Source organism: Bufo bufo, chromosome 1, assembly GCF_905171765.1.
Source record: "Bufo bufo chromosome 1, aBufBuf1.1, whole genome shotgun sequence".
Taxonomy (NCBI): domain Eukaryota; kingdom Metazoa; phylum Chordata; class Amphibia; order Anura; family Bufonidae; genus Bufo; species Bufo bufo.
The window spans coordinates 387393517-387537695 of record NC_053389.1 but is presented as its reverse complement, the minus strand read 5'-3'; the positions used below and the strand labels follow the sequence as shown (position 1 = coordinate 387537695).

At 44.6% G+C, this 144179-nt stretch overlaps 2 protein-coding genes across 2 annotated transcripts; both read right to left on the bottom strand.

Annotated features, from left to right (window-relative positions):
* Window positions 1-10114: 10114 nt before the first annotated feature.
* On the bottom strand, window positions 10115-31658 carry LOC120977564 (ADP-ribosylation factor-like protein 3). The gene is made up of 6 exons (XM_040405563.1): window positions 31641-31658; window positions 24889-25041; window positions 23120-23236; window positions 13053-13103; window positions 10581-10766; window positions 10115-10162 (listed from the first exon to the last, which is right to left on the bottom strand). The coding sequence occupies exons 1-6, from the start codon at window positions 31656-31658 to the stop codon at window positions 10115-10117; spliced, it is 573 nt and encodes a 190-aa protein (XP_040261497.1).
* A 22724-nt stretch (window positions 31659-54382) lies between these two features.
* LOC120987022 lies at window positions 54383-118938 on the bottom strand. The gene is made up of 18 exons (XM_040415677.1): window positions 118840-118938; window positions 111879-112031; window positions 109171-109349; window positions 104908-105113; window positions 99505-99642; window positions 95221-95404; window positions 86502-86592; window positions 84832-84927; window positions 83619-83709; window positions 80838-81038; window positions 72345-72483; window positions 69777-69843; window positions 68898-68992; window positions 66386-66540; window positions 66109-66292; window positions 65452-65564; window positions 54833-54926; window positions 54383-54738 (listed from the first exon to the last, which is right to left on the bottom strand). Exons 2-18 carry the CDS (start codon window positions 111979-111981, stop codon window positions 54655-54657), a joined length of 2220 nt encoding a protein of 739 aa, XP_040271611.1. The 5' UTR covers window positions 111982-112031; window positions 118840-118938; the 3' UTR covers window positions 54383-54654.
* Between the last annotated feature and the right edge of the window lie 25241 nt (window positions 118939-144179).

Below are 144179 nucleotides of genomic sequence, written 5' to 3'. Positions count from 1 at the left end.
GGATGACTTGTCTGGGGGTGAACCCATGCAGCTGAGGTTTGCTCGCCTGTCCGAGGGGGAGAGGGCACTCCGGAGACGCGAGGGCCGATGCATGTACTGTGGTCTCGGTGGGCATTTTCGGTTGGCATGTCCGAACCGTCCGGGAAAACGCTCGTACCTGAGATCCTGTCGGGGGCAGATTTTGGGTGGAGTCTCCTCGTCCCCGGTTTCCCGTGTTGACAAACCTCTGATCACTGTTGTCCTCTCCTGGGTCGGGGGCTCGGTGACGACCCAGGCGTTGGTGGACTCTGGTGCTGGTGGTTTGTTCATTGATAGTATGTTCGCTGCCGCCAATTCCATTCCTCTGCAAGCTCGAGGTTCCCCACTGGCTCTTGAGGCGATAGACGGCAGACCCCTTCTGCCGCCACACGTGACTCATGAGACCCTTCCAGTGGGGATAGCCATTGGTGCCGTTCACAGAGAGTCGGTCTGCCTCCAGGTTATTTCGTCTCCACACTACTCGGTGGTCTTGGGGTACCCCTGGCTCCAGAAGCATAATCCGACTTTCGATTGGAGATCGGTCGAGATCCTCTCGTGGTCACCGCAGTGTGGGGCTAGTTGCATCCATGGGCCTGCCAAGTTGCTGTGTACTTCCTCGGACTCTCTGTTGCCTCCTGAATACGAGGAGTACCGGGAGGTATTCGATAAGGTGCGTGCGGTTGCCCTACCTCCGCACCGCCCATACGATTGTGCCATAGAGTTACATTCTGGTGCCGTTCCTCCTCGTGGCAAGGTCTATCCACTGTCGGTAGCGGAGAATGAGGCCATGGAGGAGTACGTGAGGGAGGCGCTTTCACGCGGACACATTCGCAAATCCTCGTCCCCGGCAGGGGCTGGATTTTTCTTTGTGAAAAAGAGGGGCGGTGAGTTGAGGCCTTGCATCGATTACAGGGGTCTCAATCGCATCACGATCAAGAACACTTACCCGATACCCTTGATTTCCGAGCTGTTCGATCGCCTTAAAGGGGCCACGGTCTTTACCAAACTCGACCTGAGGGCGGCATATAACCTGGTAAGGATCAAGGTGGGCGATGAGTGGAAGACCGCGTTTAACACCAGGACCGGTCATTATGAATCCTTGGTTATGCCCTTTAGGTTGTGCAATGCGCCCGCAGTCTTTCAGGAATTCATCAACGATGTTTTCCGTGACCTGTTGCAGCAGTGTGTGGTGGTCTATTTGGATGACATCTTGGTATATTCTGAATCCATGGAGGCCCACATTCTGGATGTCAGACGAGTGTTGCAACGGTTACGAGAGAACAAGCTGTTCGGTAAGCTTGAGAAATGCGAATTTCACCGATCCCAGGTAACCTTCTTAGGGTACATCATTTCCGCTGAGGGGTTCTCCATGGATCCTGAGAAGGTTTCGGCTGTCTTACAGTGGCCCCAGCCCAGTGGTCTTCGTTCCCTGCAGCGCTTTTTGGGCTTCGCCAATTATTATCGGAAGTTCATCAGGGACTTTTCCATGCTGGCCAAGCCTCTCACGGATCTGACCAGGAAGGGCAGTAATTCCCAGGTCTGGCCGCTCGAGGCCATCCGAGCTTTTGAGACCCTAAAATCCGCCTTTGTGTCGGCTCCCATTCTGTCGCATCCCAACCCTGGGTTGCCCTTTGTCCTCGAGGTGGACGCGTCTGAGACGGGAGTAGGCGCCCTTCTGTCTCAGCGTAGAACACCAGAGGGTCCTCTGCTTCCTTGTGGGTTTTACTCCCGGAAACTGTCTCCCGCGGAGTGCAACTATCAGATTGGTGACAGGGAGTTATTGGCCATCGTGCAGGCCCTTAAAGAATGGAGGCACTTGCTCGAGGGTTCGGTGGTTCCGGTTCTCATCCTGACGGACCACAAGAATCTGACCTACCTTTCTGAGGCCAAGAGATTGACACCACGTCAGGCCAGATGGGCTCTGTTCTTGTCACGTTTTAATTACGTGGTCTCCTACCTTCCCGGTTCCAAGAACATCAGGGCGGATGCCTTATCACGGCAGTACTCCGAGCTGTCCAGGGAGGAGTCGATTCCGACCTCGGTCATACCTCCGAATCAGATCTTGGCCGCCATTCGCACCAGCCTGACCTCTCCTCTGGGTGAGCAGATTTTGGCGGCTCAATCTGGTGCTCCCTCTGGGAGACCCAACGGCAGATGTTTTGTGCCTGAGGAGTTGCGCACTCGGTTGTTGCGAACCTACCATAACTCCAAGACCGCGGGGCATCCTGGAAAGAATCAGCTGTCCTGGGCTGTTTCACGTCTGTTCTGGTGGCCTTCCCTACGTTCCGACATCGCCGCATATGTAGCGGCATGCTCCGTTTGTGCCCAGAGTAAGTCCCCTCGGCACCTTCCGTTGGGGCTTCTGCAACCCATAGCTACCGGGGAGCGCCCATGGTCACACCTAGGGATGGATTTCATTGTGGACCTCCCTGCATCCCGAGGCCATACGGTCATTCTCATGATTGTGGATCGGTTTTCCAAAATGTGCCACTGTGTTCCTCTCAAGAAGTTACCCTCTGCACAAGAGTTGGCCACGATTTTTGCCAGGGAGGTCTTCCGGTTGCACGGTTTGCCCAAGGAGATTGTGTCGGATCGGGGGAGTCAGTTTGTGTCCAGGTTCTGGCGCGCCTTTTGCTCCCAGTTGGGGATTCATCTCTCCTTCTCCTCGGCCTACCACCCTCAGTCCAATGGGGCCGCAGAACGATCCAATCAGGCCTTGGAGCAATTCCTTCGTTGCTATGTCTCCGATCACCAAGACAATTGGGTTGACCTCCTGCCTTGGGCTGAGTTTGCCAGGAACACGGCGGTGAACTCTTCCTCTGGGACGTCTCCCTTCTTGGCCAATTATGGGTTCCAACCTGCCGTCTTACCGGAGGTATTCTCTCCCCAGGATATTCCTGCTGTGGAGGATCACCTTTCCGTCCTACGTGCTTCTTGGGTACAGATCCAGAAGTCCCTTGAGGTCTCTGCGCAGCGCCAGAAACTCCAGGCTGATCGCAGACGAGCGCCTGCTCCTTCCTACCAGGTCGGAGACCGTGTATGGTTGTCCACCCGCAACCTCAACCTTCGAGTGCCCACTCCCAAGCTGGCTCCTCGCTTTGTTGGTCCCTTCCGAGTGCTTCGCAGGGTAAACCCGGTAGCCTATGCCCTTGCGCTTCCTCCTGGCATGCGGATCTCCAACGTGTTTCATGTCTCCCTGTTGAAGCCACTGGTGTGTAATCGTTTCACTTCCTCGGTTCCTCGGCCTCGTCCGGTCCAAGTGGGCAATCGTGAGGAGTATGAGGTGAGCAATATCCTGGACTCACGCCTGGTCCGCGGTCGGGTGCAGTTTTTGGTCCATTGGCGTGGTTATGGTCCAGAGGAGCGTTCCTGGGTTCCCTCCGCAGATGTCCATGCTCCTGCCTTGCTCCGAGCCTTCCACGCACGCTTCCCTCAGAAACCGTTTTTTGCTCCGCGGAGGAGGGGCCCTTGAGGGGGAGGTACTGTCATGGTCTTACCTTCTTGCTGTTCTCCCTCGTTTGACATGTGCTGGCGGCCATCTTGGTTTCTGGGTTTCTTGTAGCCTTCCACCCCGCGGCTCCTCCTTCCCACTGGGAGGAGCTGGATGCCTAGCTCATATATATAGGAGGTCTGTGGCGTCAGTTCCTTGCTTGGTCCTCCTGTGTTCACATGCCTCTAAGTCTGCTGCTGCTTCTGGTTCCTAATCCTGGCTTCGTCTGACTTCCCTTCTGGTTCCTAATCCTGGCTTCGTCTGACTTTCCTGCTGGTTCCTGATCCTGGCTTCGTCTGACTACCCTGCTGGTTCCTGATCCTGGCTTCGTCTGACTACCCTTCCGGTTTCCTGACCTCTGGCTACGCAAAGACTCTGCTTCGGTTTCACCATCCGTTTGGACTTTTGCTTTATAGCTTGATTTGCAATAAAGCCTTCTTATTTTCACTTATCTCTTGTTGTACGTCTGGTTCATGGTTCCGTGACAATTTCTATGGGGCTGTGCACACGAGCGGTGATTTTCACGCATCACTTGTGCGTTGCGTGAAAATCGCAGCATGCTCTATATTCTGCGTTTTTCACGCAACGCAGGCCCCATACAAGTGAATGGGGCCGCGTGAAAATCGCAAGCATCTGCAAGCAAGTGCGGATGCGGTGCGATTTTCACGCATGGTTGCTAGGTGACGATCTGGCTGGGGACCCGATCTGTATTATTTTCCCTTATAACATGGTTATAAGGGAAAATAATAGCATTCTGAATACAGAATGCAAAGTAAAATAGTGATGAAGGGGTTAAAAAATAATAATAATTAACTCACCGAGTCCACTTGATCGCGTAGTTGCGGATCTCTGTCTTCTTCTGTAATGTTGAGCTGCCGGCTAAGGACCTGTGGTGATGTCACATCACATGATCCAATCACATGGTCCCTCACATGGTGATGAACCATGTGATTGGACCATGTGATGAGCACATTGACGTCATCAAAGGTCCTATTCCTGTGCACAGCAAAGAAGAAGACAGAAGAGATGCTGGCTGCGCGATCAAGTGGATTAAGGTGAGTTAAATTATTATATATTTTTTTTTAACCCCTCCAGCTTTATTGTACTATGCATTCTGTATTAAGAATGCTATTATTTTCCCTTCTAACCATGTTATAAGGGAAAATAATACAATCTACAGAACACCTAACCCAAACCCGAACTTCTGTGAAGAAGTTAAGGTTTGGGTACCAAACATGCCGATTTTTCTCACGCGCATGCAAAACGCATTACAATGTTTTGCACTCGCGCGGAAAAATCGTGCATTTTCCCGCAACGCACCCGCATCTTATCCGGGCAAAAAACATGACGCCTGTGTGAAAGATGCCTTAACATTTTTGTGTGAAACAGTCTTACAAGCTGCCTATTATAATCTATGGTCAGACCAGGGAACTTAAAGTGGCCCTGGAAAAAAAGCCTAAAAGCAGCCCCGTGTGAAGGTGGGTCTAAATTGTTAGAACATGGGACAAAACATGTATGCAATGCCAACACAAGTGGTTAGCAATACTATAGTGCAGCACAAAATACTGCCTCAGCAGAACCAAATGCCACAGTGCAGTGCAATATATTGCCCAAGAAGCTGCAAAGTTCTATCCTCCTCCTCCCAATTGTCTCTAATTAAGATATGGAGCAGGGGGCTTAGGAGGCGAGATTCAGCCCACAGCAACAACCCAACCCTACCTTCAGCATGCTGCCTGGATTTCCCCTACTAATGACCTCTTTAGTGCCTCTATTGTATGCTCCCCAAGTGGTCAAGGAAATTAAAATCCAAGTTGCCATCTCCGATGCAGACCACAGGCCTTCTCCAGCCTGCGGTCTGAGAGGCTTGCGACCCTGCGCAATTTGTACACTGCCTCATATAGCGGCGTGTGGTCTATGAGGGCAGTGGGCCATGGGATTCCATGCCCTGCAGTCGTAGTCAACTGTATCATCGTCCTGAGGATAGCTATATAATGTATAAGTACCTGATGCTTCTGGCATTAGTTAACCCTGAAAGCATCAGATCATTATGTACTCAGCAAGCAGCAGTGAGGAGGGCTTGGGCGGCCTCCAGGCCATCGGCCCACCTGGAATTTTTGTCTTTAAAGCAGGTACCATCAGCTCCTCTCAGCTCTAAAGGAGTTAGCCACATTATAATAAAGTGCCCCAACATGTCATCAACTAGTGTCACAAAAGTGTGAATGAGCTCTGCACAGAAGAGGAGACCACCTTGGACACCCTATGCAGCGGTCACATCGCAAAATCATGAGAACACTACATGGGTATGAATACAGCCGCTGTCCATTGTTTCCATATCTGGTGTATGGGCACCAGTACCAGTGCATGACCACTGTAGCCAGTCACAGGCCTCAGTGGTGATACCAGTAACTACAGTACATGACCCCTGCAGCGTTCATGTGCTCGTAGGACACAACATTGCTTCTAAGTTCTAAACAAGAATTGGACGGGTGCTCTCAGAGCATTGGTGATGAAAAGGGGGATGAGGAAGTGAGTACTGTGTGCAACATTAGATTCTGTTTTTTTTTTTTACTGTTGGTTCATTTTCCAGATCTGGGGCCCTGCTACAAAATTCCTCTCCTCGTTCTGGAAGTTCTAGTATTATATGAGAATGCATGCCACACACTGTTCTAGTCACTGAGTGACAATAGTGGATCTCCACAAAAGGGTAAGCATCTGCTTTTGTCATTGACTTGGTCTTAGGTAGGACAGCTAAAAAATTATGGCAACCCACCATTATTGCCATTATTGCCTAATAATGAGGAGGGATTGAATGTCTCCATTATCACATCTGCCTGAGATTGTATCTAATCCCGTTATAAGAGCCTGATGGTTTATATTATAAAGCAACTTACCGTATTTTTCGCCCTATAAGATGTACCTGCCCATAAGACTCACCTGGGTTTTTGAGAAGGAAAATACGGGGAAAAAAAAATGGTGTGCTTTTGGTGGGTTTTGAATTACCGTAATGGTGGTCTGTGGATGACACTATTATGGGGGATCTGTGAATGGCACTGTTATGGGGGCATCTGTGGATGACACTGTTATGGGGGCATATGTGGATGGCCCTGTAAGTGGGGCATATGTGGATGGCACTGTTATGGGGGATCATTGTGGGGGCATCTGTGGATGGCACTGTTATGGGAGCATCTGTGGATGGCACTGTTATGGGGCATATGTGGATGGCACTGTTATGGGGGATCATTGTGGGGGCATCTGTAGATGGCACTGTTATGGGGGCATCTGTGGATGATATAGCATCTTATGTGTCATCCACAGATCCCCATAACAGTGTCCCTGTGTAGTGAATGGGGGCCGGCATCTGTTTCTGTATTGGCAGCGGGGCCCGGTGCAGTCACTGTATTCTACTACACTGGGCCCCGCTCTCTGTAGTATACGGTAATCATATCTAACTTGTGGGTATTGTTTAAAGTATTCCAATCATCTTAAATCTAGCGCTGTACTACTTACAACTAACTTCTTGGCAGTCAGGGGGCCGGGCGGGCGCTCACTATGCTCACTGCGCCTGCGCCGCCTGCTTCATTCATAAAGTGGGCGGCGCAGGCGCAGTGAGCGTAGTGAGCTACGCTAAGAGCGCCCACCCGCCCGGCCTCCTGACTGCCAAGAAGTTAGTTGTAAGTAGTACAGTGCTAGATTTAAGATGATTGGAATACTTTAAACAATAGCCACAAGTTAGATATGATTACCGTATTCTACAGAGAGCGGGGCCCGGTGTAGTAGAATACAGTGACTGCACCGGGCCCCGCTGCCATTACAGAAACAGATGCCGGGCCCCCAGCCCCTCCTCCCTCTCAGCTTATTCACCGGACGGTCGCAGCATTCTCCCCATAAGACGCACTGCTTTTTGGGAGGAAAATTGTGTCTTATAGGGCGAAAAATATGGTATTCTCATTTCATGACCAAATAGTTTAGCTTAAGGGATTGTCCTGGATTTTTATATTGATAGCCTAACTTAGGGATAGGCATCAATATCTGATCAGAAATGGTCTGACACCCTGCATCCCCATCAATCCATTGTTCCCTGCAGTCTCCAGCACTGAAAGTAGGCGCCAGGACTACACAGCTCCATCCATTGTTTAGTGGACCGAGCTGGTTACTGCAGTGCCGCTCTCACTGTGGTGAATTGAAGCATCACTGCAGTCACCAGCTCTACACAATGGACAGAGCTGTGTAGTTCTGGTGCCTTTTTCCAGCGCCGGAGCTTTGCAGAGCTGCTGATTAGTGGGGGTACGATTCGATATTCCGATCAGATATTGATGGCCTATTCTGAGGATAGGCTATCAAGATAAAAAACGTGGACAGTTCCTTTAACATTAGAGTACCAATTGTTTTGTTGTGTCTTTTTCTATACAGTATGATATTAATTAGCTCAGAATTTTATTTAAAAAAAAAGAGTTTAATAAAATGTTGAACTTTTGGGCTACATTCACACTAACGTATTTTGTTTCCGTGTCCATTCCATTTTTTTTGCGGAAAGGATACAGACCCATTCATTTCAATGGTTCCTCAAAAAATGCTGACAGCACACGGTGTGCTATCCGCATTCATATGTATGTTCCGTAGCCCCGCAAAAAAGATAGAACCTGTCCTATTCTTGCTGACAACGATAGGTATTGTTACAATGGATCCGCAAAAAAACAGATGCCATATGGAAAGTCATCTTTTTTTTTTTTTTTTGCAGACCGCAAGACACATACGGTCGTGTGAATGTAGCCTTAAAATGAATTTTCTGAAGGTCCTGCAGACCCAGCATTGCTGCTCCCTTCCCTGCCTGGAAGGGAACTGGAAGAAGTGTTGACATGATGTTTCCACTCACACGACCACTGCAGTGAATGAAGAATGTACAGGCCCCCCCAGAGCATTTCGCTCGGGGGACACATGGGGGCAATGACACCAATTTTTTTGTATGGTTTAGCTTCTCCCCCCCCCTTTGTTTTTCCCGCTCTTTTATTACAGGTTTACATCAAGTTGAAAAGTTCTTCCAACATCAGCTGGTTTTAACCGGTCTCACCTGAGTGTTGGATGCCAGCCAAGGATCTTCACTGATTGGTGCATGTTGTTGCTGGGGGAGTTTTCCAGACATCTGATTGGTTTTTATGTTAGCGACGGGAAAATGTTAATCCTTTGGCGGCGCTTCTGGGCCAGTGTAAAGACCAGATCGTCTTTAATTATTTATTAATTTATTAAGTTATTGCTATTTTAAGGTTACCCTTAATAAAGCATTGCGGCCATTTTTATTCCAAAGTGAGTTGTCATTTATTAGATATTATGGGTTATGTATTAAGTTTGAAAGAGGTAATTTGCCTCCATGGCACCTGTCTGCTGAGCCTCTGCAGTGACATGCTGTTCCTGTACTCGTGATCACTGGGCTAGTTATTGCTTCCAGTTCTCTTCTGATTCTGGCAGTGATGGAACCACAGTGGGAAGATGAGTGACTCTTTTTATTTTTTAACCGCCCCCTCTTTTTGGTTGGACAACCACTTCAATGACTTCCATTATATGAAATCAAGGTCATTATATTATCGTATCCAAACCACAGCTTCACAGCCTTTTTCTTCTGAGCCTCACCAAGCCAGAACACGATGCCTAGGTCATGCCAACCAGGGCCGGGCCGACACAGAGGCTGGGGATGCTCCAGCCTCAGGGCGCAGGCCAGCTCCCCAGCCTCTGGGCGGCAGGCAGGCCACTGAGTCAGAAGATCCGACATCTGTGGATGGCACTGTTTAGGGGAGGGGGGATCTGTGGATGGCACTATTTAGTGGAGGGGGATCTGTAGATGGCACTGTTTAGGGGATGGGGGATCTGTGGATGGTACTATTTAGGGGAGGGGGGATCTGTGGATGGCACTGTTTAGGGGAGGGGGGATCTGTGGATGGCACTATTTAGGGGAGGGGGGTCTGTGGATGGCACTGTTTAGGGGAGGTGGATCTGTTGATGGCACTGTTTAGGGGAGGGGGATCTGTGGATGGCACTATTTAGGGGAGGGGGGGATCTGTGGATGGCACTGTTTAGGGGAGGGGGATCTGTGGATGGCACTGTTTAGGAGAGGGGGATCTGTGGATGGCACTGTTTAGGGGAGGGGGATCTGTGGATGGCACTGTTTAGGGGAGGGGGATCTTGATGATGATTAATAACAAACATACATATCTAAATGGCGGGGGGGGGGGGGGGGCGCACTTGGGCAGCTCAGCCTCTGTTGGTGGTGGACCTTGTCCCAGCCCTGGTGCCAATATTTTTAAAAGTTACCTCAATCTTTCTTAAAATGAGCCTGGGACATTTCTGTGACCCAGCTGGACCTCACCAACAACTGGGGGTGCTCCAGAGTTTGAGAAGCATTGGTATAGTGCTTCTCTTTAGCACTAGCTGAACAGGTTTATGAGGGGCATGGACAGATGTGGGTTGTAAGGTACAGTGGCACAATAGTCACTTCTTTATTGATTTTGCATGACCAATAATATGCACACCCTCATCCTGTATCCATATAGCTTGTTATTATAATTTTATGATAAGTCGATTTAGCTTCGGATTGTCTTCTATGAAGCAGCTATTTCATTTTTTCTTTGTAGTGATGTTTTTACATATCCAATTCATTCCATCCTGAAAAGATAGGAGACACAGTTTTATTTTAGGATACATAAAGACTGCATTTTAACTAGCCTGCTAAACTAAAGGGGATTCCCACCTTTGTTATTCATGGCAGATATGCTATGATGATCTGATAGGTGGGACCCCACTTACTGGGAGAACAGGGGTCCCCTGACCCCCATTTACCAAGCCGACTAGTAGAAGAGATTAAGTGGTTTAACTTTATATTGAAGTCAATGGCAGACTTGAAAAGTGTTCTCCACTTTGTCTCCTCTAGCCACCTTGGGTTTCTGGACAAGTGTCAGGGGATCCCTGTTCTCCAAATGGAGGAGCAGGGGCTGTACATTTTGTAAGAAAGAAGAGGTAGGCTTTAATCCTAGTTCATACATAATAAACAGCGCCAAACAAGTGATTGCTAGCAGTACATTACCTGAATCCCTTCTCCTGAGAGTGCAGAACAGGCTTGGATCTGCCACATACGGTCTCGGTAGGTGTGCAGGTTCAGTCCAGCAGCAATGTCAGCGGCAGGAGCAGCAGTCAATAAGTCTTGTTTATTAGCAAAAACCAGAAGGGGAACACCAAGTAGACTGTCCTCTTCTATCAGTTCTGCCAGCTCCTAAAGATAAAGAGTAGTTACCACATCAGCATCTGTAAGCTTAAAGGGAATGTGTCACCTATAATTTGGTAATGCCAGATAGTGACACACATTCTTTTTCTAATCTGTTTTTATTTTATGATTACAGATTTTTATAATCCTATTTTCAGACATGATTATGGGGCTGCCATCTCCCCTGGGCTATTGTTAACAGCATTTAGAGAGATGCTTTACAGCAGCCACCATGGGTTACCTATACAGAGATGTTATCTGTCATTGTAATCCTGACTATAATAATGAAAAGTGATAAGTACGGACCAAGAACTGGTGCTTTTTTTTAATTTTTATTAGGGTTAAGCCTGTATTACACCTGCTGTTTTTTCGGCAGATGATCGCTAATGAGCGATCATCTGGCAGTCTAATACTGCCTCCAATTGCTCGATGAATGAGCAAACGCACGTTCATTGGACATTCCAAATCTCTTGATGGGTTAAAAAATTATTGTTTGCAGGCGGCAGATCTTGGTGTCTAATCACGATCTGCTGCTGGCAAACAATGATTCAGTATAGGGAAGAGCAATGGCATATCGATCGCTCCTCCCTATACTGAGTAGGAGATCGCTGCATGTAATAGCAGCAGCCTCCTCCACTAGCGAGCAGACGATTGTCGGGAAGGAACACTTCCTTCCCGAAAATCGCCTGTTAAATCGGGCTGTCTATTACAGCCTTTAGTGTCCAGTATAAAACTGCAGTATTTTAGGATATTTTTTAAAATACTGATGGCGACATTGAGAATTAAAAATAATGTAACTTTTTTTTACATACCAATATGTTTAACATTAAAACTTGACTTGAACAATAAATCATTTTCTGATGACACATTCCCTTTAAAGGTAAACTGTCACATAAAAATGGGGGTCTGATCTGCAGGCAGCATGTTATAGAGCAGGAGGAGCTGAGCAGATTGATATATTTTTGTAAGAAAAGATTCAGATTAATTTGGCAAAGATCCTGAATGCCTTCCACTCTTGGCTGTAACAAAAAAAATTGGTCTTTTTTTTGTCACCTATCCTCCTCAAAAATTGGATGAAAAATGATTAAAGGGTCCCATTTATCCCAAAATGATAAAAATAAAAACTACAGTTCACTCTGCAAAAAATCACAGAAATAAAAAATGTTCTGAGTGTAAAAAGCAACCTTTTGTCTTAAACAAGGGCAGTAGTAAAATAGTAGATAAATTCTAAATCGTACTGCCCCAAATAATAAAGTTAAAATGTAATGTTTCCCACGCAGTGAAACCATAAAAACAAAACACTTAAAAGCAATAGTGGAGTTGCTTTTTTTTTCACACTGCTGCTCCCAAACAATTTTGTGCAGTTTTACAATTTACCACAAAAAGTGCCATTTAAAAAAATACAACTTGCCCCAGATACAGCTATGTCGAATAAAAACTTACAGCTATTAAAATCGATGGTGCCTTAGGGCCCCTTCATACACTGGATTTTGTTGCAGAAATTTCCGGGACTGAAAATCAATTCCATTCATCTGATTCATCTCATTTTTAATGATCTAATACTAAACAGATGTGGCTCACCGGAGTCGTGCTGTGCAAAAGGACCCTAAAAAATGCATTGAATCTGCACTAACTGGACATAAAAATCACCTGCCAATTATATATGACTGTCTTTCTCAGGACGTTGACATTTTTATGTACCCTTAATCTAAGCAGACAGGTGTTTAATGGTCTATTACGTACAGTCATTTTTAATTTTGAGCTTACTTGCACATAGTAGCTTACAGGGAGTCTATCCCCACCAAAATCAGTTTCAAAGTAAGCATGCCATGATGTTGGGTAGGTGCCCTGAAACATAACCTTGTCATTCTTGTAAAAATCCAGTTCTCTAATCCTAGGAAATGCAGTCTTTCATTATTATGCATATACGGTTTTCAGTGCACTGTGGGCAGGGCCTCTCAGTTTGGTGCACCTGGCTTCACTTGCTTCATCTCTACTGGCTCTGGGGACTATAAATCAAACAGGGGAGGTGCTCAGCAGCATTACAGGCAAAACGATGGTGCAGGAAACCAAGAAGCCCCCTTCCTCAGTGCACCAGATAGCTTATTTGCATAAAAACGGAAAGAAGCATTGCTCTGGATAAGAGGACCAGATTTCTACAAGGAAGCCATGGTTATGTTTTGGGGCACCTATCCAACATGGTAATATGCTTACTTTGAAAACAATTTTGGAGGTCACAGACTCCCTTCAAACAATTAATAGGTTTAGTCATTTATGACCCCAGTAGAAACATACCTGCCCTGTTTCTTCAAATCGTTTACGATCTGCACTGTCGACAACATAGATCTACAAGAGATAAATAATATAGTAGTGTATACATGTGCTTCAAGTAACATGTTACCTCACCCGGTTCCATCAGAGTCCCTGTGAGCGACTACAGCTCCAGCTGCCTAGCAACATTGGCCACAGCTCCCTACTTCTGTCCACCGGCCATATTGGGTTGCCATGGTGGCCCTTGATGATCTCAGGCCTGGCAGCCTATGTAGAAGAGAATAATGAAGAGAAAAGATTCATGGCTACAAACAGTGAGCACTCCTGAAAGTAAGCAATTAAATAACAGTTCTATACCATACAAAACAGTCCCTTCAGTTTTGTATATATTTTTACATTGTATACTATTCACACATGTATTGTCTTGTGTTTTATTTGCATTGATTGTGGTATTACTGGCCCTGTGGTTTCCCAGTTGTGTATTCGTGTTACTATGGGGGATAGGCAGTGGCGTGCCTAGGGTGTTTGGCACCTGGGGCGGGTCCTTTCTCTGGCCCCCCCCCCCCCCCCCCCCAATACTTGACCACAAACCTCTTACATCCAGGGACATCTCCTGTCATGTAGACCTTCTCTTTTCTCTTCTCCTCCGTTAGACCGCCATGACAAATTATTTCAGCCGCATCTCATCTCTACAGAGTTTGTAATACAGTAGACATAATTGGCGTCATTTATCAAACTGGTTTAAAGTAGAACTGGATTTCCAAGAGAGCTGTCAAATATAAAAGGTGGAATTTGATTGGCTGCTATGGGCAACTAAGCCAGTTCTACTTTACAACGGTTTGATAAATTACCCCAAATGTTCCTATAGTGTCCACAGCAGCTATAATGTCCCCTAGAGTGCCCCCAGTAATAATAACAGCCTCTATTGTGCTCCAGGTAATAATCCCTGTATAGTGTCCCCAGAAATAATAGAATTGCCCCTACAGTGCCTCCCCAATAGCAACGCCCCCCACACTGCCCCCACACAGTAATTTCCCCCACACTGCCCCCATACAGTAGTGTCCACCACACTGCCCCCATACATGAGTTTTCCCACACTGCCCCCACACAGTAGTTTTCCCCACACTTTCCCCACACAGTAGTTTTCCCCACACTGCCCCCACACAGTAGTTTCCCCCACACTGCCCCCACACAGTAGTGTCCCCTACACTACTCCCCACACAGTAATTTCCCCCACCCTGCCCCCATATAGTAATTTGCCCCACACAGTAGTTTCCCCCACACTGCACCATATAGTAATTTGCCCCCACATAGTAATCCCTCCCATAATTATTGCCCCCACATAGTAATCCCTCCCATAATAATTTTACCCCACATAGTAATCCCTCCCATAATAATATGCCCCCACACAGTATCCCACCATAATATTTTTCCCCCACATGTCCTCCTGTGTCCTCCGCCCCCCGTGTCCCCCAAAGTTGGAACATAAAATAAAAAAAAACAAAATAAAAAAAACCTAAAAGCGAAATACTCACCAGGCTCTTGCTCGCAGAGGAAGGCTTGCACACTTCACTGTGCTGCTGCGTCCCGGCACAGGCGTGCACAATGACGCCTACTAGGCCTGAAGCCTATGGCTGTGATCGGCGGTGGGGCAGGGAACTATGCACTCCTGTGCCCCGCCGCAGTATGTGGGCGTCAGCGCTCCAGCAATGAGCGCTTCCATCTGTATTGATGGAGGCGCTCATTGCTTCTGGCACCCCCCTGAGAGTCGGCACCCGATGCGGAGCGAACCCACCGCCTCTCCCAGGCACGCCACTGGGGATAGGTATAGGGAGTATTTATCATGGTACTCTCTTAGTGTGCTTTACATAATATTTTTGTGTTTTAAAGTGATTTTATGGGACGGTTTTGTATGGTATAGAACTATTATTTAATAAAGATCATTCATTGTTTACTTTCAGGAGTGCTCACTGTTTGTAGCCATGCATCTTTTCTCTTTATTATAGAATTTGCTTAGTATAGTTGTGTAGCACCCTACTTGGCCATGTGTTAGGTGGTGCATACATTTTCTTTTGTATCTATTTAAAAGAGAAGCTGCCATGGATCCTGTATTTGAAGATCGAGGTACATCCTTGCCTGGCTATTGTTCTTGTTACTGCAGTGACTCTGTTTCTGACTTTTTGACTCTTAAGGGCCTTTCACACGGGGCGAGAACCCCAAAGATAATCGCTAACGAGCGGTCATAACGAGTCATTATGGGGAAGAATGACGACTTTAGCTATCGCTCCTCCTCATACTGTGGACGAGATTGTTGCATGTAAATGCAGCGCTGTCCTCTGCTAATGAGCAGGCGATTCTCGGGAAGGAACGCTTGCTTCTTTGCAATCTGCTGCTCTGTCGTCCCACATAAAGGGACCTTGATCTTGATCCCGAATTAGGCTACTTTCACACTAGCGTTCGGAGCGGATCCGTCTGATGTTTCATCAGACGGATCCGCTCCGATAATGCAGGCGTTCGCATCCGTTCAGAACGGATGCGTCTGCATTAAAACTTAGAAAATTTTCTAAGTGTGAAAGTTGTCTGAGCGGATCCGTTCAGACTTTACATTGAAAGTCAATGGGGAACGGATCCGCTTGAAGATTGAGCCATATTGTGTCATCTTCAAGCGGATCCGTCCCCATTGACTTACATTGTAAGTCTGGACGGATCCGCTCGCCTCCGCACGGCCAGGCAGACACCCGAACGCTGCAAGCAGCGTTCAGGTGTCCGCTCACTGAGCGGAGCGGAGGCTGAACGCTGGCAGGCGGATGCATTCTCAGTGGATCCGCCTCCATTGAGAATGCATCAGGGCCAGACGGATGCGTTCGGGGCCGCTCGTGAGCCCCTTCAAACGGTGCGCACGAGCGGACACCCGAACGCTAGTGTGAAAGTAGCCTTATCCTGTCTGGATTTGTTGCCTGCTTTTTGTGGCTCCACTCTTGGTATCTGGTTCTACTCTTGCCTGTCCTCTGACTCCAATTCCATCTCATACCTCGGCTTGCTGTATCCAGACTGCTACTGCATTGATGACCTTTGGTTACGTACCTGCCTTTGCTATAAAGTCTGACCATAAAAGGCCATACCTCTGTGGGCGGATTTACTGAGAAGAATGGGGGTATTTGTTATACTTGTAGGAAGGAACAAGGGGTTGTCATTAATGGGCGGTATGTGTCACCGAGGTTCCTGGCCTCGGTGAGGTAAGAGACGTTTTTTTCCCTTAAATGTCATTATTACAGTCTGACAATTCAGGTGGTTAGTATGGCTGTAAAGCTGATCCGGGACGCCACTTACTGGGAGTAGCCAAAGTGCTGGGTGGGTGGCTACTCCCTACATTCCAGGTCGAGTCTTAGGAGGCTTATAAAAGCAGTCAGCACTGTCAGGTGTGGTAGATTATCCAGCGGGTGCATCAGTGGGAATTTAACCCGTCTGGACCCGCCAGACCGCAGTATTATGATCTGCTACACCAGTTGCAAAAATGGCTGCAGTCTGACATACTGAGTCCCACTGCTATGCTGGACTGTCTGTTGGCTGATGTGTTTTGGAGGGCTTTGCCGTACCCTCTCCAGCACTGGATCAGCCAGGTGTCTCCTGGTAATGCCTTAGAGATGGTCGACCTGGTGGAGCGCTATGAGGAAACCAGAAATCTACAGGGGGGTTCTGTTGGGAGGGGGCCAGTTAAACCCCGGAAATCTCCACCCTCGACCAGGCGGTCGTGCCAGCAAGGCCCACTCGGGATGTACTTCCTGCAGACCCAGCTCCGATGGTCTGTTGGTGGTGTCAAGAGCCTGGTTACATCAGGGCCGACTGTCCCCATCAGGGGGAGCCCATGGACACTAACTATGGGTAACGGCCCTCAATTTATGCCAGGAGGCTGTGTGACAATAGACAATAGTCACCTGTGTCAGGTACAAGTGGGAGATACTCTGGCGGTGGCACTGCTGGACTCAGGGTGCCTGGTGTCCCTGGTAAGAGCTGCCCTGGTGTGGCCCGCTGAGTATGCTGGATGAAAAGTCGTCGTCGTGTGCATCCATGGAGACTTTATCCACGGTGGCTGGCAGGTGGACTCATGAGGTGGCCGTCACCACAAAGTTACATTATGAAATAATTGGGAGAGACTTCCCCGGTTTCCCATTACTGTGGCCTGAGGCGAGAGACACCAATACACCTGAGACAGGGATAACCCTAGCAGAGTGACCCGGCTCAGGGGAGAGACCAGAACTCTGGGAACCTGAAGCCAAAGGGCCAGCAGTAGGGGTGACCGCCACATCTTGGGGGACACCTGGGCCAGCAAAAAAACGCAGGACCGGATTCTACAGCAGTTCTACTGGTCCAGTGTGTTCAGAGAGGTGAAAGAGTATTGCAAGTCTTGCCCAACCTGCCAGATACCCAGCCTCCAGCCACATTTCCGTAGTCCCCTGGTCCCTCTCCCGATTATTGAGGGTCCATTTGAGCGGATCACTATGGATCTCATAGGCCCAGTACCGAAGTCCGCTAGAGGGCACCAACACATCTTGTTAGTCCTGGACTATGCCACTCGGTACCCGGAGGCGGTGCAGCTGCGACATACCTCTGCCAAACTCATAGCCAAAGAGTTAATGGAGATGTTTTCCCGAATGGGCCTACCGAAAGAGATTCTGACCGACCCGGGGACCCCTTTTATCTCAAAAGTCATGAGGGAACTCAGTAAACTACTACAGATCAAACAGTTACAGACGCCCCCGTCTATCACCCGCAAACGGATGGCCTGGTAGAGAGGTTTAATCAAACCTTTAAAAAAATGTTAAAGCGGGTGGTGTCTAAAGATGGGAGGGATTGGGATCTTCTACTGCCCTATCTCATGTTCACAGTGCGAGAGGTGCCCCTCGAACTGCTGTATGGCCGACATCCGCGTGGTCTGTTGGACATAGCCAAAAAGGCGTGTGAACAACAACCCACACCGCATAAAAGTGTGATTGAGTATGTCACTCAAATGCAAGAGCAGATGGAGACAGTGTTGCCGCTGGTTAGGGAATATATGGAGGCAGCCCAGCGAGCCCAGAGTAGGGTCTATAATCGCCAGGCTCGGGTTCGGAATTTTAACTCGGGAGATCAGGTTTTGGTTCTGGTGCCGACGGTGGACAGTAAGTTCCTGGCTATGTGGCAGGGTCCCTACAAAGTGCTTGAAAAAGTTAGGGTAACCTACAGGGTACTCCAGCCCGGGCGGAGAAAGCATGTAAAGATAGGGAGACCAGTACGGACAATAGCCCCGGCTGGGTTTTCTGGGGTAGAGTTTCCAGTCCAGCTGTCTGATACGAGAGAAGCAGTTGCCAATGGGCCAGTCCGATAGTCTTAATACCCAAGCCGGATGGGACATTACGATTCTGTAACGACTTATGCAAACTTAATTAGGTTTCCAAGTTTGACGCATATCCCATGCCCCGAGTGGATGAGCTTATTGAGAAGTTAGGCCAAGCCCAGTATTTTTCTGTGTTGGACCTCACCAAAGGGTACTGGCAGGTATCCTTGACGGAGGCTGCCAAGGAAAAAACGTCTTTCATCACACCAGAGGGGCTGTATCAGTACAAGGTATTACCCTTTGGTCTACATGGCGCTCCTGCCACGTTTCAAAGGCTAATGGACATTGTACTCCGTCCACATCGTCAGTATGCTTCGGCGTACCTTGACGATATCGTTATCCACAGCACCGACTGGGAAAGTCACCTAAGTACAGGCGGTAGTGAACTCCCTTAGGAAGGCTGGCTTAACTGCTAACCCAAAAAAGTGTGCGATAGGATAAGAAAAGACCAAGTACCTACGGTATGTAATTGGGAGCGGAATTATCAAACCTGAGGTGACCAAAATTGAGGCAATTCGGAATTGGCCCCGACATGTCACTACTCGGCAAGTAAAGTCGTTCCTGGGAATGGTGGGGTACTATAGGAGGTTTGTCCCCACTTTGCTACAGTCGCAGTACCATTGACAGGCCTTTTGAAGGGATGCAAGTCAGTGACGGTCCACTGGAAAGAGCAGGCGGAAAAGGCTTTCTCCGCTTTGAAGTCGGCCCTATGTGGAGAGTTTATAGTGCAGACCGATGCCTCCGAGGTAGGTCTCGGTGCTGTACTGTCTCAGAAAGTCAACGGGGAGAAGCATCCCGTTGTCTTACTCAGCCGGAAGCTTACCCCAGCCGAGACCAGGTATAGTATAGTAGAGAGAGAGTGCCTGGCTATCAAGTGGGCACTCGAGTCTCTACGCTATTATTTGTTGGGGAGAAAGTTTCGTCCGGTGACCGACCACTCCCCTCTTAAATGGATGAGCCAGGCTAAGGACAGAAATGCCCGGGGGTTTCGGTCTTTGCTAAATTTCAAGTTTTCGGTGGAACACAGGGCAGGCCGGTTACTAGGAAACGCGGATGCACTGTCCCGGGTACACTGTTTAATGTGTGTCCACCCCCTCAGGGTTGAACAAAGGGGGGAGGTATGTAGGAAGGAACAAGGGGTCGTCATTGATGGGCGGTATGTGTCACCGAGGTTCCTGGCCTCAGTGAGGTAAGAGACGTTTTTTTTTGTGAAATGTCATTATTGCAGTCTGACACTTCAGCTGGTTAGTATGACTGTAAAGCCAATCCAGGACAGCTCTTACTGGGAGCAGCCGAAGTGCTGGGTTGGTGGCTACTCCCCACATTCCAGGCCGGGTCTTAGGAGGCTTATAAAAGCAATCAACACTGTCAGGTGTTGTGGATTATCCTACATCTCACAGTGAAGCTGTGGAGTCTATGTGTTTTGGGATCTGAAGCTGTGTGCCGTTCAAAAGGGCTGAGAGCCGCATGCTGGAAAACAGGCTCCTAAAGCCTGCTGGGGACTGCCGATGAAAAACTGCTAACAAGGTGAATGTTTTGTTCTGTGGACTTTCCATGGTGTGAACTAACACCAAGACTGTGAACTGTCATTTTGTTTTGCCTTCTGTGTAAATAAACACTGAACTGTTTTAGTTGAAGACTTTGTGGTTGCCTCTATACTGCGTCTGCTAACCTGCCTACCAGAGCGAATCCCCACATACTCCACACCCTATTTTAGCCAGCACCAAACTGATTGCAGCTTAAGGGCTGTTTCACAAAAGCCAGTCCATTGCGGTAATCACACTCTGTATGTGAGCATGATCCTCCGTTCTGGACTTGCAGGAGTGCATGGCATTATACTGATTTATAATGTGGTTTGCCTCTGCTTGACCTTACTTCTACAGAATCATACTGACAGCTTTATGTCACTAGGATCCAAACACATTATTTAATCCCTTATTGTGTACCTCCACTTAAAGGGGTTATCCCATCTTATTGCTAGGATATGCCCCCATTGTCTGATAGGTGAGGGTCCCACCTCTGGGACCCGCACCTTCATGGAGAACGGAGCAGAGAAACTTGAGGAGTGCGCACTGCGCATGCGGTGCGCTCCCATTCACTTCAATGGGAGAGGCGGGGAGTTGCGCCTGGTGGTGGATGGACCCCGGGAAATCCGGGGTCCTCCAGCCACAGCTCTCCCCGGCTCCGTTCTACTTGTAGGTGCGGGTCCCAGAGTTGGGACCCGCACCTATCAGACAATGGGGGCATATCCTAGCGATATGCCCCCATTGTCTAAGATGGGATAACCCCTTTAAGCTCTGCAGCTCTTTTGACATTAGGTGTGGAACAGGTCAAGTGGAGGTATATATTAAAGATGCAGTTATTTTTCTGTGTTTGCCTCACAACATCATACATATGCAGTACCCCAGAATAAGTTACTTGTTTTTGTTGCATAATTTTATTTAATATGGTAATGCCTTGTAATACATGGGCATATCTGTATGGATTGGTCTGGGTTAATAATCCTCACTCTGCCCCTGTAGGAAGTTAGGTTTTGGACTTAGATCTGCCCCTATCTCGGTGTAGTGTGCTAGTGGAGGAAGTGATAGGAGCTACATGTCCTCACTCCTGAGAAAACTAGGCCGATCCACTATCTGTGAGAGATCTACAGAGAGAAAACCATCTCTACTTCACAGTACTCCAGAAGGAAAGAAGGTCCAGAATCTGCATAGCCGAGTCAGTCAGTAAGGTATCTGCTGTTTAAGGCTGATAAGAGACTTTACGGCAGTGAGAGGGACATTGTTAAAACAACCTTCACACTTGGACACTGTCTGGCCCACTGTATTTAAATCCTGTACTCAGCTGGGAATTACAGTCACCATTGCAAGAATAATATTGTCAGGCTTAGATTCTACAGAGAGATACTTTGGAGAGATAGAGGTAAGGAATACTACAATCCCCATCCTGCCCTATATCCATACATTGCTCTCAGGAAAGATTTGCCCTGTCAATTGTTTGTAACTGTGTTTTGATACTGTTGCATGTACTACAACTCCCATTCTGGATTTCCTTACAACTGGCCTGGTTACTGACTCCAATACCAAGCACCGACGACAGCACTTACATCTCCTGCCTTGCACCCGCACCAAACCCACAACACCAAGGGCACCCCAACTACCACCAGACAGGAGCCCCAACATCAGGGTATGCTTCGATGGAAGAAAGGGTGTGTCCTCATTGCCCTGGCCCTAGAGAGCATCGGCTCCTCTGGGGCATGTGGCAAATACTGTATAAAGAAGCATTTGGTTAATATGGGCAGCAAGATGGCTCAGCACTGTTGCTTTGCAGTCCTGGGCTCTTAGGTTTGAATCCGACAACATCTGCATGAAGTTTGTATGTTCTCACTGTTTGCGTGGGTTTCCTCTGGCTTCCTCCCACACTTGATGGGGAACTTAGAGTGTGAGCTCCATTGGAGACAGAAAACAATGATAAAGTCTGTAAAGCGCTGCGGAATATGTCAGTGCTATATACGCAAGTAAATAAATTTAGGGGTTTCCGGACTCCTAATATTGATGACCTATCCTCAGGATAGACTGCCAATATCTAATTTTGGGGGTCTGACACCCAACACCCTACTGATCAGTTGTTCCTGGCCTTGCCATTTTGAGGCATCTCCCATTCACTTGAATAGTAGCTGAGCTGCAGTAACCAAGTACGGCCACTACATGTTGAATGAAGCTGTGCTTCTGCTTCTGTTCAAGGTTCTAGTCTCGGCAGCTGCAGGGAACAGCTGGTTGGTGGGGTGTCAGATGTCATACCCCCACCAATCAGATACTGATAACCTCTTCAGAGGATATGTCATTATTAGTAAAGTTGAGCGGACACCTGGATGTCCGGGTTCGCCGGGTTCGGCGAACTTCAGGTCAAAGTTCGGGTTCGGGTTAAAGTCAATGGGGACCCGAACTTCATTTTATTATTTTCTGTTATAACATGGTTATAACGGAAAATAATACTATTAGCTTTTTCAGATCTGAGTTTTCATGATCGTGAAAACTCAGATCCGATGGTATATTCTAAAACAGAGGCGTTCCTATGGTGATGGGGACGCTTGAAGTTAAAATATACCATCGGATTGGAGAAAACTCCGATCCGATGGTATATTCTAACACAGAGGCGTTCCCATGGTGATGGGGACGCTTGAAGTTGATCGGTTACCATAGCAGCCAGGACGCTACTGACGTCCTGTCTGCCATGTTCAGTTATTCAGCAGCATTATACTTACATGCGCTGTGCCCTCCCGGCGCTCCTTCTTGTAACTTCTTGTAACATCACCATGGGAACGCCTCTGTATTAGAATAAAATAACCTGAACACCGAACCCGGACTTCAGTGAAAAAGTCCGGGTTCGGGTCCGTGTACCAAAAATCGTAAAGTTCGGTAGGAACCCGAACTTTACAGTTTGGGTTCGCTCAACTCTAATTATTAGGTCATTATTAGGATTATTATTTTTTTCTATATTTTATTACTTTATTTTTAATTGCATTTATTCTATTTTTACATTTACATGTTAGATTTTCAAATAACCAAGGCAAAGGGGACTTACGATGCCTTTGTGAGCCTGGTTGCGTCAAGGTAGCTGTACACTGTGATCAAAGTGCTTGGAGATTGTACCACGGTGGGAGGGGGTTAAACATCAAGCCCTTGACATTGTTTATGTACATGTTAGATAATTATCTCACCAATAAGTCTGTGTTTCCAAGGTATTTCTTCCAATGGGAACGAATTGTTCTTTGACCTCCAATGTCCCAGACAGACAACCTCAAACCTTGTGATTGTACACTTTTGATATTGAAACCCTACACAACACAGAAAACAATATGGGGTAACAAACTAGTATTAGAACTTATAAATTGTATTTTCATTCCAATATTTAGGCACTTTCTGATGTCTCTGATTTGTCATAGATTTTCACAGTGGATTCTGAAACAAATTAGTTTTCAAAACCCCACCCATATGTAGCTGAAAAATCTGCATTGCTTTCAGGGTAAGCGACTGATTTTCAAATCTGCAGTATGCCCATTATGTTGTGGATTGTCTCAGACTTTCACCCTGAATTGCCCCCTTTGTGGTGCAAAGGGTAAAAATCCGCAGCCAGATCTGAAGCAAAATGTAATACCTGGTCTGAATCGCATTAAAGGGGTGAACAGGAAAATTATCAGGTAACATTTCAGTGGATGTCTTCCAAAATTAAACATTTCTCCCTCTAAAGACGCAGCTCTGCAAGACAGTATTTTATTTGAATTACTTTTTTATTTTTTATTTATGGATCTATGGATGGGATGATGATGGTGGGGGGGATCTGTGGATGGCATTATGATGGTGGGGGGGATCTGTGGATGGCATTATGATGGTGGGGGGGATCTGTGGATGGCATTATGATGGTGGGGGGGATCTGTGGATGGCATTATGATGGTGGGGGGGATCTGTGGATGGCATTATGATGGTGGGGGGATCTGTGGATGGCATTATGATGGTGGGGGGATCTGTGGATGGCATTATGATGGTGGGGGGATCTGTGGATGGCACTGCTATATGTGTCATCCACAGATCCCCCCCATAACAGTCCCATCCACAGATCCCCCCCATCATAATGCCATCCACAGACCCCCCCATCATCATAATGCCATCCACAGCTCCCCCCATAACAGTGCCATCCACAGATCCCCCACATAACAGTGCCATCCACAAATCCCCCACCCCATAACAGTGCATCATCCACAGATCCCCCATAATAGTGTCATGCACAGACCGCCATTAGTTCAAACCCACCAAAAGCACACCTTTTGGTTAAAAATATTTTTTTTCTTATTTTCCTTCTCAAAAACCTAGGTGTGTCTTATGGGCCGGTGCGTCTTATAGGGCAAAAAGTACGGAGTACCTAGTAAAGAACATTCTAGTACTGACAGCTGTCTAATGCACCAATGCACAGTCCCAAGTGCTATGGTGCAATCATATCAATCTGTGTCACCAGCCCCTTGCTATTCATATTATTTACATAGTCATATCTGCACAGGAACCTACTCTGCACTACATTCTACTTAGCAAGCTATGTAGGCTTTGATTTATTCATTACAGAATTTCAAGTACTATTCAATGAATAATGACTACGGAAGACATCATTTTTAAAATCAAAATGTAATCTTATATAGTAATCATAACAGTCGTTATAGTAAATTCAAAGTACTAGACTTCAGAATCTCTGCACTTTTCCTCTTTATTTACAGATGAAGCAGATTATTTTATGGCAACCCAGAGTTTGGTATCAAAACTGGCAACCAGAGACCATCATATATTGACCTACATTTGCCTTTGAAACATCGGTACATTTATATGTTTTAAAACTTCTTCCAAAACCAACAGGACCATTTTAGGAATTTTTAATGGATTTGATTTCTATGTACATTCACCTTTAAAGCGTTTCTGATTTCAAATAATGTCATGAACATACCTGTGTTGGCGTTATATTGCTGATTTCCTCCAAAGCAAGGCGGGTCAAGATTGTTGTCTTGCCAGCATTGTCCAGTCCTAGTAATATTATTCTAATAGAATTTCCATCTAGATCTTCTACTTTTCTTAGTTCTTCTGCCAGTGACAACAAACCCTAGAAATATAGACCAAAGGTCTTACACAAGTTTTCATCTTATTGTATTGCTTTACTTTACTTTATTGTCAGGGGCGTAGCTATAGGCTCATGGGCCCTGGTGCAAGAGTTCAATTTGGGCCCCCCCTACCCTCAATACCATTTCCTAACACCACCAGACCCCTGCAAAGGGAGGGACAGATGAGTTCCTCATCTGCAGCAGCCAGCAGGGACAGTCACAGACTTAGTTTATCACGCTGCCAGTTAATGCATCCCTGAATCTGATGTATTAACTGACCAATAACATGGAGATCCCAGTGCCAGCTGCCTTGCTGGTGGACGATTGGCATATACTTCAGCTGTGGGCCACAGCAGAAGTATATGCCAATCGTCCACCAGCAAGGCAGCTGGCACTGGGATCTCCATCCATGTTATTGGTCAGTTAATACATCAGGGACCCCCTGGCATGGGGCCTGGGCATAGCTAAGTGCAAACTGGGTGATCAATAGGCAGGACCGGGTGGCTGCCCTCATCCACCAGCCCGTCCCTAATGCCAGTCAATACCCCCTTAGGAAATCTCTCATCAGATGTGAGAGCAGCAGCGATCGATCAGCCAGGATTAATGTGCACAGTGTGAGGCCCCCCCTTAGGCAAGTGACAAACTGCCCCCCCCCCTCAATCTTAGGCAAGTGACAAACTGCCCCCCCCCTCATTCTTAGGCAAGTGACAAACTCAGCTCTGCTACATCTACAATGAGCAACAACAACAAATGTAATGCCAAACTGCAGTTCCTCTATTCTATGTGATGCCTTGGATAGCTTCCACTGGACCCACAGCCTGTGGGTCCAGTGGAAGCTATCCAAGGCATCACAAGGAACTGCAGTTTGGCATTACATTTGCTGTAGTTGCTCATTGTAGATGTAGCAGAGCTGAGTTTGTCACTTGCCTAAGATTGAGGGGGGGGGGGGTCAGTTTGTCACTTGCCTAAGATTGAGGGGGGGGGGGCAGTTTGTCACTTGCCTAAGACTGAGGGGGGAGGCAGTTTGTCACTTGCCTAAGGGGGGCCTCGCAGGCTATGCACATTAATCCTGGCAGACCTGGCTGATCGATCGCTGCTGGCTGCTGCAGTCACATCTGATGACGAGAGTGATTGAGATTTCCTAAAGGGGGTATTGACTGGTCTGGGCTTGCTTAAGTTATCACGATTCACCACCGGCGCTCCCACCAGGTGGGTCAGGGGGCCCGGACTCACTCAGGGACAGTCACTCACTGGAGTCTGGACCGGACCAGGACCCCGGTCGGATGGTCGGGCTCGGGCAGTTTATCACGCCGCCGGGCCGGCGCCACGCTTACCTGAGTAAGTCAGTAGTCAGTCAGTCAGTCAGTGTCTGTCTCGCAGTTGCACTCGCAGGATAGGTAGAGAGGTCGGAGTCAGACAGTCAGTGAGTCACTCACTCATCTCGAAAGTTCACAGCACCGCGCGCTGCACACAGCAGCTTCCTCTTCCGACATCAACTGAAGGCTGAAGCCGCTCCCCCTCCTCACTTCGCCTGGCCCTGCCCTGCACAGTGCGCGTCACACAGGGCTCGGCTCTCAGCCTCCGCTCCGCCCCCTGTCTTGTGAATATGATTTCAGACAGTTATCAGCTGCGCCTGCGGGCCGCGTTCTCCTGGCTTGAGGCGGGGGCCCCGTGGGCCCCCCTGACTTAGGGGCCCGGTCGCAATTGCGACCGATGCGACCCCTATAGCTACGCCACTGTTTATTGTCCTTTGCATGTCTTATAGATGTGTGTCAACATAGCCTTGAAGTGAATGTATCACCTCATTTTTTAAATTAAAACCACATACTGTTCCATATTTTTGGTCTAATCAGTTTTTGTTTAATACTGATTGTACATTTTTGTAAATTATTAAATTATTATTATTATTATTATTATTATTATAATATTAATTATTGGGGGAAGCCATCTTGCCTGAACTGCTTCTCTGCCTTTTACAGCAAAAATATGCATTACAGCAGCCACATGGACATATCAGAATAGTAGTTACATTTTACAGTGGAGTGTCCTGCACATGTTTTGTGACCTGTGCAGGGAGGGGAGGAAGTAAGCTTGTGGTGTATCCTGCCTCCAGCCTTTTATAATACAGGTGCCACCTTCTATGGTAATCCTGCCTGTGATAATAGTGAGATGTCTGCTGAGACATGATCTCTACAGAACAGGAAGTGTCTGCCTAGTAGCAGGAGAGAAAAAAAACACATTTATTTTTAAAGGGACACTGACAGGCCCGTTAGAGCATATAAAGTGACATATATTCTTCTATTGGTTTTAATATGCTTAATTAAACTATACCATTATCACCCCTCGCTGCCTTTCCTTTACTTATAAAAAGTGTTTTTATCAATATGCAAATTACCTTACTTTGTGCCCAAGGGGCTGTCCCTCATTCAGTTCAGTGCCCAGCCGCGCCCCAACTGCCGTCTCCTAGTGCCACCCAGCTCATTAGGATTCACTGCACTGGGCGGCTTTTTTTCTCCCGACGCATTGAAATCCTGCGCATGCCCAGTACTATCTTCTACTGGAGCTGGAGGGTGCCGGGGACCTTATCCGGCGCAGGCACGGAGCGACACGATGAGGCTGATGCCAGGAAGATAGTACTGGGCATGCGCGGGATTTCACTGCGTCGGGAGAAAAAAAGCCGCCCAGGCAGTGAATACTAATGAGCTGGGCGGCACTAGGAGACGGCAGTTGGGGCGCGGCTGGGCACTGAACTGAATGAGGGACAGCCCCTTGGGCACAAAATAAGGTAATTTGCATATTGATAAAAACACTTTTTATAAGTAAAGGAAAGGCAGCGAGGGGTGATAATGGTATAGTTTAATTAAGCATATTAAGACCAATAGAAGAATATATGTCATTTTATATGCTCTAACGGCCTGTCAGTGTCCCTTTAAATACTGTAGGTCAGATTTAGTAATATCATAGATGGCATCAGATTTATTACAAGAGCTCAGGCTGGATGATAAATATAATGCAGGAATAGACACTTTAGAGGTCATTTATAAAAGTGGTGTTTATTCCAATTATTGGTTGGCTTACTTGGTGACAGAATTTTACTCCTGAATCGTGGGGCAGTTTTGGCCTAAAACATGGCATCTTAGGCCACATCCTTTCCTGTGAAGCCACACCCCTTCCCAGTAAGCTACGCACCCTTTTTGTGCGAGTTGAAAAAATTGGAGAAATCCTAGTTGTGTCAAAATTACGCCACTTTTTAGACAGACACATTAGTAAATCTCAGCCATATGTATAGCATCCACCACTCGGTTCCAAGCTCCATGGCTTCAATCAGTGATCATTCCAGTCAGTCCCCGGCCTGTAGAATTTCAGGCAGGGTCAGCTGTTCCACTTGGGGACATTACTGCTAAGGCGAGTGTATGGCCGCAGCATTGCATGTGACCCCATCCAAAAGTTTACAGGCCGGGGACTGGAAGGACCTCTTAGCTGAGTGACGGGGAGCAGGTGAGTGCATTTCTTACTTTAGGTAGAACACAGTTCTGGGCTAAACTAAAAAGGGGTGTAAGGCCGAAAAAACACTTTATGGCTGGGTTTCCTCATTGATATTCTATGCAGTTTTTTAAGCCAAAACCAGGAGTGGGTCATACACTATGGGGGATGTAATTCTATCTTTCAATACACTCCTAGCGTTGGATGAAAAAACTGCATAAAATGCATGAACATGGAAATCCAGCCTCAAAGAACACTTAGGCTACTTTCACACTCGCGTTTAGTGCGGATCCGTCATGGATCTGCACAGACTGATCCGTTCAGATAATACAACCGCATGCATCCGTTTAGAACGGATCCGTTTGTATTATCTTTAACATTGCCAAAACTGATCCATCTTGAACACCATTGAAAGTCAATGGAGGACGGATCCGTTTTCTGTTGTGCCATATTGTGTCTGTGAAAACTGAGCCAAACGGATCGGTCCTGACACACAATGTAAGTCAATGGGGACTGATCCGTTTGGCTCAGTTTCGTCAGACAGACACCAAAACACTTCAGAATGCATTAAGGGCAAAACGGACCCGTTTTGGACCACTTGTGAGAGCCCTGAACGGATCTCACAAACGGAAACCAAAATGCCAGTGTGAAAGTAGCCTTAATTGCACGTAGTGAAGATAATTGGTTTTGAGGGTTCTTTTGGCATGTTTCCTTCAGATCTTGACAACATTAGTTTCTGAGTGTTGTCATGAATTGTCTCATCCTCTACAAATAGCCATTTCCTACCATTCTTTCCCAATGATATTCATGATTTGGAAGCGGGAAACCAGATAACCCCTTAGATCAGTGGCTGTTATGTAATGTTTGCGGTATGATTGTCTGGTTTTAGCTTATGCTTTGAATATAAAGTAGTCTGAAGATGTAGAGGACAAATTTGATGAGAGGCAATGTTGAACATTTCAGGCGGCTGTAATATACAGTCAGTAGAAAGTGCAATGAATGTAGTGAATTAATTGATACACTTCCTATTTTCAAATGCATGGTTCACACGTGACACTTGATGAATACAGAATGAGTGAGTATATCTGGAACTTTAATAATCCAGTACTAAGGACAGCAGCAGCGGCAATCCTCTGTGAGCTAAATACACCAGCAGCACAAACTTTTTCTGTTATGATAATTTGCTAAAATGTATCAGCAAGGTTCCTGGCAGTTTAGGGCTCTTTCACACTTGCGTTATTGTCTTCCGGCATAGAGTTCCGTCATCGGGGCTCTATGCCGGAAGAATCCTGATCAGGATTATCCAAATGCATTCTGAATGGAGAGAAATCCGTTCAGGATGCATCAGGATGTCTTCAGTTCCGGAACGGAATGTTTTTTGGCCGGAGAAAATACTGCAGCATGCTGCGCTTTTTGCTCCGGCCAAAAATCCGGAACACTTGCCGCAAGGCCGGATCCGGAATGAATGCCCATTGGAAGGCATTGATCCGGATCCGGCCTTAAGCTAAACGTCGTTTCGGCGCATTGCCGGAGCCGACATTTAGCTTTTTCTGAATGGTTACCATGGCTGCCGGGACGCTAAAGTCCTGGCAGCCATGGTAAAGTGCAGTGGGGAGCGGGGGAGCAGCATACTTACCGTCCGTGCGGCTCCCGGGGCGCTCCAGAGTGACGTCAGGGCGCCCCAAGCGCATGGATCACATGATCGCATGGACCACGTCATCCATGCGCATGGGGCGCTCTGACGTCATTCTGGAGCGCCCCGGGAACCGCACGGACTGTAAGTATACCGCTCCCCCGCTCCCCGCTCCTACTATGGCAACCAGGACTTTAATAGCGTCCTGGCTGCCATAGTAACACTGAAAGCATTTGGAAGACGGTTCCGTCTTCAAATGCTTTCAGTACACTTGCGTTTTTCCGGATCCGGCGGGCACCTCCGGCAACGGAAGTGCATGCCGGATCCCAACAACGCAAGTGTGAAAGAGGCCTTAGCTCATAGACGATTGTATAGCTAGGATTTAACGGCAGCAAAAGTCTACCATGGAGAAGAGCTTGTATTTAATGGCAGCAAAAGCGTACCATGGAGAAGTATACAATTTGTATGGGTTTTTGGTCTCTGGATGGAAACAAAAATGTTTCTATTCAGCGACAGAAAGCAGGTATCCTTACATGCAGATCTAGTTTCCATCTTTGCTTAAGAATGTGATGTACAGTAAGCATCATTACAACAGATTTTCCCCTGGACTAATGCCACTCTAAATGTCACATGCTAGTAACTGCTAAGTAGGTTCCAAGACCTCTCCTTCCCAGCTCTCCTACATGCCTACAACCTCCTTCACTAAACCTCCAATGTGTCAGACCACTCCCCTCCAGCTCACCTATAAACAAGACTGCTCTTGCCTTCTGGTGCATTTTTTGTAACCCACTTCGCAGTGTCCTTTGGGGCTCATTTACTGGCATACTTTTACAGTGTAACCTGTGCTATTTTCTTTATTAGAGCACATCTACTGAGGTATAGGCTCGACAGTTTTGACTGCTGCCAGGTTGTACAAGACATAGGGGGACATTTATGAAGACCGGCAATTTCAATGCTGGTCTTCGTACCTCCTGCGCTGACGGTTCATAACTTAGGCGGACTTTACACATGTCTAGCTGGCGTAGATTTCGACCATTGTCTATGCCTAAAACAGGTTTAGAAAATGATAAATGAGACAGGCCTGCCAGCCCACCCTTTTCCCTGCCCACATGACGCCCCATTTTTTAGACTTGGCGTGGGCAGCGGAAAAGAGGAAAAAGTCACAGATTGCGGTTCAAATAACCTTCCGCCGCAATCTGCAACAGATAAATGCCAAAAAGTTGCGTATATTTGTTCGAAAATGACCACCATATTTCACTGCCACTTTTTTGGAATGGGTGTGACAGTCGGTAAATTTGACTATAAAGGATTAACACACATACTTCATATTGAACTGCCATCCTTGCATTATATGGCTGCTATCAATCATTGTAGAAAACCAATCAATGTGCACATTGCAATTATACAAAGACCAGAATCAAAACCCCATACCATAACTAGCTATTTAATTAGCCTAACAGCTCTTAGAGCTATATATGCACTTACCTTTTGTACCTCACCCATAATGCAACATTCTTTACAGAGTGCTTTGCTGTGAAGAAGGTTCTGGTCGTGCTGTGAGAAGTCTGACCTGTTCAATGTTACATTGTGGCAGATCCTTTTCCTCATATGGGTAGAGCAGTTGACAGCACATGTCTAGTGGGAGGGCTGCATAAGGATTAGGAAGCTGATTTTGTCTCAGCATTAAATAATTACCTGTGTAATCCCACTACCATCTGCTAGCACTTCAGTGTTGGTTAGACAACTATTCTAAGCCTTCGAGGCCATACCCGATCCACAGGCTGAGCTCAGTTGCACTTGCTGACTACTAAAGCCCTAGATTTTTTTCAGAACTCCAAAATGTAGAAAACACGACTGCTTTATAGTATAATAGAGTTAGGAATTTATTTTTTATTTGATGGTATAAGGACTTTCTGTTTTGAGTGGTTGTTCTGTTCTGTAAAAATATCCAAGTTAAAGCATAATAACATACAGTATAAGATTTCAATTTGCCTTATTCCCTTCAGGACCAGGACCATTTTCATTTTTTTCATTTTTACTTACCCACCTTCCAAGAGTCATAACTTTTCTTACTTTTCTATTCACGTAGCCATATGGTGCCATTTTTTTATGTAAAATATTTTGTATTGAAAAAGAACAAACACAATTCAGCCTTTTTATTAGTCACCCCCCCCCCCCTTGATGTTTACTATATGACATGGCAGCCTTATTCTAGTACTTTTATAGCTATACCACATTTATATAGATTTAATTATTTATAAAGTTTTATTAGTTCTAGTACTTTTTAAACTATACTTAGTAAGTTTTCAAAAAAAGTTTGCATAATGGCTGTACTGCTTTGTACAATCATAACTGTAAAAGAACTGGTGTTTTTTTGGGTTTCCCTGAAGTCTTTTTCTGCCATATTACACCCTATTTCAGCTGCACAGCTAGATGCATTTCACACAGAAGCAGGAGGCGTATCCCTTCTGTGAAATCTACCAGCATTGTACTGCTATCACTATCTTTGCCTTACTTCCAACTATGTTTGTTTTCAGCTCTGGAGCTAAGAGAACAAATAAGGAGGGTGAAACCCACAGGGGGGGCCCTATAATCTTCAAAAGCCGTGTAGAAGCAGTTATTTTTTCAGGCTTAGGATCTCAGCTAGCTCTGACATGCCCCCATTTCCTGGGATCTTGCCTGGCAACAGGCAGTGAACTGCAAATTAGGTGGAAGGGAGACCCCTAGTGGCCATCATTTTACATATTTTTTCATATTTTAAATGAAGTAATTTAGAAATTTGCTAGTTAAACTATTCTCTATTAAATGAAATTAAATTGTCTGAAAGTACAGTGACTTTTTAAATTAAAAACCTTTTTTTGCATCAGCATGTTTTAACACACCTATGTTTTTTTAGATATTCAAATACAGAGCTATGTGAGGGCTAATTTTTTGCAAGATGAGCTGAAGTCTTTATTAGTACTCTCTATAGTATTAGTACTTTAGTACTTTATTAGTACTCTCAATACCGGAAAAAAACGCCTCCGTTTTGTCCCCATTCATTGTCAATGGGGACAAAACATAACTGAACAGAACGGAAGCTCCAAAATGCATTCCGTTCCGTTTTCATGCCGGAGAGCAAAGTGTAGCATGCTGCGGTTTGCTTTCCATCCTGGGATGCGGAGCAAAACGGATCCGTCATGACCCACAATGCAAGTCAATGGTGACGGATCTGACACAATAGAAAATTGATCCATCCCCCAGTGACTTTCAATGGAGTTCATGACGGATCCGTCTTGGGTATCATAAAGATAATACAACCGGATCTGTTCATAACGGTAGTAGTGCTCCCGCACCATTCCGCATCTCTGGATTTGCGGACCCATTGAAGTGAATGGGTCTGCATCCATGATGCGGAATGGCCACGGAACGGCGCCTGTGAATTGCGGATCCGCAAATGCGGTCTGTAATACGGCAACGGGAAGCACACGTTCGTGTGCAGGAGGCCTTATTCTGCTGGAAAACAGCTCCCAAGTGCCCGGCTATAAGTGAAAGTAAAAACAGCTTTCACTCCAGACTTGATTTCTAACGGCTGTATCTTCTGATATAGTGGATATAATGCTGTGGTTCTGGTTGAAGGTAGTTTGGAAGGTTGGAATGCCAGCTTTCAAACAAGGTCAGGCCTATATTTCTAGCTGGTAACAATCCTAAGATCCCTACCCTCTTCAATCTGGTTTGCTTTGGGCACTTGCAGCAGCAGAGCTGGGGACACTTAGGAGCTGTTTTCCAGCAGAATAAAAGTGCTTTTTCTGGACATGGAATACAGACACATCTTATGCAATGAGCAGGACACTGGTACAGTGGGTCATCAATGCAGTGGGTCAGGATATATGTGTAGTAGTTCGTGACGCCAATTGCAGCTTGCGCAGGTACTGTAGCAGGGCCCTTTAAGATGTAATAACTTACGTACCAGGTGAGGAATGCCAGAGGGGGGTAATGTCTCTGTGTAGTAGGTATTGTGTCAACGGTGTCTCTTACCTTGGTACGGCTGGACTCCTGGATCCTGGCTCACCTGCAATATAATTAGTGTGGTCAGTAGGAGTAATTGAGGAATGAATGCAATCCAGACAGGAAATATAATCCAACTTGTCTTTACTTAATGCAGCTTGAATCCATACAAGATACAGCAATAGTCTTGGGTCCCAGCAGGTATTGGCAATATGCGGCAGGAATCAATATGTATTCTGCTTCTATTCATATGCCTAGAGAATCTGGCAGGTATCTATCTTCTGCTCTGTCTGTCTTCTGCTTGGTGTGGGCCTGACTAGCTGAGGAGAGATTTGGCTTCTCCTGGTCTCTGGATCTGTACTCACAGGACTGCTCGCAGGGAATGGCTTCTTCCTTGGGGTCTTTAGTTCTGGAGGTGCTGCTTGCTTTGTCACCAGCTGAGGTAGAAGACTCAGGCTGGGAAGAGTGATCCTTGGCCTCAGCCGAGGCTGGATCCTAGGTTGGGATCCCTGTTTCTGGGAGCTCCTACCAGCACAGCCTTCCCCTTGCAGGGGGCTGGTACACACTCTGAACTAACTTCCTCTCCTCCCCATGAGGTAGGATGTGGGGACATTCCACTCCTGCTCAAAGAGGGGGGAGCTAGACTGGAATGTACTATTCCAGTCTAGATATACTAAACTGGCTAAGGTCTGCTAAACATATTGCTACCACCTGCTGGTGCACATGGAGAATTACAGCATAATATATCATACAGGCCTGGAAAATACATATAATGGAGAATGCATTGTTAGACTACACAAGATGGCAATATACATATACACCTGACATGATGCAGCAGGGAGAAAGAGTTTACTGACATACTCTGGGATGTTACAAGTATACAAAGGTAAGTTTGGAACGTGGCTGCAATCTTCTGTGGCACAGTGCTCTTAGATATATTAGCGAAAAAGAGGTGACAGACTCCCGTTAAGTACCTCTTCCATAGTGCATCCTGGTACCGTCTCTTCCACAGGTGACACACACACAGCTGTGTTCACATGATCCAAAAGGAAAAGTGATACATAAGATGAGGCAACCTTCTTCCATTGATTCATGGTTCAGTTCTGATGCTTATTCTCCCATTGTGGGTGCTTTTAGTGATGGACAGGGGCCAGTATGGGCACTCTGCAGCCCCATAACCCAACAAGCTGCTATGCACTGTATGTTCTGACTCATTTGTATAATAGCCAATAGTGATGATCGAGCATGCTCGGCCGAGTACCGGTTTGGCTCGAGCATCGCTATGCTCGGCAGATCCGAGCGCTCTGCCAAGTACCACATGTGTTCGAGCGCCATGCTCGAGTCTCCTCTCCGGACGTTTGGCGCCTTCTAAGCAGCCACTAAACATGCTGGTAAGTATTGCCATCACTGTAATGCCATTAGCCATGTTTTCTACTGGCATTACAGTGGCTGGCCGGAACATGTCATTGGGTGCTATATAGCACCCGGTCACGCGGGTTCGGCTCATTGCGAGTCAGGGAAAGCTGCTGTTAGGAAGGGACAGAGCGAGTGTAGAGCGAATTTGATCTCAAATCTTTCAGAGACTCAAAAATCATTTTAAGGACTATTGTTAGAGGTGGCAGCAAAATTTATTTTGGGGGAATTATTTTTTTGTGTCAGGGTGACCGTTAGTGACATTCATTTTCTGCATTCTACAAACGCTGCTTGCTGTGACCACTGAGAAGCAAATCACCATTCATATCTAGGCCGTGTGTGACAACTATATTTAATCCAAATTGCAGTTACAGTCAGTTTCTGTATTAAACAAACACTGCTTGCTGTGACCAGTGAGAAGCAAATCAGCACTGATTTCTAGGCCGTGTGTGACGCCTATATTTAAACCAAATTGCAGTTACAGTCAGTTTCTGTATTATACAAACTCTGCTTGCTGTGACCAGTGAGAAGCAAATCAGCACTGATATCTAGGCCGTGTGTGACGCTATATTTAATCCAAATAGCAGTTACAGTCAGTTTCTGTATTATACAAACTCTGCTTGCTGTGACCAGTGAGAAGCAAATCTGCACTGATATCTAGGCCGTGTGTGACGCCTATATTTAATCCAAATAGCAGTTACAGTCAGTTTCTGTATTGTTCAAACTCTGCTTGCTGTGACCAGTGAAAAGCAAATCTACACTTATTTCTAGACAGTGTGTGAGGCCTATATTTAATCCAAATAGCAGTTACAGTCAGTTTCTGTATTGTTCAAACTCTGCTTGCTGATCATCCTTCCTCCCACCATGTAGAGTCTGGCCAAACAAGCGATCCGGTACTCGGATGTTCCGAGGAGCTATTTTCACCCCCATCACTTAATTTGGCCCTCTCCCCAAGCACTCTTGAAGAGGGACATGAGATCTTGTGCCCTGATTCTCAACCTCTAAAGCCTTCACACTCACAAGATGATGTGTTTAAGGAGGTGGATGATGACGACACACAGTTGCCATCAAGTCAACCACAATTACCGTCTGCAGAGGTTGATGAAGAGGATGATATACCGTTGTCAATCACTGAAGTTGTGTTGGGGCCAGCAAATGAGGAGGATGATCGGAGTGGGGAAGTTGAAGAGGACTTGGTGGACGATGAGGTCACTGACCCAACATGGGAAGGCGGAAACGCGAGCGAGGACAGCAGTCCCGAGGGGGAGCGATCTGCAGCATAGCAACAGGCTGGAAGAGGCAGTGGGGTTGCAACAGGGAGAAGGCGGGCCACGCCAAACAGGCCCACAAGTGTTCCACGGAGCACCCCCTTGCGGAAATCTCCCTTGCCAAAAGGTAAGGGGTTCCGCGGTATGGCGCTTTTTAGCAGAAAGTGCAGATGACAAAAGAATAGTAGTTTGCAACCTGTGCCACACCAAAATGAGCCGAGGTGTCAACAGTGGCAACCTCACCACCACCAGCATGATCCGCCACATGGCAGCCAAGCACCGCAATAAGTGGGAGGAACGCCTGGGTCCACAATCTGTGTCAGCGGGTCACACCACTGCCTCCTCTTCCCCTATGTTGGGTGACGACCAATCACCTGTCAAAGGCGCAGGCCCGGATGCCTCCCGCGCTGCACCTGTACCGTCGCAAGCATCATCAGCGACCACATCCACTTCCCTGTCCCAGCGCAGCGTCCAAATGTCTTTACCCCAGGCATTTGAACGCAAGAGCAAATACCCAGCCACCCACCCACAGGCCATGGCACTAACCGCTCAACTTTCTAAGTTACTGGCGGTTGAAATGTTGCCATTTAGGCTTGTGGACACCGAGGCCTTTCGCGGCCTGATGTCGGCGGCCGTCCCTCAGTACTCAGTCCCCAGCCGCCACTATTTTTCCCGGTTTGCCGTCCCCGCCTTACACCAGCATGTGTCTGCTAACATCACCTGTGCCCTGACCAACGCAGTTACTGCTAAGGTCCACCTAACGACTGACACATGGACAAGTGATTGTGGCCAGGGACGCTACATTTCCCTGACGGCACACTGGGTGAACATAGTGGAGGCTGGGAGCGACTTGTACCCTGGGATGGCACAGGTGCTACCGACGCCCAGGATTGCGGGCCCTACTTCCATCAGGGTTACCGCTAGCACCAATGTAAGTGGCTCCTCCTACTCTGCCTCCTCCTCCACTTCCATGTCCGAATTCTCCGTGTGCAGCACCAGTCAGCCATCAGCTGGTAGCTGGAAGCAGTGTAGCACTGCTGTGGGGATGCATCAACAGGCCGTGCTGAAGATGATATGCTTAGGGGATAAACAGCACACCTCCGCAGAGCTGTGTCAGGGGATAAGAGACCAGAATCAACCTGCAACCAGGCATGGTTGTGTGTGATAACTTGGTGGCGGCTTTGGAGTTCGGCAAGCTCACACACATCCCATGCCTAGCACACGTCTTTAACTTAGTGGTTCAGCGGTTTCTGAAAACCTACCCCAATTTGCCCGAACTACTGGCAAAGGTGCGCCGCGTGTGTGCACATTTCCGCAAGTCATCAACAGCTTCAGCCAGTCTGTTGACGCTGCAGCAGCGCTTGAAATTGCCAGCTCACGGGCTGTTGTGCGACGTGAGCATGCGCTGGAACTCCACTTTACACATGTTGGCCAGGCTTTGTGAGCAGCAAAGGGCAGTAATGGAATACCAGCTGCAGCACGGTTGTCGCCTTTCCAGTCAGCTTCCGCTCTTCACAAGCGAGGAGTGGGCATGGATGTCTGACCTCTGTGAGGTGTTAAGAAACTTTGAGGAATCGACACAGATGGTGAGCGGCGATAACGCTATTGTCAGTGTAACCATCCCACTTCTGTGTCTACTCAAACGCTCGCTGCTCACAATTAAGGCCGACGCTGTTCGAGGGGAAGAGTTGGAAATGGGGGAAGAAGACATGACCCTGGGTGATAGCCAGAACACCCTCAGTTTGTCTTCTCAGCGCGTATTGGAGGAGGAGCAGGGGACGGTTGCCTCAGCTACACAGGGTAGTAGCCATGGAACTATAATTCCATCTGTTCAGCGTGGGTGGACAGAAGAGGAGGAAGAGGATGAGGAGATGGACAGTCATCCTCCTAAAGACGACAGCAAAGTCTTGCCCACTGGTACTCTGGCACACATGGCTGACTTTATGTTAGGCTGCCTTTCCAGTGACCCCCGTGTTATACGCATCTTAGATAACAGGGATTACTGGGTGTTCACCCTTCTGGACCCCCGCTACAAAGAGAACTTCTCATCTCTCATTCCTCCGGTGGAGAGGACGAGCAAAATGGTGCTATACCAGAAGTTCCTTGTTGACAGATTGCTGCAAAAATTTCCATCTGACAGCGCTGGCAGCAGAGTCCGTACTTCCTTGGGCAACCGAGGTGGGGAGACAAGGGGAACACACAGCACTTCCAGCAAAGGCAGGGCAACACTCTCCAAGGCCTGGGACAGTTTTATGACACCCCGCCAGCACCCTCAACAAGATGCACGCCCTGGTGTCACAAGGCGGGAAAAGTTTTGGAAGATGGTAAAGGAGTACGTAGCAGACCGTGTCAGCATCCTCAGTGATCCCTCAGTGCCTTAGAACTACTGGGTGTCCAAGCTGGACACGTGGCACGAACTGGCGCTCTACGCCTTGGAGGTGCTGGCCTGCCCTGCCGCCAGCGTTTTGTCTGAACGGGTATTTAGTGCTGCTGGTGGAATTATAACAGATAAGCGTATCCAGCTGTCAACTGAAAATGCTGACAGGTTGACTCTTATAAAAATGAACAAGGCCTGGATTGCCCTGACTTCTCCACTCCACCAGAGGAAAGCCACGACTGAACATAAAGGCACTTTAAATGTGTTGTTTAGAATGTACTGAATACTCTGTATTCCCATGCACCCCTTCCGCCACAAAAAAGGGTATATGGTTGAATCTTCCTTTTCTCATCCTCCTCCTCCGCGTCCATCACGCATATGCCTTCTCATATAATTTTTCAGATGGTCAGCTCACCAGCAGGCCCTCACCCATAATGTTTCAGATGGTCAGCTCACCAGCAGGCCCTCACCCATAATGTTTTAGACCAGGGATAGCCAACCTGAGGCTCTCCAGCTGCTGCAAAACTACAACTCCCAGCATGCCCAGCCTGCCTACAGCTAGCATCCTACAGCAGGGCATGGTGGGAGTTGTAGTTTTACAACAGCTGGAGAGCTACAGGTTGGCCATGCCTGTTTTAGATGGTCAGCTCACCAGCAGGCCCTCACCCATAATGTTTTAGATGGTCAGCTCAGCTGAAGACCCTCACCCCTAATGTTTTAGTGGGTCACCAGCAGGCCATCAATCATACTTTACCTCTCCTGTATAATGTTTCCTCATCCTAAATACCTATGACATTCCCTGTAATTTTTTTTGTACTCGTTCCAATGACAGGCTCTCTTAAGAGTCCTGTATTGTTATTTATCATCACTACCTCCCTGAGTCGGTACTGGGAAATTTGCGTGCCCCCGCCTGCCTTTCTTGGAAGTGGTAGCCGTGGCCATCCCTCAGGCTCCCTCTCTGGAAGCGAACCCTGATTCCCCATTACCCATGGTCACCATGGTAGGCGCAAAAAAGAACATCGAAAGTTGATAGAGCAGACATCCGAATAGATCGTCAACATCACGGGGACTTGCGATCAGCTTAGAAGTTATCTAGAGTTAACAAAGCGGCAGCAGGCCCTCACCTACAATTTTTTTACACGGTCAGCTCAACGTCCGTTCCTCTTCCAAGTTTATTATCATCAGATGATAGTCTGGTCAACACAATCGTAATCACTGGGGGTCACGTAACTAATTAGCATGGAGGAGTTTCTTTGGTTATCGAAATTAACCACACAAATCGTCTCGATCCACACGCTCAAAACGGCCATGCACCACCACCCACAGAATCGCGAAATAGGTATCAATCTGTCAATCCTTTCTGTGTCCGGGGTGGGTGAGGCTTCCCGTGCATAGTCAAATTAAGCCGCAGGCTCCACTCCTGGTGGTGCCCTTCCATCAATTAGTTTAAGTTTCAGCTTTGCAACCATACTCCCCCCGGAACCCAAAGACTTTAGTTTCCCAGAAAAGTTGTTGATTAATGAAAACGTTCGTGGCAACAAAGGTTTCGGCTGTGGTTCGGCTTGCGCCGGTTCAAAAATTTCACCTCTACAGGTACAATACGGATGCCACCGGCAGTTCCTCTTCCAATGAGTTCGGTCAACACAATCGAAACCACCGGCTGTCCCTCTTAGTCATGGCCCCAGTTCCGAAAATCACGAAAATTTTTGTCTGAACTTGCTCTTTATATAAAAGTAAATATACAGGAAAGAATGTTTCCTAGCAATTTTTCATCTAAAATCGCTTTTATCTTTGGTTTTGTGAGTTTTATGGTCAGTCTGTAAAAGTGGCATACAACTCGGGCAACATCGTTACCAGCAGCGACATTGTAGTCCAAGATGCATCCAGACATCCTCCTCATGCTGTCCCCGACCCATTTCGGTGGTGTTTCCATCAATTTCTGACCTTTTCCTATGAACCAGGCACCCTCCCCTCTTCAGAGCAGGGGGTGCCTGGTTAAATTCTCGGGTCCTCCCATTGACTTCTATAGGGCTCGGGTGCTCGATTATCACTAATAGCCAACATTAACTTTTAGAGCAGCTTGTGCTACAGAGGTTCTTCTGTTCACTGCCCATGTCCATCAATGAGCCTAGGGCATCCATGAACCTGACACTGGTTCACCAGTTGTTCTTACTTGTACTTGGATCACTTTTGGTACATTATAATCACTGCATACTGGGTTTCTGGGGCCGGTCTGACCCAGTTGTCTAGCCATCAAAATTTGGTCCTTGTCAACATCACCTAGATATTTATGCTTGCCAATTTTTCCTGCTCCAATACATCACTTCATGAAATGACTATGCTATTCACTTGAAATGTGACTTTGTCACAAGATAATCAATGCTATTCACTTCAGCTGTGCTGCTATGGTACTAAGTGATGCCACCATACGGTAGATGGTTTTATGGCTGTCATCTAACAGGAGAAGGTGGCAGGAGGTCTCAGTGGGTAACAAGCAGGGGCAGACTGGCCAGTCGGACATTTCGGACATGGTCCGAGGGCCCGGCCGGGATGGGGGCCCGCCGCAGAATAACAATGTGGTAATGGCAGCGGGGCCCGGTGCACTCACTGTATTCTATCGCATCGGGCCCCTCTCACTGTAATACTAATTTTCATATGTGAACAAGAAGAGAAATCCTCTGCGATCCTCTCCCTCTCTGTACTCACAAACTCAGTAGCAGGCAGGCCGGGCGGCAGCGCAACTCACTGACGTCACGTGCCTGCTCCGCCTGCTTCATTCATAAAGTGGGAGGCCCTGTATTGGGGGTCATTCACTCACAGGGACACTGTTATGGGGGGATCTGTGGATGACACATATATAGCATAAGGTGCTATATATGTGTCATCCACAGAGCCCCCACGACAGTGCCATCCACAGAGCCCCCACGACAGTGCCATCCACAGAGCCCCCACGACAGTGCCATCCACAGAGCCCCCACAACAGTGCCATCCACAGAGCCCCCACAACAGTGCCATCCACAGAGCCCCCACAACAGTGCCATCCACAGACCACCATTAGTTCAAAAGCACACCTTTTGGTTCAAAATATTTTTTAATTTGGCTATTCCCCACCCCTCTTGTAATTGTTCCGCTACTTGTGGGCTGCGCGGGCATGAGTTCAGTCACTTCGGTGCGCAATCCCGTCCTGCAGCGCGTGATCCCGCGAGACCCGCCGCTGTAGGTCACGGGTCTCGCGGCAAGTAGCAGATCAGTGGAACAAGTACAAGGTGGAGGGGACTGTTTCTAACAGAGGATCACTAATGGACGCTGAGATTAGATCACCCCATACGAAAGCATTGAATCAATGCTTTCCTATGGGGAAAAATCTGACCCTGGAGGTCATCATGCAGAGTGTGAGGACGTCCAGGACGTCCAGCGTCAGATACCAGACCAAAGGTCTGTTTTACTCCAGGAAGCCCTCAGGTGGCTGCCAGCGACTAGAGGCTGACTTATTGCTGGAACGTAAACAATGCAGTTTCTCTAGAACATTGCAGCTCGATTTGCAAAAGGGACACTGTACCCAGACCACTTCAATGAGCTGAAGTGGTCTGGGTGCCTTTTGTGTCGCTTTAACTTTGAAATCTTATTAAAGATTGTGTAGGGTGTGGCTGGAGGCGGGACAAGGGTGGGGCTTGCAGCAGAACATGGGTGGGGCCTGTAAGGGGGCCCTTGATTTATTTTGCCCGGGGTCCCTGAGGGTTCTCAGTCTGCCCCTGGTAACAAGGGAACAATGAAGGCACTTCATAGTGGTCCACATAGTATGCTCCTAAGAGAACCATAAGGCAAATTATGTTGTTGTGAAATCGCCTAACAATAACAATCACCTATAATAATGTGATAATCACTTGTAGAATATCCCTGGAGAGCAGATAGTGAGCTGACCTAGATATTTATTGCTGCTTTAGAATAGAGGACTGAAGTCTAGCTACTGGAATTGATAGCTTGCTGCGCTCTGGTGCTGAAGAGAGGTTGTGAGGGACATCAGCCTGGAAAGGAGCCAATGGAGGGTTTAGTGGTTTTAGACTCCATCCTGGGTAAGGCTACAGCTAGGTCTAGGAGGGGGTTTGTGGGACCTTGGCCCAGGCCAGTAGGGAATGGTGATCAGCATGTAACAGGAGGCTGACTTTCCTGAGGGTTGTGGTATGGCCTGGATAGGTCAAACCTGTTGTATAGTTGACTGGACAGAGTTCGATTGATGATGAACATGGCAATAAGTAGTACTATTTAAAGTTGTTAAAGTTATAATGTGCATTGTTATTTACTGTGCTTGGCCCAGAGGTGTGTGTGAAGGCAACAATGAGATGATTTTTATTCTGGAACATTCAAATAAAATACTCACCAGGAGCAAATACCGATGGACTAGTGTAGTAGACCCACTGGGTGCCTAAGCTTCTGTGCCTTTGAAATTGTAAATATTAAGCTGTTTGTATCACTCTCAGTCAATGCAGTATGCTATTGTTTCTTTAAAAGGGAACCCTCAACCATCGCCTTAAGGGACCATATGTATAATGCATGGATGGGAATGGATGGACCAAAGGATAGAACATTTTTAGCTCCTTAATCATTGAGACAATTTTCACCTTAAAGGGCATCTGTCAGCAGGGTAAGCCCTATTAAACCAGCCATAATGCCTGGGACAGACTAGCCTGCTGAATGAAAACATACCTTTGTTCCTCAGATCCATTGCTGCACTTTAGGGTTTAAATCCACTGAGGGCAGGCCCTAGCCACTCAGTGCACCTTAGCTCCTCCCCTCTGCTTCCATGGACACTCCCCCTCCACTTGATTGACAGGCCAGGAGTCCAGGTAGAGTGTGGAGTTTCCAGGGAGGCAGAATAGAGAAGCTAAGGTGCACCGCGTGGCAAAACTGAGTGGACCCGCACTTGGTGCACTTAAATCCTAATTGAAATATTTTTTAAAATAATTATTTCTCCTAAATGTGGAAATGTGTCAGGGGGATAAAAGTATGTTATTATTAAGCAGGGGTATACAAAGAGGAACTCGTCTGCACTGGGTCCGTGCAGCGAGCGGATGGACACAAGGCGCAAATCACAACCCAAGCTTGGATACAAGGTTTTTTTATTGGAAAGATGACGTGTTTTTCGGGGTACACAGGACCCCTTTTTCAAGTCTGTATCCTTGTCACCGTAGGCTTGCTGGGGGAATCTCCTGGTAGGGTCCCTTTCAGAGGGAATAATGGTCGGCACAGCTGGAGAATGCGACCGGGGAGTTCCTTGGTGTAGCGTCGCTTCTGTGTTCGCTGCACGTGTAGCGTTTGTGATTTGCGCCTTGTGTCCATCCGCTCGCCGCACGGACCCAGTGCAGACGAGTTCCTCTTTGTATACCCCAACACCCACCAAAATGGCGGCTTGGCCCCCGCCCGTGGTCAATTTGGACACCATCCGGCAGCACCAACCCAGACAGCCTTAATACTTCCAGTCTCTCTCCACCAGAGTTGCACTGTACTCAGTGCAACCAAACTAGGTGAGTAACATTCACTCATCCTGGTTAGGAGTAAGTGGTATCATGTTGTTCACCTTCACCTATGAGCTCCTTCTCTCACCTTGTGGCCATCTGATTGCTGTAATATTAAGCAGGGTCAGGCATATGGCTGGTTACATAGGGTTGATCCTGCTGACTAATGCCCTTTAACGGGAACCTGCTAGCACATTCATGCTGCCATAAGTGCAGACAGCAAGATATAGGTATTGGAGTCCTGATTACACTAAATGATGTTTTACTTTGAAGCCTTAGTTTTAACACGTTATGGGGTTGGGGAGAAGTGTCAGCTGGATGTTTTGCTGGGCTGTCAATCAAGCCCACACCACTACTGGTGATCACACGGCTGTTGTGAGATCACTGTGATGTACACGTACATTATGCAGGAACTACATCCCACTGATAATACACATATTCTGTATGTTAGAGGATGCTAAAGGGGGACCTTAATGGGACATGAACAATTTGCTGATGATGACCAGCTGATACTAAAATAAGGACTTTGAAACAATTGTTTCTACCTTTTGGGGCATTAATGGGTGTTGTGGATAGATACTATACAATTTATATGAGTAGCAATAAACTTAATATGGCACAATAGGGTCTTTGTATATTTTTTATAGTTAATATTTAGTCATTGTGTATTCTGAAGGTCTTTGTATGTCTTCACAGATGAATTAAAGGGGTTGTTCTCTCCTTTACTATTGATGGCCATCAATGCCTGATTATCTAGGGCAGTGATGGCGAACCTATGGCACGGGTGCCAGAGGCGGCACTCAGAGCCCTCTCTGTGGGCACCCGCACTCTGGAAAAAGTTTATGGTGTACAATATGCTTTAGACTTTTCCTGACATTCATCAGCGCAGGGCACACTATGAACAGCACAGGCAGCGCACTGAATGTAGGCAGGCTATTATAGCTAAATGATAAAGTACATAGAAGATATACTATATTGGACTGTAGTGTTCAGGTTAAATTGCTTTGTTGGCACTTTGCAATAAATAAGTGGGTTTTGGGTTGCAGTTTGGGCACTCAGCCTTTAAAAGTTTCGCTATCACTGATCTAGGGTCTCACCATTGCTGATCAGCTGTTTCAAAGTAGCTCCATCACTGAAGCTACACAGCCCTGTCCATTGTGCAGGGGACAGAGCTTGTAACTGCAGTGCTGTTCCCATTCACTTCAGTGGGAGCAATGCTGCAGTAACTAGCTCTGTCCACTAGACAATGGACGGAACTGTGTTGTTCCAGTGCCAACTTATGGCACGGGAGCTACTCAGCAACAGCTGGATGGGGGGAAAGAGTGTGTGGTGTTGGGCCCCTACATTTCAGATATTGATGACCCCTTTAATTCTTTTCTTTCCAACTTTCCAACTTTTTTGAGAGTTAAAGGGATTACCCATGGTTTTAAACGTAATGGGCTAGGATAGGTCATCAATATAAAATCAGTGGAGGTCCAACTCTATGCATGTTCACAGATCTGCAGCCTCTTCATTCTTTACATTGGTCCTAACATTGTTAACCCCTTAAGGACTTAGCCATATTTCACCTTAAGGACTTGGCCATTTTTTGCAAATCTGACCAAGTGTCACTTTAAGTGCTGATAACTTTATAAACGCTTTGACTTACCCAGGCCGTTCTGAGATTGTTTTTTCGTCACATATTGTACTTCATGACACTGCTAAAAGTGGGTCAAAAAAGTTAATTTTTTTGCATAAAAAAATACCAAATTTACCCAAAATTTGGAAAAATTGGCAAATTTCTAAGTTTCAGTTTCTCTACTTCTGTAATACATAGTAATACCCCCCAAAATTGTGATGACTTTACATTGCCCATATGTCTACTTCATGTTTGTATCATTTTGGGAATGCCATTTTATTTTTTGGGGATGTTACATAGCTTAGAAGTTTAGAAGCAAAGTTTGAAATATTTCTGAAATTTTCCAAATCCCACTTTTTATGGACCAGTCCAGGTCTGAAGTCACTTTGTGAGGCTTACGTAATAGAAACCACCCAAAAATTACCCCATTTTAGAAACTACACCCCTCAAGGTATTCAAAACAGATTTTATAAACTTTGTTAACCCTTTAGGTCTTCCACAAGACTTCATGGCAAATGGACATAAAATTTAAGAATTTCGATTTTTTGGGAAAATTTTCCAATATAATCAATTTCTTCCAGGAACAAAGCAAGGGTTAACTGCCAAACAAAACTCAATATGGGTTTCCCTGATTCTGTCGATTGCAGAAACACCCCATATGTGGTCCTAAACTACTGTTTGGCCAAACGGGAGGACATAGAAGGAGGGGAACGCCATATGGTTTTTGCAAGGCAGATTTTGCAGGACTGGTTTTGTTTATACCATGTCTCATTTCAAGCCCCCCGTTGCACCCCTAGAATAGAAATTCAAAAAAAGTGACTCCATCTAAGAAAGTACACCCCTCAAGGTATTCAAAACTGGGTTTACAAACTTTGTTAACCCTTTTGGTGTTCCACAAGAGTTAATGGCAGATGGAGAAACAATTTTGTAATTTAAATTTTTGGGAAAATTTTCCATTTTAACCCATTTTTTCCAGTAATAAAGTAAGGGTTAACTGCCAAACAAAACTCAATATGGGTTGCCCTGATTCTTTAGTTTGCAAAAACACCCCATATGTGGTCCTAAACTACTGTTTCGCCAAACAGGAGGACATAGAAGGAGGGGAACGCCATATGGGTTTTGGAAGGCAGATTTTGCAGGACTGGTTTTGTTTATACCATGTCCCATTTCAAGAACCTCATTGCACCCCGAGAATAGAAATTCCAAAAAAGTGACTCCATCTAAGAAAGTACACCCCTCAAGGTATTCAAAACTGGGTTTACAAGCTTTGTTAACCCTTTAGGTGTTCCACAAGAGTTAATGGCAGATGGAGAAACATCAGGCAGATTTTGCTGGACTGGTTTATTTGCACCATGTACCCTTTCAAGCCCCCTGATGCACCCCTAGAGTAGAAACTCTATGAAAGTGACCCCATCTAGGAAACTATGGGATAAGGTGGTTGTTGTTTTGGGATTATGTTAGGGTAAATATAATTTTTGGTTGCTCTATATTACACTTTTTTGAGGCAAGGTAACAAAAAATTTTAATTCTAAAATTGTTTCTACATTCGCTATTTAGTTTTGTGGAACACCTAAAGGGTTAACAAAGTTTGTAAAGTAACTTTTGAATACCTTGAGGGGTGTAGTTTCTTAGATGGGGTAAATTTTTTGGAGTTTCTAGTCTAGGCTACATCAGGGGGGCTTCTAATGGGACATGGTGTAAATAAACCAGTCCATCAAAATCTGCCTTCCAGAAACCATATGGCGTTCCCTTCGTTCTATGATCTGCCGTGTGGCTATATAGCCATTTACGACCACATATGGGGTGTTTCTGCAAACTACAGAATGAGGGCAATAAATATTTAGTTTTGTTTGGCTGTTAACCCTTACTTTATTACCGGAAAAAAAGATTCAAATGGAAATTTTGCCCAAAAATGGGTTTTGGCACCGTTTTTATTTTATATTTTTAACGCTGTTCATCCGAGGGGTTTGGTCAAATGTTATTTTTATAGGGCAGATTCTTACGGACACGGCAATACCTAATATATCTACATTTTAAAATTTATTTAGATTTTACACTATATTATCATTTTAGGAATAAAAAATAAATATTTTAGTATCTCCATAGCCTGGGAGCTACAGTTTTTTGTTTTTTTCGGGCGACTATCTAATGTAGGGGCTTATTTTTTTATTGGCACTAATTGGGGGTGCATATGACATTTTGATCGCTCGCTATTACACTTTTTGTGATGTTAGGTGACAAAAAAATGCTTTTTTTTTGACACTTTTTTTTTTTTTTAACGCTGTTCATCCGGGGGGTTGGGTTAAATGTTATTTTTATAGAGAAGATTTTTACGGACGTGGCGATGCCCAATATGTATGGCTCTCAGACTTTGGAGACACTAAGCAGGCATCCTCAAACTGCGGCCCTCCAGATGTTGTAAAACTACAATTCCCACCATGCCTTGCTGATAGCTGTAGGTTGTCTGGGCATGCTGGGAGTTGTAGTTTTTACAACATCTGGAGGGCCGCAGTTTGAGGATGCCTGCACTAAAGCTAATATTTTTGGAAAAAGCCATAGTTTTTAATGTTCTCTAGGGGACTGTAGGGGATTATAAAAATTTTGTACTCCATGGAAGTGTGATACTCCCTGAAGCAATCGATTACGCAGAGGCCCGGATGATCGGGGCAAGTGTCACACTGAGTGGTGGTGTCCTTCTGTATCCCCCTCCTGTGACACACACTGCACTTTTTTTGGGTTCGTTGCTTCTTTCCAGTATGGGGGACCACACCTGGAAAATGTTGGCCAGGGACGATCCGGGCGCCTCCAATTCCTGAGGTACTCCGGCCTGCTCTTTCCCGGTCTGAAAAATCAGGTCCTTGAGGACTACCTCATAGAATTGGAGGAATGTCCCTGTGCTGCCAGTGCTTCGGGATAGTACAAAATTATTGTACAAGGCAACCTGTACCAAGTAAACCGCAACTTTTTTGTACCATGCCCGGGTTTTGCGCATAGCATTATATGGCATGAAGAGTTGATCAGAGAGATCAACTCCTCCCATAGACCTATTGTAGTCGACGATACAATCGGGCTTGAGGACCGTTGCCGCGGTACCTCGCACAGGGACAGGGGTGATGCTGTTACCGTGGATTGTGGACAGTATAAGGACATCCTTCTTGTCCTTATACCTGACCAGCAACAGGTTTCCACTGGTAAGGGCACGGGTCTCACCCCTAGGGATAGGTACCTGGAGGGGGTAGGTAGGGAGGCCGCGTTGATTTTTCCGCACGGTCCCACAAACGGACGTGGATCTGGCGGCAAGGGACCTGAACAAGGGAATGCTAGTATAAAAGTTATCCACGTACAAGTGTTAACTCTTATCTAGCAGTGGGTACATAAGGTCCCACACGAGTTTCCCGCTAACACCCAGAGTGGGAGGATATTCTGGGGGTTCAATACGGGAATCTCACCCCTCGTACACACAAAATTTGTAAGTGTACCCTGAGGTACTCTCACAAATTTTGTACATTTTCACACCATACATCGCCCACTTAGTGGGAATGTATTGGCGGAAACTGAGTCTCCCCTTGAACGCAACGAGAGACTTATCAACCGCGACCTCCCTTCCAGGTACGCAGGCCTGCGCAAATTTGGCCCCAAAGTGATCGATGACCGGCCGTATCTTATACAGACAGTCATTGGCAGGATCACCTCGGGGGGGACATGCTGCATTATCTGCATAATGCAGGCATTTACGGATGGCCTCAAACCGGTGGCGTGTCATGACAATACTGTAGAGTGGGGTCTGGTAGAGGACGTCCCCACACCAGTATTGCCTGACACTGGGTTTTTGCACTAGACCCATGTGCAGCACGAGGCCCCAAAACGTCCTCATCTCGGCTGCACTGACTGGTGTCCAGCCACCGGGTCTAGCCAAAAAGGAGCCCGGGTGCTGAGCAATGAACTGTTGGGCGTACAGGTTCGTCTGCTCCACTATCAGATTCACAAATGGGTCACTGAAAAAAAAACTAAAAAGGTCCATTTCAGTGAAGCCCACTGTGGGAATCTGGATTCCTAGATTGCCAACAAAATCCGGAATCTCGGGCTCAAAATCCACTGGGGGACACCAGCTAAGTTCACCGGTAGGGGGCTCCGGTGGGCTTATTTGGTGGGCCGGGAAACTAGTAAGAGCCCCAGGGCGGCTCGTACTGGTGTGGGCCACAGGGTCCCTAGCATGTGGGGCCCCTGGCTCCGCCTGGCGGCGTCTCCGCCGCCTTGGGGGCTCATAGTCATCAGATGATGATGAGGAGGATGCGGATGACAAGAGGAACGTGGGGTCATCCTCATCCTCACTGGGGCTCTCGGAGTCGGAGGCAAGCTGGGCGTATGCCTCCTCGGCGGACCATGGGTATGTGTGTGTGCGTGCGTGTAAAACTTTATTGTATGTGCGTGTGTGGGGGGGCATGGGTGTTTTGTACTTTTTAGTAAAAAAAAAAAATGGACAAGTGTTAAAAATAAAAAATTCAAACTTGCTGATCATCGGTACAACGCTGATTAGCGGTGGGGCGGGCGATGCTCTAACAGTGGCCGGACGCTAAGAAAAAAAAGTGGTGGTGGGAGAGTTTGGGGGGGGGGGGGCAAGTGGCAGTACTCCTGGGTGGGTCTAGGGTCTCACAGCTAAGTGCTGTGGACCCCAACCACCAGAGACAATAAAACAGATACTTTTTTTTTTCCCCTAACTAACTTTTCCCTTCTATCCATGCCTAATCGTGCCTCTCCCTCACTGACATTAACCTACCTGGTGCTGGGTGGAGAGGGAGGATCACAGGAGCTGGACGGTCCTGGACGGTGCAGGTGCAGCAGCAGGAAGAGGAGGGGAGAGAGGAGCGCCGGGAGTTTGAATCTCCCGCTGTCATGCCCCACTCTGACGAGGTGCGGAGGTCGGCCAGGATAGCAGCACGAGTTTAGTGTTTGTTTTGGAGCCGTGCTGGATCCGCCTCTCATCAGGTGCACTGGGTGGGGTCATTAGTTTAAATAGCACACTAACACTAGCCCAGTGCCCTGAGCGGATTATACTAATCATTGTGGTCTTGGAAGCTAGGAAGGAAGGTTGGCTGTCTGCTCCAGCTCAGGAAGATAAGTGTTATTTCTAGTTTGGTTGTTTTGTGTCATCTATCCCATCCAGGTTCTGTGCGAGCAGGCTGGTCCTATTTCCCTACTTCACCATCTCAGGGAATTCAGGGTTTTGTCAGCCCAGGCACGGGGACACCTCATACCTACCTTAAAGGTCTGTAGGTGGGCTGAGCAGTGCAGGGAAAGAGGTCAGGGATTAGTTAGGAGGTGACCCTTCCCCTGTCTCTCGCCCAGAGCCTGGTTGGTGCGTTATCTAATGTTAGACTGAGTGCACACCCGCCGTGACTCCCGCCTCTCTCCCCGCACCAATCAGCACCAAGGACACCACCGCCAGCACCAAGGACAGCACCGCTGCCCCCAAATGCTCGGACTGTGATTGGTGGTGTGTAATCACACCACCGATCATCGTCCTTTTCCGGTTCATCGGGTCACTGGAGACCCGAATGGACCGGAAACGCAGCAAACCACAGGTCTGAATTGACCTGCGGTTTGCTGCGATCGCCGATGTGGGGGGGTCACATGACCCTTCCCCGGCGTTATGACAGTATGCCCGCTGAATGATTTCAGTGGACATCCTGTTCCGATTAACCCCCACCACGCCGCAATGTATTTTTAAAGTTAGGACGTACCGGTACGTCCTGGGTACTTAAGGACTCGGCAAACATGGGGTACCGGTACGTCCTAAGTCCTTAAGGGGTTAAGTAGTGCCGAATGATGTACTTTTAGGAGAGGTAGTGCAGGAAAAGCAGCTTTGTCCCATAGAAAAAAACTGTTAATTGGTGGAGTGACGGGAATCAGATCTCCACAATCCAATACTGATGGCCTATACTGAGGATCAATTTGATCACATATTGCATGGAGATTAGAATGGTTGTATGTAATACTACATTTCTCCTGAGGCTACCATTGTAGGGAAGATAATGTTCCTGTCACAACAATCAGATGTTTTACATGGGTCTAAGAAGTAGCCGGATAGGACAACCCCTTTAAAGGAAATGTTCCCAATTTTTTTTTACCAGTTAAAACCAAATAGCAGCACATATTCCTTTTTTTTCTAATCGCTTTTTATTTTCTGATTCCAGATGTATTTATTCTATTTCCAGACCAAAAAGTGGCGCCTATTATTATTTTTAGTGGCCATTGTGAAAACTGCAGGATTTTATGGTTTTTGTTTAAACAGTAGGTGATTTTCTGATGACACATTTCCTTTAAATTCATTTCCAGTTTTCATTCAAGCCATTGTATACAAAGTAATGTTCATGTAACTGACACATCATTTGAATTGGCCAATGTTACTTCAGTTTTATTCATGTTCATGTTACAACCTGCCAGGAAGCATCTTTTTCTATACCAAAATGTCTATGATCTGTAAACTAAATTAAATGAAGTCTAAGGCCCCTTTCACACGGGCGAGTTTTCCGCGCGGGTGCAATGCGTGAGTTGAACGCATTGCACCCACACTGAATCAGGACCCATTCATTTCTATGGGGCTGTTCACATGAGCGGTGATTTTCACGCATCACTTGTGCGTTGCGTGAAAATAGCAGCAAGCTCTATTTTGTGCATTTTTCACGCAACGCAGGCCCCATAGAAGTGAATGGGGCTGTGTGAAAATCACAAGCATCCGCAAGCAAGTGCGGATGCGGTGCGATTTTCACGCACGGTTGCTAGGAGACGATCGGGATGGGGACCCGATCTTTATTATTTTCCCTTATAACATGGTTATAAGGGAAAATAATAGCATTCTGAATACAGAATGCATAGTACAATAGCGCTGGAGGGGTTAAATAAAAAAAAAAATTATATTTAACTCACCTTAATCCACTTGCTCGCGCAGCCCGGCTTCTCTTCTGTCTTCTTCTTTGCTGTTTACAGGAAAAGGACCTGTGGTGACGTCACTCCGGTCATCACATGGTCCATCACATGATCCATCACCATGGTAAAAGATCATTTGATGGACCATGTGATGACCGGAGTGACGTCACCACAGGTCCTTTTCCTGTACACAGCAAAGAAGAGAAGCCGGGCTGCGCAAGCAAGTAGGTTAAGGTGAGTTAAATTATTTTTTATTTTTTATTAACCCCTCCAGCGCTATTGTACTATGCATTCTGTATTCAGAATGCTATTATTTTCCCTTTTAACCATGTTATAAGGGAAAATAATCCAATCTACAGAACACCGATCCCAAGCCTGAACTTCTGTGAAGAAGTTCGGGTTTGGGTACCAAACATGACGATTTTTCTCACGCGCGTACAAAACGCATTACAATGTTTTGCACTCGCGCGGAAAAATCGTGCATGTTCCCGCAACGCACCCGCACCTTTTCCCGCAACGCCCGTGTGAAAGAGGCCTAAGACTATTACTACAAATCGTGTTAATAATATGATTAGTAATAACACGGCTATACAATTTTATACACAAAGATTTAGGGGAAAATTTATTAAAACTGATGTAAATGAAAACTTGCTTAGTTGCCTATAGCAACCAATCACATTGATCATTTAATTTTCCAAAGGAGCTCTGAAAAATGTAAAGTGGAATCTGATTGGTTGTTATGGGAAGCTAAGCCAGTTTTCCTTTGCACCTATCTCGATAAACCTACCCCTTAGTGTTTATATACAAAGCTATGTATTTTAAGCTTTTTCCTTCAAATAGCTGCTCCGGTATAATTCTAGTACTTGAAATATCATTGCTATAATAGACACTTCATGTATATTGGCCAAACCAGCCATCTTATGTGTATAATGGAATCCCAAATATCCCCAGATGACAGATGTCAGGGGAGAGAAGGATCATGCAGTTCGATCTCAACATGCCCGATCCTCTGTTCTCAGAGAGATGAGCCACCACCACAGGTGTCTGGCAGTGGCTTACTCTCCTCTCCTTGTCCATAACACATGCACGCTTGGTCAATCAATCCGAAATGGGGGAAGGAAGGTTATTAGCAATTGACAGGTATAGTATCTTGTGTTTGGACCAGCCTTATTGTATTAAAAAGTACTGGAACAGAAAACATAAGCACAACATGGGCCCAATTTTAACTACTGTCTAACAGAAACAATTTAAGCTTTTACCCATAGCATCAATCACAGTGCAGCATAGATTCATTACATGAATTCTCTTTGGTTTCTGTGAGTAACAAAAGTTTTTCTGTTATACGGTTTTTATTCATGAGGTGTGTTATTGTTGCTAATATAACAGTGCTCCATGATTAAGCATTACTACTGTATGGATTGTTTGCCTTGTAGTAAGCTTTCCACATTCTCACCGTCCTGTCCCATGAAACTGAAGCGTACTGAAAAGACATAGATATATATTAAAATGTATTTTTATTGCTCATAGTTAATTGTTGAAACCAAATAAAATCTCCTAACACACTTTACCAGTACCTGCTTCATCTCTGGAATATGCACTATGGAACGGATTAGATCTGTATGCCCCACATTACTTTGGACCTGAAGAAGGGTTTCTGGATCATACACCCTAAAATATGGAAAATCAGATAGATGTACAGAAAGAGTCACAAGTGACCAAACATTTAATATGATAAAGCATATATGAAAATTGTTTTCTTCACAGCTCATTCCCATCCTTAGTATTAAAACCAGACATGGATAAGATCATCACTATGTCTGAAACTAAACTAAATACTCCTGATCAAGAAATCTGTTGACAAATCCAGGGGTCTCAAAATGTGCCCATCCTCGTTCCCTGAAGTTCAGCGTGATAGCTGTCAAATAGCAATGAACTCCCTTCCCAACGTATCCGTATTATTTTTTATATATAATACAAGCTATTTTTTTTAGCATCCCCTCTACACTATTACAGCTTGAAGGTTTTTGCCTGCTGTGTCATCTTCTCTTGTTTCTTGTTTCTTGTTGAGTTTTTATGAAACTGTAACCACAGTTGAACCATTACTGATGGTCATCCAGTTAATGATACAGGACCCACAGCGGCCTCGCCAACTGCCAAAGTATCTCTGTCCCTTCATTCAGGCTGTGGCCTGCATCTTGCCAGCCAGGCCTCTCTTTTTCTGCCCACCGAACGTGTGTGTGCTCCCTCTGGCTCTTAAAGGACCAATGGCTGGCCACCTGCGGGAAAGTGCCTGAGCAATATGTTTTAGTTTGCTAGTGTCCTGCTACGCTGTACAGTTTCAAGTTCATCAGTCTGTGTACCAAACTCTTCCTGTTTCCTGGATTTGACCTTTTGCTGCCTGACTTGACTTCTGCCTGATCTCCATTCTAACCCGGAGCTACCCATCCTGACTTCAGACTGTTTATTGGATTGCATGAACCCTGACTACCAGACTACTGTTCTGTCTGATCCCTTAGTGCTCTGCACCAGTGTCTCTTGAAACCCATGGGTCAGCTGTCATTTGAATAGAGACATTGCTTCACTACAGCAAAGTCCATATCCTCTATAGGGGCTCAAGGGTGAAGACCAGGGGGACCACTTACAAATGCTATTAGGAGTGGCCCTAAGCCAAATCTGTCCAAGTAACAGTGGATCCATATCGGCTAAATAACAATAGCTGTCCTTTAAATATGTTTTGTCTCTGCTGTTGAGATTGCCATTGATAGCATAAGCTCTGAGCATTGGTATGCAGATATTTTTTAGATCTGTTTACCTTGTATCCATTATCAAATTTCTTGTCTAGTAGCTTCTTTTCTGTGTAGTTTGGCTCTTACTTTTATTTTTATCCATATTTTGTTTCTGAATCTTCTAGTTTGTTAGTGTTTTTGTTGCGTGAAACAAAGCATTTGACTCCAGTTCAACTCTGCAAATTGATTTTCTTCTCGAGGTCCTAGCACCCTTCTGCTGTTCATGTTAGGGTTAGTATTTCACACTGTCTGATTTCCCTATAAAGGGCATCTGTCAGCAGATTTGTACCTATGAAACTGGCTGAACTGTTGAAAGTGTGCTTGGCAGCTGAAGGCATCTATGTTGGTCCCATGTACATATGTGCCCACATTGCTGAGAAAAACTATGCATTAATATATACAAATGAGCCTCTAGTGGCAATAAGGATGTTGCCGTTACATCTAGAGGCTACGCTTTCTCTGCAACTGTGTAGCCCTCTGCACTTTGATAGACAGGGACAGGCAGTAAAAACGTGAACATGTCTGGCCATGTCAGTCCAAATTCAGAGGGTGCAGCAGTTGCAGAGAAAGAGGAACATGTCTCTAGGTGTAATGGCAATGCACGCATTGCTCTTTGAGGCTCACTTACATATATTAAAACAGCATTTTTCTCAGCAATGTGGGTACTTCTGTACTTGGTACCAACACAGATGCCTTCAGCTGCCAAGTTTCATACTGGCGGGTACAAATCTACTGACAGATGTTTTGTTTCTTTTTTTGCAGCATATATCAGGAGGTATGGCTAACTTCATGATGAGTGATATCATTAACCTATTCCCTTCACTGCCTTTTTTTTAATTAGGTGAAATGTATAGCTGACCACAGGTCATTGCCTGCTTGCTCTAAGAGGTAATAATGGTAGCAGTCAGTGTTTTTTTGGGTACAGCACGCCTTGAAAATAGGCTTATGCATACTTGGCACCCACCATATGGAGAAGGATTAGACTGTAATGACCCAGCTTTTTCTTTAACTATGACCATGTACACCTGCATTTTTGTTATACCATGCAGGATGCACTGATTAATTCGGTTGCTGTTTTTACTATTTCAAATGAAGCTTTTTTATAGGAAGAGCTTTAAGGACATTGAGGGTCAAAGGTGTTTGGTTTAGTACCATGATTCAGGGCTAGATCTAGAACGCAGTCAGAGAAAGCTGTAGTCAAGGTCTAGAAAATAACAATCAAAGGATTTCAACTAGGGATGAGCGAACCCGAACCTGTATAGTTCGGGTTCGTACCGAATTTTGGGGTGTCCGTGACACGGACCCGAACATTTTCGTAAAAGTCCGGGTTCGGGTTCGGTGTTCGGTGCTTTCTTGGCGCTTTTTGAAAGGCTGCAAAGCAGCCAATCAACAAGCGTCATACTACTTGCCCCAAGAGGCCATCACAGCCATGCCTACTATTGGCATGGCTGTGATTGGCCAGTGCAGCATGTGACCCAGACTCTATATAAGCTTGGGTCACGTAGCGCTGCACGTCACTCTGCTGTTACAAGTGTAGGGAGAGGTTGCAGCTGCGACGTTAGGGCGAGATTAGACAGTGATTAACTCCTCCAAAACACTTAAGACAGTGAACGATCTACAGCTGTGGATCATTGAACTGCTGCTATTCAATTGCTCACTGTTTTTAGGCTGCCCAGAGCGTTTTTCAGTCACTTTTTTTCTGGGGTGATCGGCGGCCATTTTGTGGCTTGTGGTGCGCCAGCACAAGCTGCCACCAAGTCCATTTAACCATCAATAGTGTGGTTATTTTTTTGCTATATCCTACATCAGGGGCAAGCTGTCACCAAATCCATTTAACCAGCAATAGTGTGGTTATTTTTTGGCTATATCCTACATCAAGGGCAAGCTGCCACCAAGTCCATTTAACCATCAATAGTGTGGTTATTTTTTGGCTATATCCTACATCAGGGGCAAGCTGCCACCAAGTCCATTTAACCATCAATAGTGTGGTTATTTTTTGGCTATATCCTACATCAGGGGCAAGCTGCCACCAAGTCCATTTAACCATCAATAGTGTGGTTATTTTTTGGCTATATCCTACATCAGGGGCAAGCTGCCACCAAGTCCATTTAACCATCAATAGTGTGGTTATTTAAATCTATCCCTAAAAGGGTATATTAGATTCAAGGTGCTGATAGGGTCATTCTCAATAACTTCACACACACGCTACTGTGCATATCCAAGTCTAATTCTGTCCGTAAACGTATACCTGTCACCCAGCGCCTAAATAATAGGCCTCAAATTTATATTCAGCAAAATCTGTGGCTATTGCTGTAGCTGCTCAAGTTATTTTGTGTCCGTCAAAGCACAGTTTTTGTTCTGGGTTGAAATACAATTCCCAACCTAGCAATTTTCTAAATTAGTGGTTTCTGCTGTATCAGGCCTACTTTAAATCTATCCCTAAAAGGGTATATTAGATTTAAGGTGCTGATAGGGTCATTCTCAATAACTTCACACACACGCTACTGTGCATATCCAAGTCTAATTCTGTCCGTAAACGTATACCTGTCACCCAGCGCCTAAATAATAGGCCTCACATTTATATTCAGCTAAATCTGTCATTACTGCTGTGCCTGTATTAGTGTAATACGGTACCTAAATAGATAGCCAGATAGTGTTAGGTGTCTGTAAAAAAAGGCCTGAATTTGAATTCAATACATTGGGCCAAATAATATTTTTCTTATTGTGGTGAACGGTAACAATGAAGAAAACATCTAGTAAGGGACGCGGACATAGTCGTGGTAGTGTTAGTGGACCCTCTGGTGCTGGGAGAGGACGTGGCCGTTCTGCCACAGCCACACGTCCTAGTGTACCAACTACCTCAGGTCCCAGTAGCCGCCAGAATTTACAGGGATATTTGGTGGGGCCCAATGCCATTCTAAGGATGGTAAGGCCTGAGCAGGTACAGGCATTAGTCAATTGGGTGGCCGACAGTGGATCCAGCACGTTCACATTATCTCCCACCCAGTCTTCTGCAGAAAGCGCACAGATGGCACCTGAAAACCAAGCCCATCAGTCTGTCACATCACCCCGATGCATATCATGGAAACTGTCTGAGCCTCAAGTTATGCAGCAGTCTCTTATGCTGTTTGAAGACTCTGCTGCCAGGGTTTCCCAAGGGCATCCACCTAGCCCTTCCCCAGCGGTGGAAGACATAGAATGCACTAACGCACAACCACTTATGTTTCCTGATGATGAGGACATGGGAATACCACCTCATCATGTCTATGATGATGACGAAACACAGGTGCCAACTGCTGCGTCTTTCTGCAGTGTGCAGACTGAACAGGAGGTCAGGGATCAAGACTGGGTGGAAGACGATGCAGGGGACGATGAGGTCCTAGACCCCACATGGAATGAAGGTCGTGCCACTGACTTTCACAGTTCGGAGGAAGAGGCAGTGGTGAGACCGAGCCAACAGCATAGCAAAAGAGGGAGCAGTGGGCAAAAGCAGAACACCCGCCGCCAAGAGACTCCGCGTGCTACTGACCGCCGCCATCTGGAACCGAGCACCCCAAAGGCAGCTTCAAGGAGTTCCCTGGCATGGCACTTCTTCAAACAATGTGCTGACGACAAGACCCGAGTGGTTTGCACGCTGTGCCGTCAGAGCCTGAAGCGAGGCATTAACGTTCTGAACCTTAGCACAACCTGCATGACCAGGCACCTGCATGCAAAGCATGAACGGCAGTGGAGTAAACACCTTAAAAACAAGGAAGTCACTCAGGCTCCCCCTGCTACCTCTTCTGCTGCTGCCGCCTCGGCCTCTTCTGCTGCTTCCGCCTCGGCCTCTTCCTCCGCCTCTGGAGGAACGTTGGCACCTGCCGCCCAGCAAACATGGGATGTACCACAAACACCACCACCTGCGTCACCAAGCATCTCAACCATGTCACACGGCAGCGTTCAGCTCTCCATCTCACAAACATTTGAGAGAAAGCGTAAATTCCCACCTAGCCACCCTCGATCCCTGGCCGAGAATGCCAGCATTTCTAAACTACTGGCCTATGAAATGCTGTCATTTAGGCTGGTGGACACAGACAGCTTCAAACAGCTCATGTCGCTTGCTGTCCCACAGTATGTTGTTCCCAGCCGGCACTACTTCTCCAAGAGAGCCGTGCCTTCCCTGAACAACCAAGTATCCGATAAAATCAAGTGTGCACTGCGCAACGCCATCTGTGGCAAGGTCCACCTAACCACAGATACGTGGACCAGTAAGCACGGCCAGGGACGCTATATCTCCCTAACTGCACACTGGGTAAATGTAGTGGCGGCTGGGTCCCAGGCGGAGAGCTGTTTGGCGCACGTCCTTCCGCCGCCAAGGATCGCAGGGCAACATTCTTTGCCTCCTGTCTCCTCCTCCTCCTACTCAGCTTCCTCCTCCTCTTCTTCCACCTGCTCATCCAGTCAGCCACACACCTTCACCACCAACTTCAGCACAGCCCGGAGTAAACGTCAGCAGGCCATTCTGAAACTCATATGTTTGGGGACAGGCCCCACACCGCACAGGAGTTGTGGCGGGGTATAGAACAACAGACCGACGAGTGGTTGCTGCCGGTGAGCCTCAAGCCCGGCCTGGTGGTGTGCGATAATGGGCGAAATCTCGTTGCAGCTCTGGGACTAGCCGGTTTGACGCACATCCCTTGCCTGGCGCATGTGCTGAATTTGGTGGTGCAGAAGTTCATTCGCAACTACCATGACATGTCAGAGCTGCTGCATAAAGTGCGGGCCGTCTGTTCGCGCTTCCGGCGTTCACATCCTGCCGCTGCTCGCCTGTCTGCGCTACAGCGTAACTTCGGCCTTCCCGCTCACCGCCTCATATGCGACGTGCCCACCAGGTGGACCTCCACCTTGCACACGCTGGACAGACTGTGCGAGCAGCAGCAGGCCATAGTGGAGTTTCAGCTGCAGCACGCACGGGTCAGTCGCACTGCGGAACAGCACCACTTCACCACCAAAGACTGGGCCTCCATGCGAGACCTGTGTGCCCTGTTGTGCTGTTTCGAGTACTCCACCAACATGGCCAGTGGCGATGACGCCGTTATCAGCGTTACAATACCACTTCTATGTCTCCTTGAGAAAACACAGGGCGATGATAGAAGAGGAGGTGGCCCAGGAGGAGGAGGAGGAAGAGGGGTCATTTTTAGCACTTTCAGGCCAGTTTCTTCGAAGTGACTCAGAGGGAGGTTTTTTGCAACAGCAGAGGCCAGGTACAAATGTGGCCAGACAGCGCCCACTACTGGAGGACGAGGAGGACGAGGAGGAGGTGGAGGAGGATGAGGATGAAGCATGTTCACAGCGGGGTGGCACCCAACGCAGCTCGGGCCCATCACTGGTGCGTGGCTGGGGGAAAACGCAGGACGATGACGATACGCCTCCCACAGAGGACAGCTTGTCCTTACCTCTGGGCAGCCTGGCACACATGAGCGACTACATGCTGCAGTGCCTGCGCAACGACAGCAGAGTTGCCCACATTTTAACGTGTGCAGACTACTGGGTTGCCACCCTGCTGGATCCACGGTACAAAGACAATGTGCCCACCTTACTTCCTGCACTGAAGCATGATAGGAAGATGCGCGAGTACAAGCGCACGTTGGTAGACGCGCTACTGAGAGCATTCCCAAATGTCACAGGGGAACAAGTGGAAGCCCAAGGCGAAGGCAGAGGAGGAGCAAGAGGTCGCCAACGCAGCTGTGTCACGGCCAGCTCCTCTGAGGGCAGGGTTAGCATGGCAGAGATGTGGAAAAGTTTTGTCACCACGCCACAGCTAACTGCACCACCACCTGATACCACCACGTTCCGTGTTAGCAGGAGGCAACATTTCACTAACATGGTGGAACAGTACCTGTGCACACCCCTCCACGTACTGACTGATGGTTCGGCCCCATTTAACTTCTGGGTCTCCAAATTGTCCACGTGGCCAGAGCTAGCCTTTTATGCCTTGGAGGTGCTGGCCTGCCCGGCGGCCAGCGTTTTGTCTGAACGTGTATTCAGCATGGCAGGGGGCGTCATTACAGACAAACGCAGCCGCCTGTCTACAGCCAATGTGGACAAGCTGACGTTCATAAAAATGAACCAGGCATGGATCCCACAGGACCTGTCCATCCCTTGTGCAGATTAGACATTAACTACCTCCCCTTAACCATATATTATTGTACTCCAGGGCACTTCCTCATTCAATCCTATTTTTATTTTCATTTTACCATTATATTGCGGGGCAACCCAAAGTTGAATGAACCTCTCCTCTGTCTGGGTGCCGGGGCCTAAAAATATCTGACAGTGGCCTGTTCCAGTGGTTGGTGACATGAAGCCTGATTCTCTGCTATGACATGAAGACTGATTCTCTGCTGACATGAAGACTGATTCTCTGCTATGGGACCTCTCTCCTCTGCCTGGGTGCCTGGGCCTAAATATGTGACAGTGGCCTGTTCCAGTGGTGGGTGACGTGAAGCCTGATTCTCTGCTATGACATGAAGACTGATTCTCTGCTGACATGAAGACTGATTCTCTGCTGAGTCGCTGACATGAAGCCTGAATCTCTGTTATGGGACCTCTCTCCTCTGCCTGGGTGCCTGGGCCTAAATATGTGACAATGGACTGTTCCAGTGGTGGGTGACGTGAAGCATGATTCTCTGCTATGACATGAAGACTGATTCTCTGCTGACATGAAGCCTGAATCTCTGTTATGGGACCTCTCTCCTCTGTCTGGGTGCCGGGGCCTAAAAATATCTGACAGTGGCCTGTTCCAGTGGTGGGTGACATGAAGCCTGATTCTCTGCTATGACATGAAGACTGATTCTCTGCTGATTCGCTGACATGAAGCCTGAATCTCTGTTATGGGACCTCTCTCCTCTGTCTGGGTGCCGGGGCATAAATTATATGACAATGGACTGTTCCAATGTTGGCTGACGTGAATCCTGATTCTCTGCTATGACATGAAGACTGATTCTCTGCTGATTCTCTGCTGACATGAAGCCTGAATCTCTGTTATGGGACCTCTCTCCTCTGTCTGGGTGCCGGGGCCTAAATATGTGACAATGGACTGTTCCAGTGGTGGGTGACGTGAAGCATGATTCTCTGCTATGACATGAAGACGGATTCTCTGCTGACATGAAGCCAGATTCTATGTTATGGGAAGTCTCTCCTCTGTCTGGGTGCCGGGTCCTAAATTATATGATAATGGACTGTTCCAATGTTGGGTGACGTGAAGCATGATTCTCTGCTATGACATGAAGACTGATTCTCTGCTGAAATGAAGCCTGAATCTCTGTTATGGGACCTCTCTCCTCTGCCTGGGTGCCGGGGCCTAAATATCTGACAATGGACTGTTCCAGTGGTGGGTGACGTGAGGCATGATTCTCTGCTATGACATGAAGACTGATTCTCTGCTGACATGAAGACTGAATCTCTGCTATGGGACCTCTCTCCTCTGCCTGGGTGCCGGGGCCTAAATATCTGACAATGGACTGTTCCAGTGGTGGGTGACGTGAAGCCTGATTCTCTGCTATGACATGAAGACTGATTCTCTGCTGATATGAAGCCAGATTCTCTGCTATGCGACCTCTCTCCTCTGCCTGGGTCTAAATATCTGACAATGGACTGTTCCAGTGGTGGGTGTCGTGAAGCATGATTCTCTGCTATGACATGAAGACTGATTCTCTGCTATGACATGAAGCCTGATTCTCTGCTATGACATGAAGACTGATTCTCTGCTGACATGAAGCCAGATTCTATGTTATGGGACCTCTCTCCTCTGTCTGGGTGCCGGGGCCTAAATATCTGACAATGGACTGTTCCAGTTTTGGGTGACGTGAAGCCTGATTCTCTGCTATGACATGAAGACTGATTCTCTGCTGACATGAAGCCTGATTCTCTGCTATGGGACCTCTCTCCTCTGTCTGGGTGCCGGGGCCTAAAAATATCTGACAGTGGCCTGTTCCAGTGGTGGGTGACGTGAAGCCTGATTCTTTGCTATGACATGAAGACTGATTCTCTGCTGACATGAAGCCAGATTCTATGTTATGGGACCTCTCTCCTCTGCCTGGGTGCCTGGGCCTAAATATGTGACAATGGACTGTTCCAGTGGTGGGTGACGTGAAGCCTGATTCTCTGCTATGACATGAAGACTGATTCTCTGCTGACATGAAGCCTGATTCTCTGCTATGGGACCTCTCTCCAATTGATATTGGTTAATTTTTATTTATTTTATTTTTATTTTTATTCATTTCCCTATTCACATTTGTTTGCAGGGGATTTAACTACATTTTGCTGCCTTTTGCAGCCCTCTAGCCCTTTCCTGGGCTGTTTTACAGCCTTTTTAGTGCCGAAAAGTTCGGGTCCCCATTGACTTCAATGGGGTTCGGGTTCGGGACGAAGTTCGGGTCGGGTTCGGATCATGAACCCGAACATTTCCGGGAAGTTCGGCCGAACTTCTCGAACCTGAACATCCAGGTGTTCGCTCAACTCTAATTTCAACACTTGGGTATAAAATCTTGTTTATTAACTAACCATTAAAATACCATGTAAATGGTTATATCACCATAATCCTTACACTTAAGCATTTTGGACCTTTCCAATTTTTGGTCAGTTATTGTCTGTTAACCTTGGTCATTATCATCTGTCTGCTTCATTACCTGACTGACACCTCCTTCATTTGGTTATACCATCATCTGTTTACCATCATTATTCAGTTCCTGTCAGCTCTCAGTGTCTTTCTACTTCGATGTATTCATTACCTGCCAGTGTTGATATGTGCATTATAATACTATTCTTGCAACTGTTCTGTTGTACAATTCAGCTTATAGTACCCAGGAAAGGTGGCTGCTATTGGTGAAGTCCAGTCTTGTGAACACCCGATGACTTTATACACACATTCACTTCTCAATGCAGAGTCGGCTGGTCAGCCCACCATGTACAGCATCTAACATGTATAGTAGGTTCTGACAGCTGCTGCAGCCCTGTTTCCTGCTTATCCCTTATCAGATAGATAGATCTATATATGTATACCGTCTCACAGGTTGCTTGGTTTCTTCCATTTGCTACTTCTCTCTGCAAGAGCTGAGGTTACTATACTTGTCTGTCAAACAGTGAATATTTATTCCCATGTAACAAATGCAGTACCAGACCAATGCTCTAAGGGCCCATAGTTCCCAGTCATGTAAAACATTATCAGCAACATAAATCCATAAATTGTTCCCTCACTCTCAGAGGCACCTCAGCTGGCCGCCTACACTGCCTATTCCTTACTACTTACGCAGTGGTATCTTTTATTAGTATATATATTTTTAAACTTATGTATATATAATTGTATTTTTAGACCATCTATATAGGAAACACTAAAGTGAGGAAAGGAAAAATGGTCAAATATTTTTTACCTTATAGTATCTTGCACCCCTGCTACAATGCACCCATTTATTTGATCGATACAAATACACATGACCACTCCCTTGGTATGCAGGATCCTCTCACACTGTGCACCCTCTTCGCTCTGTAGATGACAGAGATTGTAGTAATGGATAATCTAAATCTGTTCATATGTGAACGAGAAATTCAAATGGCCAATAATATGCAATAGAGAAAATGGAAGTCCAAAATATCTGTATACAGTATATGCTATGGCTTACCTGCTACAGTTATTGTTCTTTATATTTACTGAGTGTTACATTTTGCTCTAAAATTGTACCAACATTTTGTCTCAAAATTACCTTGCAAAGTAAGCCAACCAATAGGTGGTATAGCATTAAACTAAAAAGTTTAGCCATATTCCAAATTTATCATCCAGCCTGAGCCAAGATGATAAATTTGTGCATCCTTAGACTGCCTAATTGTACGCTGTCTACTGAATTAGTAAATCGGCCACACTGTTCATGAAAATATCTTCCTTGAAATATACCTGTATAAATTGAATTGCCCTCTTCGAATCATCTGTGCAGTACCAAGTAAGGGGTAGTGCAGTATCTGTGATAGCTATGTTTTTGCACCAGTGTATTCTAAAGATTAGTCTTACATTAGTAAATTGTAGAGTTTCATACCCATATTCGAATAGTTCCATCTTCAGAGCCTGTGATCCATTTGTCTTTCAGATTATGCCAAACAACTGAGGTGACTTCTGCCTCATGCCCTCTCAGAATATCTACAAGGGTCATCTCTGAACTTACTGCTCCAAAATGGCGGATGTAAATATTTCCATTGCTAGAAGAATAGGCAAACTCCTGTCTAGAACATATTAGACAAAAAAAATTCTACGTTTTTACCTCCGAAAATATAAGGAAAGGTCTTTATAAAATACTTTATGCACTGTATGTTTACCTTTTTGGACAATAGCACATGTCCATTATAACGCCATCACAAGCTGTTTCTCTTTGTTCGCTCCAGTTATCCAGTTCTGGTCTACAGAATGTCTCAATGAGGGTGCATGTAAGTAGATCCCATAAGCATAGTCTTCTGTCCCATCCACCACTCAACTATTGGAAAAAAGAAGATACACTATCTGCTCATAATGACATTTATCAGATGGCATTTATATATACACAAAATAATATTTTCTTTTAAGGCTACCTGCATACATTAGGTATTTGTATGCAGCAGATGCGCCGTTATAAACAGTGAGTGTGGACCCACTGTACCAACTAATTAGTTTGATTAAAGCTAACTCTAAGAGCATTATCCTGGCAGTCCTGCTGTATTCACCCTTTAACCCCTAAACAGGGATCTAGACTTCACTGCTGGGAAGCTACCAGGCTGCAACCTCTTGAAATAGGTCTGGTGTAGTTGTCAGCTGGCCCACTGGGGTGTCAGGCAATATTCTTAGTCTGGTACCAGGCCGAGATTGGAGCAGGCAGCATACAAACATATCCGAGAAACAAATCCGAGGTCAGGGCACGCAGCAATAGGACAATCCATGAAACAGGCAAAGGTCAGGGCAGGTGGCTAGAAGTCAGAGTTAGAAGTTAGACTGGAGTACGGTATATGTCAGACAGAAAATGACACCTTTTCTGGTTACTCGTGACTAGGAAATCTAAAGCTCAGACACTCTCCAACAAAGCCATAAACTGTCAGCTATTGGCTGGGGAAGGATTTGGATGCATGCACACTGGCCCTATAAGAGGCCGAAAGCAAGCCTGCGTCCTAAGGATTTGGCCAGGAGGCATGCAAAGAACACGTGCAGGCTGCAGCCTGCAGAGGGCACCAATGGCCAGAACCGCCTTGACCAGAGGGGAAAGTGCGGGACTGGACACGAGGGTGAGTAGCATAGCGCAATTTCCTGCAGAAAGGAGCGGGGCACAATATCCTCATGAAATCCACTTCAAAACCGCATAAAAAGTCAAATATAAATCAGCACGATTTATTTGATGCATTTTTTGTGTGGTTTTTGTTGTGGATTTTGGTGCAGATTTTCTGTTTATGTTAACAACCTCATTGAAGTCGATATCGAAAACCACTATATATATATATATATATATATATATATATATATATACATATATATATATAAGGTGAGGAATTGCACCAAAAAATTGACATGCTAATGATTTTACAAACCACACTACAGGTACATTTCTACACGGAAGAAAGAAGCAAAGTGTACATGAGATTTGTCACATTTCATTGCCATTTCAATCCATATGAAAAAAACACACATAATCTGCATCATGTCCAGTTACCCTAAAGGTCCTTCTTCTGAACTTTTATTTACCTACTACATTCAGCATACGGTCTGCGACATTTATATTTTAGAATAAAAGTTTTATTATGCTACGTAGATTGAAATAGTGTTCTCAATAAACTACAACAATCCAAATATCTGGGTATATCTGAACTAATCATATATTATGGCCATTTACCATCATGGACTAGTAGACGTAAAGTCTTCATATTATTATAAACAAAAGTCAGTCGGTGATTTTTTTCCTGACCATTTGTTCTCTGCTACATGTTCACTTTTTCTGTGTGAACTTTTGTTAATATTTGCTCCATGGCTTGCCATGGCTTTGATAACTGAAAATTGAAAATGCTAAATAAAGAATTTACAAAAAAAAATAAACAAAAGTCACAATTACTCCAGCAGCATATGTATATAAGAAGTAGAGTAGTTAGATATCATGCCAAACCTACATAGTTTTTATCTCTCTCTCTCTGCATCATTTCTGTATATGTATTACTGTCCCTTGCATTCTGCTTTTGCTAGTGTGTTTGCCATTAGTGTCCTTATTTTGGGCAATCCCCTCTTGTTAAAAAGGTGCCCTTCATATTTAATAGATCATAGGGTGTTTCGCTGCTGGGACCCCCTGCAATCAGTTTTAATCTGTTAAGTGCTCAACTTCCCGTAGCACCATCAGAGGAAAAATAAAGTATTGCATAGTATATATTGTAATCAATGGGCTACACGGATGTGATGAGTCGTCCAGCATGAGAGATTCTCTTTGTAGCCACTCTCTGTCCTGACTAATAAGTGAGTGTCCTGAGAAGGAAATGACCCTCTATTAATTTAGAACTTACTATTACTAATAAAGTATTTGAGAACCCTTTTAATATACCCATATACAAATGATTTTTAGATATCAATTTTCATGACAATTTATTTCATATTTATAGGGATTGTCCCATGCAGTTGGACCACAAAGCGATCCGACACTTATTCCCTAACCTGTGGGGGAATAAGTGTGGTTTGTGGAATAACCGCTTTAAGTACTGAATGTTTGCTGTAGAACGATCAGGTTGTGCAAGGTTTCATGATATTGCTTGCTGTATTTTGCATTAGAAGTATAGAAAAAAAAAACAGGTTCTAGAGCTTTAATTGAACTCGCTGAGATATACCTACCAAATATACAGTGGAGAAGCCATTTTCTTTCCCAACTACGACCAAGGCTGTGACTGCTTTAAAATGACCAGCTAATACCTTCTTGCAGGTGAAACCTGACCCACAAAATAAGAAGAAATTTAAACATATAAGAGCCTAAAATACACATATAAAATGCAACGATGGACCTATTTTATATATATGAAGGAAAAAGGCGGAACACAACATCTAGTCAATCTGTCATTTGGTAAACTATACTTGTAATAGCACTGCAATACAAAATAAAATAGCAGGAATATCTTTTTAAAGGGAATCTGTCACCAGTATTATGGTGTCCTAACTTAGGGCAACATAACTAGTGACAGGTCTCCTTGGGACACTCTTTTTAATTGACCCAGCCGTGTTGCCAAAATCTTGTATTAAACAGTTCCAGCACATGCCAATGAGTCCTGAATATTTATGGCTCTCCCCACCCACCTGATGCTGATTCATATAGAGAAAACTGTCAGAGGCAGGTGGGCAAGGAGAGCAGGGAGCTCATGAATACGGAGACTCACTGGCATGCGCTGGAGCAGTTAGAACCTAGCAGAATAAAAGTGGAGACAGATTCTCTTTAATAAAAGCTAATAAATATATTATATGTATGTCAAACTAACGCCATTGAAAAATACAACTTGTTCCACAAAGAATACCTTCATACAGCTACACCGATAAAAAAAAAATATAGCTCTTACAATAGAAAGACAAAAAAAATGTATTGTTTGGGCCAATGAAGGCTGAAACCCCTTTAACCCGCATTGTAATGAAGTTTAGTTGAGAATTTTAGTTGTGGATTCCATAAAAAATGGTCTAATGGTCTCTTGTGCAACCTGGAGATTTTCTGTATCACTTCTTCCTCACCTGCTAGATGCATATTTATTAACCCACCACTTTGTTCTGTGTTTAGAGAATTCTCTTTCATCAGAATCTGTGCAAATGAGAAACAATGTTTCACTACAAAATGTAATGTTTTCAGAACAAGATAATATATTGATATTGTTATTATACAATATATTATACTGATATTCTATTTTATATGTTCCATTTATTTAATGATCATAATATATATATATATATATATATATATATATATATATATATATAAAGGATACTTCTATTCAAACAAAAGTAGGATCCTACCAAAGAGAAATACCACTTTACCACACCAGTACTGTGCCCAGGGGTGGGATTCAAATTTTTAACAGCAGGTTCCCTACTCAACGGCGAACACGCGGCATCACAACACATGTTTACATATACATACACAATATATGTGCAACACACATAAATACACCATATACATGGTACACATACATAAATACACAATATTATAAGAAGGTACAAGGAATCATCGTGGATGATAGGTACGTGTCACCGAGGTTCCTGGCCTCGATGGAGTATGAGCTGGTTTTTATGTGTCAGCAGCAGTTGCTGTTTGACACCTTGGTACTTAGCATTGCTGTAATATCTGATCCGGGATGGCTCTTACTGGGAGTAGTCAAAGTGCTGGGTGGATGACTACTCCCCACGTTCCAGGCCGGGTTTTGCCAGGTATAAAAACCATCCAGAGGATTACCTCCGTCTGACAGTGGAGCTCAGGAGGTCTGTGTGCTGGGATCTGCGGCCTGTGCTGGGCTGGAGAGCGGAGACCCGTGTGTCAGGGGAACAGGCCACCTAAAGCCTGTTTTTGAACTTTCTGAGGCAGAACTGCCACCAAGGTGACTTTTGTTTTATTAACTTGCCATTGGGTGTGAAGTAACACCAACACTGCAAAAGTGATGTTTTTGGAATCATGTGTGAATAAACACTGAAGTTTGAATTACGAACTTGTATTTTGCCTCTGTACTGCGCCCGCTTATCCTAACTACCAGAGCGAATCCCCACAATATATACACTACACACACATACCACCCAACTTTTAAAAAGCATAAGGTGCTAAACTATGGAAAGGAAGTGCTCATGGCCAGAGCACCGGATCGGGATTCAGCCGGTAACACGGCTCTCCGATCCGGCTGTAATTTTAACAACTAGATCTGGAGAACCTGAGAGACCCGGCTCAATCCTATGCCTGACTGTGTCGTATTCCCAAATGCTGTTTCCAGCTATAACGAGCTTCCTTTGGACTGTGTGCTAAAAGTTATTTGGATCACCAGCTCTGCTGGCTCTAGAACATACTGTATTTTTTCGCCGGGCCGAAGCATGCGCACTGTGATGCCCATTGTGGGCACTGCATCGCTTTAACTATTGCGCATGCGCCGGAAAACACCACATTGCTGCTGTTTTTGCGCCGTAAAGCGATGCCGTGCCAACAATGGTCATTGCAGTGCGCATGCCCTGGCCCGGAGGCAGTGCGCAGGCGCGGGATCTCGCCTGGACCGAAGGATGACGCAAGGGAATAGGAGGGCGGGCATATGCAGAGGCTGGGGCGGGGGAACAATGAAAAAAGGCAGAGCAGCCTGGGCACCAACACAGTGAACGCCGCCCCTGGGCACTTGTGAGTGCTCATTTGCATATCAATCAAAGTTCGTTTTTCCAGCTTCTGCAAGTGTAAAAACAAAGACAAAGGTACTATTACATTCATGTATAGGTGTGCGATAGGACAATGTAAGTGCTGTATATGGCCATATGGAGGTGACAGACTCCCTATAAATGACATAGGATGTATTTTACTGTATTAACTAGAAAAAGATAATGGTAATACTTTTGTTACATATAATTTAATTGTTCAACTAATTGTCAAAACTCAGAACCATCTGAGTGCCTATATTAGATTGGCCTCTTCATTTTATGAGAATATTATAATTATTCACTATAATGAATGTGGCATAGCTATAGTATCATTGCTCTGTCATGACAGTAAGTACAGCACATGATCGCTGAGATCACCATTTGGCTGCAGCAGCCATATCATCTAGTGCTAGATAGGCTTAGGATTGAAGAAGTGAGTAGTGTTTTTTGTTTTTTTTATAAAACATTTGTGGCTTATTTTTTCAACCATTGGACAAAGTTTTTAATTTTCTATTTTCCTTTTCCTACAAAATCTTACTTACAGTATATCTGACTTATATGGGGTTCTGAGATACTAATATCTTAGTTAAGTATTTATACTGAACAAGGTTCAACCATTGGACAAAGTTTTTAATTTTCTATTTTCCTTTTCCTACAAAATCTTACTTACAGTATATCTGACTTATATGGGGTTCTGAGATACTAATATCTTAGTTAAGTATTTATACTGAACAAGGTCTAAATTATGACAGCGCTCACCAAGTGTAGGCTCTTATGTTCTATAAGTAAAAGGCAAGGAGAACACCAGGCTTACCATATGATGAGACCTCAATGAAGTAAAATTTGAAAGGGGATGTTGAATTGGACCTGTTTTTTCAGAGTTTTAACCTAAATTTACAGTTAGAAATCATAGAGTTTTACCTTAAGATGCTGTTCATCATCCAGAGAAAAAGTGTCTTCATGAACTGGACCTGTGACAGAATCATCAAACTCCCATAGGTAAATGTCCCCACTTTCTGTAGCCATGACCAGTAGATCAATTTCATCAGTGAACAATGACCTAAGAAATATAGACGGTTAGTATAGAATGTATACTATTACTTTGGAGGTCTCAAAGAAAAATGTCTGGTGCTCGTGAATATTTTATTCTCCAGTTCTGAACGATAAGTCACTTGTTAGAGCAACCAGAAGGTGCAGTTATAGACAGTCATTATGGAGGACAAAAATAACTTTCTTTTGCCACCCAGTCACTAGAATCTGTACATTAGTATTACAGAGACGTTTCTTCCACCAATTTAACACACAGCGGGCAGAACAGCAAACAATGGGCACAACACATTTATCAGGGGGAAAACTGTAACAAGCAAGAAAAAGAGATACATGAATTAACATGAAACAAAGGAAAGATGTTTATTACACAAAAAAGGGAGACAACCAGTAGCTAGACCCTACAAGGAAATTTCCCAGTGGGCCAATGCCCAGGGGGCCGCCCAAGCCCGCCTCTCTTCCACTGGCCGGGTACATAAGGAGCTCTTGGCGGTAATTAATGCTGTGAGAATCAAGTTCTCATTTACCCAGCTAGCGAGCATACTTGCCTTCCTGAATTCAACTGCTGTGGGCCACATCTCACCTTCTAAGCCCCCTGCTCCATATCATAATCAGAGACAACTGGAGGAGGACAACAGAAAATGGCAGCTATTGATGGCTACCACAGAGGGAAATCCAAAAAAGAAGAAAGAGAGTATACTGTTCCAGTTCGGGCCACTGTTCCAGTCTGCCTACATAGAAATCCATGGGGTGTTCAGGCAGGAGCTCTAGGCTTACACTGGCCTCAACCTGGTGTGGCAAGTGGAAAAACTTTCATGTTCCAAACCTTACATAAATTGTCAGTTATCGGGGAAGATGGTGTTTAAACACACACACTGTTAGGGTGCATTCACACTAACATGGTTTGGTTCTGCATCCGAGCCGCATTTTTTGCGGCTTGGATGCAGACCCATTCTTCTCAATCCGTTCAGTGGCCCTGAAAAAATTATAGATCATGTCCTATTCTTGTCCGTTTTGCATTTCTATAATGGGCCACCTGTTCCGTTCCTCAAATGCAGAACGCACACGAGTGGCATCCGTGTTTTGTGGTCCGCGCATGTTTGTGTGCATGAGCCCTTATAGGAAAAAATAAATAAAATAAAACTTTGGCTTGTAGTGGGAGCAAGCATCCAAAACTTATGCCTTGACAGGGTCAGAATACGTGCCTCTCCACTGCCACAAAAAACATTGACCCAGTGGGCTGTGAAAGATTACATGGCATTTCTATAATGGCACGTCAGCGAATGCACCACCAGCAATGTGGCAAGGTGGGGGTTCAGCTTGTAGACGAGCTAATTGCTGGTGAAGAAAAGTTTTTTCATGGCCAAACGTTTTATTATAGATGTCTCACGATGGAGCGGAGGACAAACATGAGTCTTAGCAGGAGAAGAAGATGATGATGATGAGGATGATAACAAAGATACTGTATTGCTTGGGGATGTGGGTTGGCTTCCACAAAGAGGAATAGGAGAAGGATGCCAGACTTGTTCTGATTGGGAATGCTGGCCTGTTGTATTTTCCCAAAGAATTCAGTGATGCTCCCTCATGTGCTGCAATAGACCTCTGGTACCTATGATTGTGTTTGAATGGACACAGCTTATTTTAATCCTGCACTTGGCTGTGGTTTTTGTGTGCCTGCCTTGTGGAGAAAAAACACCATACGGCAGTTGCTCACATGGAACTAGGGCACCCAAGCTCGGCTTAGCTCTTGCACATTTTGGGTCTAACCCACCCACAGTGTCAGCGGCATCACCAGATCCAAAGCAGACGTGGCCCTGGCTGTTCTTTGGGAAGTACATCGCCTCTGCTCTTTATTGCTACCACTACCACCCTCCTCCGCTGAAGTTGCCTTCTCCTCAGCACCCCCCAATCCAGCTTCCAGGGCCAGTCCAGCACACAATCATCATCTGAGTCCTCACCCTGTGCTGCTTTTATCAGACTGTGAGCTATCATGGTGGGCTCCGTGGTCCCCCTCCTCTGCTCTGAATTTGCACTGACTGCCACTGTCGCTGCCCCCACCATCAATGCCATGGCTAAGGGTGCCACTATTATGAACACCATTTAACACAGCTATGCATGTGCTCTTCAGCTTCCTCCTGAACCTGCTCCTCAGGGCAGCCCAAATGGTGACTGCTCTCTCTCGTTATTAGGGAGACTCTCTTGACTGTCCGCCGTAGGGCATGGTGGGGTTTTCTTGCCACTTCTTAGCAAAAAGAAAGGTACCCCACTGAGAAAGGGCAATGGAGACTGAGAGGACTCAGCTGAAAGCCTTCTCTAGGGCTGCAAGGATGAGTCGCAGGAGGAACAGTGTAACCCCTTTCTCCACGGCACAATTTCATACTCCGAAGTCACTTCCATGTCATCCTGCTGTGACTGAGAGGAGGACTGAGCTATCCAATCCACAATATCATCCTCTTTCTCATTAACGATAATGTTGTACCTTTCTGAAGCGAGGGAGAGCTGTATCCTACTACTGCTACTACTTCTGGTCAGATAGCCGGTGCTGCTACTACCAACATTCTGGCTCTGCCTCTTTCGTTTGAAACCCTTCTGTAGCATTGACATTTTTGGGCCTAAATGTATACAGTCACTTAAAGTATGGAATGGTTTGCAAATATGGTTCCTGGAACTTTAAGAGAGGGAGGTGCAATACCTTCCATTTTCACAAACAAACTGAAGACACTGCTACCAACTGTAGGAGACACAATAAGGGTGATTGATTTTGGCATTTAACACTGTTATAGCACATAAACTTTACTTTGGCTTTTGTCCTTGATTATTATGAATTGCTGTTGTTGTGTCTTCCTCCAGTGATGTCGCCATTTTCCCTGCATTTGTTTAATATTTAACACGTTAAGGACCTTGGACGAGAATGCTCGTCCTAACTTGCTGCTACTTCAGGCACTAGGACGAGCATTCTCGTCCTAGGGTTAATGTGATGCCCCACATGCGCTGCCACGATCAGCAGCAGGGGCCCGGCTGATACTGACAGCCGGGCCCCTGCTGTATCTACCAGCATCGGTGAAAACACAGATGCCGGCAGATTAACAGATTAATGGTCTTGCTGACTGCGGCATACAGGGGGTTTGCGGCAGCTTGTATATCCCCATCGGGTCCCTGTGCTGCGGTGACGGGGACCCGATGGTTGCTATGGCAGCCCCGATGCCTGGACTGCCAGCTACGGAAGCCCAGGAGATCCAGCCCCGTCTTACAAATGTATTATGCAGTATTGAAACAGGGATCAGACCCTGAAATGTTGAAGTCCCATAGTGGGACAAAAAATAAAGTGAAAAAAGAAGTTAAAAAAATAAAGAAAATAAAGAAAATTAAATGTTACAAGTAAAAAAAATTGTAAAAAAAAGAAAAATAGACAGATTAGGTATTGCCGCGTCAGTATCGACCAGCTCTATAAAAATATCACATGACCTAACCCCTCAGGTGAACACCATCAAAAAAATAAAATAAAAACTGCTAAATAAAATATCTTTTTGTAAAAGTGCAGAACAAAGTGATCAAAAAGGTGTATGCCCCTTAAAATAGTACCAATCTAACCTTCACCTCATCCAGCAAAAAATGAGCCCCTACCTAAGACAATCGCCCAAAAATAAAAATAAACTATGGCTCTCAGACTATGGAGACACTAAAACATGCTTATATTGTGTTAAATGTAAAAAAAAAAAAAAAAAAGAGTTGACATATTAGGTATCTCCGCGTCCATAACAACCTGCTCTATAAAAATACCACATGACCTAACCCCTGAGGTGAACACCATGAAAAAAAAAAAAATCAATTTTTTGTCACCTTATATCATAAAAAGTGTAATAGCAAGCAATCAAAAAGTCATACACACCCCAAAATAGTGCCAATCAAACCGTCATCTCATGCCCAAAAAAATAGCGCCTACACAAGGCAGTCACCCCAAAAAACAAAACAAAAAAAAACGTATGGGTTTCAAAATATCATATTTTTCAAAAATGCTTTATTATGTAAAACTGAAACAAACATCCAAAAAATCATATTTGGTATTGTCGTGTTCGTAACAACCTGCCCTATAAAAATACCACATGATCTAACCTGTCAGATGAACATTGTAAATAACAAAAAATAAAAACTGTGCCAAAACAGCTATTTTTTTTTACCTTGCCTAACAAAAAGTGTAATATAGAGCAAGCAAAAATTATATGTACCCTAAAATAGTACCAACAAAACTGCCTCCTTATCCCGTAGTTTCCAAAATGAGGTAATTTTTTTTGGAGTTTACTCTAGGGGTGCATCAGGTGGTCTTCATATGTGACATGGTAGCTTAAAATAATCCCAGTGAAATCTGCCCTCTAAAAAAACCATATGGCGTTCCTTTCCTTCTGTGCAATGTCGTTTGCCCTACAGCAGTTTATGACCACATATGGGGTGTTTCTGTAAACTACAGAATCAGGGCAATAAATATTGAGTTTTGTTTGGCTGTTAACCCTTGTTTTGTTAGTGGGAAAAAAATTATTAAAATGGAAAATCTGGCAAAAAAGTGACATTTTGAAATTTTATCTCCATTTTCCATTAATTCTTGTGGAACACCTAAGGCTAGGTCTACACAACGACATTTGTCGCGCAACATTTTGTTGCACCAATGTCGCGTGACAATTTTAATAATGGCAGTCTATGGTGTCGCACTGCAACATGCAACATCGAGATTAGGGCTGCACGATATGGGAATTTTGTGCGATTGCGATTAGGGCCCTAAAAATTGCGATAACGATGTGCGATGCGATATTTTAAGGGAATTGTGCTAGAGGTCTATTTGCTTGGATTTTCCCATATGAGCCGCTGACGCGGCTGGGTATGACATAGTTATGGGGGATCTGTGGATGGCGCTGTTATGTGGGGGATCTGTGGATGGCGCTGTTATGTGGGGGATCTGTGGATGACGCTGTTATGTGGGGGATCTGTGGATGGCGCTGTTATGTGGGGGATCTGTGGATGACGCTGTTATGTGGGGGATCTGTGGATGACGCTGTTATGTGGGGGATCTGTGGATGACGCTGGTATGTGGGGGATCTGTGGAGGACGCTGTTATGTGGGGGATCTGTGGAGGACGCTGTTATGTGGGGGATCTGTGGAGGACGCTGTTATGTGGGGGATCTGTGGAGGACGCTGTTATGTGGGGGATCTGTGGAGGACGCTGTTATGTGGGGGATCTGTGGATGGCGCTGTTATGTGGGGGATCTGTGGATGGAGCTGTTATGTGGGGGATCTGTGGATGGAGCTGTTATGTGGGGGATCTGCGGAGGACGCTGTTATGTGGGGGATCTGTGGATGGCGCTGTTATGTGGGGGATCTGTGGATGGAGCTGTTATGTGGGGGACCTGTGGATGGAGCTGTTATGTGGGGGATCTGTGGATGGAGCTGTTATGTGGGGGATCTGTGGATGGCGCTGTTATGTGGGGGATCTGTGGATGGCGCTGTTATGTGGGGGATCTGTGGATGGCGCTGTTATGTGGGGGATCTGTGGATGGCGCTGTTATGTGGGGGATCTGTGGATGGCGCTGTTATGTGGGGGATCTGTGGATGGCGCTGTTATGTGGGGGATCTGTGGATGGCGCTGTTATGTGGGGGATCTGTGGATGGCGCTGTTATGTGGGGGATCTGTGGATGGCGCTGTTATGTGGGGGATCTGTGGATGGCGCGGTTATGTGGGGGATCTGTGGATGGCGCTGTTATGTGGGGGATCTGTGGATGCCGCTGTTATGTGGGGGATCTGTGGATGACGCTGTTATGTGGGGGATCTGTGGATGGCGCTGTTATGTGGGGGATCTGTGGATGGCGCTGTTATGTGGGGGATCTGTGGATGGCGCTGTTATGTGGGGGATCTGTGGATGGCGCTGTTATGTGGGGGATCTGTGGATGGCGCTGTTATGTGGGGGATCTGTGGATGGCGCTGTTATGTGGGGGATCTGTGGATGGCGCTGTTATGTGGGGGATCTGTGGATGGCGCTGTTATGTGGGGGATCTGTGGATGGCGCGGTTATGTGGGGGATCTGTGGATGGCGCTGTTATGTGGGGGATCTGTGGATGCCGCTGTTATGTGGGGGATCTGTGGATGACGCTGTTATGTGGGGGATCTGTGGAGGTGTAGATCTGTGGAGGACGCTGTTATGTGGGGGATCTGTGGATGGCGCTGTTATGTGGGGGATCTGTGGAGGTGTAGATCTGTGGAGGACGCTGTTATGTGGGAGATCTGCGGAGGACGCTGTTATGTGGGGGACCTGCGGAGGGCACTGCTATGGGGGACCTGCGGAGGGCACTGCTATGGGGGACCTGCGGAGGGCACTGCTATGGGGGACCTGCGGAGGGCACTGCTATGGGGACCTGCGGAGGGCACTGCTATGGGGGACCTGCGGAGGGCACTGCTATGGGGGACCTGCGGAGGGCACTGCTATGGGGGACCTGCGGAGGGCACTGCTATGGGGGACCTGCGGAGGGCACTGTTATGGGGGATGTGTGCTATGACACATGGGGCCACGAGGGGGGCCAGCATAAGACACACATATAGCATCTTATGCTGGTCCCCCTCATGGCCCTATGTGTCCTAAACTGCGCACATAACTCTCCTATTCATAAAATGGGCAGCCTCTGTACTTTCACTATGAATGCACTCACACTGCAGAGAGCGTCAGAGAGCGAGCCGGCAGGCGCGTGACTGACGTCACTGTCACGCTCCTCCCACTTAATTCAGGAAGCAGGAGTGTGACTAAGTGACGTCAGTCACGCGCCGGCCGGCTGCCTCGCTCGCTCCCGCTCGTCGCTGCAGTTCATTCATTGTGAAAGTAAGTACAGAGGCTGGACCTGTTATCAATACTCAATAGGACAGAGGACTTTTTTTTATCAATAGGGGCCCCTACATATATAATCGCGGCATTTTCGGCTCGGCCGAATCGCCAAACCGCATTTGCCGATTATCGCGATTCGGTTATTTTAGCGATATATCGTGCAGCCCTAATCGAGATGGATTTTTCTGCGACTGTTGCGTCGCAGTCGCAGCATGTCGCATGTTGCAGTGCGACACCATAGACTGCCATTATAAAAATTGTCGCGCGACATTGGTGCAACAAAATGTTGCGCGACAAATGTTGCGCCCTATTTGTCGCACGACACCTTAAGGGGTGTAGTTTCTAAAATGGGGTCATTTTTGGGTGGTTTCTATTATCTAAGCCTCACAAAGTGACTTTAGACCTGAACTGGTCCTTAAAAAGTGAGTTTTGGAAATTTTCTGAAAAATTTCTAGATTTGCTTCTAAACTTCTAAGCCTTCAAATTTTTGGTAAATTTGGTAATTTTTTTTATAAATAAAAAAGATTATTTTTCCATGAATTTTACCACTCTCATGAAGTACAATATGTGATGAGAAAACAATCTCAGAATGGCCTGGATAAGTAAAAGCGTTTTAAAGTTATTACAACATAAAGTGACACATGTCAGATTTGCTAAAAATGGCCTGGTCCTTAAGGTGAAAAATGGCTGTGTCCTTAAGGGGTTAAAGATGTTGCTAATAATGTGTATAATGAAAATATACGGTTTGGCAATTTTTGTTAGGTGATTTTTTTCCAAAAATAAATTTGATTGGAACCCGCACTCTAGCGATATGCCCACATAGTCTGATATGCCATCATTGTCTGCGATGCGAAAACCGCTTTAACTATGTGGAGATGTCCTGACAGAGTATTTCAGGTGATTTCCCTGAGATTTCAAATGCTACATCTATCGTCTGGATGGTAAAACACATGTTGTACAGTTTTGCTCTTATTTCACCCCCCTTCCCCCAACCAAAAAAAACAACCCATAAAATTCTGTTAAAATGGGGAAAAAAGAAAAAAATGTCTTTGCAAATAGCTGCGTTTGAGGGCAAGTGCTTCCCCCCCACTTCCTCTCAGGGCCATGTGAGCACCTTTCCTTTTCATCCCTAGTGCTTTTTCCCACAAACGTGCTGTAAAGTGGCACCATGCATAGTTTTACTGGATTCGTCCGAAACTAACCTGAAAAGGTTTGGGTTCTTCTGCTGGACAAAATTTTCCAAAGTTCGGAATGAACTTGGTTCGTTATGAACTGGTTCACTCATCTCTAGTGAAAAGGAATTTGTGAAAAGCAGTTTTGGGTTATAAAAAAAAAAAAGGTTTGGGTAGCACTGTATAGATTTTGGAAGTAGCAATTTTGAAGAGTGGACCTATCTCCCTACTGTACTGCCTTTAAACAGTTGCTCACTCAGTTCAACTGCATCAAACATACAGTATGCCACAACTTTTTCCATCTAAGGCATAATAAGCAAACATTTGTCTCTTACTTTGTGTATCCACAGAACTTTGTCCGGTTGGTAGGTGGTCTCTGATTATTTAATATTATGCCCTTTCTCAATATTCCTGCTGTTCCTGGACGTTGAATCCTGGATTGAGGCCTCTTATTTTGCTCTGTTACTTGTTTCTGCAGAAGACTTCGCAGTCCTCTCCTTTCTGGCCTGGTGTCTTCCATGTTGTATGACTCTTTGCTACAGGAAGCACACAAGTTTGGGTTAGTTCACAAATAACCTGATACAGTATGACTTATGCATATTCAAGTCAAATGTTATTATGACCACTTTTTACATTGGCAGCACTAGCAAATGAGAGAAGTCACGTGTTGTGAGCTAGCTTGGGGAGTATTTAAGGCGTGTGATAAGATGTCTGCACACATATCCCTCGTTGCTGTAATAGGTAAAAGGGGTGATTTGTCATACTTACAAAAATGGGTGATTATTGGCTTTGAGGCCAAGAGTGGCAGTGCTTCTGAAACTGCGCATTTTTGTGAACTGTTCGCATGCTGCTGTAGTGAAACTGTATTGTGAGTGGACAAATGACACCATTGCAAATAAGAGTCGTGGAAACTGTGAAGCACCACGTCCCATTGATGTGAGAGGTGCCATTGATGTGGTGCCCCAAGCAGACAGATGGTCACTATGTAGTGTCCCACTCAGCGGCGTAGCTAAAGGCTCATGGGCCCTTGTGCAAGAGTTCATCTTGGGCCCCCCTTCCCTCAGTACTTTGTGTCAAGGGACAGGGAAACACATAGCCTTCATGCCACCTGAGGCAAAAATTTAAATAGCCCCCCCCCTTCAATCCAAATTCTTGACCTAACCCCTTCCCTTCAGCCAGAGGTGTAACTTCACCAGCATGTACTTTCTATAATTCCAGTGTCCTCTTACTTATATGTCTTATATATATCTTCCTATATGGCACAAGGGTCTTTGGGTTCCCTCAGGCTCCTGGGCCCGGTAGCGACTGCTACCTCTGCACCCCTATAGCTACGCCCCTGGTCTCACTTATATGTGTATGGGCCACTCCAAAATGCTATTTCCATTTCATGTCATTTTGCACTCATTACTGTATTTGCTTTTCTCATATGCTGCTAAATTCCTATTTCAGGCTGTTCAAACGCACTACACTTTGCCACCACTAGAGGTCTCTATTACATAATTTAAAATAGGCCCGCCACAGGGAGTTAGAGTTAGAGAGTGTGGGGAGAGAAAAGTTAGAAGGAGGCAGGAGAGGAGTCTAGGAGACAAACTTTGTCTCTGTCCTCCTTGGCTTTGCCCCAGGAGTTAATCTACTTGAACTTGTGGAGGTTAGAGCATTTCCAGCTTAAGGACTCCACAGCACCAAATGACCAGGAGAAGCTTCCGGCACCTGAACACCACCTGACAACTAAGTACAAAGTTTAAGTGACCAGGAGACGCTTTGGCACCTGAACACCACCTGACAACTAAGTACAAAGTTTAAGTGACCAGGAGACGCTTCGGCACCTGGACACAGGAGACGCTTCAGCACCTGGACACCACCTGACAACTAAGTACAAAGTTATTTTTAATATTCATATTATTGAAAGGATAAAAAGACTGAGCAAGACCAGGAACCAGGTAGAGTATCTTCACCACTCCTGCATCAGTAAATTGAGCTGGAACCTACATACAGCGCCTCACAGAGCCTGCTAATGAGAATTTGCAGCTTTATCATCTTTGCAAATGCACCACCAAGGGCACCTCAACCAACGTCTGGCTGGTGTTCCCTGTAGCAAAGAGTGCCCCGGAGGATTTTGTGCTGTCTTCCCATCCACTGCACGCCAGCCCTAAGGGACAATTTAACCGTGAGTACTACTATACTCGGCACCTTATCACTAGTACGCTCACACACATCACCCCTAGAGTGTCCGCTCGTTGAAACTACACCTCTGCCAATAAAGTTGCATTGGCAGAAAAGGCTTCAATTTTCATGTCAGTATCATAATTGGACCATCGGTGATTGGCAAAGGATTGCCTTCTCCGATGAAAGAAACATAAGAGAAACATCAGAGAACAAACACCTTGCAACCATTGGTGAACGAACCCAAGCTGGTGGTGGCAGTTTTATGGTCTGGGGAATGTTTTCAATGTATGCATGCTGATTGTCTTCCCTGGTGCCAAAGGGATCTTCCAGCAAGACAGTGTGATGTTTCACATGGCAAATAATGTCCAACATTGATTAGGAGAGCATGACCAAGTCTTCCAAGTACTACCTTGGCCCCCTAATTCCCCAGACTTCAACCCAATTGAGCGTCTGTGAGACCAACTCAATCGCTGTATTCACTCTGTTGATCCTCCCGCATGCACTCTCCAGCAGCTGTGGGATGCACTGCAGTCAGCGTGGCTTCAGATACGTGTGGCAACCTACAGGACCTTATTGAGTCACATCCAGCCCGTCTAGCTCCTGTCTGTGCTGCACACAGTGTTTATTCTGGATATTAGCTGGTGGTCATAATAACGTGACTCAGCTGTCTAGATTATATACGGTAAGTGTGAGTCAGTAACATTATTAAGTCATTATACAGTATATGATGAAATTACAGGTGGATATATACAGGACAGTTGAGGTGTGCTATCCTGGTGGGCCCAGTGTTATCTTATTCAACAGTGTAACCAAATAGGTAACATTTTTGTGACAAGACTGAGTGTATTCTACAAGATCAAAACCTAACATTAACAAAATACCCCAGTATTCCCCAGACCAAATAGAAGTGCTGTATGTATATGACTGAAACCTTTAAATGTTGAATATACCTGTATGTAAAGGGAGATAACTCATTTCTTTTCCATTTAACCACAATGCCACTGCTGTCACCCGTGAAAAGTAACAGTAATTTCTTTCCAGCTGAAAAAAAAAAGAATAATATTAAGTTGGTGTATTTGACTGCTTGCATATCTTCTATTCACTACAAAGTGACTGTGCACGCATAGCCACCTCTCCATAATGTTCATTACTTTAAAATATTTACTGAGATACATGTATTTGTGCACTGTGAATCCCAAAAGTGTGGTATAAGAAGGAGATCTTACTGGCAGTCCTGGTTAGGTTGCTGGGAGATGGGCTAGAGATTCTTTGCTGAGCAGGCCTAGAAGAAGGACGTGCATGACTAAGCTGCTCATAACTAGTCCTAGTCCAGGGAACATTCATCCCTGAGATTGAAAGCTGGCAAAAGAGCAACAGAATTGAGAGACTACTTCTGAGAGAACGAGAACAGACATTTACAGATGGTTGAGAACCAGTTAAAGGCTTTGCTTTGACTGAGATAGTAAGGTGTTTATGGCTATAGACGTTACTGCTTTTGGAAGGGGATAATTGCCTCCAGTGTCCACCACACTTCTAAGATGGACTGGCCATTCGGATCTAAATTCTGCATTGGAAAAGTGTTAACGAGAATGGAATTGCACACCTATGTTTTTTTTTTTTTAGGAAGATTGCAAAGTGTACCTAGAAAGAGAGAGAGAGATAGAGAGAGAGAGAGACTCAGGGAAGATTACTACCATTACTGCCACCTCCTACATACAACCTTTCCTGGTGCAGGTGTAGTTCACAAATGATATGTAAACAGAGCCTTAAAAATATATGAATAGAATACCCCTTTAAGGCTCGATTCACACATAGCTTTCTACACCCTGTTTCTTGGCCTTTTCATTTGTGTCAAACATGCTGCCCCCAGATATTTATAACTTTTAAGTTTATAGCAAATTATTGAAAAGTCTACATAAACAGGGTTTTTATTCTGGCATTTTGGTAGTGATTTGGGGTTTGTGGTAATTTTTTTCCAAATGCAGCATGATCTAGGTATAACTTTTTTTTCTGGCAGTTTTCGCATAGGCTTCACTTTAGGACTTGAAAAAATGCCTCCAAAATTGCTTGTAGAAAAAAAAAAAAACTTGACATGCCACTGTTATTGCCACACACATCTGATTCCTAAGACTATCTCACATGAATTGAAAAGTCCACACTTACTGTATGATAGACATTCTAGGGGATGTTTTGCATGCAGTTTTGTGACACAACCTGCATTGTGGTACTTCCATACAATCACCTGGTTCCTTGTTGAGCCTAAACATGAAAATAAAACATAATTTCCTCAAAACTCTTCTAGTACATCCCCATATCTTCTACTGGTGTTGTCTGGGGTAAACACACTTCACAGAATGTAAATTATCAGAGAATGCTCTGGGGACATTGAATTGGTAAATAACTATTGAGATTTCTGCTTTGAGGCCTGCAGACTTGGAAAATATGTAAACTGCTTTGAAAAAGAGAACATGCAATAACTCCCAGAATAAAAATTCAATGGGGGAGATTTATCAAGCTGGTGTAAAGTAGAACTGGCTTAGTTGTCCATAGCAACCAATTAGATTTCACCTTTTATTTTCCAAAGGAGCTCTGAAAAATGAAAGGTGGAATCTCATTGGTTGCTATGGGCAAATTGGACAGTTTTCCTTTATACCAGTTTTGATAAATCTGCCCCATTGTGTTTGTATTAAAGTATAGTAAATATTAGTATTTTATAGTCATGTGAAACAGTAAGGATTCTTTATTATTATAAGATTTTTATTTTATAATATGGACATATCAATGTTTGATCTTCATATATAAAAGATAAAGATGGGGCAACTGAAGAAAGCATTTGCAAAATCACAGCAAAACCATGCAGTAGTTTGCAATGGCAGTGTTTTTGCTGCAGTTCTGTGGAACTATACTGCAAAAGTGATTTTGCACAATTTCGCTGAAACCCACTGGAAAATCCACATGCAATTTTTTCCCTGGAAGCCTGGATTTCGTGGAAATGTGCTGCTACTGTAGATGGAACAGTGTTATGTCCACTAGAGATGAGCGAATCCAATCTCACAAAGTGGAATTTGATCCGAATTTCAGGATAAATTCGATTCGCTTCGAAGCTGAATTTCCTCGTGCTTCGTGTTAGCGAATCGATTTAACCTGAAATCATACTTACCTCCTCCATTTGCTCGCGCCACAAGCCGCTATCTTAATTGAAGATCTCGGCCAAAATCCAGTGCGTATGATGTCACCACGCCGGCCGGCCTGAAGACGTAATCTCGCACTAAAATTTGCTCCAGATCTTTAAGCAAGATGGTGGCAGCTGGCCCGTCGCTAGCAAATGGAGGTGGTAAGTTTGATAAAATTTTTCTTTTAATGTTAATTTTGCACAGTTTTTATACTCAGATGCCGCAATCATGTATGAACGCGGCATCTGAGGGGTACAATGACAGGGTGGTGCTATCGCAGCTCCCTGTCATTGCACTGGCCACAAAAAATGCGCTTCATGACTAAGTACATTTTTTTCTAAAATTCTGCGAATTTTCTAATATCTAATATCCACCTTATGTCCACTTTATTTTCTTCTCATCACAAAAATGAGACCCCTCATCACTAGCAGAGGCAGGTCACTGCTGTGACCAGTGATTGGCTTCACAGTCACCTTTTCTGTGCCGAGAGGGACCAGGAAATAAAGACCAGTTGGGTTAGCCACATCCATTTTAGAAACATTTTTCTAGTTTTCAAATAGGACAATCTAACAATGTATTGGGGGTGGGGGTGGGGCATTGGAATCATTTTATCCCATGAGGTGCTATTAGCTACTTTTCATGTGTAGCTCACCAACTCACCAATGACATGATTTGTCTCAGGAAGGCATGTTAATTTTTTTATTTGTAGACTGTCATCATAGCCTTGGAATGTATCCACAAAATTGGAAATCTAAGAAAAAAAAGGTTGACTGTTAGCAGGATCTCCACAGTACCTTCTGAGAGTCCATGCTATATTGAACCACTTCCAGGCAAGGCTATTATACCCCCCACCCTGACCCTTTCCTAACCAAGCCTAATTTTGTGAATCTGACGCATCACTTTATGTGATAATAACTTTGGAACACTTTTACTTATCCAAGCCATTCCAAGACTGGTTTCTCATGACACATTGTACTTCACGTTAGTGATAAATTTGCATCAATATGTTTTACCTTTATTAAAAAATCCAATATTTACCAAAAATTTTGATACATTCACTATTTTCTAAATTTGAATCACTCTGCTTTTAAGACAGATAATGATACCTCATAAAATAGTTATTAATTAACATTCAACATATCCGTATGTTTCACCCTATAAGATGCACCTGCCTATAAGACACACCTAAGTAAATAAGAAAAAATATGTATTTTTCATCAGACCTCAGCTCAGACCCCCAGTGTTAATTGTATCTCAGAACAGACCCCCAGTGTTAATAAGTTCCCAGTCAGTATAGTAGAGGATTGGCACCCTATCTCCGGAATCACCATGAGAGACGGAAATAATAATATAGGTTTTATTTTAGGGTGTCACCCTTATACAATGAATTATACAATACAATGAAAGAGGCAATAAATAATGAAAAAGCAACTAATAAAAACAATAATAAAAATAAAAACAAAAAATAAAAAACAATGAAACACCACTCTAGGAATAAAAACATATAAAAAATTCAGGTGTTGAACTAAATATTTATTAGTCCCCAGATATCAGATATTAAACTGAATATATAATCCAGTGCTTTGTCTTCAAAAAACCTCAACTTATAAACATCAATCAATTAATGCAGTAGTGTGAACCCTTTTTTGTTTCTTTAAGTCTTTCGGTAAATATGGGACAAGAGTATATAGTATATATTCTATTAGTTCCGCTGTAGCGCTGCTTTTCCGATATATGGATAAGGCCTTTAAATCAACCTTCTCAATGCTGAATATATAACGATGAATATATAACAGTTCTCCCTTGCCATGCACGTTTGTTGGATCACACAGCTGCTGAGGGATCGATATCTCATGCCGGCCGTGGCGTCCCACATATCTCTCGGCGTGGAGCGATCTTACCTCAGATATTGTGTCCGTCAGGTCTCATGCACTAGGGAGCGATGTAATCAGCTCTTCAGTGTGACATAAATGTATGGGGGTCTCCAGGTCCCCAATCAGACCTCAGATCAGACCTCAATAAGTCTCCCAATCAGACCTCCATATGAATGAACCCTATTCAGACCTCAGATCAGACCTCAATAAGTCCTCCAATCAGACCTCAGATCAGACCTCCATGTGATGACCCCCAATCAGACCTCCATAAGCCCTAAAAATCAACTATCTACCTCTCCTGCTCCGGACACTGCCACTGCTTCTCACATCCATGATCTTCTTCCTGCAGCGCTCTGTGCTGTCACCCGACATGCATGGCGTGAGCTCACAACATGCTGACGTCCTCACGCTGTGCGCAGTCACAGCACAGCGAGCGACCGAGGACTAGGAAGTGGTGAATGGGAGCACTGTCTTCATCACTTCCCATCCTCCTGTAATTATAAGAGCTTCCATAATAGAAGTACTCACCTCATAAGAGGCATTGATATTCCCCCCAACTTTGGGGGAGGAGGAGTGTGTCTTATTGGGCAAAAAATAAGGTATGTTGCCATCATTTTATTTTTTTAGAATGTTAAAGGCTTAGAATTTTAGAAGCAATTTTTTACATTTTCAAGAAAATTTCCAAAATCCACTTTTTAAAGGACCAATTGAGTTTTGAAGTCATTTTGAGGAGCTTTCCTAATAGAAACCACCCATAAATGGAGGTGAAATTTAAAAATGTCACTTTTTAATGCAGATTTTCCATTGTAATCCATTTTTCTTCCTGTAACACAGCAAGGGTTAACAGCAAAACAAACCTTAACATTTATTACCCTGATTCTGCGGTTTATATAAACACCCCACATGTGGTCATAAACTGCTGTATGGGCACATGGCAGAGCTCAGAAGGCAAGGAGCGCCATATGGTTTTTGGAGGGCAGATTTTGCTGGAATGGTCTTTGGGCGCCATGTTGCATTTGAAGAGACCCTGAGGTCTCACTACTGGCTTCATCTGGGACTTTGGTTTGTGCTAAGGGGTAGCATAACCCAAACTCCCCTAATAAAGCTGGTGCGCTGGTGAAAGATATAGGGAGGGTTTGCTTATGGGCATCTTATTTTAGGCAGGGAACCTCTATTTCACTTTTGGCATGGGACAGTGCTTGCTAATTAACAGACCTACAGAATCTACCTACTGATAAAAGTGTGTGTGCAACCTTAGCGTGCATTCTTTCTCCTTTCCCCGCTCAGGGGTGTAAGAAAGGAGCAAGGGGAGACCCTAGCAGTGGAAAAAGTCTATCTCTACACCTAAGTTCTGAAAGTTCTGATAGGATTTTTGTGTGTGACCTTATGTGCATTCTCCCCCCTCCCCTTCCTCCATTTAGGGGTGTAAAAAAAGACTAAGGGGAGACCTCAGGAGTGGAAAAGGTTACTCTCCACAACTACCTCCTGATAGCAGCTGCGACCTTATATGCATTCTTCCCCTTCTCCTGCTCTCTCCTAGGGGTGTAGTAAAGGAGCAATGGGAGACCCTAGGAGTGAAAGAGGTCTCTATCCACACCTATGTATGACTGCTCTTCAAATCGAGTATTCACAAAATCGAGTACTCCTCAGACCACACAGAGATCACTAGACCTGGGAAATATTGGGTAATCTAGGTACCTGTCACCGCCAGCTCTGTGAGAAGATCTGGCAGACGTTCTTCTCTACCTGTTGTATGATGTTCTTTGTTTTGGTTTCACTTTCTCATCTCCTTTCCTTCTCCCAGCTGTCACCTATTTGCACTGATTGTCTCCCTTTATATTCCCTCCCATACTGCCTCACTTTGCGGTTTATACTTCCTGGATTCTGTTCACTGCTGGAGGCTGCTTCTCCTGATTCCTCAGATAAGTCTGTTTCCTTTATTTGTGTTTCTTGCTGGCTTGATTGTAGGTGACACTGACTCCGTCAGTATTAAGTGCAGGGAGCCGGTGGTCGTGTCCCCTCACTATTATAGGGTTTTCAGGTGTCACATAGTATAAGGTACAAGGGCATGCAATCGTCTACCATAAAGATCTTTGCATGGGCATAGCAGTCAGGGAGAGCTCTAGGCGTTTTATAGGGCTCACCCATATGCTCCTTAGTTTGGGATCAAGCCAGTCGGATGTTTATTTATAAGTTCCAGCTTTCTGCAACACCATCCGTGACAGTACCTATAGATTTACCTTAAATTGCCGGTGGATCAACCTCCACCAGAATTTCATTTTGAGCCTTTGCACTTTGAGCCAACACCTCACTCCAATATCCTATCAGATGATAGATGTGATTTGTACTCCATAACAAAATAAAGTGACAAAGCTACCCCGATAGTTTTAATGGATCACACTAGTATTTTCTTTTAGCATAAATAGTAAAAGTTACGTTTTATCCCGAAAAGGGTGACTAAAGGGCCAATTTTTGGGTTATCAATCCTCTCAGTATGTTTTTGTCAAAATCCCCATGGGCTTCACCCTCTAGGGACCCTTTTTTTATCAGTTCTTTCCTACAATGGAAACCCCCAAAATGTAACCAAATTTTGTAAACTACTGTACACCACCCAAGAAATTTTTAGGAGGTTTAGTGAGCACTTTGACCCAACAGAAGAACTTATAACTTGGCTGTGAAAATGAAAAATGATTTTTTTTTTTACAAGAAAATGTTGCTTTAGGCCCCAATTTTTTTCCCCCACAAGGGATAACAGGAGATTATCATCCCACAATTTGCTACCAATTTTCTCCTGAATACAGCAAAATTCCAGGGCTTTGAAGTGAAGGAGCGGCACCTGGATTTTCTGACATAGAATTCGCTGAAATAGATTTAAGAGCCATAACTTTTTTATTCTTTGCTGACTGAGCAGTTTTAGGGCTAATTTTTTTGCGGAACAAGCTGTGTTTTTTTTATTGGCCCCATTCTGGGGTACATTTGGCATTGTAATTGCTTTTTATCTCATTTTGGGAGGTGAGGTGGGCAAAAATTTAGATTCTGTCAGTGTTTTTTTATTTTTATGGGGTTCACCATGTGATATTTATGATAATTTTATTCTGAATATTGATACAATTATGGCAATACCAAATTTATATTTTTTTTATGTTTTACTACTTTTGAATAATAAAATCACTTTTTATTAAAAATCTGTTTTATTTTACATTGCTATATATTAGCATCTATAACATTTTTATTTGTATGCCAACATAATAGTCTGAGAGCTTGCCTTTTGCATGACAGACAATAATTTTTATCGGTACCATTTTGGGGTACATACGACTTTTTGATTGTTAAAAATTATGTTTTTTGGAGGTGAGGGGACTAAAAAATAGCTGTTTTGGCATCATTTTTTATCGTATTCACCTGATATCTTCATAGAGTTGGTCATTTTGGACACGACGATTCCAAATACAGTGCCTTGGAAAAGTATTCACCCCCCCCCCCTTGACTTTTTTTTGCATTTTGTTACATTACAGCCTTAAGTTCAATGTTTTGTTAATCTGAATTTTATGTGCTGGATCAGAACACAAAAGTCTAAGTTGGTGAACTGAAATGAGAAAAATATATAAATAAAACTATTGTTTATAAATAGAAAACAGAAAATTGGCATGTGCGTATGTTAGGAAGCCCATTAAAAGCTTTGGTGCAACCAATTACCTTCAGAAGTCACATAATTAGGAAAATGATGTCCACCTGTGTGCAATCACATGATCTGTCATTATATATACAGACCTTTTTTGAAACACTGCAACACTGCAACACCTAAGCAAGAGGCATCACTAACCAAACACTAATAGTGTAAGGTTGGATAGTACTCCAATCTGATTTTGTGGGCAGCAGGAGATGGTTCCCAAACCAGATAATAATATAGATTAAGACTCCTGTACTCCACTTTGCTGTTGTGAATAAATGCTTTTATTTCAAAGAGCGGTTCCAGTTTTTCGGCCTATAGCCTTCTTCAGTACAACTTGTTGAGCCGCATAGGTGGAGAAAAAAGTGTAGAGTAAAAGTTAAAGTTGAGGTACCCACAGTGGGTTGCAAGATGTTGCAGTGATGTGGGGCTCTATGGCCCTGTATGGCTTGCGCTGGAGTAAGGCAGTAGCCTAAACAGAAAGGCGCCATGGTTGTGAGGCACCAAAATACGAAAAAAGTAAATTTTTCTGGTGATGGTCTTCTGTAAGGGCTCATTTTTTGTGGGATTAGGTAAAATTTTCATTGGTACCATTATGGGGTACATATCAGTTTTTGATTGATATTATGTTTTTTTGGGAGGTAAAGGGACTAAAATTAGCTGTTATGGCATAGATTTAAAACAATTTTTTTTACGGCATTCATCTGATTAGATAGATAATATAATATTTTATAGACCCGGTTGTTAGGAACGTAGCGGTACCAAATTTGTCTATTTTTTTATTTCTTTTCATTTTTTTTTACAATTTTTAAATGAGTTCATTAGGGGAAATGGATGCTTTTCTACATCTGAAACTTTAATTTATTTTTATTTTTTTACAACACTTTTATTTTTTTTTATTTTTTTAACAGCCTCACTGCACAGGTGATCTAGGTCTTGGAAGACCCAGAAGCTTCTGCAGTATCCTGGTTTCTGCAGTCACATGATTGTTGGGGCCAAAACTGAAAGTGGCATAGTGCTTCCTGATCTGTATACACAGTGCTCATTCAGCACTGTGTAGACAGTGATCTAGAAGGCAGGGACAACGAAGAACCGTCCCTGCCTTCTCGATGGGGTGCCCTGCTGTCACTGACAGTAGGCCTCCCGTCCAGCAGCTGCACAATAAGCTTGCAGATGCGATCTATGAACAAACGTTCCAGAATGTCTGTTCACAGATAAGTCTTGACCGCCCCAACGTTTATAGTCAACGGACGGTTGGGAACTGGTTAAAAATAAATGTGGATTGCATCAAAATGAAAGGCTATGGATAGTTTTGCACTGATTTATTTTATAGTTCATTTGCTTCTTGCAAAATTAACCCCTTCAAGTCCAAGATAGTTTTTACCTTAAAGGCCATTTTTAGCAAATCTGACATGTGTCACTTTATGTGGTAATAACTTTAAAACGCTTTTACTTATTCAGGCCATTCTGAGATTCTTTTCTCGTCACATATTGTACTTCATGACAGTGGTAAAATTGAGTCAAACATTTTATTTTTATTTATCAAAAAATACTTAATTTACCCAACATTTAGAAAAATTGGCAGATTTCCAAATTTCTATTTCTCTACTTTTATAATAGATAGTAATACCTCAAAAAATAGTTATTACTTTACATTTCCCATATGTCTACATGTTTGGATCATTTTGTGAATGCCATTTTATTTTTTGGGGACGTTAGAAGGCTTAGAAGTTTAGAAGCAAATCTTGAAATTTTTCTGAAAATTTATAAAACCCACTTTTTAAGGACCAGTTCAGGTCTGAAGTCACGTTGTGAGGCTTACATAATAGAAACCACCCAAAAATGACCCCATTTTAGAAACTACACCCCTCAAGGTATTCAAAACCGATTTTACAAACTTTGTTAACCCTTTAGGTGTTCTACAAGAATTAAAGGAAAATGGAGATGAAATTTCAGAATTTCACTTTTTTGGCAGATTTTCCATTTGAATCCATTTTTTCCAGTAACAAACCAAGGGCAAACAGCCAAACAAAACTCAATATTTATTACCCTGATACTGCTGTACGAGCATACGACAGGGCGCAGAAAGAAAGGAATGCCATATGGTTTTTGGAGGGCCATGTCACATTTAAAGCCCCCCTGATGCACCCCTAGAGTAGCAACTCCAAAAAATGACCCCATTTTGGAAACTACGGGATAAGGTGGCAGTTTTGTTGGTACTATTTTAGGGTACATATGATTTTTGGTTGCTCTATATTACACTTTTTGTAAGGCAAGGTAACAAAAAATAGCTATTTTGGCACCATTTTTATTTTGTTATTAACAATGTTCATCTGACAGGTTAGATCATGAGCTATTTTTATAGAGAGGGTTGTTACGGATGCGACAATACCAAATATGACTACTTGTTTTGGTTGGTTGTTTCCGTTGTACATAATAAAGCATAAAAAAAAAAAAAAGATTTTTTAGTGTCTCCATATTCTGAAAGCCATATTTTTTTTTCATTTTTGGGCGACTGTCTTATGTAGGGTCTCATTTTTTGCAGGATGAGATTGGTTTTATTGGTACAATTTTGGAGTGTGTATGACTTTTTGATCGCTTGGTATTACACTTTTTGTGATGTAAGGTGACAAAAAATGGCTTTTTTGACACCGTATTTTTATTTTTTTAAGGTGTTCATCTGAGGGGTTAGGTCATGTGATATTGTTATACAGCAGGTGATTACAGACGTGGCAATACCTAATATGTCTACTTTTTTTATATATTCAAGTTTTATACACTAATAATTTTGAAACAAAAAAAAATAATCATGTTTTGGTGTCTTCATAGTCTGAGAGCCATAGTTTTTTATATTTTTTGGGCGATTGTTTTTGGTAGGGGCTAATTTTTTGCGGGATGATGTGATGGTTAGATTGATGCTATTTTGGTGGGGAAATGCCTTTTTAATCGCTTGGTGTTGCACTTTTAGTGATGTAAGGAGACAAAAATATGTTTTTTTAGCACAGTTTTTATTTCACTTTTTTGACAGTGTTCACCTGAGGGGTTAGATCATGTGATATTTTATAGAGGCGCTCTATACGAACGCGGCGATATGTAATATGTCTACTTTTCCTTTTTTTCCCTATTTTTTAAATTTTTTTTTTACTTTATTTTGGAAAAAGGACGATTTTCTTTTAACTTGAAACTTAAATTTTTTTATTCTAAAAAAAACTTTTTTTCCCCACTTTATTTTACTTTTTATATTTGTCCCACTTTGGGACTTCACCTTTTCAGGGTTTTATCCCTGTTTCAATTCAGTACAATACATTCAGAGAGACGCAATCGCTCACGTACATGTACGTGAGGATGCGGGAAGGGTTTAATCAACTTCAACAATTTCCTACCATTTTGCTTCTGCAGAGTGTGTGTAAGGTCTTAATCTAACGATGGTGTTGAAGATCTCACAGAAATCTGAGCACTGCTCCTGTTCCTGACAGCTCTATCCTGTCCCTCCACTTCTGTCAGTGCTAGACATAGTAGCAGGAGGTTGCACTTGGTAGATGTGTGTGGAAAATAGTGAGTAGTCAAGAAGGACAGCACACACAAAGAAGTTTGCATGGTGAAAATGGCAGAATCCTGGAGACACAAATCCAGCATGTATTACTGTGAGGGAGGGACTGAATAAAGACTGTAGACTGAAACCTAGTTTGACTTTTTCAACTCACAGTAACCACTAACCTATATAAAAATAATTTTCTCCATGTCAAAGGTATCTATCTAGTATGTAAGCAAGTGTTAGTTTCCAACAATTCCATTTACAGAGATTGAAATCAGGTTTACATGACATTTTACTTACAACATCCCCAGATCGTGGGTCTAGAACCAGTGGTTGACTACTTCCGCTGGTGATCCATACTGTTTTTAAAGAAGGTACATAACACATGCCAGTGATTTCACCCATGAACTGTTGAAGCCTCTGAATCAGTTGACCATCTTGTGACCAAACTCCAACTGTTTGATCAAACGATCCTGTCAAAAACCTGTGAAAATTTGAAGAAAAGTGTTACATTTTGGGTGAAGATGTGCTGTAAGGACTTATAGACGTGGGCATTTCCAGATCCATCTTTGAGAAGATAAAAGAAGAGAGGAAGATACAAATAATAAAGGGCACCTGTTTATTTCACAATTCAAGTATTCTCTTTTTTTTTTAACGTCAAAATCAGGAATCAAAATAGAAATATACTTTTCCATATATTTTTCCATACTTAGGATCGTCTCTTGGTTTGACGTAATAAAACGGCTAAAATACTGATCACATATTAGTGTAAATGAGGCCTTAGGTCGTATTCTCATATGCAGTATGGCATCAGTAGTATTCCAGGTAGCCAGTTATTGTGTACCAAACCACACACCATGCAGTACTTTGCAGTACTTTGCTGCATTCCAGACCACCAGCGCCATTCTGCCTGTGAGAATACACCCTAATATTTCTCTTTCCAATTATCAAAGTTAAAACCTTTAGAAATAAGAGTTGTGGGAATTCGCTTTGGTAGTTAGGACTAGCAGATGCAGTATAGAGGCAAAGTACACAGTTCTTGAATCAAACAGTGGTGGTTTATTCACACATTGGTGTATAACAAAAAGCAGATAAGGTGCATCACAAAACGCAGGTGGCTTGGTGTTTGTTCACACACAAGGAAAGTCCATAAACAATAGAAGTCACCTTTTCTCCTGGGTGTTAATTCACACCCTGTTAGCAGTTCAGCCTCATCAAGTCCATAGGCGGCCTGTTCGCCTTTAGAGGGTTAGAGGGGCCTGAGTCTTCCAGCCCGACTTAAACCTCAAATCCCAGCACAGCCTTCAGTTCACAGCACACAGACTCCTGAGCTCCACTGTCAGAGGGAGGTAAATCCACCACACCTGGCAGTGCTGGCTGGTTTTTATGCCTGGTAAAACCCGGCCTGGAACATGGGGAGTAGTCACCCACCCAGTACTTTGACTACTCCCAGTAAGAGCCGTCCCGGATCAGCTATGACAGACATGCTGACTCTCAAGGTGTCAATTAGCAATAGTTGCTGCTGACACATAAAATACTGGCTCTTACTTCACCGAGGCCAGGAACCTCGGTGACACATACCTTCCATTCACGATGATTCCAGGTACCTTCTTACAGTGTATAAAGTTGAAAATGTAGCTTAATACTTACTCAAGCGTTATATATATATACAGTTGCAAGAAAAAGTATGTGAACCCTTTGGAATGATATGGATTTCTGCACAAATTGGTCATTAAATGGGATCTGATCTTCATCTAAGTCACAACAATAGACAATCACAGTCTGCTTAAACTAATAACACACAAAGAATTAAATGTTACCATGTTTTTATTGAACACACCATGTAAACATTCACAGTGCAGGTGGAAAAAGTATGTGAACCCCTAGACTAATGACATCTCTAAGAGCTAATTGGAGTGAGGTGTCAGCCAACTGGAGTCCAATCAATGAGATGAGATTGGAGGTGTTGGTTACAGATGCCCTGCCCTATAAAAAACACACACCAGTTCTGAGTTTGCTTTTCACAAGAAGCATTGCCTGATGTGAATGATGCCTCGCACAAAATAGCTCTCAGAAGACATATGATTAAGAATTGTTGACTTGCATAAAGCTTGAAAGGGTTATAAAAGTATCTCCAAAAGCCTTGCTGTTCATCAGTCCACGGTAAGACAAATTATCTATAAATGGAGAAAGTTCAGCTTTGCTGCTACTCTCCCTAGGAGTGGCCATCCTGTAAAGATGACTGCAAGAGCACAGCGCAGACTGCTTAATGAGGTGAAGAAGAATCCTAGAGTGTCAGCTAAAGACTTACAAAAGTCTCTGGCATATACTAACATCCCTGTTAGCAAATCTATGATACATAAAACACTAAACAAGAATGGATTTCATGGGAGGATACCACAGAGGAAGCCACTGCTGTCCAAAAAAAACATTGCTGCACGTTTAGAGTTTGCACAAGAGACCTGGATGTTCCACAGCAGTACTGGCAAAATATTCTGTAGACAGATGAAACCAAAGTTGAGTTGTTTGGAAGAAACACACAACACTATGTGTGGAGAAAGAGGTACAGCACACCAACATCAAAACCTCATTCCAACTGTGAAGTATAGTAGTGGGAGCATCATGGTTTGGGGCTGCTTTGCTGCGTCAGGGCCTGGACAGATTGCTATCATCAAAGGAAAAATGAATTCCCAAGTTTATCAAGACACTTTGCAGGAGAACTTAAGGCCATCTGTCCACCATCTGAAACTCAACATAAGATGGGTGTTGCAACAGGACAACGACCCAAAGCATAGAAGTAAATCAACAACAGAATGGCTTAAACAGAAGAAAATACGCCTTCTGGAGTGGCCCAGTCAGAGTCCTGACCTCAACCCGATTCACACAAGACATCCCAAGAATATTGCTAAACTGAAACAGTTCTGTAAAGAGGAATGGTCAAGAATTACTCCTGACCGTTGTGCACGTCTGATCTGCAACTACAGGAAACGTTTGGTTGAAGTTATTGCTGCCAAAGGAGGTTCAACCAGTTATTAAATCCAAGGGTTCACATACTTTTTCCACCTGCACTGTGAATGTTTACATGGTGTGTTCAATAAAAACATGGTAACATTTAATTCTTTGTGTGTCATTAGTTTAAGCAGACTGTGATTGTCTATTGTGACTTGGATGAAGATCAGATCACATTTTATGACCAATTTGTGCAGAAATCCATATCATTCCAAAGGGTTCACATACTTTTTCTTGCAACTGTATATATATATATATAATACCACAAATATTGCAGCAGCACAGTCAGATGTAGTGCCCTGGGTGCAAAGAATCCTCACAGAGGCTGGCTTCTCCTCCAGGATATATATTCAACGAATAAAGAGGCAGCACTTCCAGTAGTTCGGTGATAGGGTGACGACCCCAAACTTTATTCCAGCTACGTTTCTGCCTTCTCAATGAGGCCTTTGTCAAGCTTGACAAAGGCCTCATTGAGAAGGCAGAAACGTAGCTGGAATAAAGTTTGGGGTCGTCACCCTATCACCGAACTACTGGAAGTGCTGCCTCTTTATTCGTTGAATATATATATATATATATATATATATATATATAAAACCTCTGATACAAGTTATGTTTAAAAAAACATTTTGACAGATAGATCTACCTTTTCCCTTTAGACATAAATGACTATATATTACCTGTAATGCATGCCATAAGATTAGTCATCTCCCAAAGTCCACTTTATATAACTTGCCACATCCAACTAGTCTAATTATGTTTCAGTGGTTTGACATCATTCAACATCACAAGAGGCAGGAGAAATTATTTCACTCATAAAACCACAAATAAAAACCACTAGATTTTCATAAACACCATTAAGGGATCCTTCTTTACTGAGGTTGACTGCAACTATAACCTACAAATGGGACACAGACTTCAAACAGATCTGCCATAAATCTATGCTGCCCACGGTAAGTGAGTGGTCAAAAATTCACTTGACATATAGTTTATGAGTCTGGTGTATTCATGAAAAGAGCATTCCTGACACTGGTTTAGGGAAGAATACGGCCACTTGGAGACGGGTGAGATGGAGAAAGTTGTAGCTCTTATTAGAAGAAGTGGTAGGAAGGGGGACAATGCTGCTGCCAGTGAAGGAGCCATGTCAAGGGAGTCAATGCTGTTGCCATTGGAGTAAGGTTGCGAAGTTGGACAATACTGCTAAAATAGAACACATATCGAATGTGTAGCCAATGCAGCTACAAAGTGGCCCATGCGGAAGGGAGGCCTCTCCCAGCTCTAGAGCAGTAGTAGAAGTGCCCAGGATGCACTGCTTAGCTGAGAGTGGTACTCAATGGTGCAACACTGATGCAGCTTAGTAGTGTGACAGGAAAGTGCTTATCGATTCGATAAATTTGCTTGGAGTCCCAGAAATACCATATCTGCCACTGCATGCCAAGATACAAGTATTTTCCCTTGCTTATAGGTGCTAAAATCTCCATAAGGAGTGCCCATGGCTCTGTAGTACAGTCATTACATGTGCCTATGCCTCCGTACAGTTTTTATGCATACATTGTACATCATGCCTTATGTTCATACCTTGTGCTCTCACGTTCACGGACAAGAAGAAGGTGGGTGATTCCAGCAACATGGGCATGCAAATTACTGTGCACAACCCTGAGGCATGTCTTCTCTGGAGTTTGATAGGTGTCAAATATTAAAAACTTTCTATCATAGCTGAAAAAAGTAACATAAATGTGTTAAAACTGTAAAATGGAAACAGCTCTTTAAATCACAAGAATAAATCACAGAAGGAACCAATGACTGCTCAGCTCACTATGGCCACAGATTGGTCGCGGAATCACATATCAGTGTTAAGAGGGACTAGGAAGTAGAGACCACGGGGGATCAGTAAGGCGAGTATTAGTGTTTTTTTTTTAAAGTCTAAATTTAAAATATTACAGGCTGGACAACCCTTCCGGGAATTTTAAATGCTGTGGAAAGTCATAGCACAATTAGTTATCTATAAAACTATTAAATGAGGCATTGAAACTTTTCATTGATATGTTAGAAAATCACTGTATCAGATAAAGAATTTTCAGATTTTTTTTATAATATCCATTCTTCATCTGATGTACCATATGGCCTGCTTTAGAGACTATTCTTTTGCTGATGATTGAAAAGACTCCTTTTTACACACTGAGACCACCTAAATTTAAAGGGATTCTGCAGTTTTTTAAACTGGTGATCTTAGCCCCGGCCAGGCCATTGATACTAGTCGTGACGTCACTGGCCTGCGGTAAACAGCGAGAAGGCCGCGGCGCTATTGCCAGCGCTGCTGCCTTCTCAAACAGCTGATCGGCAGGGGTCCCGGGTGTCGGATCCCCGACGATCAGATGCTGATGGACTATCCAGATGCTGATGATCTATTACCTAAGGTGTACTTCACAGAGCTGTAATCCCTTACAGACAGTTTTGGCCATCATTACACAGCTTTTTTTTTACATTTTATTTTATCCCTGACTTTCAGGAGCCATAACTTTTTTATTTTTCCCTACATGTAACTGTCTGAAAGCTTCTTTGTGTGGGATGAGGTGTATTTTTAATAACACCATTTTGGGGTACACATGATGTATTAAAAATTTTATGAACTTAATTTTTTAGGTAAAAAACAGCAACATTTTTACGAGGTTCACCATGCAGTAATAATGATATTACTGTTACAGTGATAGCAAATTTATATTGTGTTTTACTACTTTTGCAGAATAAAAACACTGATATGTTAAATATGGAGATTTTTTTGGTTTTTCCTCTAGAATGCATTTGCTATTTTTATGAAACCTTTTTTTAATGTATTTTTTTATTTTATTTTTTAGTCCACTAGGGGACTAGAATATCCGATCTTCTGATTGCTGGTATAATATAGTGCAATATTTCTGTATTAAACTGTATAACTTATAGCCTATTAGGCCTAGTAGGTGCACTAAGATTGCAGACCTAGGGGCCATTGTTGGGGCCACAGCTGCCATAGCAACTCATCAATGCCCTGCAATTTCATTGGGGGAAGGGGAGTGGCTGATGGTGTGACAGAGGCTCCTGAGACTGCGCAGTAGTTGTGTCATACATGGATGGTTGATAGGCTAATAAAGCAACATTTTAGTGTTACAATATGGCTGCAACACCTGGACTCAAAGTGGTTCTACTGAACCAAACTTGGAGCACCATGGTACTGTATAGTGATCTATGTTCACTTCAGAAGAATGTTGGTGTGTGACCTTGGAGTTGTGTTCATAAAACAGAAACTAAAATATGACCATGTTACACACATGAGACTAACTGTGTGATGTACATTTTTAATTAATTTCAAATTAGGACAACATATAAGATTCATTTATAATGACAGGCATACTTGTCAATTAAAAGTACTCACTTACTAGGTAATTTACATACAGTGAATATATCTAGTTATCTTGACATTTATTTGAATTGCATGTAGAATTCTAGCATGTAACCTCAGCCTTAGGCCTCATGCACACGACCATATTTTGTTTCCGTGTCCGATCTGATTTTTTTGCGGATAGGATGCGGACCCATTCATTCAATGGGTCCGCAAAAAATGCGGACAGCACACTGTGTGCTGTCCGCATCAGTATGTCCGTTCCGTTGCTCCGCAAAAAAAATAGTGCATGTCCTATTTTTTTCTAGTTTGCTGACAAGGATAGGCATTATTACAATGGATCCGCAAAAAAAACGGATGCCATACGGAAAGCAATTTGCAGACCGCAAAACACATACGGTCGTGTGCATGTAGCCTTAGGGCTTGTTCACACGAACGTAAGGGCTCCTGTGCTGTGGACTTGAATGAGGTCCGCGATCCGTCAGTTCCACAAAAAGATTGAGAAAGTTCTATTTTTTTTTAAATGCGGAGGCACGGAACGGAACCCACGGAAGCACTCAAGTGAATGGAATGCACACAGCCGGTGCCACGTGTATTGCGGACCCGCCGTATGTGGGCCGCAATACGGCAACGGAGGGGAAACGGCTGTATAAATGAGCCCTTAGGCCTCTTGCACACAACTGTATGTATTTTGTGGTCCACAAAAAAAAGGATCAGCAGAAAATACGGATGACATCCGTGTGCATTCCGCATTTTGCGGAATGGAACAGCTGCCTCCTAATAGAACAGTCCTGTCCTTGTCCGTGATGCGGACAATAATTGGACATGTTCTATTTTTTTGCGGAAAGGAAATACGGAAACAGAATGCACACGAGGTACTTTCGTTGTTCCGCATATGACCCGCAAAAAACCTGGAACGGAAACGGAATGGAAATACGTTCGTGTGCAAGAGGCCTTACAGTTATTGTACTGTACAGAAGTCTAATCCAATGATGAGGTCTTTGGATTGTCAGAAACCTTGTTTCTACTTTTACATGGTTATTTTTTTATTGGGGTATATTATAAGGTCAGGTAAGCCTGTCTTAAAATGGCTTAATGCTCAATATTATAGATACAAGTTAATATGGGAACAGCCAGTCATCTGACTTTAATGGCCTGCAGGTCAGTGACTAAAAATACCCTATTTAGGCCTCATGCACACGAACGTTTTTTTTCACGGTCCGCAAAAACAGGGTCCGTAGGTCCGTGATCCGTGATTTTTCGTCCGTGGGTCTTCCTTGATTTTTGGAGGATCCACGGACATGAAAAAAAAGTCATTTTGGTGTCCGCCTGGCCGTGCGGAGCCAAACGTATCCGTCCTGAATTACAATGCAAGTCAATGGGGACGGATCCGTTTGACGTTGACACAATATGGTGCCATTTCAAACGGATCCGTCCCCATTGACTTTCAATGTAAAGTCCGGAGTCCCTTTTATACCATCGGATCTGAGTTTTCTCCAATCCGATGGTATATTTTAACTTGAAGCGTCCCCATCACCATGGGAACGCCTCTATGTTAGAATATACTGTCGGATATGAGTTAGATCGTGAAACCTCATTTCCGACAGTATATTCTAACACAGAGGCGTTCCCATTGTGAGGGGGACGCTTCTAGTTAGAATATACTACAAACTGTGTACATGACTGCCCCCTGCTGCCTAGCAGCATCCGATCTCTTACAGGGGGCCGTGATCAGCACAATTAACCCCTCAGGTGCCGCACCTGAAGGGGTTAATTGTACTATCATATCCCCCTGTAAGAGATCAGGGCTGCCAGGCAGCAGGGGGCAGACCCCCCCCCTCCCCAGTTTGAATATCATTGGTGGCCAGTGCGGCCCCCCCCCTTCCTCCATTGTAATAAATCGTTGGTGGCACAGTGTGCGCCCCCCCCCCCTTCCTCCCTCTATTGTAATAATTCGTTGGTGGCACAATGTGCCCCCCCCCCCCGCCTTCCTCCCTCTATTGTAATAATTCGTTGGTGGCACAGTGTGCGCCCCCCCCCCTTCCTCCCTCTATTGTAATAAATCGTTGGTGGCAATCATTGGCCCCCCTCCCTCTATAGCATTAACAACATTGGTGGCCAGTGTGCGGCCTCCCATCTTGCGCCCCCCCCACCCCCCCCCCCCCCCCGATCATTGGTGGCAGCGGGTTACTAGCAATAGTACAATAGTAAAAGATTCATACTTACCTGGGAGCTGTGATGTTCGTGTCCGGCCGGGAGCTCCTCCTACTGGTAAGTGACGGTTAATTTAGCAATGCGCCGCACAGACCTGTCACTGTCACTTACCAGTAGGTGGAGCTCCCGGCCGGACACGAACCATGGCAACGAGGACTGTAGTAGCGTCCTGGTTGCCATGGTTACCGATCGGAGCCCCAGCGATTAAACTGGGACTCCGATCGGAACTCCGCTGCCACCAATGATGGGGGGGGGGGGGGGGAGATGGGAGGCCGCACACTGGCCACCAACGTTGTTAATGCTATAGAGGGAGGGGGGGGGGGCAATGGGGGGCGCACACTGTGCCACCAACGATTTATTACAATAGAGGGAGGAAGGGGGGGGGCGCACACTGTGCCACCAACGAAATATTACAATAGAGGGAGGGGGGGGGCCGCACTGGCCACCAATGATATTCAAACTGGGGAGGGGGGGAGGGGGGGGAGGGTCTGCCCCCTGCTGCCTGGCAGCCCTGATCTCTTACAGGGGGATATGATAGTACAATTAACCCTTTCAGGTGCCGCACCTGAAGGGGTTAATTGTGCTGATCACGGCCCCCTGTAAGAGATCGGGTGCTGCCAGGCAGCAGGGGGCAGTCTTGTACACAGTTTGTAGTGTATTCTAACTAGAAGCGTCCCCATCACCATGGGAACGCTTCTGTGTTAGAATATACTGTCGGTTCTGAGTTTTCACGAAGTGAAAACTCAGCTTTGAAAAAGCTTTATGCAGACGGATCTTCGGATCCGTCTGTATAAAAACTAACCTTAGGCCACGGATCACGGACACGGATGCCAATCTTGTGTGCATCCGTGTTCTTTCACGGACCCATTGACTTGAATGGGTCCGTGAACCGTTTGCCGTGAAAAAAATAGGACAGGTCTTATTTTTTTCAGGGCCAGGAAACACGGATCACGGATGCGGCTGCAAAACGGTGCATTTTCCGTTTTTTCCACGGACCCATTGAAAGTCAATGGGTCCGCGAAAAAAAACGGAAAACGGCACAACGGCCACGGGTGCACACAACGGTCGTGTGCATGAGGCCTTAGTGTAATATAACAAACAGACAACAGGAGGAGGGAGATGTAGCTGCAGTATCCCTCCTTAAGTGTATGTACAACTGCATGCTGTGAGAGGGGGAGAGGTGAAAAAAGAGACATGTGGCTCAGAGCACACAATATACCTCTTACAGACACATTTGAGTGCTCAGGGATTTTTTCATGAACAGCATGAGTGAAGTTGCTGTAAATTTTACAGTCTAACTAAAGAGCCCCTTCTTAAAAAGTTGCGTACAATGTAGGTGAAAGGTGTCCTTTAAGTGTATATAATGTTTTTTTTTTATATTTCATACATACCCCACTGTATAGATTTGACTATCTAAGGACACAATACATGATACAATGTCCGTATGTTGATAGTCAGAAGAGCTCTTCTTCAGGTTTATTACATGTCCACAAGTTTTTTGCTCATCCAGAGGATAAACAGAGAGGTGATTCTTGAATCCGCATACCAAGAGCTGTCGTCTGAGGTTTATTGCAATGCTGAAGATGGGACTTTTGAGCTGATGACAAGCATATTAAAATAAGTCAGTGTATTAATATTAACCCTGTAAATGAGATTATTTTGAGCAATCTTCACCATCCATTATTGCTCAATGAGCTATCCTGTTGCCATAAGGCCTCTTTCACACGAACGTTTTTTTTTTTTCCGTTTTGAGGGCCGTTTTTTGCGTTCCGTATACGGTCCGTATACGAAACCATTCATTTCAATGGTTCCGCAAAAAAAACGGAATGTACTCCGTATGCATTCCATTTCCGTATTTCCGTTTTTCCGTTCCGTTGAAAGATAGAACATGTCCTATATTTGGCCGCAAATCACGTTCCGTGGCTCCATTAAAGTCTATGGGTCCGCAAAAAAACGGAATGCATACGGAAATGCATCCGTATGTCTTCCGTATCCGTTCCGTTTTTTGCGGAACCATCTATTGAAAATGTTATGCCCAGCCCAATTTTTTCGATGAAATTACTGTATACTGTATATGCCATACAGAAAAACAGAACGGAAAAACGGAACGGAAACGGGAACACAACGGAAACAAAAAACGGAACAACGGATCCGTTTAAAACGGACCGCAAAACACTGAAAAAGACATACTGTCGTGTGAAAGAGGCCTAAGGATGAATGCTTTCAACTCTTTACATTTTAATATGATAATTAGTGTTGAGTGAATCGGAGTATCCGAAGTGGACTTCCATCCGAATCTGAACTTCCTTGTGCTTCGCGGTAACTAATCAATTTTTCCTGAAATGGCGGTAAAAAGAAAAAAAAATACATACTCACCTCATAAATTTGTGTGCGAAGAGCCTTCTGCGGCCATTTTGAATGAAGTTACCACGCAAAATCTTGTGTGTGGTGACACATGCGGTCACCACGCCGGACGGCATGATGTCATCACGGCATGATGTTATATTTTGTTTTATGAAGTTACCTATGCTTTAATTTCCATGATTTAATCTTGCAACTCCTTCTCTTCCGTGAGCTCACATCCTGTTTTTATATAATATTGTCCCCTAATAGAAATGCCCCCACACTGCCCCATATAGTAATTTCCCCCACACTGCCCCATATAGTAATTTCCCCACACTGCCCCATATAGTAATTTCCCCCACGCTGCCCCATATAGTAAGTTCCCCCACGCTGCTCCATATAGTAATTTCCCCCACACTGCTCCATACAGTAATTTCTTCCACAGTGCCCCATATAGTAATTTCCCCCACACTGCCCCATATAGTAATTTCCCCCACATTGCCCCATATATTAATTTCCCCCACACTTATAGTAATTTCCCCCACACTGCCCCATATATTAATTTCCCCCACACTGCCCCATATATTAATTTCCCCCACACTACTGTCACCGCCAGCTCTGTGAGAAGGTCTGTTAGACGTTCTTCGCTACCTCTTGCATGACGTTCTTTGTTTTGGTTTCACTTTGTCATCTCCTTTCCTTCTCCCAGCTGTCACCTATCTACACTAATTGCCTCCCTTTATATTCCCTCCCATACTGCCTCACTTTGCGGTTTATACTACTTCCTGGATGAGTTGTTCACTGCTGGAGGCTGCTTCTCCTGATTTCTCAGATAAGTCTGTTTCCTTTATTTGTGTTTCCTTGCTGGCTTGATTGTAGGTGACCCTGACTCCGTCCGTATTAGGTGCAGGGAGCCGGTGGTCGTGTCCCCTCACTATTATAGGGTTTTCAGGTGTAACATAGTATAAGGTACAGGGGCATGCAATCGTCTACCATAAAGACCTTTGCAGGGGCATAGCAGTCAGGGAGAGCTCTAGGAGTTTTATAGGGCTCACCCATATGCTCCTTAGTTTGGGATCAAGCCAGTCGGATGTTTATTTATAAGTTCCAGCTTTCTGCAACACCATCCGTGACAACTACCCCATATAGCAATTTCCCCCACACTGCTCCATACAGTAATTTCTTCCACATTGCCCCATATAGTAATTTCCCCCACACTGCCCCCATACAGTAATTTCCCCACACTGCTCCCTACAGGAATTTCTTCCACATTGTCCCCATATAGTAATTTCTTCCACACTGCCCCAAATAGTAATTTCCCCCACACTGCCCCATATAGTCATTTCCCCACACAGCCCCCATATAGTATTTTCCCCCACACTGCTCCATACAGTAATTTCTTCCACACTGCCTCCCATGTAGCAATTTCCCCCACACTGCCTCCCATGTAGTAATTTCCCCCACACTGCTCCATATAGTAATTTCCCCCACACTGCTCCATATAGTAATTTCCCCCACACTGCTCCATATAGTAATTTCCCCCACACTGCTCCATATAGTAATTTCCCCCACACTGCTCCATATAGTAATTTCCCCCACACTGCTCCAAATAGTAATTTCTTCCACACTGCCTCCCATGTAGTAACTCCCCCCACAAAGTAATTTGCCCCCCCCACACTGCCCCCATCAAGTAATAACCCCCCACACTGCCCCCATTAGATAATTTGCCCTGACACTGCCCTTCATTAAGTAATTTGCCCCCACACTGCCCTTCATTAAGTAATTTTTCCCCATCAAGTAATAACCCCCCACACTGCCCCCATTAGATAATTTGCCCCGACACTGCCATCCATTAAGTAATTTGCCCCCCACACTGCCTCCACAGTAGTAATTTCTTCACACTGCCCCCACAGTATTAATTTCGCCACACTGCCCCCACAGTATTAATTTCTCCACACTGCCCTCACAGTATTAATTTCTCCACACTGCCCTCACAGTATTAATTTCTTCACACTGCCTCCACAGTATTAATTTCTCCACACTGCCCCCACAGTATTCATTTCTCCACACTGCCCCCACAGTATTAATTTCTCCACACTGCCCTCACAGTATTAATTTCTTCACACTGCCCCCACAGTATTAATTTCTCCACACTGCCCCCACAGTATTAATTTCTCCACACTGCCCTCACAGTATTAATTCCCCCATGGTAGTAATTTGCCCCCACAGTATTAATTGTCCCCCACACTGCCCCTACAGTATCAATTTTACCCCCACTAGTAATTTACCCCCACTGTCCCTTCAGTAATGTCCCCCAAATGTGGCACACAAAAAATCAATAAAATAAAATCTAATACTTACCTGTGTCCCAGTCGGCGCTCTCTCGTAGATGGTGCAGGCGCGCTGCGCACACACGTCAGTGTGCTGCGTCCGGGCACAGGCGCGGCGTGATGATGTAATCACGCCCGCCTGCGCTGGGATTTTACTACCGCACAGGCTTCAGGCCTACTAGGCCTGAAGCCTATGGCGGGGATCTGTGCCCCACCGTAGTTTGTGGGCGTTTGGGTCGGTGTTGGGCCCGGGGCTACAGACCCAAACGCCCCAATTATAATCCGCCACTGGCAGTTGCAGAGAAAACAGAGCCCCAAACTGTAACAGCAACACCCCGTTGCTTCTAGAGGCTCATTTGCAGATATTAAAACATAATTTCTCTCAGCAATGTGAGGACATATGAACATGAGACCAACACAGGTGCCTTCAGCAGCCAAGCACACATGTAACAGGTCAGCCAGTTTCATAGCCACAAACCTGCTGACAGATGCCCTTTCAAGAGTAAGACATTGACTTACAGGGTAGCCACTTATAGGTGTCAATATATACAGTTTTCTTCCTTCTGGAGAGGAGCCTTTTTCCCTCAGTTTCCATAGGGACTGCCAACTGGCTTTTTTAGGAGCTGTATGGAGAGTGTGTAATGTATGTTTCCTTGCTTTCTTGCATCACATAGTAACATAGGGGGAGGTTTATCAAAGTGGTGTAAAGTAGAACTGGCTTAGTTGCCAATCAGATTTCCCCTTTCATTTTTCAAAGGAGCTGTGAAAATGAAAGGTGAAATCTGATTGGTTGGTATGGGCACCTAAGCCAGTTCTACCTTACACCAACTTAATAAATCTCCCCTATAGTTTTTAAGGCTGAAAAAATACATCTGTCCAGTTCAGCCTGTTATCCTGCAAGTTAATCCAGAAGAACTGTATTTATCAGTATTGTTATGTGGTTGAAAACAAATTTTTAAAAAAGCAAACATTTTTACCTACCCTGATCTTATCCAACACAACTGCTCCAGATGTCCAGACTATGAGAGTACCGTCGTTTGATGATGAGAAGACTAGCTTTGTCTCTGTCCAGTATAAGATTTGGGTGACCATCCCTGAATGTTCTGCCGCTGACTGAGAAAGGTGTCCACTGTCCAGGTCCCACCATTTTATCATTCCATCTGTAAATGGGATGCAAAAGCTATGTTACTTGACCAATACTGTTAAAAAAAATCACAATAAGTAGGCACCATTTATGGATTAATAACAGATTGGGACCACAATATTCTTTACGGATGCACAGTGTGGTATAAGGCTCTATCCAACATGCCTACTGTCAGCAGCAGTCATGTAAGGTCTGTTCACACATGCCGTGGTTTCTTTTTTTTTTAAACTGCCATAATGGATGTGATTGATCCATTATGATCTGTTTTGACTTGTTAGTAATTTTTTGAAGCCAGAATTCTGTTGTGAAGCCATGATAAATCAGGACCTATGGCTAGGGCTGCACTGCGACACATGTGTTGCAGCAATGTCGCACATTTCTAGTAATAATAGTCAGTGGTTTCACACTGCGAAATGCTGCGAATGCAACAAGACTGTCGAAAAAAATCCATCCATCTCTTCAGCAAAATATGAGGATGATTAGCCTTAAAGGGCTTCTACCACCAGAAATACTGACTGATACTAGCGATGCGCCAATGTCAGCACTACATAACAGTTTTTGTAAAATAAGCACTTTTATTATATGCTAATGAGCCTCTAGGTGCTATGTGGGCGTAAAATCAGCACCTAGAGGCTCCGTCCACTCACGCTTTATCCCGCCCAGGTCCAGTGTTCTGCCCGCCCCGCTCCTCTTGATTGATGCCACGGTCCACCGCATCATTGAAGAAATCATGCGCCTGCGCCGTTCACTTCTGTCTTCGGCGCAGTGAGTGAAGGCCGCTCTCCTGATGCCGGCTTCCTCAATGTGATGTAGTCGGAGCAGGCGCAGTGAGGAATCCAGCACCAGGATCGCATCATTCACTCCCTGAGCCGAAGACAGAAGTGAATGGCGCAGGCGCAGGATTTCGTCAACAATGCAGTGGACCGTGGCATCAATCAAGATGCAATTGCACCATATTGTGTCAACGTCAAACGGATCCGTCCCCATTGACTTGCATTGTAAGTCAAATACTGTTATGTAGCTGACTGATACTAGCGATGCGCTAATGTCAGCACTACATAACAGTATGTTTCTAACATTTGTCTCTGCAGCTGTTTTTGTAAAAAAAAGCACTTTTATTATATGCTAATGAGCCTCTAGGTGCTATGTGGGTGTAAAATCAGCACCTAGAGGCTCCGTCCACTCACCCATTATCCCGCCCAGGTCCCCTGTTCTGCCCGCCCCGCTCCTCTTGATTGATGCCACGGTCCACCGCATCGTTGACGAAATCCCGCGCCTGCGCCGTTCACTTCTGTCTTTGGCGCAGGTGCAGTGAGTGAAGGCCGCTCTCCTGATGCCGGCTTCCTCACTGTGACGTAGTCGGCGCAGGCGCAGTGACGAATCCGGCACCAGGATCGCATCATTCACTCACTGCGCCTGCGCCGAAGACAGAAGTGAACGGCGCAGGCACGGGATTTCGTCAACAATGCGGTGGACCGTGGCATCAATCAAGAGAGCGGGGCGGGCAGAACAGGGGACCTGGGCGGGATAATGGGTGAGTGGACGGAGCCTCTAGGTGCTGATTTTACACCCACATAGTCCTAGAGGCTCATTAGCATATTATAAAAGTGCTTTTTTTTTTACAAAAACGGCTGCAGGGACTAATGTTAGAAACATACTGTTATGTAGTGCTGACATTAGCGCATCGCTAGTATCAGTCAGCTACATAACAGTATTTCTGGTGGTAGAAACCCTTTAAGGCTAGGTCCATAAGGCGACATTTGTCTCCGAAAAATCGTGCAATATTTTCTACAATGATAGTCTATGGTGTCACACTGTGACATACTGCGACAAGACAGTCAAAAAAATCCATCCAAGTGTCGCGCGACACATGTTGCAATCTAGTTTACTTTTTGTCGCATGACACGTCGTCGTGTAGCCCTAGCCTAAGACTTTTCTAAAAAGTTTCACTCTCACACCAATAGGGCTTGTTCACACGATCGTGCTGTGTTTTGCGGTGCCCATGTGCCTTTCGCAATTTGTGGGACGGAACGGACGGCCCTTTATAGAAATGCCTATTCTTGTCCACAAAACAGACAAGAATAGGACAAGACTCATAAATTATTTCGGGGCCACGGAACGGAGCAACGGATGCGGACAGCACACAGAGTGCTATCCGCATCTTTTGCGGCCCCATTGAAGTGAATGGGTCCGCACCCGAGCTCGGATGTGGAACCAAACCGCGGTTGTGTGAATGAGCCCTTAGGAGAGTGGAGTAGGAAAACTGGAGTAGCTTTTCTAGGTTGAAGTGTTAGGTTTAAGGATAAGACAAATTTATCAAACAACATGAGACATTTGATAAATGTACTATAAAGTTCTCCAACACAGACTCAAGCAAAACTGACTTCAAATATTCTCCTATATTCCTGCTTCTCCTTTTGCATGTTTTGTTTATTCTGTTTTGTGATGTAATTGTGCTATTTTCATATGATCTTTAATTCATATTCTTCATATTATATAATGTATAGTTATTAGTGTTTACACACTAAATATAAATGTGCCTTACCTTCAAAGCCTGTGAGAAACTCCCTTCTTGTCGTGTTGAACCCAAGTGCTGTTATGGATCTTTGGTGGCAATCTCGAACACTAAAATGTTTCTGCATCGCCATTGTGCTATGAGTGGTAGCCCTGTAGATACTTCACCGTTGGCTCACATTTGCTGTCATAGTATTAGAAATATTTAGTGTAAGTATATGAAGAACACATAAACATATATGTGCCGGAAGCCCCATAGGAGTGAAGCGGAGGATGGGGATTTTAGTGGCTCTGGTTGCAATAATCATTAACAATCATTTACAGTGGCAATCCTTAAACCGACACTCCTTAGTGTCGGGGCAGTTATAGGAGGGCAGACCCTTTCTTCCCTCGGGCCACAGGCTAATGCTGGGGTTCCTGCCTGATGGTAGTTGGGGTGCCCTTGGTGTTGTAGGTTTGGTCCACTTGCAAGGCAAGAGATATAGGCCTATATAGGTTCTGGCCTATTATTACTAAGGCTACATTCACACCACCCTCCTCAATTGTATGGGGCTGTCGATCAATGAAAAGGGGCAAAAGAGAAGGTGTTCTATTTTCTGACATCCATTATTCACTGGCCATAAAAAAAAACTGCAGTGTGAATAACCCCATAGACTACCATTGTTTTTTAAACTGCATATGGGGACGGCTGTTAAAAAAACATCTGTGACATCCATTTTTCACTGTTGTGTCACTGTACCCTAAATGACACATTCTCCGATCTCAGCTAGGGGAGGCTGTTCCTGCCCAAGAAGCGTGCGCTTCTAGGTTTTTTACCTCTCAGATGATGTGTTCATATTTGACCTTGGCATCTGAGGGGTTAAATGTCTGCAACTGGTGATAATGCAGACACCTGACAGGTTTGGCACGTGCTCCACCCTGGGGCCTGGCACCATCTTAAAAGACCTAATGTTGGAAAGGGTTAAAGGGAATCTCAGCTTCGAAACAAACTACAAACTAGAGTAAGTCCCCTTTCACACGGGTGAGTTTTCCGCGCGGGTGCGATGCGTGAGTTGATCTCATTGCACCTGCACTGAATCCGGGCCCATTCATTTCTATGGGGCTGTGCACATGAGCAGTGATTTTCACGCATCACTTGTGCGTTGCGTGAAAATCGCAGCATGCTCCTCTTTGTGCATTTTCCATGTAACGCAGGCCCCATAGAAGTGAATGGGGCTGCGTGAAAATCGCAAGCATCCGCAAGCAAGTGAGGATGCGGTGCGATTTTCACACACGGTTGCTAGGAGACAATCGGGATGGGGACCCGATCATTATTATTTCCCCTTATAACATGGTTATAAGGGAAAATAATAGCATTCTGAATACAGATTGCATAGTACAATAGGGCTTAAGGGGTTAAAAAAAAAAAAAAAAAAATTTAACTCACCTTAATCCACTTGTTTGCACAGCCGGCATCTCTTTTCTGTCTTGTTCTGTGAGGAATAGGACCTTTGATGACGTCACTACGTTCATCACATGGTCCGTCACATGATCCATCACCATGATGGATCATGTGACGGACCATGTGATGAGCGTAGTGACGTCACCAAAGGTCCTATTCCTCACAGAACAAGACAGAAGAGATGCCGGCTGCGCAAACAAGTGGATTAAGGTGAGTTAAATTATTTTTTATTTTTTATGTATTCAGAATGCTATTATTTTCCCTTATAACCATGTTATAAGGGAAAATAATACAATCTACACAACCTTGAACCCAAACCTGAACTTCTGTGAAGAAGTTCGGGTCTGGGTACCACATTCAGTTTTTTATCCCGCGCGTGCAAAGCGCATTGCACCTGCGCGATAAAAACTGAACAACGGAACGCAATCGCAGTCAAGACTGACTGCAATTGCGTACCTACTCGCGCGGGTTTGCCGCAACGCATCCAGACCTTATCCGGACACGCTCGTGTGAAAGAGGCCTAAGGGTGGGTTCACATCAGCGTTATAGATTCAGTTTTTGCTTTCCGTTATAACATGGTTATAATGGAAAATGTCAGAATCCATAAGATGGAAGTCAAAACGGAAGCCTTTGGCCCCTTTCACACGGGCGAGTTTTCCGCGCGGGTGCAATGCGTGAGGTGAAAGCATTGCACCCGCACTGAATCCTGACCCATTCATTTCTATGGGGCTGTTCACATGAGTGTTGATTTTCACGCATCACTTGTGCGTTGCGTGAAAATCGCAGCATGCTCTACTTTGTGCGTTTTTCACACAACGCAGGCCCCATAGAAGTGAATAGGGGTGCGTGAAAATCGCAAACATCCACAAGCAAGTGCGGATGTGGTGGGATTTTCACGCACGGTTGCTAGGAGACGATCGGGATGGGGACCTGATTTTTATTATTTTCCCTTATAACATGGTTATAAGGGAAAATAATAGCATTCGTACAATAATAATAGCATAGTACAATAGGGCTTGAGGGGTTAAAAATAAATAAATAATAATTTAACTCATCTTAATCCACTTGTTCGCGCAGCCGGCATCTCTTCTGTTTTGTTCTGCGAGGAATAGGACCTTTGATGATGAAGACGTCACTACATTCATCACATGGTCCGTCATATGATCCATCACCATGGTAAAAGATCATGTGACGGACCATGTGATGAGCGTAGTGACGTCATCAAAGGTCCTATTCCTCACAGAACAAGACAGAAGAGATGCCGGCTGCGCGAACAAGTGGATTAAGGTGAGTTTAATTTTTATTTTATTTTTTTAACCCCTCAAGCCCTATTGTACTATGCATTCTGTATTCAGAATGCTATTATTTTCCCTTATAACCATGTTATAAGGGAAAATAATACAATCTACACAACCTTGAACCCAAACCTGAACTTCTGTGAAGACGTTCGGGTCTGGGTACCACATTCAGTTTTTAATCATGCGCGTGCAAAACGCATTGCACCCGCGCGATAAAAACTGAACAACGGAATGCAATCGCAGTCAAAACTGACTGCAATTGCGTACCTACTTGCGCGGGTTTGCCGCAACGCATCCGGATCTTATCCGGACACGCTCGTGTGAAAGAGGCCTTTAAGAGGCATTCAGTTGTGATCCTTCATGATACAAGTCTATGGGCAGCATAACGGATCCGTCCTGGTTTCCATTATGCATGAGTCCAGTCTGGCATAACGGAAACCAGGACAGATCCGTTATGCTGCCCATAGACTTGTATTATGACGGAATGCAAAACGGAAGCCTTTAAAAGGCATTTCGTTTTGCTTTCCGTCATAATAGAAGTCTATGGGAAAGCATAAGGGATCCGTCTGGTTCCCGTTATGCAGAACGAAAAAAAAGTCCTGTCGACAGAACTTTGTTTTCCGTCTTGCATAATGGAAACCAGACGGATCCGTTATGATTCCCATAGACTTCTATTATGACAGATTAAAACGGAATGCCTCCTAAAGGCTTCCGTTTTGACTTCTGTCTTATTGATTCAGTTATTTTTCCATTATAACCATGGTATAATGAAAAACAAAAACGGAATCCATAACGCTGATGTGAACCCACCCTAAGCGATGAATAATGTAAGTGACGCATAGTCAGGTTATGTAAATTTTTATTTTGATACTTATATGTTCCGACACTGTGTTCTCCCTAACCAGCAGTGAAACGCATTGAGAGGACTCCTCTGTTCACACACATAATGGAGAGTACTCAAAGAGGAGTCCTCTCAATGCATTTTGCTGCGGGGCGCTGGCTTGTCGAAGCACATTATCCGAATGCAAGCAAGTATAAAGATAAAAACTACATAATTGGACTCAGCATCACTTACACGATGCACCTCGTACTCCAGTTTGGGGGGTGGTTTGAAGCTGACAAATTCCCCTTAAAGGGCACATTAGCACTTTTCTTATTACGTCTGCTAAACTACTTATTCCTCTGTTGTGGCACTCAACAGAGCTACCATCAATCAATAAATAGATTGACAAGTCAAATTCATCGGTTAGAATAACTTGCAAGCTGGGAAACCAGATCTCATGATAAATTCATGAAGACATGGGCACCCTGGTTCCAATGTAGGAACTCCATACTTACCATATAGGGCCCCCGCTACCGTTACAAACTCTTTACTTTCCCCACTCAATTCAGTCTTAGGGCTCATGCACATGAACGTATTTTCTTTCCGTGTCCCTTCAGTTTTTTTTGCGGAACCATTAATTTCAATGGGTCTGCAAAAAAAACTGAAGTTTCCGTATGTCCGTATTTCCGTTTATAAAAAAAATAGAACATGTCCTATTACTGTCCACATTACGGAGAAGCATAGGACTCTTCTATTAGGGGCCAGCTGTTCCGTTACGCAAAATACGAATGCACACGGACGTCATCCATATTTTTTGCCGATCCGTTTTTGCAGACTGCAAAATACATACAGTCGTGTGCAAGAGCCCTTATGCCTCATTTACATGTCAGTGTTTTGGTCAGTGATTTCCATCAGTGATTTTGAGCCAAAACCAGATGCGGCTCTAAACACAGAACAGATGCAGATCTTTCCCTTATACCTGATGTCTGTGGAGGCTGCAGTCCTGGTTTTGGCTCACAATCACTGATGGAAATCACTGACCAAACACTAGTGTGTGAATGAGGCTTTAAACCCCATGCAGACGTCCGTGGAACATGGTCCGTGAGATACCGGACTGACATTGCAGGAGCGCACAGCATCATTGCTCCTGCAATGCCAGTCCGGTATCTCATGGACCATGTTCCACGGACATCTGCATGATGCTTAATGCCTCTTTCAGACGGGCGTTGCGGGAAAATGTGCGTTGCGGGAACACGCGCAATTTTTCCGCGCGAGTGCAAAACATTGTAATGCATTTTGCACTCGCGTGAGAAAAATCGCGTATGTTTGGTACCCAAACCCGAACTTCTTCACAGGAGTTCGGGCTTGGGATCGGGGTTGTGTAGATTGTATTATTTTCCCTTATAACATGGTTATAAGGGAAAATAATAGCATTCTGAATACAGAATGCATAGTAAAATAGCGCTGGAGTTGTTAAAAAAAAATAATAATAATAATTTAACTCACCTTAGTCCACTTGATCGCGCTGCCGGCATCTCCTTCTGTCTCCTTCTTTGCTGAACAGGACCTGTGGTGAGCATTCATTGCAGGAACAGGACCTGTGGTGACGTCACTCCGGTCATCACATGATCCATCACATGATCCATCACCATGGTAAAAGATCATGTGATGGATCATGTGATGACCGGAGTGACGTCACCACAGGTCCTGTTCAGCAAAGAAGGAGACAGTTTTTTTTAACCCCTCCAGCGCTATTGTACTATGCATTCTGTATTCAGAATGCTATTATTTTCCCTTATAACCATGTTATAAGGGAAAATAATAATGATCGGGTCTCCATCCCGATCGTCTCCTAGCAACCATGCGTGAAAATCGCACCGCATCCGCACTTGCTTGCGGATCCTCGCGATTTTCACGCAACCCCATTCACTTCTATGGGGCCTGTGTTGCGTGAAAAACGCACAAAATAGAGCTTGCTGCGATTTTCACGCAACGCACAAGTGATGCGTGAAAATCACCGCTCATGTGAACAGCCCAATAGAAATGAAGGGGTCGGTATTTAGTGCGGGTGCAATGCGTTCAACTCACGCATTGCATCCGCGCGGAATACTCGCCCGTGTGAAAGGGGCCTAACTCTGAACAACCACTTAACGTTTGGTCGGGTGGGTGCAGGAGCTGTGCCTGCCCGATCAGCGTCTGGGGTCCGGCTGTTCTTGTTAGCCGTGCCCCTGCTGTATGTGCCGGAATCAGTGAAAACACTGATGCCGACTCATTAACCCTAGCTGTGCCATCGTCAGCGCTGACCGTGGCACCTGCAATGTCTATGGAGGGTCCCTGTCCCCATTGGGTCCCTACGCTGCGGCGACAGGGACCCGATGCCTTCCATAGGCATCGTGCTACCTTCCATGGAAGCCTGTGAGACCCAGCCCCCTGGGTCTCACAGGCAAACAGCCGGTAAGTGTATTACACTGTGTAATACACTTACAGCCAATGCATTACAATACAGATGTATTGTAATGCATTGTAGATGGGATCAGACCCCCAAAAATTAAAGTCCCACAGTGGGACAAAAAAAAAGTAAATAAAATTGTTTTACGTAAAAAAAATGTTTCAAGTAAAAAAAAAATATTTGACATATTAGCTATAGCTGTGTCCATATTGATTGGCTCTATAAAAATATCACATGATCCACACTGTCAGATGCACAACGTAAAAAAATTAATTAAAAAAACATGCCAAAACAGCAATTTTTTGGTCACCTTGCCTCACAAAAAGTGTAATCCCAAGTTATCAAAAAGTCGTATTTACCCCAAAATGGTACCAATCAAACGGTAGACTCATCCTGCAAAAAATAAATCCCTCCCTAAGACAATTGCTCAAAAAATAAGAAAAAATATGGCTTTCAGAAAACGGCAACACAAAAACAAGATATTTTTCTTTTCAAAAATGCTTTTACTGTGTAACATTAGGTATTGCCGCGTCTGTAACAACCTGCTCTTTAAAAATATCACATGATATACTCATGTACTCATGATATACATGTCAGGTCAACACTGTAAAAATAAAATAAATAAAAACTTAACCAGAACAGTCATTTTTTCTCACCTCGCCTTACAAAATTAGTAACATTTTGGGGTATATATGACTTTTTGATCACCCGATATTATTATTATTACTGTTGCTTTTGTACCATATTCATGTCAAGGTCATTCAGGTGCATATAAAATGTAAAAAATATATCCCATTACATGTGTCTGCCTAACCACTTCCCTTTCTGATGGCAAGCAAAAAGTGTCTGCACAGTAATAACGAATTATGGTAGTGTCAGTTTTCCTATGAGCTTATGCGATTTTCCCATAGTGCAGCACATAATTGATACGTGCCCCTTTATCTGCAGCAGAAGACAAAAGCCTTGCACAGATATCATTACCTCCATGAGAAGTAACACGCTCCCTGTGCCCCTTTTCCAGGTCTGTAAGAACAGCTTATACGGCGTCCATGCTGCACCACTTGTGTATGTATTGCTTCCCGCTGCTATGGGAACCACTTTCAGGACACTTGCCAGCTTTTCAAAAGAAAGTGACTGCTGAGTGAGTCTGTCCTCGCCCCAACCGTCATGTGTCCTTCACAAAACAGCATTGTGAAATTACCTTCCTTCTTGCAACTCTGTCCAGATTACTAGAGAGAAGGGAACAACAAAAGCATTCACTATTATGTGTATTTGAGTTTATGTTTTAACATTGGAGTTTGTATGCTCGCCTGCAACAAATTTATGAAAGCGGCCCACAGTAATAATAAATTTAGCTCAGGTGCAATGTTGCCTATCTTAGTAAAAGTACACCTGGACTGGAGGAAGGCTGAAGTGGAGTTGTGACTTTTTTCCGACTTTTAAAAAAGTAGCGTTTCATAATTGTGACACAAAAGTGTTGGTGGCAGTGGAAGGTGCAGTGCTCGCTCAGAAAGTTGCAAAATTTTAGCGGGTGAACCAAAAAAGGCACAAAGCCCATATGTGTGACATATTGAAGTCAAGGTTCTGAATTGCAGGGCTTGATAAATTCCACCTGTATGTATATTAAAAATAAACAGCAATACAGTGTTTGAGTAGCTATACTACAATGTTCTGCTCTTTCGGCCACATACTGAGAGTGAGAGAATTTATTTTCCACGAGTATTTCTGCAAATCCACTTAGGTTTTATTATTATTTTATTTCTCTTGCTTAGGCCTCACGCACACGGCCAATGCCCGGCCGTGGCTGAATTGCGGCCCGCAAACAGCGGGTCCGCAATATGCGGGCACCGGCCGTGTGGGGAGAATTCACTTGAAGTGCTTCCGTGGTGTTTCTGTCCTTGCCTCCGCACCGCAAAAAAATAGAACATGTTCTATTTTTTTGCGGTGTGGACGGATCACAGACCCATTGAAGGCGAAGGACTCATACACACGGCAACGTCCGTGTGGCGGCCGGGACGGATCAAGACCCGTTCAACTTGAATGGGTCCATGATCCGTCCGCACCACAAAAAAATAGAACATGTTCTATTTTTTTGTGGTGCGGAGGCACAGACAGCTACACCAAGGAAGCACTCCGTAGTGATTTCGTGCCTCCATTCCGCACCCCAACTCTGGATTGCAGACCCATTCAAGTGATGCGGGGAGTACACGGCTGGTGCCCGCTTTTTGCGGATCCGCTTTTTGCAGGCCGCAATACAACCACGGCCGGGCAACGGCCGCGTGCATGAGGCCGAATGGGTCTCGATCCATCCCGGCCACCCCACTGACATTGCCCGGGGACCGCAAATTGCACAACGGCCATGTGCATGAGGCCTTATATAGTGTAGGGCCTTGGAGCAAGGGTACTTGGACTATGGACATTTGCCCCTTTTGCTACTATGCAAAACCATCAACTCGCTACTTTATTGCACTTTGATACTGTTGTGTGCACATATAATATTTTATATTGTTGAACTGCATTTGCACGGTTATTGCAATACAGTATATCTGCATTGCACTGTGGAAAGGGTTAATGCTCAGCCAGCTAATACAGAGAGACTTTGGGATTTTCTTGCCATAGACTTTGCATTGAAACTCTATACAAATATATGATAGACAGAAATTGTAGCAATATTTCTGTTTAGGTTGTGCATCTTCATTCCATTCCTCCCACTAGAAGGTTTTAGTTCAGCTAGAAATTGTATAAAAAGATTGCAGTCAGATCCCCTAGTTGTCTACAGATAGGGACCAGTGCTTAGTAGAAGAAACTCTGCCAGACTGCATGAGTGACCAGAAGAAGATGTTAAGCCACAGTTCTGTGACCAGGTTGCCAGCCGGACAACTCAGCCACAGACCCTGTGACACCAGCCTTTGGTGGTTTACTGAAGACCCTGAATCTCTAGACTGGGCTGCACCATACCTTACCATCCCTTCCAGCGAGCAGTAACATGTGGTGACACCTCAATGTTACTCCGGGGGACCCAATGTAACGTTGGGGCCACGCCATACCCAGCCACTGCAATAACACCAAAATATTCTGCAGTGCTTTACAGACATTATCATCACTCACTGCCCCCAGTGGGGCTCACCATTTCGATTGCCTCTCAGTATGTCTTTGGTGTGTGGGAGGAAACAGAAGTACCTGGAGGAAACCCACTCAAATACAAGGAAAGCATACAAACTTCATGCAGATATTGCTCTTACTTGGATTTCAACACAGGACTGCAAGGCACCAGTGTCGACCACTGAGCCATCATGCTGCCCAAGATTGTTTTAGTGGGTCTTGGTGTCTCTAGGGAATCACAGGAATTATCTCTGCCAGGCTTGACTATTTCAAGGTAAGTGTAGCACCAAGAGAAATGGTTTCCCAGTGCTAGTGTGCAGAAGCTGCAAACTAAAACATAGACAGTGATCAGTCTCCACCTGCCATAAGGTGTGTGTCAGTAATATGGATTATCGTTTAATGGCAGCCATGATATTTATTTATTTCACCTTGGTCAGTGTACATGCAAAACTTGTTTACAAATTCACATGTCCTCCAGGCAGCCAGAAACCCCAGCTAATGGAACAGGAAAGACCTATCTGCAGGGGTCTGGGCCATTCCCCAGTTCAACCAAATCTAGCAGACAACATGGAACCAGCGATTTATAAGGAATTATGAATCGCCCAGCCATCACAGGTGCAAACTGGATATATATTTGTGTCCCGGTGACCATGATAAACATGCCCATGGTCATAGGTTGGAGGTCGGGTGCCAGGGAAGGGAGATATACATATCTCCCCACAGAAACCCAATAACGGTACCATGCTTGGACTCTAATTGTAGCCAGAACCCAGGTGGGTCTGTTGGTCCCAGAACCATCTCCCTGTGACCTCCTGGTCTGGAGCTATGGGCCCTAATGTGTTTTGTGGGTCCTTGGGTGCCAGCCCAGAAGAGGAGAAAGGGACCCTTCCCAGAGGCGGGGAGGGAAACGGCTGGCTACAGGTCAAAAGTCCATGCAAGCCAGCGGGCGGCATCTTTCTCTGAAAGGGGGTCACATCGTGCTATGTGTTTGGAAAGACCTGGAAACTTCTGACATCACTGCCCTCACATGACTGCAGCCAAGGACTACTCCACCATCATAACCCAAAGAATCATTCATCTACCCGGTAACTGACTTGTACTCTGTGTAATCCTGTTTGTACTATATTACCTGTATTTGTAACCTCAAACCACTGTATATATCCTTGTGTATATTGTGTTATCTAGTGTGCCCTTAAGGCGATTAAATATATAATTCATTTCTTATGCTGTCTTGTATCTCGAATTACAAATACCCACGTCCGTGTTTCGGCCTAGTTATAAGCTACTGCGGGTTGGTTTCTCACACTATATAATCCCGTTAGCGGATCGGGCTTATATCAAACGAGAAGCTGGTGGCAGATTTCCCTGGCTGAGGTAGTGCTGTTTCACTGGGGCAGTGACCAGGCTCCCTCAGCTTGTTGCCTTTCTGTGCCCATGTGGACAGGAGGAGTCGGTGTTGTACCAAGACTGACCTTACATGCTCCTCCGGGAGGGCTTAACGTCACATCTTGGTAACCAGTGACCATACCGTGCCTCGTGAGCTTGACGTAGTTGATGTCAAGTGGGCACGAGGGGTGGTATCCCTCACAGTGTGTCTTTTTTTGCAGGACAAAACTGGAGCAAATCATGTACTAAATTCCTCTGATAGTGTTTAGCTTTGTTTTCCATGTCATTTTTTGGGGAGTCCCAGATAAAAAATGCAAAAAAATAAATAAATCCAATTTTTTTTTTAAATTTGCTATTTTGTACTGCACGTGATACTGTATACAGTATACATTTGCCGATCATGGCATGTCAGCACAACAGTGTATAGTATTTCAGCTCAACCGATCAATCAAGTGTTATTACCAGAGGAAAATGGCGGCATGCACACATTTTTTCCAGCAGTGAGGCTGCGAGGGAAATATAAGATTGGGCATGAAGCTCACTGAAATAACTTTGTACAGCTGTTTTTTCAAGGATATTTAGCTCCACTGAGAAGACTATGGTAAAAAAAAACGCCTGAAAAAAGACGCCTGAAAAAAAACTAATTGAGGCTGAAAACACATCGTTTTTTTTTTGCACTTTTCTTATCTAGTAGCTTTTTTTTGCACTTGTGTTTTTGGTGCATTTTTTTAGGCAAAAAGCCAGCTCCAAATTTTAGCTGAAGGTCTGTGAGAAATATGAAAGGCAGGACTCACAAGTGTTTTTTACTCCTGGTGTTTTTTTTTATTCTGTGCTTTTTGTCTTTCTGGCCTCTTTTTTAAAAATGCTGCATACTGTAGCTCTAGACTTTTTTTTTAAGTATTCCTTATGGGTGAAAAACCACCATGAAAAAATCTTTGGGGGAAAACACACTATTTTCAAAAAATGCCCCAATAAAAGTCACAAATATGGCAATAAAGTAGGTGGCAAAAAACAAACAAACCCTACATGCTTTTATTATGGCATTATTGCAAGTGGCAAAAAAAAACACTAGGAAAAAATGTATGTGTAGGGACCCTTAGCATGTGTAGTACCCTAAACCTCGGGGTACTACTATGGTATCTGCAATTGTTTACTGTTTTATATGCAATGTGAATGTAATGACATGCAATACACGGTTTGCAATGTTTGGTAACAGGAATGGAACTTACCTTTCTATTCCTCGCCTCTTGGTAGAAGAGGGTTGTTTCGACACGAGGGTGTGGCCGAGCGAGAGAGATTCAGTCTAAGTCCCCTTTCACACGGGCGAGTATTCCGCACGGATGCGATGCGTGAGTTGTACGCATTGCACCCGCACTGAATCCTGACCCATTCATTTCTATGGGGCTGTGCACACGCAGCATGTTCTATATTCTACGTTTTTCACGCAACGCAGGCCCCATAGAAGTGAATGGGGTTGCAAGTGCGGATGCGGTGCGATTTTCACGCACAGTTGCTAGGAGACCATCGGGATGGGGACCCGATCATTATTATTTCCCCTTATAACATGGTTATAAGGGAAAATAATAGCATTCTGAATACAGAATGCTAAGTAAAATAGGGCTGGAGGGGTTAAAAAAAAATTACTATTTTTTAACTCACCTTAATCCACTTGTTCGCACAGCCGGCATCTCTTCTGTCTTTAACTGTGAGCAATAGGACCTTTGATGATGTCACTGCGTTCATCACATGATCCATCACCATGGTGATGGATCATGTGATGGACCATGTGATGAACGCAGTGACATCATCAAAGGTCCTATTGCTCACAGTTAAAGACAGAAGAGATGCCGGCTGCGCGAACAAGTGGATTAAGGTGAGTTAATTTTTATTTTATTTTTTTAACCCCTCCAGCGCTATTTTACTATGCATTCTGTATTCAGAATGCTATTATTGTCCCTTATAACCATGTTATAAGGGAAAATAATACAACCTACAGAACACCGATCCCAAGCCCGAACTTCTGTGAAGAAGTTCGGGTTTGGGTACCAAACATGCGCGATTTTTCTCATGCGAGTGCAAAACGCATTACAATGTTTTGCACTCGCGCGGAAAAATCGCGCATGTTCCCGCAATGCACCCGCACCTTTTCCCGCAACGCCCGTGTGAAACCAGCCTAAGGCTTCGTTTCACACGGGTGAGAATTCCGTGCGGGTGCATTGCGTGAGGTGAACGCATTGCACCCGCACTGAATCCGGGCCCATTCACTTCAATGGGGCTGTTCAGATGAGCGGTGATTTTCACACATAACTTGTGAGTTGCATGAAAATCGCAGCATGTTCTATATTTTCACGCAACGCAGGCCCCATAGAAATGAATGTGTCTGCGTGAAAATCGCAAGCATCCGCAAGCAAGTGCGGATGCGGTGCGATTTTCACGCTTGGTTGCTAGGAGATAATAGGGATGAATGCAACCCCATTAAAGTGTATTCACTGTATTATTTTCGCTTATAACATTTATATAAGGGAAAATAATAGCATTCTTAATACAGAATGCTTACAAAAATGTGGATTGAGGGGTTAAAAAATAAAAAAAATTAACTCACCTTATCCAATTTATCGCGCAGCTGGCATCGTCGTCTTGCTTCTTCTTTCAGGACCTGCAAAAGGACCTTTGATGACGTGGTGAGCTCGCTGACGTCAGCAGGTCCTGCTGAATGAAGATAGAAGATTACATCATCAAAGGTCCTTTTGCAGGTCCTGAAAGAAGAAGCAAGAAGACGATGCCAGCTGCGCGATCAAGTGGACAAGGTGAGTTAATTAAAAAAAAAAATTAACCTCTCAATCCACATTTTTGTAAGCATTCTGTATTAAGAAGGCAATTATTCTCCCTTATAACCATGTTATAAGGGAAAATAATAAAATGAATAGAATCCCTAACCCAAACCCTAACTTCAGTGAAGAAGTCCGGGTTCGGGTCTGGGTACCACATTCAGTTTTTTATCATGTTATGGGGGAATCTGTGGATGGCACTGCTATGAGGTGGGGGATCTGTGGATGGCATTGTTTTGGGGTGGGGGATCTGTGGATGGCACTGTTATGGGGGGATCTGTGGATGACACTGCTATATATGTGTCATCCACAGATCCCCCTCATAACAGTGTCCCCCAATACACCGGCCCTCCGCTCACCGCAGTATTTCTAGATATTAATCCTTAACCTGTTAATAAGTTTAACTAAAGCGGCACTCTCCCCTGTTCCCCTGTATCAGTCCAGCACTTACTAACAAGCTTCCATAGCAGGCAGAGCGGACGGCAGAAGTAATGTCGTCACATTGACGTCGCGCGCCTGCTCCGCCTGCTTCATTCATAAAGTGGGAGGAGCAGGAGCGCGATGTCAGTGAGTGACGTTACTGCTGCCGTCCGCTCTGCCTGCTATGGAAGCTTGTTAGTAAGTGCTGTACTGATACAGGGGAACAGAGGAGAGCGCAGCTTTAGTTAAACTTATCAACAGGTTAAGGATTAATGTCTAGAAATACTGTGGTGAGTTGCAGGGCTCGGTGCAAGAGTACAGTGACTGCACCGGGCCCCGCCCCTAGTTCCAGACTCCAGCCCCTCCTCTCTCCCCGCTCATACCTAGCAGACTGCGATGTAAAATGGAAGCATTCGCCCCATAAGACGCAGGGGCATTTCCCCCAAACTTTTTTTGGGGGGGAGAAGTGCATCTTATGGGGCGATAAATCTTAAATACACAGGGTGTTCCCAACAGTTAAAAATGTTATTTTATTGAGAAAAAAAATTGAGCAAAATGTAAAATATGATCAAATAACAGCCGTATTAACCTACAGCAACCTTTTTAACTTGTGTAACCATTATTTAAAAAATGTTTCTGTGGATATTCGAACACACAACCTTCTACATTACAGGTAAAAAAAAGGCTTAACCACTGGGCTATAGAGCTCAATGCTAAGTTACTGCTGAAAAACTTCATAGAAGTTTTTCTTGTATAATACAAGAGAAACTTCTATGAGGTTTTTAACACAAGAGAAACTTCTATGAGGTTCTTCAAAAATAGTATAGTGTTGAGCTCTACGGCCCAGTGGTAAAGGTTTTTGCTTTTAATGTAGAAGGTTGTGAGTTTGAATCCTCACAGAAACATTTTAAAAATAGAGGCTAAATAAAACTTAACCCCTTAGGCCTCTTTCACACAGGCTTTATGGGAAAATGTGCGGGTGCGTTGCGTTGCGGGTGCGTTGCGAACACCCGCGATTTTTCCGCGCGAGTGCAAAACATTGTAATGTGTTTTGCACTCGCGTGAGAAAAATCGCACATGTTTGGTACCCAAACCCGAACTTCTTCACAGAAGTTCGGGCTTGGGATCGGTGTTCTGTAGATTGTATTATTTTCCCTTATAACATGGTTATAAGGGAAAATAATAGCATTCTGAATACAGAATGCATAGTAAAACAGCGCTGGAGGGGTTAAAAAAAATAAAAAATCATTTAACTCACCTTAGTCTACTTGTTCGCGATGCCGGCATCTCCTTCTGTCCCCTTTACTGAATAGGACCTGTGGTGAGCATTAATTACAGGTCAAGGACCTTTGATGACGTCACTCTGGTCATCACATGGTACGTCACATGCTCTTTTACCATGGTGATTCACCATGGTAAAAGATTATGTGACGTACCATGTGATGACCGGAGTGACGTCATCAAAGGTCCTTGACCTATAATTAATGCTCACCACAGGTCCTATTCAGTAAAGGGGACAGAAGGAGATGCCGGCATCGCGAACAAGTGGACTTAGGCCTCTTTCACACTTGCGTTGTCCGGATCCGGCGTGTACTCCACTTGCCGGAATTACACGCCGGATCCGGAAAAACGCAAGTGTACTGAAAGCATTTGAAGACGGATCCGTCTTCAAAATGCTTTCAGTGTTACTATGGCAGCCAGGATGCTATTAAAGTCCTGGTTGCCATAGTAGGAGCGGGGAGCGGTATACTTACAGTCCGCGCGGCTCCCGGGGCGCTCCAGAATGACGCCAGAGCGCCCCATGCGCATGGATGACGTGCCATGCGATCACGTGATCCATGCACTTGGGGCGCCCTGACGTCACTCTGGAGCGCCCTGGGAGCCGCACGGACGGTAAGTATGCTGCTCCCCCGCTCCCCACTACACTTTACCATGGCTGCCAGGACTTTAGCGTCCTGGCAGCCATGGTAACCATTCAGAAAAAGCTAAACGTCGGATCCGGCAATGCGCCGAAACGCCGTTTAGCTTAAGGCCGGATCCGGATCAATGCCTTTCAATGGGCATTAATTCCGGATCCGGCCTTGCGGCAAGTCTTCAGGATTTTTGGCCGGAGCAAAAAGCGCAGCATGCTGCGGTATTTTCTCCGGCCAAAAAACGTTCCGTTCCGGAACTGAAGACATCCTGATGCATCCTGAACGGATTTCACTCCATTCAGAATGCATTAGGATAAAACTGATCAGGATTCTTCCGCCATAGAGCCCCGATGACGGAACTCTATGCCGGAAGAAAAGAACGCAGGTGTGAAAGAGCCCTAAGGTGAGTTAAATGATTTTTATTTATTTTTTAACCCCTCCAGCGCTGTTTTACTATGCATTCTGTATTCAGAATCGTCTCCTAGCAACCATGCGTGAAAATCGCACCACATCCGCACTTGCTTGCGGATGCTTGCGATTTTCACGCAACCCCATTCATTTCTATGGGGCTTGCGTTACGTGAAAAACGCACAAAGAGGAGCATGCTGCGATTTTCACGCAACGCACAAGTGATGCGTGAAAATCACCGCTCACGTGAACAGCACCATAGAAATAAATGAGTCAGGATTCCGTGCGGATGCTGTGCGTTCACCTCCCGCAACGCATCTGCGCGGAAAACTCGCTCGTGTGAAAGGGGCCTTAAGGACATGGCCATATTTCACCTTAAGGACCAGGCCATTTTTTGCAAATCTGACCAGTGTCACTTTATGTGTGAATAACTTTAAAACGCTTTTACTTATCCAGGCCATTCTGAGACTTTTTTTTCGTCACATATTGTATTTTATGACACTGGCAAAATGGAGTCCAAAAAATTCATTTTTATTTATAAAATAATACAAAACTTAAACAAAATTTGGAAAAATTAGCAAATTTACAAGTTTAAATTTCTCTACTTCTATAATACATAGTAATACCTACAAAAATAGTTATTACTTTACATTCCCCATATGTCTACTTTATGTTTGGATCATTTTGGGAATGACATTTTATTTATTGGGGACGTTACAAGGCTTAGAAGTTTAGAAGCAAATCTTGAAATTTTTCTGACATTTTCAAAAACCCACTTTTTAAGGACCAGTTCAGGTCTGAAGTCACTTTGTGAGGCCTACATAATAGAAACCACCCAAAAATTACCCCATTATAGAAACTACACTCCTCAAGGTATTCAGAACTGATTTTTACAAACGTCGTTAGCCCTTTAGGTGTTCCACACGAGTTAATGGCAAATGGAGATAAAATTTCAGAATTTCGATTTTTTTTTGGCAAATTTTCCATTTTAATCCATTTTTTTTCCAGTTACAAAGCAAGGGTTAACAGCCAAACAAAATGCTATATTTATTGCCCTGATTTTGTAGTTTTCAGAAACACCCCATATGTGGCCGTGAACTACTGTACAGGCACACGGTAGGGCGTAGAGGCAAAGGTGCGCCGTGTGGTTTTTGGAAGGCAGATTTTGCTGGACTGGTTTATTTACACCATGTCCCATTAAAGCCCAGCTGATGCAGCCCTAGAGTAGAAACTCCATAAAAGGGGCCCCTATTTTGGAAACTACAGGATAAGGTGGCAGTTTTGTTGGGACTATTTCTAGGGTACATATGATTTTTGGTTGCTCTATATTAAATTTTTGTGAGGCAAGGTTAACAAAAATAGAAATTCTGAAATGTCATCTCCATTTGCCATAAACTGTTGAGGAACACCTAAAGGGTTAATAAAGTTAGTAAAATCAGTTTTGAATACCTTGAGGGGTGTAGTTTCTTAGATGGGGTCACTTTTTCTACTCATGGGGTGCATCAGGGGGGCTTCAAATGGGACATGGTGCCAAAAAATAAAGGCCATCAAAATCTGCCTTCCAGAAACCATATGGCGTTCCTTTCCTTCTGAGCCCTGCCGTTTGGTCATACAGCAGTTTATGACCACATATGGGGTGTTTCTGTAAACTGCAGAATCAGGGTAATAAATATTAAGTTTTGTTTGGCTGGAAAAAACGGATTAAAATTGAAAATTTTCAAAGAAATACCTTTTTTTGCACCGTTCTTATTAGATTTTTTTGACCGTGTTTATCTGAGGGGTTAGGACATACAGTATTTTTATAGAGCAGATTCTTACGGATGCGGCGATACCTAATATGTCTACTTTTTTTTAATTTATTTATGTTTTACACTATATTATCCTTTTATAAACAAAAAAAAAAACATTTTAGTATCTCCAAAGTCTAAGAGTCAGTTATTTTTTTAGTTTTTAGGCGATTATCTTAGGTAGGGGCTCATTTTTTGCGGGATGACAGGACGGTTTTATTGGCACTATTTTGGGGGGCATATGACTTTTTGATCGCTTGCTATTACACTTTTTGTGATGTAAGGTGACAAAAAATACCTTTTTTTGCACCCTTTTTTCTTACGGACGCGGCGATACCTAATGTCTACTGTTTTGAAATTTATTTATGTTTTACACTATATTATCCTTTTATAAACAAAAACATTTTTTGTATCTTCATAGTCTAAGAGTAATTTTTTTTGTTTTTAGCCGATTATCTTAGGTAGGGGTTTATTTTTTGTGGGATGAGAGGACGGTTTTATTGGCGCTATTTTGGGGGGCATGTGACTTTTTGATCGTTTACTTTTACAATTTTTGTGATGTAAGGGGACAAAAAAATAGCTTTTTTGGCACCGTTTTTATTTTATTTTTTTGACCGTGTTCATCTTAGGGGTTAGGTCATGGGGTATTTTTATAGAGTAGATTCTTACGGACGTGGCGATACCTAATATGTCAACTTTTTTTATTTATTTTAGTGTTACAAAATAATATTTTTTTAATTATTTTTTTGGGGTTTTAGTGTCTCAAGTCTGAGAACCATAGTTTTTTTTCTGATTGTCAGTGGCTAAATGGAATTAAAATTGGGGAAGGGGATTATAAATTTAGTACTCCATGGAAGTGTGGTACTCCCTGAAGCAACTGTCAGTGCAGAGGCCCGGATGATCAGGGCACGTGTCACACTGAGTGGTGGTGTACTTCCGTATCTCCCTCCTGTGACACACTCTTAGAGGGAACATACTGGCGGAAAATGAGTCTCCCCTTGAAAGCAATGAGAGACTCATCAACCATGACCTCCCTTCCAGGTACATAGGCCTCCAAAAATTTGGCCCCAAAGTGATCGATGACCATGAACGATGATCGATGATCGATGGCGATTTTGTACAGGCGGTCATAGGCAGGATCACCTTGGGGGGGACATGCTGCATTATCTGCATAATGCAAGCATTTCCGGATGGCTTCAAACCGGGAGCGTGTCATGGCCGTACTGTAAAGTGGGGTCTGGTAGAGGACGTCCCCACTCCAGTAATGCCTGACACTGTTTTTTTTGACTAGGCCCATGTGCAGCACAAGGCCCCAAAATGTCCTCATCTTGGCTGCACTGACCGGAGTCCAGCCACCGGCCCTAGCCAAAAAAGAGCCCTGATGTTGAGCAATGAACTGTTGGGCGAACACGTTCGTTTGCTCCACCATCAGATTCACAAAGTGGTCACTGAAAAAAAGACTAAAATAGTCATATTGTTACGCTGAGCGCTCCGGGTCCCCTGCTGGCCTCGGAGCGCTCACAGCGTATGCCCCCAGGCAGCACTCCAGCGTCTCGTCGTGTGCGTCCTCGCTCTCTAGGGCGCGCGCGCCGGGACTCTTAGATTCAAAGGACCAGTGCACCAGTGATTGGTGCCTGGTCCAAAGGGGTTATTATGGGTTAAGGTTGTGAGAGGCAGTGCTGACTTAATTAGGCTTCACCTGTGCACTGCTCATTTATACCTTCTCCTCCCACAGCTTTCTGCCGGATCTTTGTGCCTTGTGCCTCAGAGAAAGCGTTCCCTACGATGTTAGTTTGCCTTACCTGTTGCCGTACCCGTTGCTACTGTCCACTCGCCTTTGAACCTTTGCCGCCTGCCCTGACCGCTGCTACGTCCGACTACGCTCTTACCTTCTCCCTGTGTACCACGCCTTATCAGCTGCCAGAGAGGTCGAGTTGTTACTAGGGGACACGACCTGTTAGTTACCGCCGCGGCAAATCCACCCCGCCTTGCGGCGGGCTCTGGTGAAGACCAGTAACTGCTTAGAACCGGTCCTCTAGTACTACCCGCGCCATCGCCTCTCTGGTCCAGAGGATTCACTACCTGTCCTGCCGGTTCGTGACACATATTCAGTGAAGCTCACTGTGGGAATCTGGTTTCCTGCTTGGCCAACAAAATCAGGAATCTCAGGCTCAAAATGCTCTGGGGTACCCCATGCTAGTTCACCGGTAGGGGGCTCCGGTGGACTTAAAGGGGTTGTCCGGGTTCAGAGCTGAACCCGGATATACCCTTTTTTTCACCCAGGTAGCCCCCCTGAGGTTAGCATCGGAGCATCTCATGCTCCAATGCGCTCCCGTGCCCTGCGCCAAATTGTGCAGGGCACGGGCTTTTTTGTTTTCAATAACACACTGCTGGGCGGTAACTTCCGCCCGGCAGTGTGTTCGGTGACGTCACTGGCTCTGAGGGGCGGGCTTTAGCTCTGCCCTAACTGTTTTACTGGTTAGGGCAGAGCTAAATCCCGCCCATCAGTGCCGGTGACGTCACCGGGGTTCCTGTCAGCCCCATGGAGAGCCCCGGTAGGTCACCGGAACTCCTAAAAATGCCTTTGCCCTGTGCAATTTAGCGCAAGGCAAAGGAGAGCATCGGAGCATGAACTGCTCCGATGCGCATGTCAGGGGGGCTGCCGGGGTGAAAATGGAGGGATGTCCGGGTTCAGCCCTGAATCCGGACAACCCCTTTAACTGGTGGACTGGAAAACTAGTACGAGCCCCAGAGCTTCTCATACTAGTGTGGGCCACAGGGTCCCTAGCATGGCGGTCCCCTTGCTCTGCCTGGCGGCGTCTCTGCCGCCTTGAGGGCTCATCATCGCTGGATGATGAGGAGGACGCGGATGACAAAAGGAAATTGGGGTCATCCTCGTCCTCACTGGGACTCTCGGAGTCGGAGGCAAGCTGGGCAAATGCCTGCTCGGCCGAGAACATCTGGCGGGCCATAGGGAAGTGTGTGTGTGCGTGTGTGTGTGCATGTGTGGAAATATTTATTCAGTGTGCATGTGTGTGGGGGCACAGGTGTTCGCAGACTTATCCCTAAAACTAACAGAAAAAAAAAAAAAAGGCTAAAAAATGTAAAAAAAAATATAAAAAATTTAAAATTCGAACTCCGAAGCTGATCGATGCGCTAACAGTGGCCGGACGCTAAGAGTGCCGGCCACAGTCAGCGTACGCAGAAAAAAATTGCTGTGCTGTGGACCGCAGACACCTGATTAGGGTTATGCAACAGTTGAAACTTTTTTTCCACTAAACTTTCCCTGAATATCCCTGCCTAACCTAACCTTTCCCTAAATACCTTTTAGTGCCAGATGGCACTGTGGACGGTCAGAAGGGGGGTGCTGGGCAGATATGGGGGTGCTGGCTCTGGAGATCGATGCAGGCTCCTCTCTCCTCGCTCCCGGACACAGAAAGGAGGAGGAGAGAAGCTCTACAATAATTTAAACCGCCCGCCCCTGTAGCCAATCAGAAGCGATCCTGAGAGGTGATGCCACCATCACCTCTCAGGATCGCAGGATGGTGATTGGTGGTGTATTATCACACCACCAATCACCATCCTGTTCTGGGTTATTGGGTCCCCAGGGTCCTTAAGTACCAGGACATCATGGCGTACCTGTACGCCCTGTGTCCTTAAGAGGTTAAATACGCAGGGTGTCCCCAACAGTGAAAAGTTTAATTTTATTGAGAAAAAAATTTAGCAAAACGTCAAATATGATCAAATAACACCAGTATTAACCCACACCAACTTTTTAAACTTGTGTAACCAGTATTTTTTTTTTTGGGGGGGGGAAGGTGGCAACCCTAACAGCCCCCCCCCCCACTCAGGACCTGTATAGGCCCGCTCACTGCAGCAAGCTAAGCCTCATCAGGACTCACTTCGTAAAAAAATAATTTTTCTTTTCATCGCAATATTCTGACCCTCACAATTTTTTTTGAGTTATGTCCACTGAGATGTGTGGGGGCTAATTTTTTGCGGGACAATCTGTCATTTTTGACAATACAATTTTGGGTTGTGTATGACTTGATCACTTTTTATTCAATTTTCTTGGGAGTTAAAGTGATGAAAAAAATTCAACGTATGGGCTAACTTTTTAAAAATATTTTAATAGTATGGGCGTTTTCACATGTGGCGATGCCCATAATGCTATTTTTCTTGCTTCTTTTTATTTTTGGGGGTAGGGGTGATTTTAATTTTCATGTTTTTTTATATTTTCAAAACTTTTTTTTTACATTTTTTTTCTTTTTTTTTTAGTCCTTTGCCCCCCCCCCCCCCCCCATTGACTTGCCCTGTGTGCTCCTATGTGTCCCCCTGTCCCAGGACCATGTTACCTAAAGGGAAATGTGTTGTATTTCTGTGTATTCCCCACCCCCCAGTGGCCTCACATATCTGAGAGATAGGGAAGCTTCAGATTTCTGACTTCCTTATCTATCAGACTCAGAGGCACCTAGGAGTGGCTACAATGTTCTATCTGTTGGTGCCCTGCTGTGTCCAGGGGTATATAAGGTGTGGGGTTTTTAATAAAAGGAGAGCATTCTGTCTGATGCAAAGAACAAAGGAAGTCATGTGCACTTATTTGAATCATTACAGCAGGGATCCAGACTGGCTCCTCCTAAGAGAGCTAACCAAAGAAGAAGAAATACTGAGAGCCATCCAGGTTGGAGGAGAATTTTTAAAGGCACAATGCAAGCACTGTACCCAGACAAGTGAACCCGTTACATTGGTGGCAGGCGGCGGGATTCTCCTCAAACAAAAGAACCTCAGCGCAGAGAGATGGCAGAAAGCTACAAACTGATGAACGTAGCAGCACTTCAAGATCTTCTAATGCAGAGAGGGGAAGACGCAGCAGGACTCAAAAAAGCAAAGCTAATTGCCACCCTCATAGATCTTGATCAGCGAGACGAAAGACAGAGTTATTTCTCTTTCGTCCGTGTCATGCTAAGCCAAAATGGTTATGAAGCCACTCCCCACATAGAAATGGATGTCGTCTCCCAGCGGGTAAGGAGCAGACTGGCAGTATATGGGCCAAATCCTCCCTTTGAAGTGATAGACTGGGTAACTCAAATGGCGGATATAGAAAGGGCTAGCGAAATAGAAAGCAGCCGCAGCAGGAGCAGTTCTGGAGAGACCACCTCCAACCGGAGCGCAACTTTCAACAATAGTCTAAAGGTGACCCATCAATCCTTCAAAGTGTTTGAGGACAACACTGGGGACACTGATGGATTCCTCCAGGACTTCGAGAGGCAGCCCCGAATGTTTTGACCTAACGACGCCCCTGGTTTTTACTTTCAATGTGGATGGTTGTGAGTTCGAATCCCCACAGAGACATTTCAAAAATAGAGTCTAAATTAGATTTATATACACAGGGTGTCCCTAAGCATAATGACCATGCTTGGGAATACCCCTCTCATGTTCATAACACTGACTCCATATATGGACACATCCATATATGGAGTTAGAGCAGGGACTCCTAAGCCGGGAAATTTTCCCCTCTGGTGTCCCGACTGTTCAACATTCTGCGACCTGCTAGGCGGGACTGAAGCAGGGTGCCTCTTAGAGGATCGGGGCCCTGGCCAATTGCCCAGTTTGCCCCCTCCTAAGGCCGGCCCTGTTCAGACTGCCTGTCTGAATGTTAGACAGTATGAATAAATCCACTCTATTCTTTTGCAGCAGCTTTCTACTCTGTCGTATTGAAAGGGTCCTGAATGGAGAAGCCCTCTATGAAATCCATTAACCCTTAACAGGGTATATAGGCTGTGTCTATGCTGCTGTCATAACCCTTAAATGAGCATTAAAGGGGTTGTCCGGTTTCCAATACTGTTGACATATCCTCGGGATCAACTGTTTGAAGAGACTGCAGTGCTCATTTGAGTGCTGCGTTCTTTTCACCGTTTACCCGCTTGCTGTTGGCATTGCAGCGGCGAGCCAGTGTAATTACTGCTCCTCTGTCCCTTTCACTTGAATGGGATGGAGTGTAACCACAGCAGCTCCTTCCCATTCAAGTGATGGGATGGAAGAGCTGCTTAAGGGAAGAGAAAACAGCACCTATACGAGTGCTGTGATCTCTTCAAACAGCATATTGGCCGGGGTGCTGGGAGTTGGATCCCTGCTGATCTGATATTGATGACTAGGGATGAGCGAATCGACTTCGGATGAAACATCCGAAGTCGATTCACATAATACTTTGAATACTGTACGGAGTGAGCTCTCCGTACAGTATTAGAATGTATTGTTATTACTTTAAGCCGAAATTATTAAGTGGGCCGAAGTTATTAAGTTATCAAGTTATTAAGTGGTACCTTGGAACCGAACCCGAGTTCGGGAAATGTTTTTTTACAGTAGAAATTGATTTATGAAGTATTCAAAAGAAGTATTATGCGAATCGCCTTTGCATGTTTCATCCAAAGTCGATTCGCTCATCCCTATTGATGACCTATCCTGAGGATAAAAAGTGTTCCCCGGCTGAAACCTGCTAATAAGTGTACAATTTGCCTGCAGCTCCACCACAGGGGAATTTAAACATTACACATTGCCCATTTAAAGGGATGAGATGTGTAATGCAGGTCCTCCAGAGCAAGAGACGCTTTTGGCAGCCTATTTCCAGCCTGACCAAGACATCAGTATCCTGAAAATGGGGCGTTTTATGAAGTAGAATAAATAAATAAATAAATTTAAGGCCATTAGAAGATCTGTGAGCAGCAGCTTGCCTGCTTGTAGATGGTTTTAAGGGTACTTTCACACTAGCGGCAGGACGGATCCGACTAATAAAGTCGGACATGCAGTAATTTTAGTCCGGCGGCCTCTCGCCGTGCACTGCCGTGCTGCGTCGGAGCTCCGCCCCCTGTCCCCATTATAGTCAATGGGGATGGAGTGGCAGTCCGGCGGCACGGTGAAATAGCGGCAGGACGGATCCGACAGGGTGAACAGCCTGTTGGATCCATCCTGCCACTAGTGTGAAAGTAGCCTAAGGTGGGCACAGATTTTTTTTCCCTTTACCACACAGAATAGAAATTACTTGAACATTAAATTATACTTTAGCTTATAATGAGGCTGTGGTCAATCAAAGGCCAATTTTTTATTTTAATTTTATTTAATACCTGCTGCCTGTGTCAAATGTTTCTTCTACAAAGGAACATATATTTTTTTAAGCATTATGTAAGTAGACCCTGTATTCATCAACAATATCAGAAAAAAAAAGGTTGTTTTTTCTCTTCAGAAACTGTGCCATCCTTGTCCATAGGATTTGTCTGGTATGGCATCCCATCCCCATTGAATTGGACCAGAAACAGCCCACGGACAGCACAGTTTTTTTCTGAAAAAATGCAGACCCTCAAATCTAATCCTGGACAACCATTTGGATTACTGTAGATTCTCTTTATTACAAATAGTGATAAATGAACTTCGATTTGAATCAGTCCTGAATACATTTGACCTGAATCAAAAATGTTCCAATTGCCCCGAAAAGTTGTGGATGACATTCTGAGGTCTCCTAGAACTGTATGCAACTCCAACCCAACATCAGTAAATGTGTGGCTGGTGATGGTAACAAACAGCCTCTTTAAAAAATAAAAATGGTGTGAAAAAGTTTTGCTTTTTAGCAGCAAATGCCTGCGGTCTGTATACAAACACATAGAGACACAGCCTGGGGTCACATTATCTTCCTTTATCTCTCCTGTCTTTTGATCTGAAAAAACAAACAAAAAACTGATGTCATTTTGAGAAAGTTGCCCAAATTGAATCACCCAAACTTTGGATTTAAATTTGACTGAAATTTTTGGAAAATTTGTCTTGAATTCATTTAATTTAGAATTGATTCATTCTTTTCTAATTACAAATATAATATACAATGATTATAAATGATACATTTATTGGCTGAGCGGAAAACTGCTGGGACAGAGTTTTCAGGGCATCGCTGGCCCTTTGTCGGGAATATTCACAAGCTGAGATATTATGAAGGCTTCTGTCCCAGCTGGAAGTGTGACATCAGCCTGGTTATGAGGAGGAGCTGCAGCCGCTGCATGCTCCGCAGGCTCTGCTGCATGCCGGCTGCTTGATTTGGTCCAATGTACTTTCTTTCCATAATCACAGTGCTGTTTACTTTCCTGACAGAGCGGGAGCTTGCACGCTTCTTACAGACGTCAGCATCTGTGGGGATTTTTTTTTTCCATAGTTCAAAAGTCTCTCCCTGTTTGTAATTGTGTCAGCTCATGTCCTGATGTTCCTCTGGCTCCTGTAAGGATTATTCCCAGGATGTTCTCAGAACCAGAGAGGAAGGTACAGTATATTTATACAAGTATTCTCTTTGCATTTCCACTTACTTTATACTTTGTGCCCAGCGTCTCATAATGCACTGTTAGTTTAGTCTGCTATTAGAGCTTGGATGCAGTTTCCGCACGTGTCCATCATACTGTATGCCTGTACCATTACATACTAAGTTACTGCATGGCATGTATGATATTTTCCATGAAGCAAGTTCTGTCTATGCTCCACATCTATGATTTTTTATGTCTTTGCACATTTTAAGAATATCATTATTATATGACAGAGTTAAATGGATCCATGGAATATAAGAATGGCACCCAAAGCAGGTTTCTAGATATGCTCCAATGTTCTAAGATATACAGTGATGGGAGGGCAATCTCATGACCTGCCCTGACCTGCAGCCACCTCTTTTACAGGGTGGAGCCTGACACAATGTGATTCTGACTACTGTCAGCCACTAAATTGCTGTAGACTGGTCACTACATCCAACCTGCAAAACAATGGCCCCACAGGACTCACCATCACTGCCAGGAAAACCAAATGTACAGTACTATAGAGTTCTTTAACCACCTCAGCCCCCCCAGCTTAAACCCCCTTAATGACCAGACCACTTTTTACAATTCTGCACTACACTACTTTCACGGTTTATTGCGCGGTCATACAACTTATGAATTTTACCTCCTTTTCTTCTCACTAATAGAGCTTTCATTTGGTGGTATTTCATTGCTGCTGACATTTTTACTTTTTTTGTTATTAATCGAAATTGACCGAAATTTTTGCAAAAAAATGGCATTTTTCACTTTCAGTTGTAAAATTTTTCAAATAAAACTACATTTCTATATAAATTTTTCTCTAAATTTATTGTTCTACATGTCTTTGATAACAAAAAAATGCAATAAGTGTATATTTATTGGTTTGCGCAAAAGTTATAGCGTTTACAACTATGGTACAAAAATGTGAATTTCCGCATTTTGAAGCAGCTCTGACTTTCTGAGCACCTGTCATGTTTCCTGAGGTTCTACAATGCCCAAACAGTAGAAACACCCCACAAATGACCCCATTTCGGAAAGTAGACACCCTAAGGTATTCGCTGATGGGCATAGTGAGTTCATGGAAGTTTTTATTTTTTGTCACAAGTTAGCGGAAAATGATTTATTTTTTTCTTTTTTCTTTTTTTCTTACAAAGTCTCATATTCCACTAACTTGTGACAAAAAATTAAATTTTACATGAACTCACCATACCCCTCACGGAACACCTTGGGGTGTCTCCTTTACAAAATGGGGTCACTTGTGGGGTATTTATACTGCCCTTGCATTTTAGGGGCCCTAAAGCGTGAGAAGAAGTCTGGAATCCAAATGCGTAAAAAATGCCCTGTGAAATCGTAAAGATACTCTTTGGAATTTGGGCCCCTTTGCGCACCTAGGCTGCAAAAAAGTGTCACACATGTGGTATCGCCGTACTCAGAAGAAGTAGGGCAATGTGTTTTGGGGTGTAGTTTTACATATACCCATGCTGGGTGAGAGAAATATCTCTGTAAACGTCAACTTTTCCAATTTTTTTATACAAAGTTGTCATTTTAGAGAGATATTTCTCTCACCCAGCATGGGTATATGTAAAAAGACACCCCAAAACACATTGCCCAACTTCTCCTGAGTACGGCGATACCACATGTGTGACACTTTTTTGCAGCCTAGGTGCGCAAAGGGGCCCAAATTCTAAAGAGCACCTTTTAGATTTCACAGGGCATTTTTTACGCATTTGGATTCCAAATTACTTCTCACAATTTAGGTCCCCTAAAATGCCAGGGCAGTATAAATACCCCACAAGTGACCCCATTTTGGAAAGAAGACACCCCAAGGTATTCCGTGAGGGGCATGGCGAGTTCCTAGAAAAAAAAATTTTTGGGAACAAGTTAGCGGAAAATGATTTTTTAAATCTTTTTATTTTTTCTTACAAAGTCTCATATTCCACTAACTTGTGACAAAAATTTTAATTTTACATGAACTCGCCATGCCCCTCACGAAATACCTTGGGGTGTCTTCTTTCCAAAATGGGGTCACTTGTGGGGTATTTATACTGCCCTGGCATTTTAGGGGACCTAAAGCGTGAATAGTAGTTTGAAATCCAAATGCGTAAAAAATGCCCTGTGAAATCCTAAAGGTGCTCTTTAGAATTTGGGCCCCTTTGCGCACCTAGGCTGCAAAAAAGTGTTACACATGTGGTATCGCCGTACTCAGAAGAAGTAGGGCAATGTGTTTTGGTGTGTATTTTTACATATACCCATACTGGGTGAGAGAAATATCTCTGTAAAAGACAACTTTTCCCATTTTTTTATACAAAATTGTCATTTTACAGAGATATTTCTCTCACCCAGCATGCGTATATGTAAAAAGACACCCCAAAACACATTGCCCAACTTCTCCTGAGTACGGCGATACCACATGTGTGACACTTTTTTGCAGCCTAGGTGCGCAAAGGGGCCCAAATTCTAAAGAGCACCTTTTAGATTTCACAGGGCATTTTTTACGCATTTGGATTCCAAATTACTTCTCACGCTTTAGGTCCCCTAAAATGCCAGGGCAGTATAAATACCCCACAAGTGACCCCATTTTGGAAAGAAGACACCCCAAGGTATTCCGTGAGGGGCATGGCGAGTTCCTATAAAAAAAAAATTTTGGGCACGAGTTAGCGGAAAATGATTTTTTAAATCTTTTTATTTTTTCTTACAAAGTCTCATATTCCACTAACTTGTGACAAAAAATTTAATTTTACATGAACTCGCCATGCCCCTCACGAAATACCTTGGGGTTTCTTCTTTCCAAAATGGGGTCACTTGTGGGGTATTTATACTGCCCTGGCATTTTAGGGGACCTAAAGCGTGAGAAGTAGTTTGAAATCCAAATGCGTAAAAAATGCCATGTGAAATACTAAAGGTGCTCTTTAGAATTTGGGCCCCTTTGCGCACCTAGGCTGCAAAAAAGTGTTACACATGTGGTATCGCCGTACTCAGAAGAAGTAGGGCAATGTGTTTTGGTGTGTATTTTCACATATACCCATACTGGGTGAGAGAAATATCTCTGTAAAATGACAACTTTTCCCATTTTTTTATACAAAGTTGTCATTTTACAGAGATATTTCTCTTACCCAGCATGAGTATATGTAAAAAGACACCCCAAAACACATTGCCAAACTTCTCCTGAGTACGGCGATACCACATGTGTGACACTTTTTTGCAGCCTAGGTGCGCAAAGGGGCCCAAATTCCAATGAGTATTTTTTAGGAGGGCATTTTTAGACATTTGGATTCCAGACTTCTTCTCACGCTTTAGGGCCCCTAAAATGCCAGGGCAGTATAAATACCCCACATGTGACCCCATTTTAGAAAGAAGACACCCCAAGGTATTCCGTGAGGGGCATGGCGAGTTCATAGAAGATTTTTTTTTTTGGCACAAGTTAGCGGAAATTGATTTTTTTTTTTTCTCACAAAGTCTCCCTTTCCGCTAACTTGGGACAAAAAGTTCAATCTTTCATGGACTCAATATGCCCCTCAGCGAATACCTTGGGGTGTCTTCTTTCCAAAATGGGGTCATTTGTGGGGTGTTTGTACTGCCCTGGCATTTGAGGGTCTCTGCAATCATTACATGTATGGCCAGCATTAGGAGTTTCTGCTATTCTCCTTATATTGAGCATACGGGTAATGAGATTTTTTTTTCCGTTCAGCCTCTGGGCTGAAAGAAAAAATGAACGGCACAGATTTCTTCATTCGCATCAATCAATGTGGATGAAAAAATCTCTGCCAAAAAAAAAAAGGAGGGGAAAGGTGTCTGCCAGGACATAGGAGCTCAGCCCAACATCCAAACCCACTCAGCCCGTATGCCCTGGCAAACTCGATTTCTCCATTCACATCAATCGATGTGGATGAATAAATCATTGCTGGGATTTTTTTTCTTTTTTTATATACAAAGTGTTTGCCAAAGCATATGAACACTGCCCCTCGGGTCATAAGCCTCGGCAAATGTATCTTTTTTACTGCAGAGGAGAAATCTCGTCTTGCATCGCCGCATACACCGACTTCTGTGTAATCTGACAGCAGCGCAATGCTTCTGTCAGAATGCACATCAGTGCTGCAGCTGGTTCATCGGTTGGTCCACCTAGAAGGTAAACAAACAAAATTTTTTTTTTTAAAAACAGGCCGCAACGCAATCAATTTATTAACATTAACTTTATATAACATTTGAAACAGAACATTAACTTTTATAAACTTTATTGAACTTTTGGAACATTAACTTTTTTGCTTACCTGTGATTTAAAATGTTTTTTTTTTTTTTTTACCTTTATAGGACAAACCTCTCCTTCCCCATGGGACAATGTGCAAAGCGCAAAAACGCCCAGAGATGTGGCGAAGTATATTATGCACTTTGTCCCAGGTGAAAGGAGAGGTTTGCAGCAGCTGTGAGTGTGAAAGGGCCCTAAGACCCCTGTGTGCCTGTCCTGTGTCACACAATCCCTATGCTAATAGTGTACCTGTGTGTGGGACTTCCGGAAACACTCCCCTAAGCATAGGGCAGGGTGGTCAGGGCAGTCAGGACAGAAATAGCGGGTGTCACGCCTTATTCCACTCCTGCTACAGACACAACATTTTTTTCGGGGTGACGATTGGGTTGAGGTACCAGCAACAACATTGGGGAAATGTCGCTCGTGTAGACGGCTCACTACACTGGTGGTTGGGGCCACGGAACCTCCTGGATACAGCAGGTTATCGATGATCTCGTCCTGAAATTTGAGGAAGGATCCTGTTCTCCTAGCCTTACTGTAGAGAACAAAACTATTGTACATAGCCAATTGAATTAAATATACAGACACCTTCTTATACCAGCGTCTGGTGCGGCGGGACACTAAATAAGGAGCCAACATCTGGTCATTGAAGTCAACCCCTCCCATGAGCAAATTATAGTTGTGGACCGAGAGGGGCTTTTCAATGACACTGGTTGCTTGTTCAATTTGTATTGTCGTGTCTGCGTGAATGGAAGAGAGCATGTAAACGTCACGCTTGTCTCTCCATTTCACCGCGAGCAGTTCTTCGTAACACAAGGCAGCCCTCTCCCCCCTTGCAAGACGGGTGGTAACGAGCCATTGGGGGAAGCCCCGGCGACTAGGTCACGCGGTGCCACAGCAGCAAATCTGTTCTAGAAACAAATGCCTGAAGAGGGGCACACTTGTGTAGAAATTGTCCACATAAAGATGGTACCCCTTGCCAAATAAGGGTGACACCAAGTCCCAGACTGTCTTTCCACTGCTCCCCAGGTAGTCAGGGCAACCGACCGGCTCCAGGGTCTGATCTTTACCCTCATAGACACGAAATTTGTGCGTATAGCCTGTGGCCCTTTCACCGAGCTTATACAATTTGACCCCATACCGGGCGCGCTTGCTTGGGATGTATTGTTTGAAGCCAAGGCGCCCGGTAAAATGTATCAGGGACTCGTCTATGCAGATGTTTTGCTCAGGGGTATACAAATCTGCAAATTTGGTGTTAAGGTGGTCTATGAGGGGCCGAATTTTGTGGAGCCGGTCAAAAGCTGGGTGGCCTCTGCGACGACGGGTGCTGTTGTCACTAAAGTGCAGGAAACACAGGATGGTCTCAAATCGTGTCCTGGACATGGCAGCAGAGAACATGGGCATGTGATGAATTGGGTTCGTGGACCAATATGACCGCAATTCATGCTTTTTTGTCAGGCCCATGTTGAGGAGAAGGCCCAGAAAAGTTTTAAATTCTGAAACTTGGACGGGTTTCCACCGGAAAGACTGGACATAAAAGCTTCCCGAGTTGGCGGCTATAAATTGAGTGGCATACCGGTTTGTTTCTGCCACGACTAAGTCCAAGAGCTCCGCAGTCAAGAACAGCTAAAAAAAAAACAGTGCCGATCTGATCTGAGCTGTCTCAACCCGAACTCCAGACTGGGCGGTGAAAGGGGGAACTACTGGTGCGGCTGAAGTTGGGGGCTGCCAATCAGGGTTTGCCAGCACCTCAGGGACTCTAGGGGCTCTACTGGCCTGTCTGTGCGGTGGCTGCGACGGGGGAACTAATGCACGTGCCACCGTACCAGCTTCAACTGCCCTTCTGGTGCTCGCCACTTCACTATGTTCTACGGCAGTGCTGGTACTAGGTCCAGGATGGGCTGCGCTGCTGGTGT

Bases quoted from the DNA above. Each gene is read 5' to 3' on its own strand.
- LOC120977564 (XM_040405563.1), bottom strand. The intron at 23,237-24,888 runs GTATGTTCATGA...TGTGTTGTGTAG, and splicing joins GCAATATAACGCCAACACAG to GGTTTCAATATCAAAAGTGT. The intron at 10,163-10,580 runs GTAATGTACTGC...CTATCTTTTCAG, and splicing joins TCTCAGGAGAAGGGATTCAG to GATGGAATGAATTGGATATG.
- LOC120987022 (XM_040415677.1), bottom strand. From the start codon at position 111,981: ATGGCGATGCAGAAACATTTTAGTGTTCGAGATTGCCACCAAAGATCC. The intron at 109,350-111,878 runs GTAAGGCACATT...TCCCATTTACAG, and splicing joins GTTTCTCACAGGCTTTGAAG to ATGGAATGATAAAATGGTGG. The intron at 99,643-104,907 runs GTATGTATGAAA...TACTTTTTTCAG, and splicing joins AGTCAAATCTATACAGTGGG to CTATGATAGAAAGTTTTTAA.